Here is a 121,234-nt window from a genome sequence, read left to right on the forward strand (position 1 = left end):
AGCCAAGCCTGGGCATCCGTGTCTGCGTTCTCCGGTTGGAACTCAGGCAGCGTAATTTTCTCGTCTTCAGTAGCCACTGGATTACGAAGCGCTTCCACAAGTAGTCGCATGCTATTTTGTTGTGCCTCAAATAACGCGCGCCAACCATCGCTCGCGTCAGGTGATCTGTTCACGTTTTGTGCTTGCACCGATCCCACTTCTGATGTCGGAGAAACACTAGTCTTGTCGACATCGTCATTAGTGGTAGCAGGTCTAGTGGGCGTCATCATTGGGTTAAATGCCAGCACAAAACAAAGTATTCACTGTACTATAAAGTTTATTGAATATTTTTACACAACAAATAACTTATAACACTAATTAAACGATTAATTCGAGCAGCGGGTTCAAGGTACCGATCTGACTTCACTAAAGTATTAACCAACCACACCGTAACAACAACTATTTTATAATAATGATCCACCGCGATCAATCACCGTATATCTATCTACCCTCACCACTGAACGTTAAGATGGCGCCTCGACCCCGCTCGAGGCCTACCCTCTGCTCTGACATAATGTGCAATAATAAAGTCTTTATAAAAATTACTTTTAAACTAAGTTAAATTTAAACAATACAAAAATCTAAGAAATTAAACAAATTATAATTATTATTTAACAAAGTATTTTCTAAGCTTATTGATATAGTCTTCATGTAACCAGCAATCAACTCCATTCTTACTACTTCCTCCGACATATATATATATATATATATATATATATATATATATATATTGTTACGTGTTAGGGTTCGAAGGATTTGGAGAGAAAGACCTGCTGACTCTTTTCAAGACTTTATTCACAAGCACTAGGTCCAACACAAAGCACTAGGTTCAAACACTAAGCACTAACAATGTCCTATGTCGTAGCCAATGTCGTAGGTTTCGCTAGTACCACTCTTGATCACTAGTTTTCACTCTTGAAGTCGCTTCGAAGATCGCTCAAACTGAACTGTACTCGTTCGCCTCGCTACGGCTATTTATATCGGCCGAGACGAGGCCCAGACCATTCTGGAAAGTTCGCGCATGTACACGGTTTTCGAGACTATACTTCTATATAGTTCCACAGTTGCTCCTCTAACGCCATCTAGTATTGAGTAGAGAGTTTCATGCGGTCTCTGTCTCTGCGTGGTTTCAATGGTTGCCGCTAGATGGCGCTAGTTTCTTTGTGTGTCCTTAACACTACTCCCCTCTTAGAGATGCTCGTCCCGAGCATCGTTGTTACTGCCATGGTAACGCGCCAGACGGTCTATGTGTACCACTTTGAATGTCCCTCTTGGTTGCTTTTGAATCCTGTAAGTCACATCATTCAGTCGGGTAACCACTTTGTATGGACCGTCCCACTTGGTCTGCAACTTTGGCGATTTCCCTTTCCGGCGGGTTGGGTTATGCAGCCACACCAGTGACCCTTCCTTGAAGCCGCTCGTGTTCGATTTCCGGTCGTATCGGGTTTTCATGTTCTCACTTGACTGTAAACCATTTTCCCGAACCAAGGCGTGTATATAGTGCATTTTTTCCCTTAAATCGCTGACATAGTCTTGTACGGTATTTGGTTCCTCCGGTGACCCTCCAGTCAATAGGTCTACTGGTATTCGTAATTCTCTACCGTAATTGACATACGCCGGGGTAGCTTTTATGCTCTCATGCTCGGCGGTTCGGTACGACAGAAGGAAGAGCGGTATATACTTGTCCCAATCTTTTTATTTGTCGTCTACCAATTTCGCTAAATGCCTCTCAAGGGTCTGGTTAAATCTCTCAACCATTCCATCAGACTGTGGACGGTACGCGGTGGTCCTCGTCTTATGTATGCCCAAAATTCTGCACACTTCCTGGAATACTTGCGATTCGAAATTCCTGCCCTGGTCAGAATGGATTTCTAGAGGCACACCAAAGCGACATATCACTTCTTCGACTAACTTAGAAGCGACTGTTGTAGCTTCTTGGTTTGGTATGGCGAACACTTCGGGCCATTTGGTGAAGTAGTCCATGACAACCATAAAATACTTGTTTCCTGATTCCGTTACAGGAAATGGCCCCGCTACGTCAACTGCAATTCGTTCCCACGGTGCACCGACGTTATACAACCGCAGGTTCCCACGGCTCCTGGTCTGAGGTCCTTTTACAGCAGCGCAAGTAGTACATTTGCGGCACCAATCCTGTACATCATCTCGACAATGCAACCAGTAGAATCGTTCTCGCACTTTTGTTAACGTCCTCTTGACACCTAGATGGCCTCCTGATACGCCATCATGTATTTCACGGAGAACATCTGGTATTCTCGTTCTAGGGACAATTATCTGAAGGTGGAACTCTCTGCCGTTAGTCTTCTCCCATTTCCGGTAGAGTATTCCGTTTTGAAGTATCAGACTGTCCCATTGAGCCCAGTACGCCTTAGTGACAGCGCCAGTGGGTGCAACCTCACTCCAGATTGGTTTTACGTCACCCCGTTTCTTCCATGTGATGATGTGCCGAAGGTCGTCATCTCTTTCTTGAGCCTCCCTCATAGCATCACTTTCCCAGATACCCGAAGGACTTGTTCTTGTTAGCTTTAATGTGACTTCATTAGATTCTTGCTTAACACAATGTTTGCAGTCTTCCGAACACGGCCTTCGTGAGAGTGCATCGGCATTCCCATGCATCTTTCCGCTGCGGTGTTCCACCTTGAAGTCGTACTCCTGAAGCTGCTCAATCCATCGAGCTACTTGACCTTCTGGGTTCTTGAATTGCAGTAGCCACTTCAAGGCTGCGTGATCAGTTCGCAGTAAAAACTGTCTGCCGATGAGATACTTGTTGAAATGTTGTAGCGTTTTTACAACAGCCAAGAGTTCTCTTCTTGTCACACAGTAGTTTCTCTCTGGCTTGGATAAAGATTTACTGAAATATGCAATAACTACTTCTCTTTCACCCTGTTTTTGAGATAACACCCCTCCAATGGCCGTGTTGCTTGCATCCGTGTCGACTATAAATCGACCTTCGGTTTGTGGATATCCCAGGATTGGTGTTTCACACAGATGTTTTTTCAGTTTCTGAAAAGAATCTTCACAAGTCCCATCCCAACTAAATTGTCGTTTATCTTCTGTCAGCCGATGTAATGGCTTGGCTATCTCTGAGAATCCCTTAACAAAACGCCTGTAGTATGAGCACAGTCCGAGGAATGCCCGCACTTCGGTTTTGTCCTTAGGGGTAGGCCATTTTTGGACTGCTTCCAGTTTCTCCGGGTCGGTCTGGATTCCATCACTGGAGATAACATGGCCGAGATAACTGACCTTATTCCTGAATAAACGACACTTCTTTGGATTCAACTTTAATTTGGCCCCCTCTATTTTAGCGAAAACTCGCTCCAAGTTTTGCAAATGGTCCTCGAAGTCACGGCCGACAATGATGACGTCATCTAAGTAGACTAAGCAAGCCTCTCCAACTAAGCCTGCCAGTACACACTCCATGAGCCGCTCGAATGTGGCAGGTGCATTGCACAATCCGAAGGGCATGACTTTAAATTGCCATAAACCTTTACCGGTCGAGAAAGCTGTCTTCTCCTTGTTTTTAGGATGAATTTCCACCTGCCAGTATCCAGATTTTAGATCTAGGGTTGAGAACCATTTCATGCCACTCAAGGTATCCAAAGTGTCGTCGATTCGAGGTAACGGGTAACTGTCCTTCTTGGAGACATCATTGAGACGCCTATAGTCCACACAAAATCTCGTGCTACCATCTTTCTTTTTCACTAATACAACAGGTGAGCACCACGGACTTGCAGACGGTTCAATAATCTTATTCCTTCTCATGTCCTCTAAAAGGCCTTCAACTTCTTTTTCCTTTGCGATTGGTATTCGTCTTGCTCGTTGACGAATTGGTCTCTCGCTTCCGGTATCTATCCGGTGCTGGACCACCGACGTTCTTCCAAGGTCCCCTTCGTGACTGGAGAAGATATTCGCGTAGCGCTGTAAAAACTTCTTGGCTTTCATGCTCTGCGAATAAGTAAGATTACTCTTGCAGTCATCGAGTAGCTCAGTCACTAATTCGTAGTTGTTGCTCTTTGCCAAGTCTGCGCCTGTCGTCGAACTACACTTTTTCATCCAGACAACTTCTTCACATTTTCCAATGACGTCACCTTTGTTCAAGCAGATCTCGCGATCATCAAGGTTCAAAACCTTGACCACAGCGTTACTGCTTCCACTAACAAGGGTTCTCGCCGTCATCAGTTTTTGCGCCGATGTCTTGGTAGGTGTGTCTTCGATCAACACGCATCTGTTTGACTTTTTTTTTCCAGTTGTCGGTAGTTTCACCAACACCCGAGCTTCTGCTCTTCCAGGTATAATGACTTTCTTTACACATGCAACTTTCCCGCAAGCACCACCAAGAATGAAGATTTCTTCTTCACCACACTTGAAAACTCCGTCAGTGACATTAATTCTGCAGTGGTGTTTCTTCATAAAATCCAAACCCAAGATGCAATCATCCATAATCTCAGCCACGATAACGTTATGAGAGTATGAGGACCCCCCTACATACATCGTAACTGACATTTCTCCCAGGACGGGTATTGGCTGACCGGAGGCCGTAAGAAGCCGACAGTTAATTCTCCTCTTGTGTCCCCTTGCGGCTTTTACCAGCTTTGGGTTCACTATTGTTCTAGAGGCTCCTGTGTCTAGAGTCATTTTGCAATCCGTCCCGTTAATAGTCCCCTGAATCGCAAGACTATTCCCGCTGCATGCCTGGGAGATAACAGTTATTGGGGCTTCCTCCGCGTCAGCCAGCACTCGCCCCTTAGTCCTGGCTTTTATTCGTTTCCCTGCTCCCGTCCAAGGGACGAAGCCCCTTGTTTCTTCAGCTCCTCTATTTGTTCCTCGATCCTTTTCATCCTTGCTATCTGGGTCTCCTTCTGCGGGCAGTTGAGCTGAAGATGACCCCTTTCGCCGCACTTGTAGCACATAACTCCAGAACATTTCTTCGTAGGAGCCTTAACCTCCTTGACTTCCTCAGAGACCTCGCGGATCTTATGGGTCTGCCGTATGTCATGGCGAACAGCCTCTACCTCCAAAGCATGCGCCAATGCTTCCTTTAACGAGGTATGGTGTCGAAGCCTCACTGCAGCTCTGACCTCCAGGTCTTTGATTCCGTCGACAAATGCTTGAACAATATTCGTGTCTACCATCTTGGTGTCTGCTCCTGGGTGTGCCTTCCTGACGAGTTTCTCAATTTCCAACGCCCATTGTTGTAGTCCTTCTCCTGAGCGTTGGACTCTGTCACGTAGTTGGGCACGGAACACGTGTTCCAGGTGTCGCTCTCCGTATCGGGATTCAAGTGCCTCCATCAAGCCGTGGAACCCGTTTCCTGTCTGTGGCAGTGCTTCCAGAACCGACAAAGCTTGCCCTCTGAGCGCAACAGTGAGAGCGGTCAGGCATTGCTCTTCCGTCCATCCGTTGGCAGTAGCAACCGCCTGGAATTGTTGACGATAAGCGTTCCACGGAGTAGTGCCGTCGTATGGAGGCACTTTCACTCTTGGTCCTTGCGCCACTCCGGTACTTCCACTAGACATCGCGACTCCCGTGGTTTCAAGGCGCACTACTTTCTTCTGTAGTTCAGTGAGGCCGGTTTTCACATTTTCAACATCCAATCCTAACCCGGTAACTCGTTCTTCCACTACGTCGACATCTTTTCGAAGCTTAGTCACCGCGTCACTAACATCTTTTACAGCCCCAAGCGTTTTTTCTTGGAGCTCTTTTTGTTGCTCTTGTAATTCTTGCAAAGCACCACGAATTTCTGCCTTTTGTTGCTCTTGTGATTCTTGCAAAGCACCACGAATTTCAGCCTTTTGTTGCTCTTGTGATTCTTGCAAAGCACCACGAATTTCAGCCTTTTGCTGCTCTTGTGATTCTTGCAAAGCACGAATTTCAGCCCTTTGCAGCTCCATTAATTTAATTAAACTTCCTAATTGAAGAGCCACTTGAGAGTCTGTAGAAGTTACGGTGTCACTGGTGGGCGCGGTAAGGTGGGCGGGTCCGGTGGGCGGGGCCTGATACAAAGTGGGCGGGGGCTGAGCCCGAGTGGGCGGGGCCTGTGTCCGAGTGGGCGGGGCCTGAGCCTGAGTGGGCGGGGCCTGACTCGGAGTGGGCGGGGCCTGAGCCCGAGTGGGCGGGGCCTGAGCCCGGGTGGGCGGGGCCTGGTGGGCGTGGTCAGCGGGCGGGGCATGATAGGCGGGGTCAGTGGGCGGGGCTTGGTCCACGGTGGGCGGAGCTTGGTCCCCAGTAGGTGTGGCCTCCGCAGCTCGTTGCGCCCTTGTCCTGACGCCCTTGACGTCCTTAAAGTCTTCTCTCGGAGTCAATGGCATCTCCAAATCTCACTTCCGACACCAGTTGTTACGTGTTAGGGTTCGAAGGATTTGGAGAGAAAGACCTGCTGACTCTTTTCAAGACTTTATTCACAAGCACTAGGTCCAACACAAAGCACTAGGTTCAAACACTAAGCACTAACAATGTCCTATGTCGTAGCCAATGTCGTAGGTTTCGCTAGTACCACTCTTGATCACTAGTTTTCACTCTTGAAGTCGCTTCGAAGATCGCTCAAACTGAACTGTACTCGTTCGCCTCGCTACGGCTATTTATATCGGCCGAGACGAGGCCCAGACCATTCTGGAAAGTTCGCGCATGTACACGGTTTTCGAGACTATACTTCTATATAGTTCCACAGTTGCTCCTCTAACGCCATCTAGTATTGAGTAGAGAGTTTCATGCGGTCTCTGTCTCTGCGTGGTTTCAATGGTTGCCGCTAGATGGCGCTAGTTTCTTTGTGTGTCCTTAACAATATATATATATATATAAGCGAAATATATATAAAAGCGAAAGGTCACTGATTCACTCATCACGAGAACTCAAAAACCGCTGGATAGTCCATCCATCCAGGATGGATAAAGATGAAATTTAGCAGGGAGGTAGATTATAGTTAGTAGACGTCCGCTAAGGACGGATTTTGCGATATTCCACCGCTAAGGGGGTTTAATTGGGGTTGATAGTTTGTATGAAACATATACAGCAGCTATAATTCGCCTGATAGGTTATTTATACTGCAGCCTGAAAATAAAACTAAAAATGTCGTGTACAGAGAGGTTTTATAAAAATAACTATTAAATTATACAAAATTGTGCCTTTTAAAAAGTTGCTCAGTGTCATAAGCATTTCAAGTGACTGAAATAAAAAGATAATTTGCTTTAAACATCTTGATAGTAATGCATATCTTCGTAACGACGCGGACGTAGTCGCGGGCAATAGTTAGTGTTAAACAAAGTCCCCAAAAGTGTATGTGATCGATTCCCTCAAAATCGGATTTTCATCCGGTTTCACCAATGGAGAGAGTGCTTCAAGGGGAAGGTTTACGGAACGGCTAAGCCAATTTAGATGAGAGTTTCACTGGAAGTTTGCCGGGAAAACTTTGTGACACTGATTTCAACGCGGGCGAAGCCGCGGGCACAGCTAGTATATATATATATATATATATATATATACTAGCTGACCCGGCAAACGTTTTGCCAATAAACTATCTATTATAAGTGTGCGGGGATTTACGTATAATCGAAAGCGTTGTAGACAATGAAAGTATGTTTTATTTCATTTAATAAATTAATATTTATTAAAGTAACAAATATATCTAAATTAAAATTTCGATATCTATCTAAACATGTGTTTGCTAGATGGGAGGTGACAACGGTAGACATCTAGCGGTCTTATCGACCGGCGAAGGCAGGAGATCAAATTCAATTGAAAAAAAATCATAATTATAGGAAGTTATTAAAAATAATAAAAAAATATAAATTGCGATGAAGAAATGGGTTTTGGTCGTGGAGAGAAGCCATGACAAAATAAAAATAAAAATCTTGCCAAAAAAATTTAAGTTTATAATTAATAAATAAAATGTAGGTGTTAATCGTAGAGGGTTGAAAATTTAGGGTTGTATGTATTTTTTAATGTTGTATCATAAAAAAAAAATTCGGGGTGGACTACTCTTAACATTTAGGGGGATGAAAAAAAGATGTTTTCGATTCTCAGACCTACCTAATATGCACACAAAATTTCATGAGAATCGGTCAAGCCGTTTCGGAGGAATTTAACTACAAACACCAGGACACGAGAATTTTATATATTAGATGTATGTTCGGGGATAACTTCGTCGTTTATGAACCCATTTCGATAATTATTTTTTGTTGGAAAGGAGATATCCAAAGTCCATGATAAGGAAACCAGGATCTGATGACGGGATCCCAGAGACATCGAGAGAAACCCTCGAAAACCCGCATAACTTTTTACTGGGTTTACCGATTTTGATGATTTTTAATTTAATCGAAAGCCGATATTTATCATATGGTAACGTTTAAGTTGAGTTCTGATAACAACTTTTGAAGTAATTTTTGATAATACGTATTTACTTGACTATTTTTTTGTCTAACTACGTTGTATTACTTGTCGATGTAATTGAAGTCGTTTTTTTTTTGTTGCCAGCAAACTCAATTATTTTGCTTTTGACATCTTATAAATCGAATTTAAATGCAATGAAAGTTTAATCATAGAGAATATTACAACCTAGTAAAATATTATTTCAAGTAGTGTTTTGTTCCTATGGTGAGCTCAGTGTTGACAGCGGAAGTTGGGTCGGCAACTCGATTGTGATGTTGTTGACTTTATTGGAGGCTTCTATGGGTTTGTGGCGAACCCTTACCATCGGGAGGGAACGTATATGTCTTTATACTACTGTTATATGATTTTATTAATTTTAATTATCTTAGTTAACTAGCGGCCCGCCCCGACTTCGCACGGCTGCAATGCTGAGACTAAATGTACTACAGAATGTCTTTATTTATAGTGTGAAGCTAGCTTATAGCATGGTTATTAACATAATAACAACAACATTCAAATATGCGTCGTTAGATTACACGTTGTTACAGAATGCATTGAAGAAATAAAGGTTCACTACTCGTTCCTCGTAGGTGATAGGATGATAATATGTAGCCTATATGTTGACCCGACTTCTTAATATTATTCGTGCCAAATTTGAAGTAAATCCATGCAGTACTTTTTGAGTTTATCCCCGTTATACATACAGACAAACAGACAAAAATTCTAAAAACTATATTTTTGGCTTCGGTATCGATTGTAGATCACACCCCAAGTATTCTTTTAAAAAAATATTCAATGTACAGTTTTTACTTTCCTACCATCTTAATATATATAAATCTCGTGTCACAATGTTTGTCCTCAATGGACTCCTAAACCACTTAACCGATTATAATAAAATTCGCACACCATGTGCAGTTCGATCCAACTTGAAAGAAAGGCTATATTTTATTTTGATATATTAATTATTATATTTAAGAAAAAAATAAAGAAGGCGGTACAAAGTTCGCCAGGTCAGCTAGTTTTATTATATGTACTAGCTGCTGCCCGCGACGTAGTCTGCGTGAACGCTATACGGCACCAAAAATACCTAAGATTATACCTTTTAAAATAACATTTATTTACCCGTTTCTTCTTTATATTTCATATATACAGAAAAATCTCATAGATGGCGCTGCTTTAAAATTGTCTTGTCTACTTATATTCGTTTAATTATGTTTATCGACTTAGTTACTTATATTGCGTGATTTTCATAGTATGAAGCTAGCTTATATAGCATGGTTATTAACATAATAGCAAAAACATTCAACTATGCGTCGTTAGATTACACATTGTTACAGAATGCGTTGAGGAAATAAAGGTTCGATCCCGGACAAATATACAGACAAACAGACAAACAGACAAAAATTCTAAAAACTATATTTTTGGCTTCGGTATCGATTGTAGATCACACCCCAAGTATACTTTTAAAAAAATATTCAATGTACAGTTTTGACCGTCCTACCATTTTATTATATGCATAGATAGATTGACACATATTCATCGCACATAATTAAAATGAAATAGGTCGATTGATATAAGAAGAAAATCGTTATTTTTAATCTCATATTCATTTTAACACGTAAATATATTACTGGGTTGAAATAAAAATAAATTTTTGTCGGAAAATTATATTAATCAATATCTTTTCAATTTTGGGATAAGTAACAAAGTAAAAAAAAAGATATGTAAATAAAATGAAAAATAATAATAATATACAATAAAATAATTTTATACAAATCTATATAATTCAATCCCTGTTTGTGCGTAAATTTAATTTCTTTAATACATAGGGTATATATATAAATATAGTTCGACTTCTTAAATAACACACGTTAAATTTATACTATAATAAACTCTTATACTTCAGTCAAAAAAACATTCTGTACATAGAATAAACATTAAAATAGTGATAACGTACTTAGCACCACTTTTTATGGACGGATTTCGAACACTCATCTCGAATTTTAGTGATGCTAATCGACCACAGTTACAATTATATTAAAATTCGTCTAAATATATTTATACACACTCTACTGCCTATGGTAAGATCCAGTCGCTAGAGAGCTGGACGCGCGACCTCGCGATTTTAATGCTTTATCAAAGCCTTAGAGATTCTGTAACACCTTGAGTATGACGGATCGTATCGTAATGGCGGATCGCCATGAATTAACAATCAATAGATAGAGCGAACGAACATAACATTAAACTTGACATTTAATTTTGTCATAGAAATTGATTTTAATACACTAATAACAATGGTTGTCGTTCGGTCGCCCTGTCTATAACTGACTTTACACGTAAACTTCTCCCCTTTTAGACCCGTTCGGTTTTCTCGAAAACTCTGGCGGTGTTCCTGTCCCACTGTGTTCGCTGTCTCTGTCTGATGGGATTTCTGTCACCGTGGCTCTTGGGATTGGTGGTGTTGTGCGATCTGGTCTCGGGGTCGAAGGCGCTGAGCCATTTACTAGAGTCAACTGAGACACGCCCAGCGGCGATAGTGTGACTGGCGATACGACAGGCGTGGCTGCTAGCATTGGTGTTATACCTGTGATATTTAATAATTAGGCTTATAAATATTGTCAGCTTGTTACATCTGTAATTTTAACATTTAATAACTTAAATCGATAAACAGGTGTCGATACTCGCGATTTTTCTTAATTTATTTCAGTATCGTTTGTTTTGTTTGAAAATGTAATGAATGAAACAGTAGGTAAATTCCCAAATTTGAATTGGGACAATATTTATATAGATTGATTCTGGTACAAGACGAATTTCCTTGGTCAAACATACTAATTAAATAAAAAAATCATGTAATCAATTGAATATTAAAATAATCATCACTTACCTTGTGATAAACCAGGAGACAGAACAGCTTGAGCTAAAGCCGTAGTACCTGGTTGACCAGCATGCAATGTGTTATTAACTGATCCACTATCCAACTCCTGTATGGGCGATAACACCAGTGCCCCAAGTACTGGCACCTCGTTCTGATAACCCTGATGGGCCATGATCACTCCCATGTTCTGCATACCCATGGCTATCCTATTCTCACGGTCCATAACTTCTTTCGTCACGTCTGGTGTTGGTATGCGAGGTCTGTTACGAAGAGTTATAGGTATTGCTGATCCATTACTTTTTTGACCTGTAATTATTATTACTGATTTATTATACAAAGAAAAACATTTTCAGAATTGTCACTAAGAAAATGGACAATACAAGACTTGTACTGTTATAACGTGTCACTTTTAAAATAATTCTATTTCTGTTGGGTAGTTACAGGAATAATTTTGCCTTATTTGAGGCAAATATGTAAATATTTAAAGTGGTATATCAAGTTAATGTTGTTTTTTATAAATATTTTGAATCAATGCCTTGAATAACTTTCCTTTGAAATAGAATATAAAACTTACCATGTTTAGAGTTCTGTCGATGCTGACCCCTGCCAGATTTTCTGCCAACTAGTCTTTCATATAGCGACATTTTATGATGAGGCGGTGGCGGCCCTGCTGGTTGCCCAGCCTCAGGACTGGAATACACTACGGAATTATGTCGATTCCTTCCGAACAATCCACCGGAAGAATATGCAGTTGACGCTGATCGTACTGATCCCATTCTTGATATTTGTCTTTGGAACCAATTTTTCCTTCTTTCTACTAACGGTGTATCTACGCTTTCCTGCAAAAAGCAAATCTAACGTTAATGTACTCATTTATCATTTTCACATACAAATTGGAAATCAAAGTTTTTTTAATGGACATCTGGACACAAAGCTACCAGTAAAAGTATTACAAGACTAACCCAATTTACGGACTATAGCTGTCTGTACTGGTTTGCTGTACTAATAATATAATGAACATAATTATTTTTATGGATATTTACATAATCAGCGTAGGTCTCGTCATGACTTTTCCTTGGAGCTTGAACGTTTGCATAAACAGCGTCCTCAGCTTTCACTTTATAGTGATCCGCGGAACACGCCGGCTCGTGGCGTCGATAGTGCTCTGATGCGACAGTGTATGGTAAGTCTTTGGGTACAACTTCCTCCCAGTACTGGTCTTTTAGAAGTTCCGGGTGCTCTTCGTGCATTTCGTCGACTATCATGTATGCTGCCTGGAAGTTATAATTATTTGTTTTAAATTTGTATTATTATCTAAAGGGATATTTGAATTATTGCTTTTCATGTAGATGATTAAGCCGGATAATTACAATTGTACACAAAAAAAAAACAAAGGTCGAACATATTTTACATAACCATCTGACGCAACGGAAGCTGGCTCAACTACTTGCTTGCCAGGACTGAGGTCTTGGAAAACGTGGATTAATGTGCGAGAAACATCGATCTGTCCCTCAGCTGTCAGCGGATTACAAACAGCCAACGTTGGAAATTAAAACAATTACAAAATAAGTAATTTTTAAACTACCTAACTAAGTAAAAGAAAGAAAGTCAAAACAACAAACTAAGTACACATGATAACAAATAGGTACACAAACTCTTACGCGTATATGTATATGTGTGTGTGCGTGTGCGCACGCGCTAGCGTATGTATGTGTGTGTCTGTGGGTACATTCAGAGAAATTTCAAGAGGCTTTTATTGTAATATTGCCAAAAGTCCTTTAGTTTCAGGAATAAATATAGTATACGTGTCTTATATTTTCTGCAGCACGTTACTTTCTAAGCAAGGTGGCTTTATTCTTAGCTTTAAAACAATGTTCGTACTACATTTTATTCTAAGAGGAAGTAGACCATTTAATATTTTTGCCGCAGGAAACTTGAAACAGTGTTTAAACCTTTTATATTGTAATCTTTGGTAATAACTGTCAACTGACTAACAGTCGTGGTTAAGTTATAAAATACCGTAATAATTATTTATTTCATGCCTTCATTTATTAACTCGTATATTGATAATTAACGAGAAGACGAGGTAATATCCATTTTTTAATGGGTATAAATTGTTCTAAATATCACATAATATAATACCACATCTGCTATTAGGTTCATAACAAACGTGCATTTTTAAGTTTTTTGATGGCTTTTCCCAGATGTACGTACTGTGTGGCTACGGTACTAAAGAATATAGCCACCCCCTCTCTTCCCGTGGGTGTCGTAAAAGGGGACTAAGGGATAACACAGTTCCGCTACCACCTTGGAACTTAAAAAGCCGACCGGTGGCGGGATAACCATCTAACTGCTGGCTTTGAAATACACAGGCCGAAGACGGGCAGCAGCGTCTTTGGTGCGACAAAGCCAGCCCTGCGGTCACCAACCCGCTTGCCCAGCGTGGTGACTATAATAATAATAATAAATAATAATAATAAATAATAATAAATAATAATAATAATAATTAATAATAATAATAAAAAATATTTACACAATACACACACGGTCGTCTGTTCCTAAAGTAAGCAACTTAATGCTTGTGTTATAGGCTACAGCCGACTGGTATATAGCTACATTTTTTTTTCGATAAACATACTTATAAATAATACATATATAAATATATAAATAAATATTTATATTACACCTAGACTCGGGGTGGGAATCGAACCCACAACCCTCGGAGCAGAAAGCAGGGTCACAACAAACTGCGCCAACGGGCTAGTCAAGACTATGGGCAAAACACATGAGTTCACGTTATTTTTGGCGTAAGCTTGTGGAGGCCTATGTCCAGCAGTGGACTATATAGGCTGTAATGATTGATGATTGAATTGAAAACTGATTTTAAAGGTACAATATTAAAAGTATAGTGCCACGTATTTTACCTTGATATGTCTATCAATAAGCCAGTTGAGTTCAATGTCGTCGTCATCTTCACCGAAAGGATTAATAAGAACTTCGGCAACTTTCAGCCACCCCACGTAGAAACAAAACTGAAATTACAATGAAATACAATATTAGAACAAATTTTTATAACAAATTAGTATGTAAAAGTTTGTGATATCGATAGCTTTATAATATATACACCAAAATACTCATCCACGTTAAAATAAAAAGTCTAATGTTTCAACATTTTCAAAAGATTGATGGAGAAAATTTAGCTTATATTAAAGTTGTGATACACTTTACACAAATGGGATTTAACTATATAATAGCAAAGGAATGCTATATAACCTTGGGAGGTACCTCCTGTTCCTATATTCAGAAAAAGGTTTGTTATCAAAAACAAATCGTGTTCGAAATTTAGCGACTCGTAAGCAAAACGATTCGTTTTATGTGCATAGGAACCGAGTTATGAAATATAGTTCTTAACCACTTTCGGTTGTAAAAACAAAATAAATATAAAGAAGTAAACTACTCACCTGTAGAGCGGTAAATAAAGGGAAGTATACATCGGGTTCGTATTTCGACGTGCTGCCGGAAGCTGGTGGAACAAGCTGTCTGCCCATCAGGGCTGCCACGAAGTACGTGTACAGAGCTAGGGTTACCACCTGCAATACAATATAAATTGAATATTTTATCTTTCACATGATATATATATCATCTATCTATAACATAGTGGCGTTTACTACTAACACACACACACACACACATTAAATGATATTGAACGAATTAAATTGTTTTAAAACCCGCACACGCATTTACATTGTGTCCTCAGAACCTTAAAACTGTAGTTTGGTATTATTTTATTTAAGGTAAATATTTTGAGTATTAAAGATTTCCGAAGAACCAAATAATTTAGAATATTAGTTAATTCATTTTTATCAGTTGACACAACTTCCACCTGAACACATATTATTATCTATAGAAATAAATAAAATTAGTGTGTTTGTAATATTAAAATGTGATGTATACACAGTACATATACCAAAATAACATTTTTTACAACTTTTATCTGTCTGTCTGTCTATCTGTATGTTCCGGTTAATCTTTGAAGCGGCTGGACCGATTTTGACGAGACTTTCACTGGCAGATAGCTGATGTAAAAAGGGGTAACTTAAGCTTCTTTTATTTTAGAAATTTATTTATATTTATATTAACTATATATATTATTATTAACTCAGCGAACTGAACAATAACTTTTTTGTTTGAACGAACGATACGCGGACGTAGTCGCGGGCACAACTAGTTTAATATGAAACTACTTTGTATCAACATTACACAGAAAAACTAAGCAAAACACAACTACAATTTAAATAAATGTGTTTATTGGAATAATGATTATGTTTATTTATATGTTCTTTTATTTGTATAAAAATTTGCATCTTTATTATTAAAACTGCAATGATGAACAAAGATGAGATTCGATGCATATGCCTTTGTTGTTTTTATCTTGTATGGGTGATCGCGTATTTTTAAATCGATTCGAATTATGCTTGCGTTAAACAATATTCACTTAGTTTTGTACACGTTTTTTTTTTCTTATTTTAAATTAATAATTGTTTGCAAGCAAACGGCTTTATTTTACGTCTACAGGTTATACAAAATAGTTAATTTTGGGTTGTTACTAAACGCATAATAAAATTAAAATTAATTGTGTGTAAAGTAAAATCCGCATCACTTTTGACTGGGTGTACCGTGTTTATAAACCGATTTCGATAAGGCTTTTTTTGTTGGAAAGGAGATATCCCTAGTTTGGTACTATGAGACTAGTATTGGTACTAGGAAACCAGGATTTGATGATGGGATCCCAGAGACATCGAGAGAAACTCTCGAAAATCCGCATAACTTTTTACTGGGTGTACCGATTTTGATGATTTTTTATTTAATCGACGTTTATTATGTGGTCACATTTAAATTTCATCGATATCTAATTACAACTTTTGGAGTAATCTTTGATAATGCGTATTTATTCGACAATTTTTTTGTCTACCTACGTTGTATTACTTGTCAATATAATAGAAGTCGGTTTTTCTTCGTTCGCCTGCAAACACAATTATTATTATTAAACTGCAAAGCTTATAATGTATAGTTACTCGTAGTCTCGTATCGCTATTGCGATCGCGATTCAAGGAAACGAAGGTCACAGCTACGTTATGGTATTGTTGAAAGAAAACCTGATTATTACGCGCAAAAGATGTTTTTTTTTTTCATAATTAACTGCAAGGTTATTTTTTATTTAATAACTATTTAAAGAAAATATGTATGATTATCTTGATACTACTGTTTTGCAATTCAGAGTATATAAAAACAATATAGTTAATTTCAAAGTTAGTTAAAAAGATCTTTAATTTAAATCTATACAAATAAATAATTTGGAGTGTCTGTTTGTAATATTGAAATAACCGCGTTTTACTAAATGCATATACACGGTACATATACCAAAATAACATTTTTTACAATTTTTGTCTGTCTGTCTGTCACTCTGTCTGTCTGTCGGTCTGTCTGTCTGAGTGATGATTATTTTTAATAGTGAAGCTGTCAACGACTCCGCAGTTACTGTTTTGAGTATAATATATAAACTGTGTTTTACTACAAAATTAGTAATATCTTACATGAAATATAGCGTCACTAAGTCCACACATACAATAAATAAATTGATAGATAATGTTTGAATTTAAATAAAATGACTATGCTAAAATGTTACCATTGACTCATTGGTCAAACTAGTGTCATCCACGTGTATGTATATTTTTAAGATTTTTCGGGTATTAGATTGTCGCTTGTATTTCATTAGATTCGGCTATCAGATAGATATACACACATTATTCATTATATTCAAGCGTTAATCAACTTCCGTGATCCAAGCTTCTACAGCAGAGATAAATGTCATTTCGAAAATAATTGTGTTTGCTAGCAAACGAAAAAAACCGTCTTCAGTTACATCGACAAGTAATACAACGTAAGTAGACGAAAAAAATTAATTCCGCGAACATACATAATATATATGTATATACGGTCGAATTGAGTAACCTTCTCCTTTTTGGTTAATAACAAAATTGTACCGATAACATAAATACAAAATTTGGTTAATAATAAAATTATTTTGTTTGAAAAAATTTAATTCAATTATGTGCATTTTTTGCTCGTTTACATACCTGATAACTTTGATATTAGGTACGATTTGATACGTAACACACCGTAATTTTATTTCTTCTTCCTCGACGCTTTAAATATTTAAAAATTTGTCTACAAATGTTATAAACGGCTGGCTATGACCATTGTAACATGTAAAAGTTTTATTAACCGACTTAAAAAAATAATTTGATTGTATTTTATGTGTGTGTTACGTCATAACTATTTACTGATTGTAGCGCCGATTTTGATGATTCCCTTTTCATCGAGATCTGACGAGTACTTTTTGAGTTACGAATAATAATGTGTATTTAAGTAATAATTTTTTTCAATTACCTACGTTGCATTGTTTTTCGATGTAAATTGAAATGATTTTTTTTAATATCTACGATTTTATTTTTATTTTTGTGTTTTTTGTGTTCCCCCACATTAGGAATTCTAAACAATTTGATTTTTTTTTGTTTTCAAGCAAACACAATCAAGGCCTAGCTGGATTCCGAATCAACAAAGAAGTTTAACTTTAATCCACGTGTAATTAGAAATTCGTTACCACTACACACCGAAGTCGGACATTTACCATAATTTTAACACAATGCCATTGATCATTAACCACAATTTTAATACAACGACATTGAACAACAATTCTTGTATAAGTATTATCAGCAAAATTCGTGCTTAGCTACACCTACATGATCACTTGATCGATTCAATAATTTATGTTATTAGATCTCAGTTAGAAGTATAAAATTAGAATATTATTTTTATAAATTAATTACGTTACATTAACTGAGGTAGGGCCAGTATGAAATATTTTGCTTAAAATCTGGAGCAGCCCGCAATACCTCGACCTTTCAGAAGATCACATTTAAATAATACTTCAATCAAACTTACAAGCAGTTTTGTGTTTCTGTAGTGACTAAAGTGACCAGAGCTCCTGGGGAGGTTGGCGGTTGGGTCGCAAAGCGCTTGTGATGCTTCTGGTTTGGCAGGCGTTTATAGCTACTGTGCTCGCTTACCATCAGGTGAGCCGAGCACTTGTTTGTCCTCATAGTTACACATAAAGAAAGAAAAACAAACATTTTGAAAGCACAAAAGGTTACGACTAAAAGAGCCTTTGATTCGTACAGATCAAAGAAATATGGTACACAATTAAAACGTAGGTAGTGTTTGTTTAAGTTCGAAAGTCCTTGTTTGTTATTTGTAGGTTCTCAATATCAAAAACATTCAGACTTGAAAAAACAATAAAAATTTTCTCGAAACATATTTCGTCGATTACGAATCAAATTTATGGAACATTTCTGTAACATTGTATACAATTTCTTGATGACTGATTATTATAATTTACTTGCAAGAAAGGTAAATAACATCCATGAATATATATATCACATATCATACATATAATGTTCGTCGGTCCCCAGTAGGTCGTAAATCTTTTTTCGCGGGTCCCAAAATATAAACACATGTTTAAATTTAAGAAAGATTTCTTTTTAATTATCTGTGTCAGAAGTTTATCGCTAATAAAAAATAATAATAATGTAACTGGCCGTCAGGAGTGATAAAATTACCTAATGAGTTATTATTAATACAATTTAAAAAAAAATCAAGACCTGGGGATCCAATTCCATTTTCAAATTTTTCATACTCTTGCATTTAGGCGGACGATGTATGTATATGTAAGAGAAAAGACGTATGATGTATGTGTGACCGTAAAGATGAGTAGAATAACAAAAAAAAAAAAACTACTAGCCTGTGTATACACAAGTGGCACGCACACTGTGTCGTACCCGATGAGAGCTCCTAACCTCCTCCTGATGTCTGAAAGTTCCACGAGTAATGTTTGCACGATATGATCGCTCGTTATCAGGCCTTCCTTCCTCGCTCTGTTGATGATATTCGTAGCCCATACTAGCGGCATCCAGTACTTTGACATGGGACTCTTGCCGTCCATTTTCTCAAACACCTTTCTTTCACTCTCGAGCATCAAGCCTGAAAATATAAATAAGTTACCAAATACGATTAGAATGCCAATACAATGTCTAGCTGAAGGTGAGGTGACACGAAATTTGATTGTACTAATAGGTCGGAGGGAAAGTTTTATCGTATTTTTAACCGACTTCAAAAAAGAAGAGGACACAATTGGATCGTATATATATATATATATATATATTTATGTATGTTCGGGGATAACTCAGTCGTTTATGAACCGATTTTGATAATTCTTTTTTTGTTGGAAAGGAGATATCCCTAGTTTCGTACCATGATAAGGAAACCAGGAGGGAAACTCAAAAATCCGCATACCTTTTTACTGGGTGTTCCGATTTTGATAATTTTTGATAATTTAATCGAAAGCCGCTATTTATCATGTGCAAACACAATTATTAAGTTAAAAGTTGCCATAAAATCTTTTTCGTTTTATTGTTTGTAACTGGCTGGTTTTGATACCATGAAAAAATGATATTTCAAAAATGATATTAAAAAGTAATAAGCAGTTCCCGCCACTTTTCATTTGTTTTTCTGTCCCCGAAAATGGGTGAATCCAACGAAGAAATTCGTTACATTTTAAAGTTATAATTTAAAAAAGGCAAAAATGCGACTCAAGTCGTGAACAAAATTTGTAACGTTTATGGGCCTAATACAGTAAGAGTAGCATAAAGATGGTTTAAACGTTTTTAATCAGGAAATTTTGATGTCAAAGATGCATTTTGCCCTCATCAGCCAGTTACGGATAAAGGTGACGTCATTTTTGAAGAATTAGAACTAGATCGACATTTGAGTAGTTACAATGTATGTTGCCGAAGATCTGAGATTGATTGTTTTTAATGAGAAGTCCCAAAATTTCAGCAGCAACGATATCTTGTCACTACTTACGAGATGATATCAAGTTAAAGAACAAAATAGTACATCATAACTTTAGCCTATCGCAGTCCACTACTGGACGTAGTCTTCCGCAAATTCGCGCCAAAAATGGCGTGAACTCTGGGTGTTGCCCATAGTCAACACGCTGGGCAGGCGGGTTGGTGACCGCAGGCTGGATTTGTCGCACCGAAGAAGAAGCCCGGCGCTGCCCGTCTATGGCTTGTTAATTTCAAAGCCAGCAGTTGCATGGTTAGCCCGCCATCGGTCGGCTTCCGGCTAAGTTTCAAGGTGGTAGTGGAACTGTATTATTCTTTAGTCGCCTCTTACGACACTTACGGGAAGAGAGGCTATAGTCATTACTGCCGTAACCACACAGCAGAATAATACATATATATTATAGTGAATGTAAATAAATTATGTAAAATCTTAGATTTCTATACAAAATACGACGAAACTTTTTTCCCGACCTGTATATTTATAATTTTCATTTAACGCTGGAAGTAGATCGCATGCTCTCGTTGCCGCCAAAGCGAGTCCCATAAAGTAATTTTTTGAGTCTTAAATATTAATTGAAAAATTTAGTGTATTTTTAACACTTGAATAATAAATTTTCGTTGGAAAAAAAGTTATAAAGTCCATTTTTCAACAAAAAGGGCACTTGTTAATTATAATAATAATAAAAATTCCCGACCTCCGTTCTCATTGCAGATATTAAAAAATGTTTAAATAATATTGCCCTATAATATTTCGCTTCTTGTAGCCTTTCTTATATATATACTAATTATAATCTATTTCACATAGGATGGGTACGGTGACATTTAATATGTTCCAATACACGCTCACTATTTTCAACAAATCGGATAAATATACATTTTTAAAAATCACCAATTAGTTTCCAAAGCAAATAATAATGCTTGATTAGATTGAAATTGTATTTATTATATGAGTTTTTACATTTTAAACAAAATAAAAAAGGTACAGAAAAAATGATAACTTAAAATTACAGGCATGAAACGAAACGTTTAATGATAGGGATTGACACGTAGTAATCGGCTAAAATAAATAATCGTAACGGCCATCTTGTGAATCGCGTCATCTCACTGACTCGAGATATCTCACTCAGTACTTTCTGTCTCTTGTATGCTTCCCGTGTTTTGGTTTTGCCAGTTGCTACAGTTGTATTTGTTGCTGTTTTATTTTTGTTAAGTTCTGTTATTATTATTTTTTTAGTTATTCATTTTGTGTGTGTGTTCTGTTCTGTAAAATGCCGAAAAGAACAAAAGAAGACCGTTTCAAACAGTCAATTGGTTGTCCGCTTTCGGGAATACTTTGAACGGGAGTGAGAAAATAGCGGTCCATTATTATCTGTCAACCACATAGTGGATCGAGTTGCACAGGCACTTGAAATTAGGCGTAACACAGTGTCAAAAATTACTTCAGCCTATCGCAGTCCACTGTTGGACATAGGCCTCCACAAGCTCGTGCCAAAAAATGGCGTAAACTCATGTGTGTTGCTTATAGTCACCATGCTGGGCGGGTTGGTGACCGCAGGGCCGGCTTTGTCGCACTGAAGACGCTGTTGCCCGTCTTCGGCCTGTGTATTTCAAAGCCAGCAGTTGAATGGTTATCCCGCTATAGGTCGGCTTTATAAGTTTCAAGGTGGTAGTGGGACTGTGTTATCCCTTAGTTGCCTCCTACGACACCCACGGGAAGAGACGCTGGTGGCTATATTCTTTATTGCCGTAGCCACACAGCTTAGTGTCAAAAATAAGTAAAGAAAAATATGGTGACACTAATATGGAAGATAATAAGTTATCGACTCCCAAAAAGAGGCAAAGGAAATAAATGTTTGGTCGTTGAGGTTGAATATGATTATTAGCGGAGAAATGAGTTGCCCACGGTTTTACAATAATTAATGTCTTTGAAAGGTGCTAAATTATTTAATGGAAGTGTGACATCGTTATGGCGACTTTTAAATAAAATTGGATTTCCATAAAATAAAAAAAAGTTAACAAACGGAAAAGTGCGTGAAAACTTTGTGACATTCTTAGAAAAGGCGAAAATCATTACGGATTGGAACAACGTAGTATTCCTTGACTAGACATGGAACGCCAATCATACTGTTGGCAAAGTATGGACAGACGACACTGCTCATTCTTCGACTAAAGTACCGGACGGTAAAGGCGAACGACTAATAATTTGCCACGTGAGCTGTGTTAATGGGTTTGTCGATAACTCATTTCTCGCGTTTAACACCACCCTTAAAATATTATTTATTCACTATAGCGATGATTAATTTTTAATAAGCAGTTAATTTTTTTTTTTATATAATCGATTAAAGGTTAACCGCATTTGTACTCGATAATCGAATTACATCAATTAATTATGCATGGTCACCTCACTATAGAGTTAATTTGACATGTGTCACCGTACCCATCTTACGTGAAATAGACTATAGGATCACGTTGCTTGAGTTTTTAAAAATCGTGTATTTTGTTTATAATATTTTTTAACTTAACAAAAAATTGAAATCAATTCTTGTTAAAATAATTTTGTACTATAAAATTCTCGTGTCACAAAAACGTGTTTTAACTAACACTAGTTACCATCGGCCGACATTTATTTAGGGGTTATATGGGGTTAATAATATATATATATATATATATCACAGCAACGTTTGCGGAGTCAGCTAGTCGCCCTATAAATTTTTCAATGCATTGTTTATGAACTTGTAGACGAGACTCTATGTTGCAAGCCGATATTCCATTATTTTTGACAGGGTACTCCTTATAGACGAGTTAGACAATTTAATGACTTAAGAACGATTACTATACTAGGAAATGGGTAGTTTTAATACTATTCGTTAAATAATTAAGAAGACATGCTTTTAATTTAATTATCCATATGTGAATCAACCGTTTCCTTATCATAAGGACTGGGTATTAAAAATCAATTTTATAAACAATATGACCGACATTACGAGCTTTATAATTTTATGTCATATTTACATGACATAATAATAATAATTACTCAATTTAAAAAGAAGACTAAAAAAATACGCTTTATTTATAATAAACCAAACTCAAAAGAAATAAGCTTATCAAATTCGTGTAATGTCATCGGTTCTCGATAAGTCTAATAAGTTTAAATGAAATCTGAACGTTTGAAGTCGGTCCAAAGGAGTCTGTTACAAACATACAAACATAAGTACAGGTGAAGCTAATAAGTAGCGTGTGAATGAAGTGCTAACGACGTTAATATAGTAATAATTTTTTTTTTTTTTGCATAAAAACCTTCCCTCGGCCTTAAGGGACATACAAAAAAATTAATTGGTCGAGCTGATCTCGAGTTATGCGCTTAGCAAAATTACTTTTTATTTATATAAGATATAAGAAGATTATAACTATACGAATAAATAAAATTGGAGTGTCTGTTTGTAATATTAAAATAAGCGCTTTTTACTAAATGCATATGGATGTACACGGTACATATACCAAAATAACATGTTTTCAATTTTTGACGCTTTGTCTGTCTGTCTGTCTGTTTATTCCGACTAATCTCCGATATGACTGGACCAATATTGACGGGAATTTTACTGGCAGATAGCTGATGTATTAAAGAGTAACTTAGGCTACTATTATTTCAGAAATTTATTTATTTTGTAACTCTGCGAACAATAAATTTTTTGTCCAATTCCACGCGGACGATGTCGCGAGCACAGTTTGTATTTTCATATATCTAGATACTTAATTAAAATCGTACGAATGATTTTTATCTCACCGGAGTCAACGACGTGTTGCCACGTGGGAAATCGTCTCTTGACCCTGAGTGAGACCCTTTGCAAGGTGATCACGTAGGCCAGGATTGCGTATCTTACGATGTTCCTTCTCATAAGACGCCCGGTCTCATCCTGCAACAAAACAAACAGTATTTAATACATGTACCTATAGTCTACATTTCGATCAATCGCCAGCGTTTCTATTTCCTAAAATAATCAGATTTGATTTTTATCATAACTATATAAGATAAATGTGTATCTATCATATAAACAAATAAATAAAATTGGAGTGTCTTTTGTAATATAAAAATACCCGCTTTTTACTAAATGAATATGGTGCATTTTTTTTTTTTTTTTTTTTATGTCACTAGGTCGGCAAACAAGCGTACGGCTCACCTGATGGTAAGCGATTACCGTAGCTTATAGACGTCTGCAACACCAGAAGCATCGCAAGCGCGTTGCCGACCCAATCCCCAATCCCCCCAGGAGCTCTGGTCACCTTACTCACCAACAGGAACACAATACTGTTTGAAAACAGTATTATTTTGCTGTGATCTTCTGTAAGGTCGAGGTACTACCCCAGTCGGGCTGCTCCATATTTTGAGCAGGAAATTCCTGCTGTGCCCTACCTCAGTTAATAGTGCATATACCAAAATAACATTTTTTTACAATTTGGTCTGTCTGTCTGTTCCGGTAATCTCTGAAACGGCCCGGACTGATTTTGACTGATATAATAAGAAGTAATTTGGGCTACTTTTATTTTACAAATTTATTTACTTTATATATCTGCGAACTGAACAATATTTTTTTTTTGTTAAATTACATACGAACGAAGTCTTACTAGTTACTTTTGTAATATATCTCAAGGATAGTTCGATATATGTTTCACAAATTGTTACATGTTACTTTAGAAATGATTTTATTGGAGTGCGTATATGAGTATGTATAACTAACGTGACCAGGCGTCCCATTTTGACTGAGACCGTCCCGTTTTTCTGTTATGTATCGCGGCGTCCTGAAGAATAAGCGCAGGACGCAAAAATGTCACGCTTTTTGAAACAACCTACAGTTTTGTGTATTTGATTAGCGAAAAATAGAGTATAGTACAATACGCATTATTAAGATAATTCAAAAACTACTGTAATTATCACCAAAGTTGGCATACGAAGTAAAAAGTTATAACGTAATACACATAAGTCGAATTGAGACCGTTCTTTTATTTGAAGTCGGTTACTAAATAAATAAAGTCAATTAACGAAAGAAAACCGATGTCCCGTTTTGAGTCAGAAAAAATTGTCACGTTAAGTATAGTAACTTAATGAAATAAACATAATACAAGTAATATTATGGATTCTAAATTGGCTGGAATAGATACTGAAGTACAATTTCCACTTCAAGAAACTTGAATAGATAAATAAGTCGACCGATATTATTGTTATTATGTTATTACTAGTTATATTAGTACTTATTCAATATAAGTAAATATAATATATCTTATCATTCGTTTGATTTAATTATGAGATATTGTTATATTATTTCTTGAATTTTATTGAACGGTATGAGTTTATTTTTTAATATCTTATACTCGTATATAAAATTCTTGTGTCACAATGTTAGTGTTGTGTACATATCGGGTAGGTCTGAGAATCGGCCGACATTTATTTTTCATACCCTAAAGTTATAAAGGGGGTTAATAACATATAGGGCAAAACAACATTTGCGGGGTCAGCTAGTTATATATATATATATATATATATATAATATATAAAAAACAATTAAAACTAACAAAATATCATAAAATGTTAATATTTTAAAGCTTTCACTCATCGAGATGTACCGTTAAAACGTTTCGACGTAAACAGACCTAAGAGTCAGTCCCACCTACAGCCCGATTTCGCACCAGATGTTACAATTGCTTAATTTTTTCGCGTTGGCAATTGCTATGAGCGCTGCTTGTATCAAATACTTGCACGCCAGCACAGATACTCATTCTTATGATCGCTATATTCTGAAAATTGTTAGCTTTGCTGACGAATCGTACAATAGACCGTGACTTTTTGAGATTTGGGCATGACGTGCTAAAATCCACTTTGTCATAACCAAGATTAGGATTCCGTATACGATTGACGGATCTTAAATTACGCTGTTTTAATATGCTAATAATTAATAACATTTAATTTTTTCAGACTATTCTAGAACCGAAATTAAATGAAAGTTAATTCACAACTTGAAGATGTAGTCCCACTGATAGACAAGTCTCTTCTCCACAGACTCATTACCATACCATAGCTTCCATAATTAAAAGTATGAAACCTGTCTTATTCACGATTCGCGCTTTACCAGTTCCTCTAACACTTTAAGCGTGTGGGTTTAAAAAAATTGACTATAAATTTATTTGCGTGCATGCAATGTTCAGGAATTACGACGTAACGCCTTACATAACACCAAAGTGAATAAATCACATTGCTATGAGCATTTATTTTTCATCATAGTATATTAATTACTAACTCTGTCCTACGGTTTCACTTACGAAAGAGGTTTTTTTTCATATCACTAGAATGGTAAATATCTAGTCCTACAGTAGCTTGGACGCCTACAAATTCTGGACATTTCTAGCGCTTTGTCGACCTTACTCTCTTTCCTCCCCAGGGCTCAGTCTACGTTGTTCACCACAGGAACAGAACACTGCTTGAGAGTAATATTATTTTTCTAGTTTAGGACCTCTCCTGTAATGCTTGCTGCTCAAGTTTTTGAGCAACTCATTTCCTGCTGTGTCATAACTCAAAATTAACCAAAACAAATTTGTCACTTTAGTCACTACAATTGTTCGTAGACTGAATTGTAAATAAATAAAAATGTAATTAGTTTTTTTTAATATTTTACATGTACAGACATTGACTGGTTACAATTTTATAATATTCTTATACTGGCAAGTCGTTTACGTAATGGAGGACAATTAGAGAAAAATTCATTCGCTTGTTTTATCGCAAGCATATATTAATATTATTGTCATGATGTTGTTGTTGTTTGAAGAATGCTAGTGTTTTATTTTCCTTGTTTATTTGTTATTATTTTACACAAGCTGTACCAGTGATTTCTTTTACGTTTTCCATCCCTTATAGTAAGACTTTAACGTAAAGAATATACTCCAACTTAAAAGGACAGATAGATTGAAAATTTTTCTGTACATTTTGCATTCATCTATGAATTTCCTCTGATTTCTGAACTTATATATATATATTTTAACAGTATAATACCAGTATTTAGTAAATATAGGTTATTCTCAATAAAAAAATTCCATTGTAACAAAAAATAAATAAAATTGGACGAGAGAACGGTGTCGAACATAATATAACAAATATAGCGATAAAACCACCGAGTGATTTGCCGCTCAAAATAACGTACAGAATTGGACCTGTCGCGTGAGATAGGTTAAGTAAATCAACACTAGAACTAGATAACAGTAATAAATCCAGGCTGACTGTTGAATTTTCGAATATTGAATATCGTATTAAGTTCCACTCAACAGTGCAAATGGAAAATGAGTTTGTAATGGAAAAACAACATTCAACCTTGTTTTCGGATCTCACATCTGTTAAAACAGTACAAAATGTTAGTACATACAACTAATTACATATACGTATATATTCCAATATGTGTGACTGTAAAGCGCTATAACCGTAGACGCCTGTTTGTTCGCATTTAATCATTAAAAACTGTAAAACTAGAGAGTGTTAATCTTTGATATATATATAACAATAGCTACAGTTATGGCCATGAGACAAAGATTTATATGTGACCACTGTGCTTGCAATAGCACCAAAATATCGAGAAGTTAAAATGATCAACATCAAGATTGATATTCTGTTTTACACGGACGGTATAAAACAAATAGTAATTAAGGTAACATCAACACCATTTACCACAGATTAAATTAAATACTATGGATTTTATTGTACTAAATTCAGTACACTTATTTTAGAGGATGGGATGGTATGTCAGAATGTATATTTAGGGGCGAAATACCCAATGTAATAAAAAAACTTACATAAGTAAATGTATTGACTATTGAATTACGGATAAGTCATTGGAATAGATATATATTTTCAAAGTCATTGGTCACAATACGCACTAACTTCCGCAAATTAAGATTACGTGCTGATAGATAATCTAACTGACTATTGTATACTCATTCATACATTATAATCGCGCTTTGATCGTATATTTAAGACTGCTTTAACTGAGGTAAGGCATAGCAGGAAGTATCCGGCTCAGTCTGAAGCACTCGACTAGGGAAGTACCTCGACCTTACAGAAGATCACATCGAAATAATACTACTTTCAAGCAATGTTTTGTTCCTTGGGTCGGTAATAAAGGTAAAGGTCTGATAAGGGTCGGCAACGCGCTCGCGGTGCTTCTAGCGTTGCAGGCATCTATAGACTACGGTAATCTCTTACCATCAGGTGAGCCGTACAAACGTTTTCCGACCTAGTGGTTATCTTGGAAAAGTTACAACTTTTTTCCTGTAAGTCCTACCGTGATGTTTTACATAATATGATGATTATGATGTTAAGAACACTATAGTAAAATAAAACCGTAAAATTAGAAGTTTCAAGTAAACAGATAATTGAAAAACAATCAAGGAGAGGCATTTCCTTTCATTTACGCGCATCTTAGGTATGGAAATAACATTGTAGGAAGTCAGAGCTGCTTTGGTTTTTTTTTGTTTCAGGTCAACCATTTCGTAATTTCATAAAATTATCAAAATTACTGAGGCATATATCCGAAATATATTTCCTCTGACCTTTTTTTTAGGCCAGCCATTTTCTAAATTTTATAATATTATCGAGTCAAAGGAAAATAATGAGTAAAGATTCGGCTGAAAGTTGTGGGCATGCCCACCGCATCCACAACGGTGGATCCGCTCCTAACCCAACACTGAAACCAACGAGACATCGCAAAAAAAAAATGAACATTCGTACCAAGTCTCAGACAGGGAAGGCCTTTTCGTAATGCGATTTCTTCCCACTTTTTTTTACAGGTTATTAACAAAACAGGCGGTCATCTCGCTTAACGCATCTTAATTTTCTTGTGTAAAATTCATTCTCCTTCTTGATATTTATTATTTTTACTGTTTAACTTAATTCTTGTCTTTTATTACAGGTATTGTTGAGTTTTTTTAATTGTATGTACAATACATTTGTGTAAAATCTCAAGAAACAAAGAAACAATTACCACAAAATTGCAAAAATATTGTTGAACTTATAAAAGGCATGCCTAATAGTACAAAGAATAGAATTCTGTCATAGAGTAGTCGGTTACGATTCGACACAGCTCATGAACTCACGCGTGGCCGATACTTCGGTTAACTCATACCTGTTATGAACTAAACTTTGTATCAAGTTACATAAGCGCCTTTCGTAAATATAACAATATTACAAATGAAAATTTCTAATCGTCTGTACTTGTGACTAAGCGTTCGTCTCGAGTTGGTTTGTGTTTATATTTGCTGCCACACTCCTGTACCTTAGAGTTATCTTTTAAAGTCTACGCATATTTGGACAGAATTTTTGATATTTCTAGAATTACGAAAGATTCTGAAAGAGATTTAGTGATATCGAAGATTGTCAAAACAATATAAATAAAATTAGCCTAGGCCCAATTTTACCAGTTGCTTATAACTTTATATTACACTAGCTGTGCCCGCGACTTCGTCCGCGTGGAATTAAAAAAAATATTGTTCAGTTCGCAGAGTTACAAAATAAATAAAATTTTAAAATAAAAGTAGCCTAAGTTACTCCTTATTACATCAGCTATCTGCCAATGAAAGTCCCGTCCAAATTAGACCAACCGTTTCAGTGATTAGCCGGAACAAACCGACAGACAGACATCCAAAATTCATAAAAAATTATATTTTGGTATATTTTCCTTGTATACATATGAATTTAGTAAAAGGCGGTTATTTTAGTTAGGTTATTACAAAAATACACTATAGATAAATTTTAAATCGTATTATACCTATATAAACTTTATCAGTATATCTTCATCAAAACGTATTTATTTCCTCCTCGAAAACGACCCTTCACACCTTTATACCTTTAGACTGATAAACTAAAAGTCGACAGTTGTTGGTTTGACAAAATGAGAATAGAAAATATCTAGCCATGTCTGATGTTCTTATTGACTAGATGGTGTAATAATACTACACCAGTGACTAATCATTAGTCACTTATTCTTGATAAACGCAGAAGTATACAGCATACTCACTGCACTATTTTCTACTAATTTATTTTAGAACTAGCTGTGCCCGCGACTTTGTTCGCGTGGAATTTAACAAAAAAGTTATTGTTCAGTTCGCAAAGTTATAAAAAAAAAAAATTCAAAAATAAAAGTAGCCTAAGCTACTCCTTATTACATCAGCGATCTGCCAGTGAAGGTCCCGCAAAAATCGGTCTAGCCGTTTCAGAGATTAGCCGGAACAAACACACAGACAAAAATTGTAAAAAATGTCAGTTAGGTATACGTACCGTGTTTACATCCATATGTATTTAAGTAAAAGGCTTTTATTTCAATATTACAAACAAATACTCCAATTTTATTTATTTGTATAGATTAGGCGTTAGAGAGCAACGTAAGTATGAATAGAGTAAAAAAAGCTTAATGAAATTTGCGACTTGATTGTATTTTGTTAATTATCATTAAAAAAATAATAATAAATCTCATGTATAAATGATTTTAATCACATAGACAATATGTAAGTCGTGATCTTAGTGGTAGTAGGATCCAATTTTGGATTAGCACGATGATAGCCATATACAATTAAATTAAATCGTTTTTATATCGCTATTAACTATAAATAGAGATCAAAATGGGGATCGAAATAATAGTCACGTTTGAAGCCATTGTTCCTATTTATAATGTCGTAATCGATAAATGAGACGAGTTTCACGTTCGACGAATGAGTGTGCAAGTTTTGATATATATATGGTGTCTGTAACATTAAAATAACCGCTTCTTACTAAATATATATGGATGTATACACGGTACATATACCAAAATAATATTTTTTACAATTTTTGTCTGTCTGTCTGTCTGTTTGTCCCGGCTAAACTCTGAAACGGCTGGACCGATTTTGACGGGACTTTCACTGGCAGATAGCTGATATAGTAAGGAGTAGCTTGGGCTATTTCTATTTTAGAAATTTATTTATTTTATAACTGCGAACTGGACAATAATTTTTTGGAACGAAGTTCCTTACGGCAGACTTGACATTTGGCTGGGCGACCGAACTGAAAGAAAATGTGATACTAAAACCGTAAGAAAAATATATGTATAACGGAAGTGACGTAATATCAGTCACACGACTGTATAATATGACGTTTGTAAAACTAAAATATTACTAGTAAATTTTTTTAAAATTATTTAAGTAATTTTATACGATCAACAAAAATAAATACAGACATGTTTTTTTATTTCATTTAATAGTTTGAATAATAATAATTATTATTTTGTTTGATTTATTTTATTTTACGGTATTTGTTATTTTCTAAAATACTAAATTTCCTAAATACTTTTATGTACTTAATTAAAAACCAATCAACGAAAAAAAAAAAAAACAAGAACTAGAAAATATATATAAAATTCAACATTTTTTTTTTCAAATTGTGTTGCTTCTATACTATCCGAAGGAACTTCGTTCCTACCTGATGTCCCATGACACCACATAATTTTTTTGTTAAATTCCACGCGGACGTAGTCGCAGGCACAGCTACTATAAAATAAAATTTAAAATAATAATCTAATTTAAGCCTGCAAAATCATTGTACGTCCACGGAAATGCAGCGTAATCCGTATTGAGCAATCTCATAGCTGATATTCAACGTTGGATTGACTATTCGGTTTTAATATAAAATTATTCATTCAGGTCTGACAGCGCATTGGAAAATGTTCCTGCTTTCTGTTGCTGTATGATTTTCGCTTTGAATCTGCATATATATTACATACTAGGTGTGCCTTCGACTTCGATTGTATATATATTATAGATTAAAACATCAGCTTTGGTGGACCCCTTTCTACCCTTTATCACACATCGTCGACCCCCTCTTTCCCCTCTTAACTTATGACGTATAGTTTATGGATAGCCCCTAACAACTTATGAGAATTTATTAAGTAACAGGAACCTGAGTAATGAATATAAGTCACATATTCATATAACGTACATATCCTGTATGTCTGTACGTATTATTTATTTTGATACTAATATATCGACTATTTTGACAGCATATAATGGTTGCTACTAATATGACGGCATATAAGCGTACAGTCCGCCTTATGATAAGCGGTTAGCGTATCCTATGTGTGACTAGGTGACAGCGTATCCCGAAGCACTCTGGATACTCTATTCACCCCAGGAACACGACACTATTGAAGACCAGTATTATTTGGCTTTGGTAATATTGGGGTGCTTCTCCAATCGAAGTGCACCAAATTTTATAAAAAAATATTGCTTGTATTGCCCTATCTGAATAAATTGTTTTATACCTATCTTAGTATTTATAAGAGGTATCGATACACACAGAATATAACAGCTTGAGGCACAAAGATCCGTTTGAAAAAGTTACTAGAAATATCTATAAGCCTTTTCTTAGGTTCTTCGAAGCGTATGCATTTCAAGAGAAATATACTTTATAACAAAGAATGAATTGCTAGAACGCAAGAATACTTCTTTAAAGTTTTATAACAACGTGACGTCAACGGACAGGAAAGTATCATAAACTTTAGACTGATTTCCTCAGAAGTAATACTTTGTTTTTAAATATATTGATAAGATAGTTATAATAAATCAATAATACCATATTTAACATATTATAACTTTGAAAATTTTTGCAAGAAAAACTCCTACAACACGATATTAATTAGAAGCCAAGGGGCAAACTTAAATATGATAAGATTGGTGACATTTTCGTTGAACGAACATATGTTTGAGACAAAATATATTTCGCTATATTTATATCACAAACTATATTAAACAAAATGATTCAGCAATTTAGATTTTCTTCAAAGTATCAAATACAAAATGGATTCATTCGCAGTTGTCTGTATCGTCAAGATTACTATTTTTTTCCTGAACGCATATCGAAATTACTTCTGTCACTTAATTTTTTTTTAGATTAAAATTTTTGTTTTCGGATAGTTTCTGAAATTGTATGAAAATAATAAGGAAACTCGTGTCGAGAATTTGAGCTAAGCTCCGTCATCCAGGTACTGGCAGTAATATAAAATAATGGAAATGTTTTTTTTTTTTCAGTTTAATTAACAGTTTTTTGAAGTAAAGCTTCTTTAATTACGCTTGGGGAGTAAGCGGGTGAATCAGTGATGAGAGCGTTACAAGTGTAATAGGGTGACGCGAACGGAGCGAGAGAGACGTGCAAGCACACATTTTTTCTCTCTTTCTCTCATTACCAGTTACGTTTCGTATATCTCAGACACAATGCAGACCTATTTTGCAGGCCTACTGCTAAAGAAGTGATACCTACTCAAGTCGTGTTGTATAAAGCACAGTCGTTTTACACTTTGAAGTAAGACTTCGTTACGCATGCTTGATCTGGGGAGTAAGCTGGTGAATGCATGACGAGAGCGTTACGTAAAGTGTGATCGGGCGAGGCGAACGGATCTTAAGAGGGATATAAGTTAGATGGAGATAAGTTAATTTTTTTTACTGATGCATCAAAAGAATATCAATCTATCCTAGTACAACCGAGTTACTAATGATTATTTTATACAATTATGATAAAATCGCAAATCCCCTCTCTCTTTTTATCAAACTTTGATCATTATTAAAATATATAAGTTTTTAAGCTTTCACGATCGCTATGAACACTTTCGATTGATTCTACGAAACCGCAGTTATTATTTCGAGTCACCCGCAACAATGGCGCCTACAAGGTCACCGAAATATCGGGAGCTTCAAAATAATAACGGCGGTAAGTCACTTAAAATCAAAAGTGTTCATAATTAAAAGTTAATTTGAGTTATTGAATAAATCGATTTATCTATTAATTGCTAAATTGAACGTTTCATGCGTTTGCACTTTGTCGAAATTTATTAAATTAAATAACTCGCCTTGATTCCACGGCGAACATAGAACAATAAACAGCTTAAATCCTTAAAATCACTATATTCCAGATTAATTAATAAGTTCATTGAAATATTGCGTGCTCGGTGCTATGTACTATTAGGGTTTTAATGGAAATTATATTATGAAAGGTTTTGGTACTTAACTGAATAAATCTCTTAATTTATTTTTGTTGTTTGCGGTTTTAAAAACTTATTACGATACTCTAAAGCCTGGTTTATTTTTTATTTCATACAAGACACGTTCTGGGTTTAATGTTTCGTAAACAAAACGAACCATTTTCTGAATAGGGCCATAGTTAACAATTTGTACACTTGTATTAGAGTGATATTTTTAAGATAAGCAATATAAAAACAAAGATGGCCCGTGATTTTGGCAGTTCCGTTATATCTCGATAAAATATAGCCTATGACAGTTAGTTTTCACTATTTTAAAAATTCTTTAATATGCAATATTCACCTGGTGAATAATTTTTAAATCGTCTATATCTTTGTGCATGTGTAATATTTTTTTCTATTCTATGTATTCTATTTTATCACATTGAGAAGTTATTCCAACGAAGTGACTTACCAGTTACCACAATCATAAAAAGTATTAAAAACAAACTTTGTCATCATTATATATTGTATACTGTATATTGTAAGGATACCAACAGTACTGTACGTTGAGAACGGATGTTTACAATTATACTATTTGCTGACGTCATTTCCAGCAACTTGGAAAAATACACCTGAAGCGAGTCATTATAAGATGACACTTCTTAATAATATTGAAAGGTCATACAAAAAGTTTATTTATTATTTTTAGTGCCAACTGACTTGACAGACGTCGTTCAATTCTTCCTAGTTGTCAAACGCGTTAAGATCGATATTTTATGTGCCATTTTCTTAACTTTTCGTTCCGTTAGAACTTTCTACAAGTATGAAAAACTTAAAAAGAAAAATTGACCGAATAGGTAAAGCCATTCTTGAGTATTGTGCTTCGTAACACATTCAAGATAAAGATGGACAATATAACATAATACGCATAAAAATAATTTAATAATATAAATATACATATGTACTTTGCATTCTAATACCATTTTAGAAACTCAGTAAACTTAATAAACTATACATATTTTTGTTGTTTTTATAATATAATTTACTAGCTGGTACCCGCGACTTCGTCTGTGCAGGATTAGTAAAAACTTCGAGTAGCTTAGGTATATAGCGAGTATCTTCTTAATAACTATCTTTATACCAAAATTCCTCAAAATTGATTCTGCGATATAAAAATCAATTGGTTACTACATTAGAAATAAGTATATTATCAATTTTTATTGTATATAATATGGTTCACTGTTTTGGCGGTAATGGCTTACTGATAAAAGATATATGTTGTCGCGGACTTTTTTTGTGAGACTAATGAAGATAAAAAATTTCTCATACATTATAATATACGTGTAAACTCTGCAGTTTTATCAGCGTACGCCAGAATAGCTCGCAGATAGCAGATTTTGTTTCGACTTACTTGACAATCATCGTTATATTTTGGACAATTCATACACTATCTTTAAAGATTACAGCCTGTGTTATTCTAATGTATAAGCTATATTATTGTAAACTTTCCTTAAAATCCATTGGCTAGTTTTTGCGTGAAAGAGGAGCAAACATCCATACATCCATACATGCAAACTTTCGTAGGATATTTTGTTTCTTACAGTAAAGAAATAAATATTAGTAATGACTTAAGCGATTCATTTATATATATAGAAAATAAATCTTTCAGTATAAAACTAGGCTATGAGTAAATTTAGAAATCATTCAAACAAACTAACAGGTATTAGATACCCGTAGGACCCGTAAATGGGTTCCCCTGCGATACCAAAAAAAAAACAGGTATTAGATTCTCTAGGAGCACTTAAATGTATTGCGCTCAAGCAGCTTAGCTAATTCATTTGAGTCTTATTGTACAAAGGAGGTCTTAATATATTGTACGTATTGCCAATTGCCAGTACGATTATAATGCAAACAATGTTTTTATTTTAGTTTGAAGAGACTTTGTTATAATTTTAATGTTTGAGAAATACCATTGTAAAAGTAAAAAAAAAGAGTAAAGCAAGATAAGACCATGAGAACAATTTGATATTTTCAGTTTTTTTACTATAATCTCTTAGTTACTTTTTTAGTTTAAAATTTTTATAAACATTTTTGATATTTAAATCGAAACAGCAACTCTTTTATTTTACACGTCGCTAAAAGTAAATAATGTCTTCGAATAGATAGCGAATTTAATTCTAGTTTCGTCGCAGTTGTCGGCTAAATACTAATAGTGATCTAACGCCGAGTTGCACGAAACAAAATTAAAATTCTTGCGATTAAATAGTTTAATCACTACTTACATTTTAATATCTTTTCGTGCAACTCGGGGTAAGTCTTAAATAAACAGACGAAGCGCGCTCGCCTTGAAAGGTAACCTCTAATAAAAGTCACATTTACTGTTCACAATAAAAGAGTTCCTACCTATGTCTTAAGTTCCTGTGAAGAATATGGGGGGGGGGGGGGGGGGTAGGACCGGCGATGCGTTTGCGATTCTTTTGATGTTGCCGGGATCTATAATATATATGGGAAAAAAATGAGTTTGCTAAACGAGTGTAATATACGAATCGTAACTCTCTATCTTCACTACATCCCTCTTAACTTACGTTCGCCTCGCCCGATCACGCTTTTCGTAACGCTCTCGTCACACATCCCTCAGTTTACTGCCCAAGTCAAGCGTGCGCAACGAAGTTTTACTTCAAATATTATTATTTGTTTATATCACCTAATATCCCGAAAATGTCTTTCTAATACCACATCGGTGTACAACAGTTGTCGCAGAAGTAATTACGAATGTCTCTTAAATAATAATAAATCGTAAACACACATCCAAGGTTTGATATCAGACTATATATATTAACTAGCTGTGCCTGCGACTTCGTCCGCGTTTTGATTATTTGTACGTACATGTTCAATGCGATTCTTAAAATTGGCATAACTTTTTTGTTTATGAACTAATTGACATAAAACAAACACTAAATGTCAAGTGAAGCTTAACACAATATATTAGTGACTACCACGTCTAAATCGGATAAGCCGTTTATGAGATTAGCGTGCACAAACGCACAGACAGAGAGACGAAAATTCAAACAATCATTGTTTTGGATGCTATTGGCGTTGATAAAGGTGACAATAATATTTTTTCTTATATGTCTTTCATATACATACAGCGATCCGTTACATTTTTATAATATGTACTAGCTGACCCCGCAAACGTTGTTTTGCCATAACACAAAATTTCAAATATTTTTCTTAATTTGATCGCAGCACCAACTGTCGGGACAAACTGAAATTAAAATAGAATAATATTTAATATTTGATGCTGCGATGGTAACGCAATCTACCGGATCCAATGTAAAACTTTCCAAAATTAACAACTACTTATAAATGAAAAATTAGTTAAATAAACATTTTCCAGTGGACCAAGTTGTGAATCTAAACCATCCTCGAATCCTCTTGAACTCACACAAAAAATTTCATCAAAATCCGTCCAGCCGTCTAAGAGGAGTTCAGTGACATACACACGCACACAAGACATATATATAAAGATTGATGATGGGTGTGTTTAGAGACACTATCTTACTGAACAAGTTACGAGTGATTAGTAAATTTAAGACAATTTTTTGCAATTTCGCATTTAGCAACTGTTGAGTTTCTTATTGATTCTTCTCAGTAGAACTTACTTTCCGAATCGGTGTTTGAGCTTCGCAATTACTAAAATTAACTAAGAATTTAATATTTCAAATAAAGTTTCAAAAACCCTTTATTATTCTAATTTGATTAAAGTAAATTTTCCATTTCAAGTAATCTCATTAATATCGCTACGGGTATTTAATTACTTACCTATATACATACAAATAAATAAAATTGGAGTGTATCTTGGTAATATTAAAATAACCGCCTTTTTAATGCATATGGATGTATACACGATACATAAACCAAAATAACATTTTTTACAATTTATGTCTGTCTGTCTGTCTGTTTGTTCTAATCTCTGAAACGGTTGGACCGATTTTGATGTGACTTTCACTGGCAGATAGCTTATGTAATAAGAAGTAACTTCGTCTACTTTTATTTTAGAAATTTATTTATTTTGTAACTCTGCGAAACGAACAATATTTTTTCTTTTAATTTCACGCGGATGGAGTCGCGGGCACAGCTAATTAATAATAAGATTACGACATTGCATATGCTTTTTTTCCATTGAACACAACCTCTGTTAAGTTTTGTGAGATCACCTTTTATTATATATACTGCATAATTGTTGTTTATTTATATTTTGATTTGTATTCCTGTACTTAATACTGAGAGCAACTTTGACTTATAGATTGTAGCACACACAAATATTTTTTAATATATTTCTTTTCTTATTGTGTTAAAATATAGAACTTCGAATGTAAATATGCCAAGACAAACCCAATAAGGGTTTAATGGCATTGTTACTGTTGAAATAAAAGTATGTATGTATATATAAATAAATAAAAATAAATAAAATAAATTTCTAGTTTGAATATCGTTACTGCAAACTTATTGAAAAAAAAAACATATTATGAAGTCATTATTTTTGAGCGTTGTTACATATGCATTATAAAAAGAACTAGTACATATTTATTCTAATTTGTAATAAATAATCATAATTAAAAACATAATTTGTTAGATCATCTTTTATGGTAAGGAAAATCGTCGTGATTTACTCTTATTAGCGTCATAGCTTTATTATATAGCCTACACACTTTATCTAACTTAAAAAATGGGCCTAGGATTGCTCTCGAAATTATTATTTTACTAAGAAAATAGTTACAAACGAACAAGCACCGGATGTCAAGTGATTGCAAACAAGACTATTCCTGATATATCCTGCGCGAAACCTAGAGCAGCCCAACTGGGGAAGTACCTCGACCTTGCAAATTGCAGCTAAATAATACTACCTTCAAGCAGTGTTGTGTTCGTGTGGTGAGAAAGGTGACCAAAGCTCCTGGGGGGAATTGGGGGTAGGGTCGCCTAAGTACTTGCGATGCTTCTGGAGTTGCAAGCGTCTATAGGTTACAGTGATCGCTTAACATCAGGCGAGTAACAGTTATGTATACGATGTGTTGAATATTTGGAATTCGTTATAGAACTGTTGTTGTTGTTGTTTACGGGCTTTTTTCCGCAACTCGACGTCATGGTGCGCCTATTTTAAGTATTATAGAACTGTTTCTTTTGCATTAACTTGAAACGTTTGGAGAAACGCGATGAAGTAACACCATATCAGATAATGAGTCACTATTATTTTTTTTTATTTTTAGCATACTTTTTACCAAATACTGTTAGTTTACTCTTTGAGGTAATGTTATTTTATTTTTAACTGTCGAACACTTCAATAACTGCACTCTATTAAATTTTCAATAAACTTAAATTTCAAATAAAGAAGTGGTAGGTATAAAGTATAGGTATTTATTATCAAAGGTTTGCGAAGCTGATATATGAGTTCGTGGAAATGTTAAACCTGTCTCAAACGTAATGAGATAATTGATATCTATAAAATCCACTTAACTTTTCACGTTCTGACGTTAATGTCTTGTCCTGTTTCTAAAGCGAAACGATGGAATCTATACATATAATAAAATGGTAGGAAAGTCAAAACTGTACATTGAATATTTTTTTAAAGAATACTTGGGGTGTGATCTACAATCGATACCGAAGCCAAAAATATAGTTTTTAGAATTTTTGTCTGTTTGTCTGTTTGTTTGTATGTATGTCTGGGATAAACTCAAAAAGTACTGCATGGATTTACTTCAAATTTGGCACGAATATTATTAAGAAGTCGGGTCAACATATAGGCTACATATTATCACGCTATCATCACCTACGGGGAACGAGCAGTGAACCTTTATTTCTTCAACGCATTCTGTAACAACGTGTAATCTAACGACGCATATTAGAATTTTGTTGTTATTATGTTAATAACCATGCTATAAGCTAGCTTCACACTATAAATAAAGACATTCTAACACGAACACGTAACACGAGAAGCATCACAAGCGTGTTGGCGACCCTACCCCCAATCCCCTCCAGGAGCTCTGGTTACCTTACTCACCACAGGAACATAAAACTGCTTGAAAGCAGTATTATTTAACTGTGATCTTCTGTAAGATCCCCACTTCCCCAGTCGGGCTGTTCCTGATTTTGAACAGGATATTTTCCACTGCGCCTTACCTCGGTCAAACAGAGGTAATTTGCAGTGACGCTGCTTTCTATTCTAGTTCAATCCCCACTGTGTAATAAACGAATTGTTTAATGTATATTTATTTAAAAACCTAATCTATATCAACCGATTATTACCTATAACACAGATATTGCATATTTATGAACAGAAGATCGTGTGTTTATTTTAAGGATAATAAATATTTTTAAGAAATAAGTACTTATTCAAACAGCGCCCTTTAGCATTTTTCTTACTGGGTTTAGGGGACTTCAAGTTTACACAGTGACAAAATGTAATTCCCGCATTTGCGCGACTAGCGGTCGAGACCAGTCAACACATGAGATGACTGTACCCTATCACATTAACATACAACAATGGAACAGTTCAGACTTCCACAATGTTTAGCTTCAATCATGTACCCTATTGTCTCGTCCTCTGTACTGTTTATATGTTATATAGTATTGTCACTTTACCATTTCATATATTTGTTTGAGTTTATATAGTGTCATTGTTTTAAAAGTCTATGAATATACAATTTACCGATTTAACACCTATTTGGTGAAGAAAGCAAAATATTGTCGTAACAATCAACGTCATACAGAAAACAAAAACACACACATCACATATAGCACTTGTATGAATAAGGTATTGTCCGTCTGTTCCGAAGATCGAATGATATATATGTATTTATAGATATTTATTTTCTTAAATAAATATTACACATATTTATATTAACAATACAACTATACTCGGGGTTCAAATTCGCACCGCTTCAGCCTGTAATATCATTACCTATGTAGGAGACAGATCAGAGCTTAATCTACCACGCTGCACTAATACGGGTTGGCGGATATATTCCTTAGTATAAGCAATGATCACTATCAGGTGTACATGATAACAACCGAGACCGACGGCGTAACGAGCTCTCCTAGGCACAGTGGGGATACCCACAAGGACTGCATAAACACCCAGACCACAGCAAACATCTGTATGGCCAATACAAATGTTTGTCATGTACGGGGACCGAACCCGCAACCACCAGCACAACAGCCACAAACCAGTACTATAACCGTTGCGCCAACGCGCCGTCGCAACATTATTAATTCGTAGCATAAGATCATTGTCAACTGATTCCAATAAAACTCTGTCATAAATTTTTCAGTTACAAAATATATTGACATCATGCCTATGTCAATAATAAAGTTACGAATAATGGATTGTCTAATGATAAAATACAGGCGATTCTCGACTTATGTCGTTTCGATTTACGTCGTTTCAAGTTACGTCGAACAATGTTTTGACTTTATTCCTCAAGCATACGTCAATTGTTTCGATTTCCGGCATAGGAGAATTCACTTATTAACAGAGAAGTTTTAATATTTATAACAGAATTTGTGCAGCCTATCAGTGTTACCAAGACCTGTATGATAGCAAGAAGAAGCGAAGCTGTCTAGAATTGATAGTTTCTTTAAGCCGAAAATTATATTTATTATTTCTCATTACATATTTTGATTATCAAAGGTTTATCATTATTATTAAAATGAATAACACACAAATACCAAAAATAACAAGCAATTTCATAAGTTCATATATAATTATTTTAAGAACTTACTTTTGATAATAAAGTATGTATATCCTTTGTTATAAATGCAGATTTTTTTTAATTTTTTTTTTGAGTCCGTGTGGATCCTAACCCTTGAGTTTTACATGTAAACATAAGAAAAAATATGTCTCGACTTACGTCGTTTCGATTAACGTCGCGTATTTCGAGAACCTAACATGCCGTAAGTACGAGGACTGCCTGTACGTATTAAAACTTGTTAATAGTTCCCAAAAATTGTAAAACACAAACAAAGAAACCTTTATTCTTATAACATATAATAGGGTTTATATTAAGAGTGAGCAAAGAATTTCAAAACAGTTCTACAATTACGCTTCTTTTTAACGCCTACGTAAGATTTGTTCTTGAGTACGGTTCCATTGTGTGAAATCCGCAACTATAACAAAGCAAAATAATCTCGACAAAATTTTCAACCTTTTTGTAAGCCATCATAGACATATAAGGTTCTGAACGGTCAAATAGACAGCCCATTTCTACGTCGTCACATTAATTTTAGCTGTCCCCGAGTACGTTCGCGCACAGAAACTTGTTTTATAATCCTCTTGTGAAACGAACTTACAAAAAACACACCTTCATACATCGATCGTGCAACTTTTATAATTAATACATTGCGTTTTCGGTTCCAACGTTTTCGTTCTTCTGTTCTGTTCGTTTCGAAATTTCGACCTGCAGAACAAGCCCCGTAGATGATACATATATATATATATATACCTACTAGCTGACCCCGCAAACGTTGTTTTCCATATATGTTATGAGGCCTACGTCACTCCTGAATAGTGTGGCTTTCCGTTAGTGAAACAATTTTCATGACCGGATCAGTATTTGCGAAGATCACCCCTAAACCTTAACAAAAAACATTAGAAACTTTACCTCTTTATAATATTAGTTATATATATATTAATACGTTTCGCCTATATGTGCGTGTACTTTCGAATCGATTTTAAGTTTTTTGACAGTTACGTGAAGATTTCTCTATGATAAACTAACTAGCACTAAAATCTCGTATAAGTTAAAAATAATATAAACAAAAAGAAATACGTGCGAATAATTTAACATTTTCATGAAGTAGAAATATACGAAAGTTATTTGTTGTGTCGAATTATTTATAAAAATCTATATTTGTAAGTCTATTAATTTACAATTCCTAAAAATTATTACTAGATTAAAAATTCTTTCTTGAACCTTGATTTCCTTGATTTCGAGCACATGTTGCAAACAACAAAGCTGTACTGACACGGTGGCAAGCGTCAATCACGCACCGTGTGTTTTTGTCCCGTGCGAGTAACGTTAAAAGAAAAATCTTGATTTTTTTTGTTATTGTTTTTTTACTATGTAAAATTTGATAAATTAAATTATTATTCATAATAATTACTGTATCTATATAATTTTGACGTTTGCAGCAAAGCACACTAGATGATTATATGATTATTTACATACCTACAGTCCCACATATATATACATATGAACTATAAAAATTGCACGTCTTATATATTTTTTGCTTTAAAATAAATAATAGCTGTCGTCACTTGTTTCAAGTTTCGTGACAGTTAATAATTTGTCGGGCATCCTTGACCGGAATGCGAAAACGAAGTTTGCATTTCACTTCATACTAATGAAATAAAAACAATGCAAACTTGACGTTAATCGGCTTCGCCGCTTCGGTTTAAACGCAACATACTAAATGAGTAGCTATTTACGTAATTAAATTAATAATTTGATTACAGAAGTAATTAAGGATATAAAAACTGTATGTTTACTAACAATGTGTCGTTATTTTCGTGGGTTTTTAATGTAAAAAAAAAAAAATATATTGTTTATTTTTTATATTAACTTAAATTTTTCTCAAATCAAAATTATTATCTAGGAAATAAATTAGGGTAATTTAGCAACGTTCTGTGAAGTCTACACTGCTTCCTGTATTTGAATAAAGAATACGTTTTAAGTAAATATAATGTTATCTGGATTGCTGATATTATAAAATACACGAAATTTTAAATAATCTACAGAAATTTACCTACACTATTAAACAGTATTAGAATATCTTGATGTAGCTTTTAAGACTATATTTAATGAAGGTCAGGGTCTACTGGGATGATTAAAAATCAACATCTAAAAGAAATACAATTCCAAGATATATGTACATTCATATTTAGAGTTTGCGCTAAAATTTTGTTTATAGAAAAACATATTTTCAAGTTTTAAGTTATAAATAAATAAAAAAACGCTTCACACTCAACGGTCCCCAGTAAGATTTTCTCCTGTGTCTGACGCCGCGTTGGCGCAACGGTCACAACTATGGATTGTGCCTGTTGCGCTGGCGGTTGCGGGTTCGATCCTCGCACATGACAAACATTTGTATTGACCATACAGGTGTTTGCCGTGGTCTGGGTGTTTGTGCAGTCCTTGTGGGTCTCCTCACCGTGCCTCGGAGAGCACGTTAAGCCGTCGGTCTCGGTTGTTATCATGTACACCTGATAGCGATCGTTACTCATAGTAGGGAATATATCCGCCAACCCGCATTGGAGCAGCGTGGTGGATTAAGCTCTGATCCTTCTCCTACATGGAAAGAGGCCTATGCCCAGTAGTGGGATATTACAGGATGAAGTATTATTGGCTTTCCGAACTAATAACATTCGAAAAACGATCACAATTTACAAAGACCATAAGCACACAGGCTCAGTTTAAATAGAATCTTCGTGAAGACAGGAAAATTAATCGAATTTTAATCAAATTTAATTTAGCAATGAACTTTCGATTGAACGTAACATCCAATCACGAGATTTATAAAAAAATATTTCCAGATAATCATGTAAAATTTAAAAGGAAATATAATATCTGTAATACCTACTACTGCTGGACATAGGCCTCCACAAGTTCGCACAACAATGGAGTGGACTCATGTGTTTTGCCCATAGTCACCACGCTGGGCAGGCAGATTGGTGACCGCAGGGCTAGCTTTGTCGCATCAAAGACGCTGCTGCCCGTCTTCGGCCTGTGTATTTCAAAGCCAGCAGTTGGATGGTTATCCCGCCACCAGTCGGCTTTTCCAGTTCCAAGGTGGTAGTGGAACTGTGTTATCCCTTCGTCGCCTCTTACGATACCCACGGGAAGAGAGTGGGTGGCTAAATTCTAAATGTCGTAACCACACAGCATACTACTACTATAACGTATATTAAAAAGGTGAAGACGGTTGTAATTACTGTACCAGTGTACCAATTGTAAACAACTTCTGCAATAAATTTCACAACGGCTCAATTGAAGATCACTAAATATCACTAATATCAATAATGTATATTTAACAATCAATGTGGTGTGTTCGGTTAGGCTCATTATTATATGCTTTTAAATCGTACGAATGTGTACGGGTACGTACGATCATTACAAACCATTAAGTGCAATAGTACAAAAAAATAGAAATCACGTAAGTAGTATCTAAGTACAGTAAGTATAGCAAACGATAATGTTCTAAGCACGAGTCAGTGTTGTAATATACACAGAACGGCATTGATTAGAAAAAAATCAAAAAACAAATTCAATAAACACACAACTACATGAGAATGCAAGCTCAAACAATCTCATAAATTAACAAAAAATTCAAGTTTAATTCTTGTACTTGTTATGGTGAAAAAAATACCATTTTTGTGGAAGCAGTACAGATTTATAATAAATTTCCTGCAGTAATAAAAGAAAGCGGTAAAATCATATTTTACATGCTACGTCATAAAATGGTAATACTTAGCAAACTTCATCGGAGAAAAATAGTAATTATTTCAATTTTTCTCCGAAGTTTATATTCTGTAACGCATTTTAAGTAAACTTGTTCTTATGAGAAATATTCCTCTTAAACCTAAACGACAACCGAAATAAGCGTCAAAAATATTAAAATTGGACATATTATTTTAGCTGGAAAACTTAATAAATACAATAAACATATAAGAGAAGTCGCCAGCAATGAGACATTGTTTACATACATAGGATTATTAATTAAAAAGAACAATAGCGAACGTCACAACGCAGAAGCAAAACTCATGAAAACATCGCATCACAAAAATTATAATTATTATTAATGCCTTCATTATACTTTACCTTGTTAGAGTTTCCCATTCACGGTTCGCTGATCGGCAAACTATACACCATCTAAAAATAGTGACTGCGAGACATATAAACCGTATAATAATATTTTAGAATAATTCGCAATGCAATCACATACAATCAATACAATTTATACAAACAGGATTTGAAATGTTTTGGGAGCGCTGTGCCAATTCTTTTGCAGTTTTATGCACCACAAGAATGTTCAAATCTTTAAAGCGTGCGAATTATTATATAAGTTTGATTAAGTAAATGTTGGATTAGTTCTACTGATGAAAAGTCAGAGTGCCGGCTATTTTTTTTTATTATGTTTTACTAAGCTTCTTTATGACTCACTGTTGTTAGTTTACATAGTGAGTGGTAAAATGAGGTTATTATAATAGTGTGACTGTACCAGCTCGTAGTAAAATTGGAAAATAAAATCTATCATACTTAAAATATTGCATTTTCATATAAAAATATAAGTTTTTAACTTGGGAAAGTAACTTTAAACATTTTTGACCATGACTCGAAGCAGTATTCTGCAAAGACCAAGCAAGCTGCTGCATGTACTAAGGATATAAAAAAATAATCGATATTTACAACAGAGGATAACTACAAAAACGGTAATCAATTATTTATTAACACATCCTAAATACATACGTTGCTTTTCTATTTTCCCCTCATCTATGGGGCGGCGAATTAAAATTGTCCGGGGTGATTAATTTTAAAATATGCCATTGTTTCTTACACGAGTCTTTACTGTGGTTCATCATCATCATCATCACATCAGGCTATCGCAATCCACTCCTGGACATTGGCCTCCACAAGTTCGTGCCAAAAATGGCGTGAATTTATGTGATATGCCCATAGTCACCACGCTGGGAAGGCGGTTGGTGACCGCAGGGCTGGCTTTGTCGCGCCGAAGACGCTGCTGTCCGTTATCGGCCTGTGTATTTCAAAGCCAGCAGTTGAATGGTTAACCCGCCATCGGCATTTTAAGTTCCAAGGTGGTAGTGGAACTGGGTTATCCTTTAGTCGCCTCTTACGACTCCCACGGGAAGAGAGGGGGTGAATATATTCTTTCATGCCGTAACCACACAGCATACTTACTGTAGTTGTTATTTTGAAACTCCCGATATTAGACGTTAACAGTTCACCGATCATTTGCTTTAAAAAAAATTACAACACTTAACATTATAGATTCATATTTCATATTAAACTCTTCTCTCTTGGTTTGAGAAATGCGATAAAGCGAGAGACGCAGTTTGCCTATTGTTAACGAATTGGTTTCGCGTCGAACATTCGTCGTATTTGGGGAGTGATATATCGATCTTGCCATACCTCATCAAAATTTTACGAGACTGAACGATCAACAAATTGTGAACGAAAATTCTCGATGTTTCGAGATTTGAGACACTTAGATACACATTTTTAATGTCGTACATAAAATTGTATCTATACATCTATACAAATAAATAAGATTGGAGTGTCTGTTTGTAATATTAAAATAACCGCTTTTTACTAAATGCATATGGATGAATACACGGTACATATACCAAAATAACATTTTTCACAATTTTTATCTGTCTGTCTGTTTGTTCCGGCTAATCTCTGAAACAGCTGGATCGATTTTGACGCGACATTAACTGACAGATAATAAGGAGTAACTCAGGCTACTTTTATTTTAGAAATTTATTTATTAAATAACTCTGCGAACTACTTTATAACTTTTTTTTTAATTCCACGCAGACGAAGTCCCGGGCACAGCTAGTTTTAAAATAATTAACTGTTATTAAGTTTTACATTAAATGTCTATGAGAGATATTATTACAGTGAAACTGGATATATATATATATATATATTTGATATTTATTAAAAAATACAATAGATTTAAGTTTATTATAATTTTGATTTACCAAATTTTTCGCTTCTTATCGATTTTTGACACTCAAATAAAAAAAAGTGTAATAGACAAATACACAAAAAGAACAAAATCATACAGATTAAACAATAAATAAAGTAAAAAAATAGAACACTGTTCGTTCATAAATCAAAAGGTTGGGTTATTTTTACACAATTTTAAAATACTATAAAAATATTTAAATATGGACAACTTAGTTCGAAATGCAATAGTAGAGGGAATAGAATTACACGTACCATACTTTTCGGAAGTATGGGCTCGTTGAAAGTTATGTAAAGGAAAGAGTGAAAAGAACATTTTGACGGCAAAGGTATATGGTACAAAACTATTCAACTAGTTTCATTGCGGGATCCCTGGTTTGTCGATACAGGTTTGATTCAGGTCATCACAGCAAATAGGCTTCGATCTGGACCCTTAAATGTAATTAGAATCGACAGAAGCTTGTTTAATGCAGTACCCGGAATATAATTGAAATAACGTGGTATTTAACAGTATCTTGTCTTCACCAACTTCTGGATAAGTTAGAAATGTATATAAATTAGTCCTAATATATTTAAAGATATATTGTTGATTTACTTAAGAACGGTTGAGGTGACGTTGTCGCTTTGTGACAAAACCTCCTATTTTATTATTAAGAAAAAATAAAATAAAAATTATATTATAAAATATAATTATATATACATATGTGTTTCCAGTTATAAAATTGTAAATTACCGTGTACATAGTTACGTCAATATACATTTGCTTGGTAAACATTACACATACGTTTGCGTCTTACGTTATCCTGGTTCTAATTAAAAGCATATTTACCCATAAATAGTCTCATACCACAGAAATATTATTTGAACATTATGTACGCTGAAAGGACATGAAATGGGGTAACTTTGTTAAAAAAATACTTTGAACAACGTTTTCTCGACCAGTTAATTAAAAGTGTAACGGAGTTTTCGAAATTTAAAAATAAATAAATGCGACGAGACTATTTCCATCAAGAAAATGAAGTTTTATTTATAGAAGGAATATTTTATAATTAATATATTTGGTTCTCCTGTTTCATTTCTGTTTTTACGCATAATATTGAAATGAGTGAGTGTAATACTATTATATATATCACTATAAACACATTCGTCTTAATTACAGAAATGTTCAAGGAAGTAGCATTAAATAAATATCGTAGTTACACAATTTTTATTTAAAACAATAATACAAAAAAAATGTTTTCTAATGTTTACGCGAATTTCGCTCTTTATAATGAAACAAATTTTTTGGATTTTATCGAGGTTTATTAAGTTTTTTAAATGTCCGACATTTCGGATACTTTACGAATTCTCCGAAAGCCGAAAAGTTTTTTCATTATAAAAAAAAAATTGTAATCTTTAGTTTAATTAATCTCCCTCGAATAAAAATAAAATGTATTAACTTATATCAGTGTATCATTCATTACAAGTTTTATAAAACGTATTTCAGCTTGAGTGGATTAATTAGAAGTATTAACGATGTGAGGTATTTTCTCAGTGATTGACTCTATCAATTAACTTTTAGAAAAAAAAAAAAATGATAAAAAGAACTTCATAACAGTTTCCAAGTATCGATTTTTGTATCAGTCGTACATACTATGTATTACTTTACCAACAATTCTTACGTCAATACTGCATTATAAACACAAGTACGTGACCTATGTTCACCACTGTATTTTACGGCGACCTAACATCATAGCGACGGGGAAATTAAACGTTTATTTATCTTCTTTGATATTACCTTACAAAGAAACAGTACACGTTTCATAAACTTATATTTACGTTTATTGATGTACTCGTATATTACGTTCATGTACAAACTTCGGACCAGAATTTGAACGAGTAACCTCACATATAGCAACCCCCTCTCTTCCCGTGGGTGTCGTAAAAGGCGACTAAGGGATAACACAGCTCCACTACCACCTTGGAACTTAAAAAGCCGACCGATGGCGGGATAACCATCCAACTGCTGGCTTTGAATTACACAGGCCGAAGACGGGCAGCAGCGTCTTAGGTGCGACAATACTAGCCCTGCGGTCACAAACCCGCTTGCCTAGCGTGGTGACTATGGACAAAACACATGAGTCCACTCCATTGTTGTGCGAACTTGTGGAGGCCTATGTCCAGCAGTGGACTGTAATAGGCTGAAATGATGATGAACCTCACAAATGTTACTTTGTAACTGTGATTTAAATGTAAACAGGATATACTTCGTTTATTGTTGATAAATTTGAGTTAAGAGGTATTACGTCGTTATTTCAAGCGACATGGTACACTGTGCCATGTGGCCAACCACTGATCAACGATTTACTATATAAATATCCCATTTTACATATTTATTAATATCTATAACATACACACGCTTTACATTTATATCATAGATATCATGAAAGTTTCATATAAAATGTCTTTGTAAGGTTTTAATTATAATTAGATAGTGCCGTAGCGGACTACGCTTAGTTTCTTAACAGTACTAAATCTAATTTTTTTAGAACGGTAGTGCATTCATTTTTTAGTAATATAACAGTTAAATATTTTCATCTTTAATTATTTAAATATACAAAAGTAAATACTTTTTCTTTACAAGGTATTTTAATTTAATACGTAGAACCCTATAATGAAAAAAAAACATTGAATAAAATTTTAATGTCAAAAAAAATTATCATTCCTAAAGCATTCTAGTATTTTTGGTTATTTTTAATTTTTTACTAAAATGTTTTTTCTATTTTATTTTTAATTATTATAAAAATTAAAGTTCTTATTAAATTAATCAAATTATAATTAATTCGAATTATATAATTTTACATTAATAATAAATAAGTAAAATCAAAACATAATATGACGCTGTCTATTCTAATCGTTACAGTAAATACTTTTATAATCTATATCTTACATAAACAGCTTAAAGCGCTGTAAAGCGTCATTCTCACCCCACTAAACATCATCGCCACTGAGCGCCAGTGTCATTTATTTCCTATGAATATACTTCCAATATTTTTTTCATACCACAGACTATACATCATTTTTAAAAGACGAAACTCCTTATCAAATTGTTATTTGCAATAGAAATTGTCTGCATATTTTACTACCCGCATATTGTGATACCGCAGAATGTGTTTCGAAACTGCGCTGAGGTGTGCAAATTAACGAGATGACACTAATGTAAATACAGCTGACTAATCACTATTCAAAGTAATGTGTGTAGCTTTAATTGAGATGTATAGAATTTGTGTTGATAAAAGCAATATAATAAATAAAATAAAATAAAATAAACACGATAAAAGCTATTTCGTTTAATCAATATTTTGTACCTATGCATGTGAGCTACTAAAACTGTAGAATATGGTTGTTGTGATATTTCATAGAAAACGATCATTCGTAGAGATTAAAAAACGGCCATAGTCTGGTTCTTTTTTTAAACTAACACTACGTATAAAGTAGATGACTCTTTTTCAATCGTTATTAGTAAAAAAAAAAAACAAATGTATGCCTCAAGTAGCCTACATTTTTCTGGAACAAACATACGGTGTACCCTATAGTACCGTAGAGTATGTATACTCTTGTGTCTAGAACGGGGTGGACATATGCTATTACAAACTAAAATGTACGTTTGTGCTAAAATTTCATCCGGGTTCATTTAGTTACCTACTAAGGCATAATGAAATTACCAACGTCTATCCAAACCGACATTTATAATACATATTATGGCCAGGGGTTCTATATATGTCTGTATTGTCTGTGCATATTAGCATCTTCGTTTTATTTTATTTTTTTCAAAGAAATAACTTATATATTTAAATATGACTCATATTGAAATGGTTAAAATTATAATAATTTTAAATTTTATTCATGAGTCTGACATCGTCTATAAGAATGTATTTGTTATTGTGTATACAAAGTATCCAAAAATGAAGGTTAGGATTGGACCCTGATCAAAAACAATGTGTTATAATTTCCGTTTCGTAACTAAAAACGTGATGATTTATACACAGACTCCTGAAAAAGACTACGATCTGAATGAAAAATAGGCTGAGAAATTTATAATAATAGCACTGTTACTACTATAGTAACTTCCATTACTCTAAATATCGTTTTCTGTACACTTTACCTCTAAATCAAAATCAAAATCAAAAACAATTTTCTTCAAAAGCACTTTCGAATCGTCATTTTACAAATTAAAATTTTAAATTGATTATTACTTTTTAAAATTCGAATCGAAATGTAGATTTTGCACGGCAAGAAACTACGATGTTAATCTTATGAAAATTATAATATATAAACTGTGTTTTAGTACAAAATTAGTAATATCTTCCATGAAATACAGCGTCACTAAGTCCACACATCTGTATCAACTATGTAATCCTGCACCGAATAATACGCTTTCTCCCATAATTTTTTTAAAAAAAAACTTTATTCTTTTGTTGAGACAATTGCAAACTGTTTGTAGGGATTTTATTATACATGCAAATATTTATAACCCAGAAAGGAGACGTTTCCGTTGCGCAGTCGGAAACTTGGGAGTTACAATTTTGTTATTCCTTCTCGTGTTTACACTTCGATGCTATTTATATCAAAACAATTAATATTCTTGTGAATATACATAATATTGTTATAAATGTATTGCTATGCAATTGTTAATAAGTGTGCCATATGAAGCACAATCCGTAGAGACACTCGAGCTGTATATTATATCAAATTGCGAAAAAAAATAGATACCTATTGTTCATAATATTTTATATTGAACGCATACAATGGGATAGAAGGTTAAATTCGCATTGGTAAGTATAAATAAGTTTTCGCCTCAGCAAAAATGTTTTTTATCAAGAATTCGCATGACATCAGCTAGGTTATAAGGCGGTGATCGGACTGTGCGATGTGCGGTCCAAACGATGGATGCGTGCACGCGCTGTTATCTGACGTACGTGTATAAGGACGCAAGTCTGCTATTATTGTTTCAAAGTCACTCAACAATCGATCGTGATAATTGTCATTGGCAGTACTGGTAATGCAGTAATTACATATTTTTTTAACGACTTGGCCTGTGTCGGGAGTGCGGAAACACACACAGTACACAAGCAAAAACGCCCCGATCACGGTAAAAACTGTATGGCCAATACAAATGTACGCTATGTGTGAAGATCGAACTCGCAACCGCCAGCGAAACAGCAATAAGCCAGTGCTGTGACAGTTCTTTAATATCCGCGCAAAGATCATAAAAAAACTGTAGAAAGACCATTGATCGATCATTGTCAAATTTTTTCGATTTCGATTATTTATTTGATAAGTAATATTAATCATATTAAATACAAGATTACAGTCAAGGAACGCGCATTCCGTACACAGCTTTATTAATGCCATACTTATGGACATACAGGTGTCGCATGGCAGAACATTGGCAATACTTTTTACTGACTACTAAGTACCTACCTAATATTATTTTGTTAGTAGCTATTACTAACTAAATAATATAACTCAGAACCAATGATTCTAACGATTATCAAATATGAATCCCATTTAAGTTTATTTATTTATTTTTTATAATAAGGAACAAAAGAATAAAGGTAATTTAAAATATACACATGTGAACATTGATATCAAGTATCACTATATCGGAAATCAAATAAAACGGTTAAATATATTAAAAATAAAATAAAATAAATTTATACGATACGGCTAACGATATAAATCGTATCGTATTATATGTGCTTTTGAGAATAAATAATAATGTCTGCGTTATGAGTTATTAAAGAATTAGCATAAAATATGCAATAAAACCGAACCATTGTTAAATTGTGAAGCATATATGAATGTCTGTACGTATGTGTGTATGTGTGTTTATGTGAGTGCGTGTGTGTACGTGTGTGTGTGTAAGTGTACGTTAATATAATTAAAATAAATACATGCAATAATTATTATGTAATGTAATTAGTTTCTGTAAAGGGCAAGGCAAAAAGGAAATACTTTAAATTGGAAAGTTTATTAACAGGCCTTTAGTTATATAATTCAATTTTTTATTGGACGCTATACCTCGCTAGCCTCAGCGAAAAATTTAAATTAATGAACTTTTATATTGAAAAGATCAAAGACAAGTCTTATTATGCAAAAGAAGAGTGACTAAAAACTTCCACTTTGAGGGTGGAAGCTCAATCTGGACACGGAACCCTTCTGATTGACTGATGATTTTCCTAACAACAATCGCTATTAGACATATGTAGCTATAGCCATCGGGACCGGCGACTTTTCATGCTCTTCCGGCTGGTTAAACGTTTAAACGTTCGAAGACAAATATCAACAAACAATTACTTCTGCAATAACAAAGCATTCACTCCAAACGGGAAATTATCTCACAACCGCTAGTTGTGTGGCGATTATTCGTACCATTCCAATTTTTTTTTTTACCTTTACGCTTTTTAAAATGTTACTTAAATATAGATTTATTTGAGGCTGACAACACTAGTATGTCGATATAATTAACTTTTTGATTCCTGATCTTTTGTTGTCTTGTCGTTTTAAGCTTTTTTTGGAGTTTACTCTTTAATAATCGATTTTCATTTAAGGTCCCCGAATAAAAAAAATCCGATAGATGGCGTTACAACGTTTTCTAATAACCCCATCTCCAATCGATAGATGTGGCATTATTTGATTCGTTTATATACCATTTCATATGGTATTATTCTTCTTCTTAGACTCGTAAGCCTTTTTGTGCCTATTTAGACATTCGATCTACATACACTTTTTTTAACAAGTATTAAATAGTCAACATTTAATACTTTTTTTTAATAATCTATAAGAAACTAAACTTTCACACAACATAATTAAAAAAAATAGTATATATATATATATTATTTATTTTATTTAATCATTTTTTTTTTTAATTTTAGAACGTTATTTGTGAAAGAGATGTTAAAAAGCGAACTTAAAGCGTACTTACAGAGCATAGGAATAATATAATAATATGTAATAATATTGCAATTATACATCGTAATATCGTCAAAACCATACTTATAACCAATTAACATTATGCCCTCAATGACTGGATTGTAACCGATGCTCACAAAGCATACGTATGGCTTATATAATTGATGTCCATTTGTGTGAGTATTACACAGCCAGCTTTAAGTAGCGCATTGTCGCCAACCGCTATTGTGTTATGATCAAATTTAATATTAGCAACGAAATAAAAATATACCTAGCTTATGTGATACACGTGTTATTTGCGTGTTACACCACATCCATATAATTGTCATTAGCTTTCTTATCATACGATTGTAAATCAAGTAGATATATAATGCCGCACTTTGTCTATCTAGTTGTATGATTAAAAATGGGATAGATTTGACAAAGGGTAACTATTAGATGTTTATACCACCAGGGCCCTGATTTTCTATGACACAAATCTCGCGATATCACAAAACGCTCACACAGACAGAAACTATACGTCATGTTAGTATTAGCACACGTTTGTATTTCCAATGTCATAGCGAATAAAGGCCCTGGTTCCTCTACTAACCGCTCCAGGGATCCCGGCGGAGATGAACAGCGCCAACGTGTCAGGCCAGGGCAGAAGCTTGTACTGCTCCCACCACCTCTTCACCACCAGGCTCACATAGAAGCCCAGCACGAACGACATTGGTATAGATTCGCTCTGCGCTCCGAAATATTGACGCACCTTCTCGAATATTCTGCAAGCAGAGAACGCGTTAGTTAAGGAGAATGAAACAATAATAAAACTTTTAAAAATTAAAATAACGTTATGTTGACTTATATAATATATGAATATTACTTGTGTATGCCAGATGAGATCAGCGTATTTTAACACTTTCGTAAATATTTATGAGTATTTTATGCTGCGCAGACCGACATCATGACTGATGCATTATAGGGTCTTAGTTGAATAAAAATAAATAAATTAGGAATTAGGTAATATTTAAAGTTTGTTAGCAATTAATCGCAAAACACAAAGATCGTCTCTACAATCAGTAAAATTTCTTAAAACGTCGAAGCATACTGAAAATTACGAAAAATCATAACTGTAGACAACATACGTGTCCAAAGCCAATTTCAATCATGTTATTGGTCCCGACTATATTTATTAAACGAATAATAATGAAAATTTATTTCATTTAACATATATACATATATTGTAGGATTGAATAGGATCTTCCTGATAAAAATTTCTTAACATATGATTGAGTAAATAATGAATACACTAAGACAAGATTTTTGGTACTTGTACATAATTTCTAAATGATTGTTGTAATTGAAATATACTTTTGATTAACTATATTGATTATGCTATTAGACGCCTGCAATACCTGGATTGCAGGCGTGACCTACCTATAACCTTTGTCGAGCGCGTTTCAGACCCTTCTCAGAAACTCTGGCTACCTTACTCACCAAAGGAACACTACATGTGGGCAGTAGCTATTTTAGCCGTGATCTCCTGTAAGGTTTAGGTGCTTCCTTCGGTCCCTGCTATGTCCTATTAACCAAATCTCCATGATCTTTATGACCTTTACAACATTTTTATACGACAAATTATCGTATCGGTATATATTCATCCAGTTACAATATCCGAGGATATAAAACCTCTTTTGACCGGTATTTTATACTGTTTGAGGAAAACCATTTAGTAAGTTTTATATTGAATGAAGCAGTAATAAATAAAGTTGCTTCCCTGTAATATTTAATATCTCGTTGATACATTATTGTAAACAACAAAATTATATTCCGTATATTTTTTATTATTACGCCGTTTTTATCAAACCATTTCTGTCGCTCTTTGAAATGTCTACTAAGGGCCTGCTTTACCGGTTGTGGATAACGCTATTTGACGGATGACGATATACAACAGATAAAAGTTTTTCGTCTATTAAGATTTTTCAACGTCGAATTTAAATGTATTTAGGAGATATTTCTAGTCGCAAATATTAATCTTTAACTTTTATTTTATTAATTTTGGCGAAACAGGTCCAAATGACTTCACTCTACCTCCTGCTGTTAAATCTAATCGTAAGTTATTTCGACGGAGGAGTATGAAATTTTGTACACTTATATATAGAGATAGAGTGCAGAATGTTAATATTTTTTTCTAAATTATGCATAAAAATGTATATCAATAAAAAAAAAAAACATTACACACACTACCACGCATTTGACACACACACGCATATTATATTCTTTTTTGATTGTCAGTCTGTAGTCAAATAGAAAATTAAAAAAAAGAGGTTCTTTATTTTCATTATTTTTTGTCCTCTTTAATTTAAATTTTTTAATTATGGTTGAATTTCGACCTTTAAGTGACCACTAGTTACAATTAACTTTTTAAAAACGAATACAATTATAAATCGTAAGATGAGGAATAAGCTTTTGAAGCGTATTTGAATTTTTATTGTGATTGAAAATACATGTAGAACGTAATGTCACAATAGTACTGAATACAAAGTTTCCAATTAAAGCTGGACATCCTACCGACTCCATCATACCTTTCTGTGTTATAGCCTAAAGCTTAGACAATACACGACCTAAAGCAAAAAGAATAATTAAAACGGTATCGTTGCTTCAGGGATATGTGTGTTCGAACACATAGTTTAGCACTACATACCCTCTTCAAGCTTACTACTATATATCTACTTCTCTGTCTGTAATATATATCCATTATTGAAATGTTTGAACAGTAACGTTTGACCACTGTTATAGAAAAAAAAAACAATAAAAATGAAAAACAACTTAATTTTTTTATTTAATTATCACTAAGCAAAATATGTACTATCGATTCAGTCTATAGCATCCCACAGCTAGGCATAGGCCACTATGTAGTCGTCATATGTCATATCTCTTATATGTCATAGCTCAATCAAGAATCAAGAAAATTTTACTCTTTTAAAAATAATAAGTGCATTATTTTACCCGACAATTATTAAATATGCGTCATACATGAAAAAAAAACACCACACAACTTCATCATGTATAACATCATAATGACAGCAATACGACACGATTGAATCAGTAGAATACGGAACATGTCGAAAATATTAATTAATAGCTGGCAATTTTGGTACCAACCTATTCTTTTTTTTTTACATGAATCAATTTGCTTGAAGTTTAAATTGTTTAGAATCGTTGTGATTTGAAACTGCGTCACGATGAAGAAAGAAACACAAATGTATAGTAGAGAATGAAGTAGAATACACTATTGCTCAAACTCGATAGAATAAATCGCAACAGCCTCACTTCCCACGGTTTTTCAGAAGTTTCACTTCCGCTGTGTGTGAAATGCACATACAAACTTTTTTTCACATTTTATTTGATACAAACCTTACCTTTACAATCGAAAATCGAACACAAAAAAAAAAATCGGTTCAGTCGTTCGGAATTTAAATATTATATCATACGTACGTTTCGGCGATTGTTTTATATATTGACACAGTAGAAATGTATCCTTGCTTATTGCTTTAGGTTACAAACGAAGTAATTACGTGCTATACGTTTGAAGAAGTGATTGGAAACATCAAACAACATCAAGAATGTCGATATTGAAACGAGCGAATCCACGAACGACGTCTTGTATATGTATACATATTAGGATAAACTTCATTGAAATATTTAATTAGAAATAAATTTATTGTTAAAATGTCAAAGACAAGAGAAGGGTTGCAATATAGCTCCTACGTTAAAAATTTCTTTTTGTTTTTAACAAGGAAAATAAAAAATTGTTAACAATGACGTACGTACATAATTTAAAACGTTTTTATTTGGTTTCCTTTACTATTTTAGATTTCGAAACGAAAATAAAAAGAGTTTATAATTTTGGTTTTAAAATGACGTTAAGTAAATAACCATTTATGAGCGAAATTTAGTATTTCTTCTGCCTGCTTCGATACTTTCTTGTATATGTAATATATGTCTATTATTTTAATTAAATTATAATAATGTAAATACTTTATTAATTAAAAATTAAATAATTAAAAATTAATTAATTAAAAATTACAAACGGAATTTCTATACTATGATAGACAAAAAGCGTATTAAATTTTATAGACACAACTTAGTTTAATATTTATTTTTCCCTTTTAGAATTCTGTTTCAATTTTATATCTGTTTGTACATCCAAATTAAGTCTTATCTTTTGCCTTTTGAGCAATATGTTTACATCTAAGCAAACTATAAAATATATATCATAAAGTATGATTATATATTTATAGTAAAATGTTAACAGGTGGATGTCTGTACATAACACATATTCAGAAGATACAAGTGATACAACTTAGCGGTTTTGTATAAGAGCCATAGAAACAAACAACTTATTTTAGAATTTCTAATGAGTGTCTGTCAATACCTATGTTTGTTTCAACATAAGGCAATGTCTACAACAGGAAATTATATGTCATTTTCACAGTTATGATCTGGGATGTTTGATTAATCTGGAGTGGTTTTCATATTGATCCAACGTTACGCGTAGTACGCGAATGTTGTATTGTAGTATATTTGTTTCAACGCAGATGAAGTCCTTGATACTGACTAGTTATGTAATAAAACAATAAATAAATAACATAGCTTGTACCATCTTACTTAAAAAACCACCCCAATGTATTAGGTATTAGGGTATACTTTAAATCGCTCAAGCTTGATTGTTTCACACAAAAGAACTTAGAAAGGTGCCTCGTTACTTAACACCCAAACAATACAATTTCACTATTCGTGGCTCCAGTCTTGAGGTGAACTAGGTTACGTTTATATTCAGTTGTTCTAAAATTAAACATTTATTACTTTAATCCTACTCTGTCCGAGGTCTGATATTATCCTCTGATCCTATCCTCCTTCATACAAAAAGTATAGATCTGGTTGTAATGAAACTTGGTACGTATCGAGATCGAGACTGGCATACTTGTAGGCTATTTTTTGTCTCGACACTTCATAGGAATCGGAAATCACGTGAGTCTCCGCAACCGGTGGTCGCGGGTATGCAACCGGTGGTCGCGGGTATGCAACCGGTGGTCGCGGATCCGCGGTGGGTGGAATCCGTGAGGAGATCAACTCTTCTCGTGAGGCACAGCAGAAAATATCCTGTTTAAGATTTGGAGCACAGATCACGGCTAAATAATACTACTCTTAAGCTATGTTGTGTTCGTGCGATGAGTAACGTGACCAGAGCTTCTGGTGAGAGTCAAGGGTAAGGACGGTTTGCAATGCTTCTGGTTTGGCTAATCTATATAATACGGTAATAGCTTACTGTCAGAACCCATATGCTTGTTGACCGACCCAATCATGTATATAAATAAAAATGAACGTTGCTAAGCGCGTAACTCGAGGATGACTCGACCAATTCGGCTAATTTTTTTTTGTATGTTCCTTAAGGCCCACGGACTGCTTCAATACAAAAAAAAATAATTAAAAAAAAATAACTTTTATTATTAACTTTTGACAGAACGAAGTTTGTCTGGCAGTGTAGCAATTGTCATACCTAGCTTTACCTATCTGACAATTATAGGGAACTTTTAACTATACGTTCTGGCTGCAAATAATGAAGAATAGGAGAATAATGTTATTATTATTCTCATATTCTTAAAGGAAAGAATTCTAGCAGCTATAGTTCGTTATAGTGTCAATTTATTAGTCACAAACTTAACAAAAACCGAATAATTCAAATATTATACAAGAAAACTTAACAAAAGCCGCGGAGACAATTTCATAAATTATAATCAACTAATTTCAAATACAAAAGCGACGATCTCTAATAATAATATACTGAATACAATAGCCAATTTAAAATGCATGCAATTTTTTTTCCTTTGTAACAATAGATTATTTAAAAAATAAAACAAAAAGGTTTTTAAATTTTATTTATGTTTATAATTTTTATAATATTTAAAACGGGTCATTTAACCTGAACGGATTATTTCATATATTTTGGAATAAATTTCCTTTAACACTAACTGTGACACGCAATTACACGCGCCTTATTATATAGCCTTCCTCGGAAAATGGACTATACAACACAAAAATAAGTTTTCAATTCGAGCCAGTACTTCTAAAGATATGCGCGTTCAAACGAATCCTTCAGCTTTATCATATTAGTATATTATTAATAATTATAATATAATAATATAACACATAAAAAAAAGTTAAAAAACATTTTCTATCTACATATCGTTAATAACATTTATTTGTATGATATTTTGTATATTATTGTTAGTAAATTATTATTTGTTAATGTATTTTATATACATGTCTTAATGTATGTGTATGTATGTATGTATGTGTGTATATGTGTATTATATATTATATACTAAAATATTTACTTATTTATATGTTTCTTTTTCTTTTTTAATAATTATGTAAGTCTATCATATCGTAGTTTTTGTCTATTTATAATTAATTTTTCCTCCTTAATTTGTGTACACCTTAACCGCTGCTACTGTATTGTGTCCAGTGCCCAAAGATTATCTGGAAGAAATCGCTATTTAGCGATAAGATCGCCTTTATACATCTTGTATTGTATCTTTCTTTATATGTGTCTGTATTTCGGTGTACATTAAGAAAATAAATATAAATAATATACTTTATTGCACATTTAAATAAAGAACAAAATGTACATTACAAGCAAATAATAGCTTTTAATGTAGTCACAAATTGTACAACTAGGCTTAGGCTTATAGATTAAGCGCTAAAACGCTGTTTAAATTATGCTCGACGTGAACCAAAGCGATTAGTTCTCTTGCGATCTAAGAGTTACGTGACTTATTTACTACATTGTCAGAAAGATTATTATAAATTATGTCAATAAATTATACGTAATTGCCAGAAAATATATTTAAAGTTTTTATTACAATGAATTTAATAGCTAATTATGATATTCGATTCAAGACTATATTAAGAATGTGTGAATTTAGTGGCGTTATATTTCATGTAGGATTTTAATAACTTAACACATTCTTTTAAGTAAGTAATTGCAAAGTTTCTTGTCATTCTTCTCGGCAGAACAATCATATCGAATTGGCGGTAGCGTCACTTTTAACTATAACTAATTAATTTCTTTCTCTCTTTGTCTGGCTCTTTCCCATTTTATTTGGGTCGGCCCTCCGTATCATGTGCCTCCAGGCAACTCGGTCCTGGGTCGTATCTTTGTTGACTTGGACTTCTATTCACTATAATTAACTAATTAATTAAAACAAATGTAATTCTAATTTATAAAATTACGACGCGAAATTCCTTCGCTTGCTATTTATATTTATTAATTTGTAATACATGTACGGGTCACACGAAAGCCTCAAGCGTTACCGCTGAAAGCCAAAACCGACAATTTTAGTTAGAGCCCTTGAGTCTTTTAGTTTCTCTGTTGCTCGGTGGCCGTACTTTTTAAATCTTTTTCTGACAACTTTTTATTGTCATTTTTTCTTTGAAGCCTTTCGTGCCAGGATTTAGTTATCGGAAAAGCGAGCATCGAAGGCTACCGCGTTGAAAGTCATTGTCAACTACCGTCTAGCTCTTTTCCTTTTTTATGGCTATTGTGTACACATTGCAGCAGTGGACTTGAAGCCTATGGAACCCAAAAATTTCGTACTTTACACGTTTGAGTTTATCTCCGATTATTGTAAATATAATTTCTAAGAGAAATTTCTGAATCAGTGTTAAATTCACAAAAACTAGAATTAATTTATTGAATATATTAGGTATATTCTTTGTGCTGACGATTGCTTATGATGTTGTGCTTATGAAGCCTACTGGAATGAAAAAAAAATATTGATATTAAGTTTGAATTTATTATATAGAGCGTATATTTTAACGAATACTACACCGATGCAAGATTATGTGCAAAGTGCAAGCTGTATTAAATGACTATCAAATTTCTTATACAAGGCTTCTATTACACGCGATAGGAACAATGCACTGTCGCTGCGCCAAATACTGTCGCTTTTCTTACGAACGCCTATCGAATGCACGTGTGCATATGAATGATTCATAATTCATAATAATGAATATATATATCTTATATACAAAATTCTCGTGTCACAATGTTAGTTAACATACTCCTCCGAAACGACTGGACAGATTTTTATAAAATTTTGTCTGCATCTGGTAGGTCTAAGAATCGGCCAACATCTATTTTTTATACAGCTAAGTTATAAGGGGGGAGGAATTAAGAGGTAACCCCCTTATTCCCTCATAACATATATGGAAAAACAACGTTTGCGGGGTCAGCTAGTATCTATATATATATCATCTACGGGGCTTGTTCTATAACTATAAGGGTGGGGAGGGATTAATGGGGTTAATAACATATATGGAAAAACAACGTTTGCGGGATCAGCTATAATGCGGAGGATAATATATATATATATATATATATATATATATATATATCCTCCGGCCATCCACGGGGCTTGTTATGCAGGTCGAAATTTCCAGAACGAAAACGTTAGAACTTTAAAAATGCAATGTGTTTTCTTTTGCGACACCGAAGCCATATACATCATTAACCCTTCGAGCCATTTCTGTAGCACTTGTGCCACGGTGGAACTCTTTTGTAAACTGAGTAACGCAAAGGTGAAAACAAAAGAAGAAAAAACAAGTGAATTACGGTTTCCGAAACGCAAATGTATAAAGAAATAGGTATATAAATTTGAATTTGGAGTTGTTAAACAAAGAGGAAATATTTAAGACCAAAATAGCCAGTACGAAAAAACGCCAAATACATATTTAAGGAACTAATATATACATACGTAGAAAGAGGTTTTTACCCAGGATTGGGACATGACAAGCTGGTTCAAATAAATTAGATCATATTATGATATTATAAAAAAAAATTAAAAAACAAGTGTATATAACACATGACAGAAGTAGATCTTTAGAATAACAATTTAAATCGATAATGCTTGATAAATGATAAATGCTTAGTAGACGAGTGTGGACGCTACCAAGCATTGCACAAAAAGGCGACCGAGAGTTTAACATACTGTGTAATGTCTATCTCATTCTCTCGCCGACTTAATCCTATACATTTATGTGTTTATTTATTTTTCGTGACGCGTTTTTGTTTCATTGAGTTTCGAATCTTGTGATTTTTGCGATTCTCGAGTATTAGTTCACAACAAAATGTTTAAGAATCAAACGCTTTATTTCAATTAATTGTTATAATTGTTATTTATTTAAAAGTACTTCGAATAAAAGTATTAATGACTTCGGAACTCACGCTAATCTTTACTTTGACTGAAGCATCTTAAACTTTGACGTTAACCGCTAACTTTACTTGTAACAATATAGAAGTTTTCTTGTATCGATTCAGTTAAAATCTAACATTTATGTCAGCTTTTTAAAAGCTATTCAGGTTCAAAGATCTTATAAATATAAATTTGATTACTAGTGTAAATATTTACGTGCATTAGATAAGCGACATATTGTCTCACAGGAACGTTCCACGTTGACCAAGAAAGTCAGCCATTCTTACGAATATCATAAAATGTAATTATTAGAGAATACCTTTATAGCCATATTATTATTATTATTAACTGCCTCAATACAATAAATTTACAAAGTCTTGGTAATTTTAAAATAAACAATAACAACGAGCGAATCAATAGCAACGGACAAATAAAAAAAACATTGATAGTAGTTTTTTCAGTAAAGTTGCGTCAAGAAAGTTTTAATTGATTATCAAGTGAAGTGTATTTACTTTTAATTTTCTAAAACGGCTACCTTCGCATCTTGCTAATTCTCGATTGTTTTATAAAGATGTTTATTTTAAGACATGCAGTATCCTTGTTTTTTATACAACTAGGTCGGCAAACAAGCGTACGGCTTACCTGATGGTGAGCGATTACCGTAGCTTATAAACGCCTAAAATACTACAAGCATCGCCAGCGCGTTGCCGACACTACCCCCAATTCAGAGTTTCTTGGGGGGCAGGAACTCTCGTCACCTTAATTACACACACAGGACCCCAACACATGTGTCACAGGAACACAACACTGCTTGAAAGTAGTATTATTTAGTGATAGTGATCACCTCAAAAAAACTCCTATATTTTCATAGAAACTATTCTGTATTCACTTCATAGCAAGTTATAAATTTGTTAAGAAAAAAAAATGATTGCTTAATTATAGTACCTACATGTTAGATCCAAAATTATTTTACTATGTTAAGAACGGAATGATTTGGCTAAAAATTATTTTTTAAAATGAATTTTGAAAATGAAATTTGCTTTTCGTCATTGACCATTTTCTTTTGATTGAGCCATGTTAGTTAGGTACTACTAAATTGGCACGTCACAGTAACCTCAAATGCAAAATACAATTTAACTTGAGACGACATGCAAACGCTCATTTAACAGACCATTATGTGTCATCGTGTAAGCTCACAAACGTGACGCTCGAAACAGACAAATACGGACGCTTGTGTGATATTATAAGCTATGTGCCTTTTGATTATATTTTACCTAAATTACCTATTGATATATTTTATATATAATACTAGCTGACTCGGCAAACGGTATCTTGCCGCTAAACGCTACTTAAAAATAGGGGTTGGTGGTAGAAGGGTGAGGGTTGTATGTATTTTTCAACGGCAAATCATAATAAAATAAAAATATATGATTTATCAAAAAAAAAAAATTAGGGGTGTACTACCCTTAACATTTAGGGGGATGAAAAATAGATGTTGTTCGATTCTCAGAACTACCCAATATGCACACAAAATTTCATGAGAATCGGTCAATCCGTTTCGGAGGAGTTTAACTACAAACACCGCGACACGAGAATTTTATATATTAGATTTTGATATAAAAATAAAACAAAAAAAAAAATGTAATCCAACAAATTGAACCTACCGATAGTTCTCCATGAAAATATTGTAAAATTTTCATTGCTATTTCTGGTTTACTTATACTAGTTATAAATTCCATATGAACTTTCAAATTGAAAATTTTATGAAACATTTTATTTCAGATATTCAATTCCAAATTCAAATTGACATCAATAAAGCAGGTCACCATTATGTATGTTGAATATTCGAGATATCGAAAATTGAAAATTGAGTAGTTGAATAATTGACAAAGTGAATGCGTATGCATTTAAATGACTTCAAAAAAGAGGTTATCAATTCTACTGTATTTTTTATGTAAGTTACATCAAAATTTTGACGTAACCGATTGTCGATTGCTTGTCGTGTGGTCCCATTTAAATTTGATCCAGATCTGACGAGAGTTTTGAGTTATCCGTAATCATGCGTATTTTATTGATTGTTTTGGCGACCTACGTTGTATTACTTGTCAATGTTGATTTGAAGCCGCTTTTTTTTTCGTTTGCGAGTAAACACAATTATTTTGTGCTAAGCTTTGTTAAATACATACAACGTTATGGGAAGGTTAGAGGGTGACTGGAAATTCGAGTTAAATTAATTTTGTCTATGGAACAAAAACAAAAGTCAAAAAATAATTTTTACTGTACTCCTGCAAATACAGTCAGATGAAAACTCCACAGATAATTGTTTCTGTCATGGATTGCACGTTTAATTCGTTTTTTAAAATATCTTTCATGAACAAACATCAGCACAGTTTTATTATACGGTAAAATTTTCCAAGAATTTCCTTCGATATTTAACGCTCTAGAATTTAATATTTAATATATTTCCACGTATTTTCTAAGTAATAAGGTACCACCTAACGTTTATGTATAATATGTATAGCTACAGATCTTTTCATGTTTCGTTTGATATAGGAACACTCTTATATCAAACGAAACGTAATAAAAGATAATCCTAAGCAGCTTAGTTTAAAGGGCACTTATACAGGGCGCAGAGAGAGTTCTAACGGAAACTTTATCTTTAAGCTATGGTTTTATAACATACAAGCTAGCCGCTCCGACTTTAGACAATATTGACTTATATTACGTGTACATGTTTTTAATAACATATGTCTTCTATGATTTAAATTAGTACTCTTGAAGGGTTAAGAATTCGAAAAGTTTAAAAAAATATTGTAAACCCATTTGGGGTTAACTCATTGTCGCATTTTACAATGACCCGTCTATTTATTCCGGGGTTTGTGGGTGTTGTTTTCGCCTCGAGTCAGGGCATAATATATATTTATTTGCTTATATATTATTTTATTTCACCATTATCACTATCACTTCAGCCTATCGAAGTCCACTGCTGGACATAGGCCTCCCCGAGTTCACGCCAGACATCCCGGTTTTCCGAAATCCTCATCCAGCCGCCAACGGTAATCTTACGAAGGTAATTTTTCTTGGTGTTAGAAAACACCGGGTTACGAGAGGCTGCAGTACTTTATTTACATATATAAAAATAATCGCCGAAATGTGGGTACGCTTACAACTTCCGAATGACACCAGCGACTTAGATATTTCTTTGCTGAATTAATTATTGTTAGGTCAATGTTTGTACACCCAAAATGAAATTTAAAAAAATATGATTCACAAAAAGTGGGATATTACAGGCGTTACTGAGGTAGGGTATAGCAGGAAGTTTCCTGCTCAAAATATGGAGCAGCTCAACTGGGGTAGTACCTCGACCTTACATAGAAGATTACAAAATAATACTTACTAAATAATACTGATTTCAAGCAGAGTTGCGTTAATGTTGATAAGTAAGTGCCAGTATAGCCAGCCCGCTCTTCCCGTGGGTGTCGTAAGAGGCAACTAAGGGATAACAAGGTTCAACTACCACCTTGGAACTCAAGAAGCGGACCGATGGCGGGATAACCATCTAACCGCTGGCTTTGAAACACACAGGCCGAAGACGGGCAGCAGCGTCTTAGGTGCGACAAAGTCAGCCCTGCGGTCACCAACCCGCCTGCCCAGCGTGGTGACTATGGGCAACACACATGAGTTTGCGAATTTGTGGAGGCCTATGTCCAGCAGTGGACTACAATAGGCTGGAATGATGATGATGATGATGATGGTAAGTAAGATGACCAGAGTTCCTGGGTGGAATCGAAGATAGGGTTGGCAATGCGGTTGCAATGCTTATGATTTTGCAGACGTCTATAAACTACGGTAATCTTTACGTGTTCTTAGAGGCACAGTGGGGGAGCCACAAGGACATACGCCCACATAAAAAAAAATATGTCCTACTTGGCGTGAACTTGTGGAGACCTATGTCCAGCAGTGGACTGTAATAGGCTGGAATGATGATGATGATGATGGTAAGTAAGATGACCAGAGTTCCTGGGTGGAATCGAAGATAGGGTTGGAAATGCGGTTGCAATGCTTATGATGTTGCAGACGTCTACAAACTACGGTAATCTTTACGTGTGCTTAGAGGCACAGTGGGGGAGCCACAAGGACATACGCCCACATTAAAAAAATATATGTCCTACAAATATTTGGTATGGGTCGGAACTGCTCCGAGCGGGAATTGAACCCGCCACTGTTGAAGGTGACTATATGCACATGATATGCATCGCTGCACCAGAACGGCTGTCACGCAACGCAGTCGAAACTGTGGCATATGCGATGTAATCATGCAATCATAATAGTGAAATAATTGCAAACATAATCACTGACCGTTCTTACTGGACAGAAAAGTTGTTTTTGTCTGTATACGTGTTTTTATATTATTGTATTTTGATAAAAACCTAAAACAATAGTGTGAAAAACAATTCCAAAATCAAAAATACAAAAGGAAATATGCTGTATAAATGAAGAATTCTTAGTACTTTGGAACGTGTGAACAAGGCGTTTTAAAAAACATTAATTAATTGGCTAAAAATGCACAACATTTAAATCCTGGGCACAACTTATTCCTTTAAGAAATATCTTCCAAAATACCCGGCAAAGATCATGAAAAACGAACTTAAATTAGTGCATACTTTTTTTTTTAATTTGCATACAAGTCAAATGCCAAAAAAAAGACAGTATATTTTTATTTAAAAAAATATACATACTGGCCTTCAAAAAAACTCTAACCTTAGAAAAAATATATTACTTACCAAGCATCGTTAGCGATTATCAAAATATATTCAAAATACAATTATTAGTTTCTTTACGTAAATTGTAATTACGCGGAAAACGCTCGGAAAACCCTCATGACAGTAATGTTTTTTTTTTTAAATAATAACTGAATAATAATTTACATTTTAGACGAAAAAATATAACCACCTTGAATTAATTTTGAACGCTTAATGATGAAAAATGCATTGTTTTTAGAATACAATAATTATTCTTAGTTAATGATTAGCATTATTTAAAAAATGTATAAAAGGTAAAAATGTAAGTAGACGCAGTCTCCGTAAACTGTATTTATACTGCGTGTAGTCCTGACAAAAGTTCGACTACCGATAATTTTTTTACTTTCATTTCGAAAACAAATAGCAATTATAACTAAATACAACAAAAATATAAAGAAAAGCAAAAAAAAATGTTTTACAAACAAAAGCAACAAAGTTAGGTTTAAAGGATTTATTCTAAAAAACAAAATTGACTTACATGAGAACAACATAATAAATGTAATGATACAAATATTCGCCTTATAAGTAGGTACTTAGTTAACGGAATAGAGTATAATTAAGTCGTTTTATATATTTTAATCACTATACAAGTGGGTATTCTCTAAAGTATATCCAGATATTTGAGAGTTTTGAGACTTAAATCCATTAACTGTGCTTACATTTTTATATAGGATGGTAATTTGTTATAAAGTTCTGCTCCATCGAAAGTAATATTTTTTTTTTGCTAATTAGGTTCTTATTTTTGGGAGAACTATTAAGCTTGGTCTACGGGTGCTGCGTTTACTGCTTTGTTTTATAAATAACAAATTAGAAGTTAAAGTTTACACAACAATCAATCGACCGGTTTATATTAAACAATAATTGTGTTTGCTCGCAAACGAAAAAAAAACCGACTTCAATTACATCGACGAGTAATACAACGTATATCGACGAAAAAATAGTCAAGTAACAGCGCGTTATCAAAGATTACTCAAAAAGTAGTTATCAGATCTCAATAAAATTTATATGTGACCACATGACAAACATCAGCTTTCGATTAAATTAAAAATTATCAAAATCGGTACACCCAGTAAAAAGTTATTGCGGATTTTTAAGAGTTTCCCTCGATTTCTCTAGGATCCCATCATCAGATCCTGGTTTCCTTATCATAGTACTAAACTTCAGATATCTCCTTTCCAAGAAAAAAAGAATTATCAAAATCGGTACATCCAGTAAAAAGTTATTGCGGATTTTTAAGAGTTTCCCTCGATTTCTCTAGGATCCCATCATCAGATCCTGGTTTCCTTATCATGGTACTAAACTTGAGATATCTCCTATCCAACAAAAAAGAATTATCAAAATCGGTACATCCAGTAGAAAGTTATGCGGTATAATACAACGTAGGTCGACGAAAAAAGCGTCAAGTAAAAACGCATTATTAGATATAGCTCGAAAAGTAGTTGTTAGATCTCAAATAAATTTAAATGGGACCAATTGGCACACACCACCTTTTGATTAAAAGAAAATTTGTCGAAATCGCTCCACCCAGTCAAAAGTTCTGATGTAACATACATGAAAAAAAAAAAAAAAAAAAAAAAAAAAAAAAAAAAAAAAAAAAAAAAAAAAAAAAAAAAAAAGTCGAATTGAGAACCTCCTCCTTTTTTGGAAGTCGGTTAAAAAGTAAAAATAAAGATAGAAATTTAAGATGAAGTAACAAATCTTATCTTAGATATTTCCTTTTTTTAAGCAATTGTTAAAATGTATCCCTGTATGCTTTCCTAAGAAAACAAAATATAAAAAAAATATATAAAGAAAACAAACGTAACAACACAAGCTTAATATCAAATAATTTTTGAATAATTTATAATTAATTACTAGTGGTCGCTCTGTGATCAAAATTCTACCATTATTAATCTGTGCTACAAATAAATAAAATTCGAGTGTCTGTTTGTAATATTAAAATAACCGCTTTTTACAAAATGCATATGGACGTATACACGGTACATATACCTACCAAAATAATATTTTTTTTTTCAATTTTGACGGTCTGTCTGTCTGTTTGTTCCGGCTAACCTCTGAAACGGCTGGCCGGATTTTGACGGGACTTTCACTGGCAGATAGCTGATATAATAAGGAGTAACTTGGCTACTTTTATTTTACAAATTTATTTATTTTATAACTCTGCGAACTGAATAATAACTTTTGTGGAAAATTCCCCGCGGACAAAGTCGCGGGCAGAGCTAGTTTAAATTATAATGTTGCGCATTATTAAGGTTCTGTTCTCAATAACTTCTATATCATAGAATGTATGATAACAAACAAAAGAATATATATGCGTGTGCTAATACATGGTAGTGTGTGTAATGTTTTTTTTTATTGATTTAATGTATTTTTATGCATTACACAGGCCGAAGACGGGCGGCAGCGTCTTCGGTGCGACGGGACCAGCCCTGCGGTCACCAACCCGCCTGCCCAGCGTGGTGACTATGGGCAAAGAACATGAGTTCACGCCGTTTTTGGACTTGCGAAGGCCTGTGTCTGTGATAGGCTGATGTGATGATGAGTGATGATGCATAATTAAAAAATATATTTACCTATTACCATTCTGCACTCCTTCTCTATATAAACTATAAGTGTGTGAAATTTCATACACCTCTGTCTGCGCAATTTGCGTTAAAAGATGTACAAAGTTTTAGCTTCATGTATTAATATAAAGACTAACTAACATTACTTAGACTAAACAGTTTGGAAAAGAATTATAATTATTTGAAATGAAGTTGAAAATTAATTCGAGTTACGAAATCAATGGATTGGATAGTTTATTTCACAGAGTGAACTCTATTGAAACGTTAACACATTTGAACGTCCTTTTAATCTTTATTTTAAATATTTAAAGAAACTAGCCAGTCGTTTCAACGTCCTGTATCTAACTCCTGTGTAAACTTTTGACATTTTCAGCATTTAAAATGCGAAAGATGCTAATAGTAAAAAAAGACATAAGTCTAAAGAAGACTTGCTATCATGTGACAGTAGCTCGGAATTTGTGAAAGCCTTACTTTAGCAATCCGTTTTAGAAACATCATTCATCGTCATCATCATTATAGTCTATTACAGTCCATTGCTGGACATAGGCCTCCACAAGTTTGCACCAAAACTGGCGTGAACTCGTGTTTTTTAGAAACAAAGATGAAATTATTTATCAATAAAAGTAATGCTTTTTTTGAAAAAGTGTAAGCAAAAACTTTGTACATTTTTATGAAAATTTCGTAGACGGACGAGTATGTAATTTGTACACTTATAGTTTATATAGAGAAGGTGTGCAGAATGCTAATATTTTTTCAATTATGCATAAACAATACTTCAAATCAATAAAAAAAATATTACACACACTACCAACTTATTTGACACACACACGCACATATACTCTTTGGTTTATTTCTATAGAAGTAGTTATTGACAGCAGAACCTTAATAATGTTCAAGCTTATAATTTAAATTAGCTCTAGTCACCTTACTCACCACAAGAACACAACACAGCTTGAAAGTATTGTTATTTAGCGGTGATATTATATAAGGTCGAGGACTTCCCCAGTCGGGCTGATCCAGATTTTGAGCAGAATGTTTCTCGCTGTGCCCTACCTCAGTTAAATGTTTGACTATTAGAACAACCGAGACCGACAGTTTTAAGTGCTATCTGAGGCATAATGAGGAATCGAAAACACAAATACCTATACCAGAAACAAATGCTGAATATACATTAATATCAAGTTTTACAATAAACAAAAAGAAAATGTATTATATATTACTTAAACTAAGATTGCGTGTAAAATGCATAAATAGAGGAAAATACTTAAACATGTAATATAAATCGGTAATCGGTTTCAATAGAACAATATGTCGTCGATAATAGAACAATATAAAAAAATTCACAACGTAAAAACGTGATTGGTCACGCTTCTTTATAGGATATTATGAAGTCATGTTTTCAATGTTACTGATAAATAACAAATTTAAATATAGAATTTGTAATTATTTAAGTTTAGTTTAAAACAATCAAAGAGTATTTAGTTGTAATATAATTATGTATAGCTTTGCCATGCGATTTCACCCGCATTAATTTGAGAAAAAACCTACAATCTACACTAATATTATAAAGCTAAAGAGGTTTTTTTGTATGTTTAAACGAGCAAATCTCAGGAACACACATTATTTGCACATTTGCAAAGTACACAGCTAGTTATATTATATAGCCTATAGACTCGGTAAATGGACTATCCGAAACAAACATAACTTTTAAATTCGAACCTGATTTTGTTGTTCCTGAGAATAGAGCGTTCAACAAACCATCAAATAAACTCTTTAGTTCCATAATATAGATTGTACTTTAAAACGATCGAATAGCATTTGGTTTCAATGTTTATTGTTTTATTTATCGAATATTCTTTTTTTAATTTTCGACCCTGATGATAGTCTATGGAACTTAATTTTATGGACGGCCACGGAGGTCACATGCGATTCGTAAAAATATGGCCGCCAATTTTACGATACCTAATTTTACGGTCTATCATGTACTAGGAATAAATATATGCTTAATTTTATGGACCACGTAGGTCACATATGAAATTGAGGAAAAATCTATGCACCCACTTTGGCATGCTCAATTTTACGGACAAGAACAAAGGTTGCATATAAAATTCCTAAAAAAAATTAAGCAATCTACGCACGTGACGATACAATACGTGGAAAATCACCATCATTGGTCAATTTAAGGTTATCCAATACTAAAAAAGAAATGTAAATTTTCTTTATATATTACTGATAAATTCGATTCAAGAGGATTTAAAGTTATTTAAAAAAAATTCGTTCAGTTATTACTATCGATTCTGTTATTGAAATCACCACGTGTCTCTGATGCTTTACAAGTCAAAGAGTCAATACAATTTTCATTAATTATTTATAGGGCAGTTTCATCGGCTGAAACAAAGTAGTCTCACATATATTTATACAAATAAATAAAATTGGAGTGCCTGTTTGTAATATTAAAATAAGCGCTTTTTACTCAATGCATATGGATGTATATATACACGGTACATATACGAAAATAACATTTTTTACAACTTTTGTCTGTCTGTCTGTTTGTCTGTCTAGACATCTGTTTGTTTCGTCTAATCTTTGAAACGGCTAGACCGATTTGACGGGAATTTCAATTCTTAGGCTACTTTTATTTTAGAAATTTATTCTATAACACTACAAACTGACCAATAACTTTTTTGTTCGTATGTATATATGACTGATATACTCTGCCACGCCGGCGCGGCGGTGGAATACGCCCTAAAAGCATGTTACATGTGATCGTAAACTAATGATCTGCAACTATTTAATGCACAGGTTACAAATAGGAATATCTGGCAAAGTCTCCCGTACTTTTATGTGCCTCTTTCTACACAGAGATGCATGTTTTTAACCGACTTCAAAAAAAGGAGGAGGTTACTCAATTCGACCGTATATTTTTTTTTTTTTTTTATGTATGTTCTTTTTTTGTTGGAAAGGAGATATCCATAATTTGGTACTATGATAAGGAAACCAGGATCTGATGATGGGATCCCAGAGAAATCGAGGGAAACTTTCAAAAATCGTAAGGGTGACTAGTAAATTTAATCATGTTTTCATTAAGTACTATAAAGCACTACTATTTAATAAAGGTCTGGAGTCGATCTGATGATGGAGAAGAAAGATAGTAGAGGGAACTCCTCAACAATTTATAGCAATTACCTGGTTTTTGAACTTAATTCGTTTCTATTGATGAGTACTTTGCACCTGTATGAGTTATAAGTGCCATCACACTCTGATGATGGAGACAAAAGATAGTCGAGGGAACTCTTTAACGATTTATAGCAATTACCTGCTGTTTGAACTTAATTTGTTTCTATTGATGAGAACTTTGCATATGTATGAGTTATAAGTGGCATTACAGTCTGATGATGGAGACAAAAGATAGTCGAGGGAACTCTTTAACGATTTATAGCAATTACCTGCTGTTTGAACTTAATTCGTTTCTATTGATGAGAACTTTGCATATGTATGAGTTATAAGTGCCATTTCAGTCTGATGATGGAGACGAAAGATAGTTGAGGGAACTCTTCAACGACTTAGGTTTAAAGAATTTATTTCTCATAAAAACATAACGTTCACTTATAATGAGATACAATCAATATAAATAGTAGTATGTAACAATTTTTACCTCTGGAGCGCTTAATCGAAATATTTATAATTACAATGTATAAACGTGTTCTTTTAATTTTGATTTAAAAATATTTATGTTGTCCGAACCTTTAATATGATTTGGTAAATTATTATATAGCTGCACTCCCTCAAACAATATTGTTTTCTGACCATACTTTGTACGTACACTAGGCAGCATTAATTTATCCTTGTTTCTTAAGTTGTGTTTAGTTATTTTTTTATCAATTTTGATGTTTGAGTGTATTGAATTGTTGATAATATTCTTAATTAGTATGTAGGTGTAATAGGTGTATAATTGGTTGATATTTAACAATTTTGTTTCTTGATACAATTTGTTGGTTGATGTAAAATAGGGATAGCGAAATAGCACTTTGATAACTTTATTTTGAATTCTTTGTAATGGCATTAAATTTGTCTTAGCGGCACTTCCCCACACTTCTATTAAATATTCAATGTTAGATTTAACTAAGGTATTATAAATTATCATTCGTACTTTATTAGGAATGCAGTTTGATACATTTCTCAATGCGCCCAGTATAGGTAACAGTTTGGCTCTAACGTGTTCTATGTGTCCTTTCCAAGTCAACTTATCATCTATCCATAATCCCAGATATTTTTCTTTTGCTGAGGATTGTATGATCTTATTGTTAATTGTAAGGGGTGTGAAATTAGGTATATGTTTATTTTTTGCACAGAAAATCATATAGGACGTTTTATTTATATTTATTGTAAGCAAATTGTACTGTAACCACTCACTTAGCCTGTCAAGATCATTTTGAGCTTTACTTATTAAGTCCTGAATAGAGCTACCGTAATAAAAAAGGCATGTATCATCCGCGTACAGTGTCAGTTTTCCAATTAGATTAATGTTAATAATATTGTTAACGTAAATTAAAAACATTAATGGACCAACTATGGAGCCTTGTGGAATTCCGCACGTAACATTTTTAACAGAACTGGTAAAGCTATCTATTTTTACAACTTGCGTCCTGTTTTGTAAGTATGATTCAAAGATTTTGAAAGCCCTGCCCCTGATACCGATATTCCCTAATTTCAACAATAGTTTACCATGGCTTACCGTATCGAAAGCCTTCTTCAAGTCAATGAAGATTCCCAAAACAAAATTTTTTTTTATCGATTTGGGACCTTATTTCTGTAACTAAGTCTATGGCGGCGGTAAGAGTGCTCGATTTTGAACGAAAACCATATTGTTGACTAATGAGAAATTGTTTTTCAGACAAGTAAGTATTTAAGCGTTTGTACAGTATTCGCTCGAATATTTTGGATATCACTGGTAACACGGAAACGGGTCTATAGTTATTTGGATCACTTTTACTACCACATTTGTGAATGGGACTAATTTTTGCAATCTTTAGCGAATCGGGAAAGGTGCCGTCAGACAAACACTTGTTTATACAATCAGCTAATCTTTGAGATATTATATTTTTTATACATTTAATAGCTTTGGTACTAATTCCGTCTATCCCAGTACTTGTGTTGCTATCTAGATTATCAATTATGTTTGATACTTCCTCACTACTACACGGTGCTAACTCATTTAATGTTATATTATGCTTATACCTACGGTCATACATTAATATGTCATCACTATTAGTGTGATATTTGTTAGGTATTGCACTTGCCAATTCTACGCCGATTAAAGAAAAGAAATCATTAAAGCAATTACAAACCGCATTGCCTTCCGTAACAGGTCCAGAATCCAATACGAGTCTGAGGGGAGCACAGCTTTCTTTACTCTTATTTAATGCTAAACTATTGATGGTTTTCCACATTTTCTTCGGATTATGACTGCTGGTACTAAACAAAGAATAATAGTAATCTTTCTTGCGGGTCCTTATCAGGTTTTTCACTTTTATACGCTCGTCATCATACTGCCTTTGAAGGTTTTCATCAGTTGGATTCACTTTAGTTTCTTGCCATAATCTGTTTCGCATATCAATCGAGTCAATTATTTCTTTATTTATCCAATCTTTTTTAGGTACATTTAAAAATTTTGTCTTTTTAACTTTATTATTATGTATATGTTCTAAAATAAACTTTTCTAAGTTCTGATATTCTTTGTTTTCATTGCAATACTCTGCCTTTAAAGCATTTGCGTAGAGATTTTCGTAATTTAGGGCTTCATAGTGTATTTTCCTGGTTATTTCCGGTGCTAGGGTGCCAATTTCTAGAAAAATCTGTTTATGGTCGGACAAAGATGAATCTATTATCGACATGTTGAATGAATGATTATTAACATTTGTATAAACATGATCTAATATTGTGTTTGTTGTGCTTGTTTCGCGAGTACTGAACTTACTATCTATTTTGTTTATTATCTTAAATCCGCTTTCCTCTAATCCGTTCATGTATTCAATGACATGGTTATCTGTACTGAGTAGGTCAATGTTAAAGTCTCCAAATATTACTGCTCTTTCTCTGCGTTCTAATTGAGTCGAAAACAAATCCATAAAGTTTTTGATATTGGTGTCACCAGGTCTATAAATAATACCAACGTCTAAGGTTAATTTATTCATATGTATCCACAAGTAATGATTCCCATTTTCACATAATTCCTCTGTTGTCTCAAATGAAATGCTGTTGTGTATGTAAAGGGAAACACCACCTCCCTTACTTTTATTTCTATAGTTATATATATGTTGATAGTTTGATATGTTGTACAAGTTCGCCTCATGTTCCGAATTAATCCATGTCTCAGTAAACAACATTAAGTGAATAGTCTTAGGTATTGTTTTTATTATGCATAGTAATTCATCAAACTTTCCCGGCGTACGGATACTACGTAGGTTAGCATAAAAACATCGTAGTGAATTAGAATGACACTGTATATCTTCGTACTTTTTAAAAATGTAATGTTCTAATCTACTATATTTATTTATACATGTATTCTGTAATGGTATTTTCTCTAGTTTTTTTGGTTATTTTTATTTGCAATTATTGTGGGTATTCCTTTTTTATATTTAATTATAAGATCTTTCTCGCCACTTTGTTCACGTTGTTTTATTTCCTTTTTTAATGAATCTAAATACTGTTTCTGCATTGGGGTTTGATCGGAGTAGAAATGGGTATTACCAGACAATTTTGTTTTGTTGCGTAGTAAATATCTCACAGTATTAACATCACTAAAATACGCCTTAATGGGACGATTCTTATTAGGCTCATATTTACCAAGTCGTACTATTTTTATTGGTTTGGGACAGGATTCATATACCGATGTTAACAATTTCATAACCTCCGCATCATCATAACACTGTCTGGTCTTATAGTTTGAATCATTTTTTTCCAAAATACCCACAATTACAATATTTTTCTCGCGCTCACATCTGTCTTTTATTTCTAGGTATAGGTTTTCTTGCATAAGCGGAAGCGGTTTCAATGTTGAGCATTCAGTGTTTTGTGCCTTTTTGATTTCTATTATTTCGCTCTCGATACACTTGATTTTTTCTTGATTTTTACTATTGGTAGTTTTAATATTTTCTATTTCAGTATCTATTTGATCAAACTTATTGTTTAATTTCTCAAATGCCGATTTAATTATTTTTACCTCGTTTCTAATGCCAGATATTTCTTCTTTAATGCTGTTCATATTTTCGTTTTGTTTTTTTGTGAACTCTTCTAAGAGCTTCAGTATGTCTGAACGGAAGTCCTCGAACTCCATCTTATAGTCTTGCTCTTCAGTGCGATTATTTCGTTTTCTAATAGTTATGTTGGAGTAGTCCTCATTGCCATAGTTCGACGGGTTAGGTGTTGAACCGCTAACACTCCCGCTTCCGCTCACTAATGCAGTTCCGGGCGGTGTCCGTTGCAAACTCATCGTAAGAATTTACGTACGAGTGCAATAGAAACAAAAAATGCAATGCTTCTCTTTACTCGAGGGGGTGAGGGGAGCTGCAATCCTGCTGCTTTCGTGTGTCGTGCGCTTGCTTGAGAATCGGAAGGTTATTAGCGTAAACACTGTTTAATGTGAATTGAACACAACTACTTTGGTTTAAAGAACACTTTGAAACTATGAATTTTTGAGAAAAAAAAAAAAAATAAATAGATATAATTTTTGCTGCAACTTCCATACGCGTCCACTTACAACGAGCACCAGAGGCTATACTTATAGCAATTACCTGCTGTTTGAACTTAATTCGTTTCTATTGATGAGAACTTTGCACCTATATGAGTTACAAGTGCCATTACAGTCTGATGATGGAGACGAAAGAAAGTCGAGGGAACTTTTCAACGACTTATAGCAATTACCTGCTGTGTGATCATCTGTGTGGCAGGACCAGGTTTGATGATGGAGCCCATAAACACTCGAGGGAATTTCTCAACAATTTACAGCAGTTACCTTTTGCTGTTTGACGACCGCTTTGATATAATGGTGCATGTGCCGTGTCGGCGGCGCCTAAACACCGACGGTCGCGGGTTCTATTCCAGCTCGGAGTGGATATTTATGTTTATATAAATATTTATTTTTGGTCTAGTTGTTAATCCTTGTGGTTCTCCCAACCTAGCCTCGGAGAACACGCTAGGCTGTCAGTCCCGGTTGTTATTACGTACACCTGATAGCGAACTTTACTCATAGTATGTCGACGCGTTAGCGCAGCGGTCACAGCACCGGCTGTTGCGCTGGCGTTAGTGGGTTCAATCCCCGCGCACGACAGACATTTGTATTGGCTATATAGATGTTTGTCATGATCTGGGTGTTTGTGTATTGTGTATGTTTCCGAACCCCCGACATAAGGGAAAAAGTATCCTTGTTAGGTCTACCCATCACTAAAAATTGTAAAATAAAATAATTTTTAACAAAAAAAAACCGACTTCAAAAAGGAAACTAAAAAGTGAAAAATAAATTTACTTAGTACAAAGTAATTCGTATTTTGATTTAGTTAATCAGAAATGATTAAATAAATATTTTATAATTTTGAAGTTGGTGCCAAGTAAATACAATACAAATACAACCTGGCTACAATAACAAATACAAACAACACACACACACAACAAACAAGTAAAAAAAATATTATTAGATATGTCAAAACAATAACAGAATAATAAAAGTATTCAACCTAATAGTCAATGAAACAAATTATGAAAGAAAACTGAGTATAACTTACGAGTAGATACTAGAGTAGTTATTGTTTTACTTGGCACCGACTTCAAAATTATAAAATATTTATTTAATCATTTCTGATTAACTAAATCAAAATACGAATTACTTTGTACTAAGTAAATTTATTTTTCACTTTTTAGTTTCCTTTTTGAAGTCGGTTTTTTTTTTGTTAAAAATTATGTTTCATCCAATTTCAAATTATGATTCTGAAGAAGTTTTACTTCAAAAATATTTAAAAATACTATCAGATAAATATCTTATAAATTTTTAAAGAATATAAATAGGAAAAAATTCGATACCTCTGTTGGTCCTCAGTTAGTGCGAACCGATATATTAAGTTGATGGTGTAGTAGAGAGTGAGGTAGGCAAGCAGCTCACGCCAAACCAGCTTGTATACACTGCCACGCCATCTGTAGGACAAAATATACTATTAGCATTAGAGAAGGGTTAGTTTTTACTGATTGTACCGATTTTGAGAATTCTTTTTTTACACAAGAGGTGATTGTCGTGTGGTCCAATTTAATTATGGGATATCTGACGATTAGATATTAAATTGTCGTTAATTATGTGTAATTGTATTGTACAACTCCAGGTTATTTGTTTTATAGCAAATAGTATTCGAACTAATGTATGTGTAAATGAAACAATTTTTTTCGGATTTTATCGCGGTCTATTAACTTTTTAGATTCCCGACGTTTCGGTTACCTTACAGCAACCACGGTCACGGGAGGACTGAGGTGTCAGACGTCCTAACGTTACAAAGTTATTCGAAACTACCCGACATACATCATTATTTTATTTAGTCCTATCTACGCAGAATGTGCTAATTGAGTCTTTAATCTGTGGTATATTATGCTTGGTTTTTGATTTAATTATATTAATAATGAGATACCAAGCAGGTGGTGTGCTGTGTGGCTACGGCACTAAAGAATTTAGCCACCCCCTCTCTTCCCATGGGTGTCGTAAGAGGCGACTAAGGGATAACAAGGTTCCACAACCACCTTGGAACTTAAGAAGCCGACCGATGGCGGGATAACCATCTAACTGCTGGCTTTGAAATACACAGGCTGAAGACGGGCAGCAGCGTCTTCGGTGCGACAAAGCCAGTACTGCGGTCACCAACCCGCCTGCCCAGCGTGGTGACTATGGGCAAAACACATGAGTTCACGTTATTTTTGGCGTCAACTTGTGGAGGCCTATGTCCAGCAGTGGACTGTATAGGCTGTAATGACTGAAGCAGGTGGTAATAGCCATCCATCTTCTCTATTGAAATTTGGATGTTTTTTTAATTTCAATAGCCTCACGGATCACCCTTCGTTGGAATCGGTGTTCTTTTGCGAGGATTTTTGTATGTGTGATCTAATGTATGTGTGTGAAGTATGATTGGTTAATTCAGCTCGTAACGTCCCAATGCTGAGCAAAGGCCTCCTTCTCCATGTTGGAGGAGGATTTATGTGACTATACAAATAAATAACAAATAAGTATGTTTAACGAACGGTCGTCTGTTCCTGAGATAGGTAAATCAATGTCTGTGTTTTAGGTAACAGCTGATTGATGTATAAATCATTCTTTTTTTTAAACAAATCATTAATATTGAAAAATAATCCATATAAGTATAAATCAATATAACTATGTTAGATACACATTTACTATCCTGGAGTAAAAGCAGGGTAGGGAACTAGATGACAAATTAAGTCAACGATCTAGTCAAAAGTGAAGCAGTAGAGTTAGATGTTAACACTTAAACTCAATTTTAAAATTTATACAGTTTGCCTACTACAAGATATTATATGTCTTGTAGTAGGTAAGTTTAAAATTGAGTATATATAATAATATTGCTTTCAAGCAGTGTTGTGTTCCTGTGGAGAGTAAGGTGACCAGAGCTCTTTAGAGGGATTGTGGGTGGGGTCAGCAACGCGCTTGCGATGCTTCTGGTGTTTCAGGCGTCTATAAGCTACGGTTATCGCTTACCACCAGGGTAGCTTATTTTCCGACTTAAATGTATAAAAAGAGATATACGAAGCAAACAAATTAAATATTATTAAACAACGTTTAGCATATTATTGATACATGTTTTGTAAAACTTTGTAACACAAAGATCTCTGATGTGACACCTCCATCGCGAAATAGGTTAAGTGTGAAATTGTGTAAGTGTCTTTGTTCAATGAGCTTCGTGTACATTTACACGTAATTAACATTTACTCATTTCTATACGAATTATTGTATAATAGCTGCTAAATACTAGCTAGCTATATAAATATATATATATATATATATAGAAACTTTTTCCCGTCAAAAACGATCATAATAAATACCCAATTATGGTGTAATGAGACTATCCGCGAGAGAACGAAAGTAACCGACATAGCCCACAGAATTAGCAAATTGAAGTGGCAGTGGGCTGGTCATCTGTGTCGCAGGACCGATGGCCGTTGGAGTAGACGGGCCCTAGAGTGGAGACCGCGTCTTGGCAAACGCAGTGTGGGACGTCCCCTGGCCCGTTGGACCTACGATCTATGTAAGATTGCCGGTGTAAGCTGGATGAGAATTGCGGAAGACCGGAATGTCTGGCACGAATTTGGGGAGGCCTATGTCCAGCAGTGGACTGCGATAGGCTGAAGTGTTTGGTGTAAACGTTCGTATACATTTTAGCGTTTTTTTATAGCGATTATAAATCGTTTTTTAGTAAAAAAATTATAATTTATGATTTTTATAATTCTGAATTCCTGATATTACAATAGTTGCTAGCGTCGTCCTTACGGTACTGTACTTATAGGTAGGTATTACATAATTTGGTACATATTTTTTACTTCTTGTGTGTTATATTGCTTGTTTCTTATTCTAAATTTGATTTAAATTAACTGAAAACGGGTCTATTAATACCTTCTTTATTACAACGTAAAAAAAGAAGGAGAAAAGAAGAAGAAAATTACTGTAAATCCGTTCATAGGTTTTGTAAATGTAATAATTTTTTTTAATGGTCAAGGAGACAATAATGTGGCGTGAGGCTTCAGTCTCTCGCTGTTAAGTCTCGATGTTTTATCCTCGGAATTTTCAGCTGGTAGCGCTGTACGTCAAATACAAAAAGACGCCTAAAGCGTAAAGCACTTAATATTAATAAATAACTATTTTGTTTTCTTAATTTTTCAATACAGCATTTTCATTAATTACGTATTAATTAGTTACATACTCATAACTAGTTAGAAGTAAAATTAACATTTGCTTTTGTTAATAAGGAAGTAGATATATATAATAAATATGCGTTTAGATTTTTTGTTTGTCTTAAATCTGTTAGCTTTGTTTTTTTTAATATCTCGAATGTTATTTTAACAGACTAATATCACATACCTAATTATAATTTGGTGGCTGTCGTAAGAGGCGACTAAGGGATAACAGAGTTCCACTACCACCTTGGAAGTTAAAAAACCGACCGATGGCGGGATAACCATCCAACGGCTGGCTTTGAAATACACAGGTCGGAGACGGGCAGCAGCGTCTTGGTCACCAACCCGTCTGCTCAGCCTGATGACTATGGACAAAACACATGAATTCACGCCATTTTTGGCGCGAACTTGTGGAGGCCTATGTCCAGCAGTGGACTGCGATAGGCTGGAGTGATGATGAGTGAGAAGTATAATTAGAAAATATTTCAAAACATATTTCGATCAATATTTTTTTACATATATTTATAACTTAATAAGCATCAATCACATGTTGAAACTTTTATCTATAACTACAATTGTAAAAAAAATTAAAATGAAACAAATCGTACAATCCAGTAAAAAACCGATAAAACTTTTATCCCGTTTTCAACTTCACCCAGATACGAAGTCGAATATATTTATCGACAGTACAAGTTAATTAACAAGAGTCACTGACGCGACCACCGTTATTACCTACTATCATCGTCCTCTTAAATGGAAGTGGCACAAAGACTAAACAAAAATGAGAAGAAAACAATTGTTATAGTAATATATACATACAATACACAATAGTGTGTGTGTGTGTGTGTATGTACATATGTGCGTGTGTGCGTGTGTGTGTGTGTGTGCGTGTGTGTGTGTGTGTGTGTGTGTGTGTGTGTGTGTGTGTGTGTGTATGTGCGTGTGCGCGCGTGTGAGTGTGTGTGTGTGTACGGCTTTCCTTGATTAATTTTCATTCAAATCATAAATGTAATTTAGTATTTTTATTAAGGGAAAATATATTGCTTGGTGCCCATTCGTATAACGTAGTAATGTACTTAATTCGAATTTAATAAACCAAAGCTGTAATTTACTAACATGATACAGGCCTTTTAGAATTGAACTATTATATAAAATGATATAAACCCTTTAGATTTTATTGGACCTCTTTTACTCTCTGCTGATACTGATAAACATGAGCGTATTTACCCTAGGGCCGAAAGGGCCATGGCCCGAAGCGGCTTTCGCGAAGAACGGCACAAGCCGAGCATATGTATTATATTTATATACGATTTTTACAACAATAGATTACTGGAAATAAGGTCAAACGAAATATTAGATTGTCAAGTAAATACGCATAATTACATATAGCAGGACAACACAGTTCCGCTATCACCTTGGAACTTAAGAAGCCGACCGGTGGCGGGATAGCCATCCAACTGCTGGCTTTGAAATACACAGGCCGGAGACGGGCAGCAGCGTCTTCGGTGCGAAAAAGCCAGTACTGCGGTCACCAACCTGCCTGCCCAGCGTGGTGACTATGGGCAAAACACATGAGTTCACGTTATTTTTGGCTTAAACTTGTGGATGCCTATGTCCAGTAGTGGACTGTATAGGCTGTAACGATGAATACATATAGCTCGAAAAGTACTGTGTTGAAATTAAAGACTTTGCAATGACTACCTTCATAATTTATTAAATAAATAATTACAATTATTGGGTAGACTTGTGTAGGTTTCTTGCTCTGGTAATTGAATGGAGTCTCGTCCTTTTTTTTTCGAATTATAGAGTGCTGTATCGGCTTTTACAGCGTCACCGGTGAGAGGGGCCGGGTACTATAGATACCGGCAGCGAAGGAAGAAGAGGAGCCCTCTAGGAGGGCTCGAGGAAAACGCACGCCCTAAGGGTATCTCCTAGCGAGATCGCACCTCGGCTTAGAGCGTCGTCGGAGTGGAGGAGTATACTGAGAGCTGAGACGGCTTACAGACGGTCCACTACGCGCCTAGGCGTTAACTTTACTGTCGAGTATGACGCCTAGGTGCTTTGCTTCCTTTAGCCAAGGAATCGGAGTGCCGAATAGTGTTATGGTCCCCGGTCGACCTTTTGTCCAGAAGACGCGCTTAGTGTGTGCACAAAGTGCACTGCTGCACTCTTTTCGGGATTTACTTCGATTCTCCGTTTCCTAAGCCACGCGCTGAGGTCGGTGACCACCGATTCGGGAAGAGAAGAGGAAGGTGCTGGACGTGTAGATAACCGTGTCATCGAGGAATATGGCCAGCTTGTTTGCTTTATTTTTCGGAATTAGGATATCATTCGTGTACAACAAATAGGGAAGCGGTGAGAGCACCGAGCCCCGAGGGACTCCGGCGCGGATAGGACGGGGCGCACGAGAATATCAGGCAGTTCTATGTGAGGAGTCTCGTCCATCACCTTCGGAGCCTTTAACGAAAAATACTAACAACAATCCCCGCCACACTCGATTCTGAATGTTTGTCGCCAGTAAACAGGTAAGCGAGACCACGCAGGAAATAAATTGAGTTACTAATAAATTTATACTACATACTCGTAGATTACCAATTTCGTAATACTTGAAGCAAAGGAAGGTTTGAAAAATATTTAAGATTAAAATTTGATTTGAAAATTGAGGTTGTTTTTAATCTTGAATATTATTTTTATTATTAATGTTATCGTATTTATAATAAGGTTTAATTAAAAATTAAAAAAAAATATATAAAATAGCGAATTCTTAAATAATAAGTTCTTAAGTCGTGATTTGTAAATATTTACAATATAGCAAAATTTTGTTTAGATTTAATTTGTCCGAAATAAAATAATATTATTAATTCCGTTATTGTTTTAAAAATAAGGTCAAGAGAATAAGTTTTAAATTAATAATTTTTTTTTACATATAATATGTTTACAATAGAATGAACTTGATTGTACATCTCGAATAGAAACTGTATTAAAACCGACATTTACCTTTTACTTATTAATTTCGGTTTCCGTTAGTCGAACGGGTGTCTCAATCAATACTATTACAGTTTTTTTTTTGCTCCGAACATCCTTACAGTACTAGAAATTGCTTGAACTGCAATCTAAAATTAATTACATTCATTTTCTATAAATATTAAATACTCTTTTTTTAATATTATTTGCAGAAAATAGTATTTTTTTTATGTCACTAGGTCGGCAAACAAGCGTACGGCTCACCTGATGGTAAGCGATTACCGTAGCTTATAGACGCCTGCAACACCAGAAGCATCGCAAGCGCGTTGCCGACCCAATCCCCAATCCAATCCCCAGGAGCTCTGGTCACCTTACTCACCAACAGGAACACAATACTGCTTGAAAACAGTATTGTTGTTTCAGTTGTGAAGTGAAAAAAGAAGAAAAAAGTGTTGTTTGTTATGTTGTCAACTTATTTCTGATTGTTGTATTCAGTTTATTGCCGACTTATTTACTTAATATTTCGGTAGTGTTGTTTTTAAATATTTTGTTAATTCAAAGCATAAAGTTCGAAATGAATACATAAATAACGTTTAAATATCAACGGTCCCCATTAAAACAAGAATCCTGTATCAGTAGTCGGGAATTCAAAACAAAATTACAAAAACTATTCAAAAACGGATTATTTACCATGTTTTTTATTTTCATATTGCGGAGATCGAAAACGAAAAAAAATTACAAAAACCTATTTAGACGAACTTCTATACTCTCTTCTCTTCTTGGCTTTTAGCAAAATAGTAGGATCTCCGAACTAGGGACGACCTTCACCCATCTGCTTAATGGATGAAAATTATTTTATATTCATTTTAGTATATTAGAAAAATAATCGCGAAATGATTGACAGTAAAATACTGACCGGGGTGTATTAATTCAAAATTGAATTTTTATTTATAAATAAATCTACGAATTCAAATAATAAACTTTATACCCGTAGTTACAGACAGTATGAAGCCTGTAGAAAATTCAAATGTTTGGTTGTCTATTGTTTTCTGGCATAACTACTGGATACAGGTATATTAACGTTTTTTGTTCTAGTTAATTTAAACCACATGTTTAATAAATATATCTTACATAAAAAATAACGCTGATTAGTTTCGGATACGATGGCATAGGGTTGTCTGCTAAGCGTCTTCTTTGAAAGGCGGCTGTCGAATATAATATAGCCTGGCCAGGAATTATCCAGCCAACCCTTTCGCAATGAATCTTTAATATTCTGAGGAAGATAATTATTTAATTTTTATTCATTAATCAGATTGGTGAAGATCACGTAGAGTGCGTTTGTATGACTAAAATAAATTATATTTGTATAAAATAATATAAAGACATTTATGATAGTATGATAGAATATATTATATCACATTGCAAAGGTTATCGAGAAAAAATTAAAAATGTTTTTATTAGGTTCACAAATTGAATGATACACATACAATATAAAAAGAAAGTGTATGTGTGTAACAATTTGAAAGGTGTACTGTTCATTTTTATTACAGTGAACACAGCATGCAATTTTGACATGTTCAGCTTAAACTAATCACAGAATATTACAAACTGTTCAACTAATCCAAGAAAAATATTCTTGGCCGTGGCCAAGGAGCCATTGAAAATATCAAAGTTTGGACATAAACCATTATAGGATGACAGAATTATATATAAAACCGAATGATGTCCAATATTAGTACGAAAATGTGGCAATTGAAAGCTATACATATTTGCCAGACGACCAGAACGTGGGGTCTTAAAATAAATTTTATTTAAAAAGTTTGGACAGATCATCATATCATAAACCATGTATAATTTTGTATAAAGTCAAAATATCCCCTATTTTCCGCCGATATAAATAATAATCAAATCTAATCCTGATTTACCGTGTTGCCTAATAAAGAATAATTTTCTTAATAAAATAATTGATCTTCATCAGCTTGTACGTACTGTACGTCATGTTTTCCTCCAAGGCATATTAGGAGACTCACATATAGGAACAAATATTTACAAAAGCAAATGATGTCCGAGTAGCAATCGAAGTTGCATCTATCAGTAATAATAGCACTTAGTAACTAATTTTTACCGTTCTTATTTTTGTTTTTTTGTATTGCATTTAGGTGTGTCCAAAATTCATCGAAGTATTTTATTTCGCTTGTGAAAACCTTTCTCCGTACAATAACAAGAATACACGGTCACTAGATATAACCGAGCTTTTACGTTTTAGTGGTCACTGGAAAATAAGCTTCGAAAGTTTATGTCTTATGTGTTAAGAGTAGATGACCTTGGATGATGTATTAGAAATACAACCAATGTGGTTTTATAAAGCTTAATAAGATTTCTTATTAGATATTACCATTCGAATATTATTTTTATATATTGAAAAGTTTGAAGATAAAAAAAGTAAAAATGAGGAGTAGAATGTTGAAATTTTAAACTAAATTTAATTTAATTAATCTTGTATGACATAATTATTTGACAAGTAGCAAGTTTTATACAATTTTTTCCTTTAATTTTTTATTCAAGTTCAAGTGTCATTGGTTACTCTTGAAATTAATTATTTAAAATAATAACTAGCAATACCCGTGCGACTAATTCGCACTAAATAAGTAAAAAAATTACTGACCGTCAATCATGTGACGTTGTTTCAAAACTAAGTCCGTCGTATATATAATTATAATAATTAATTAATTTACAAAAGCAAAAGAAATAATATTTTTTTATTTGTGGATGTCGGTAGAGCAAGCAATTATCTATAAAATAATATATAATTTATGTAGAGCAATTGTGAGGTTATTCCTAAAAAGGGAGGCAAAGATTTTAACCTTAGCGTGTTAATATATAATGTCCTCACTTTAACTTCAATAACTTTAATTGATTATGTACTGAATTCCTTTTTTAATTTCTAAAAACAAAACAAACAATTTTCTTTAAGCGTTACTATTTTTTTTTTTTAAATATATAGAGTAGCGCTTGACTGCGATCTCACCTGAAGGCAAGTGAAGATGCAGCCTAAGGTGGTGCGCGCTTGCCTAGAAGATGCCTATTCACTCTTGATTTAAAGATACCCTTATTTTATTTTATACATGAAACGTCTTTTTGCGCGTTTTACGCGTGTGTTCTAGATACGAAACAGAATTATAATTGTTCAATAAGTTTGTATAAATAAATAGACATTTTGCACTTTAATCGCAAAACTCATATGTGCAAAATGTTTTTATTTACCTTATTTTGTTTTCTATTTGAATGTAAGTGTACATATACTGAATACACAGTTTCCATAATATCAACAGAATAAATTGAAGTTTAAAATTAAAATCCCTGACGGCTAAAAATACATATATTCTCTTCAATGTTTGCAGTGTAGTTTTTATTTTATTTTTTTCCATCTGCGCCGCACGAGCGTAGGTAACAACCGCGAATGCACAAAATCGTTTGATCTAAAATTTGAAACCTAGCGAAATATACCATTTCGAATTGAGTTTTTGAAAACCGAAAATACAGACTGGAACTAAATTTTTGTACACATGACTCATTCTTTAATCAATTGTAATTATGTCAATTTGTTGGATATTTTACTGTAGCGGAATAATCGCAGAATAATTATGGAGTAACAGACAATATACTATGCGGGTCGATGAAATTATTCGTGCATTCTGAGGATTATTTCATTTTGTAACCAATCTTTTAATATTAAACTAAGGTACAAATTCTACTGCTATTCATAAGCTTATGATAGCAAAAAAAATTAAGCCTTATCCCCCTACCAACACACTTTTGATCTGATGAAAAACGTACTATTAAAAACTTTTTGATTGTCAATAATAAATAAGACCTCACGCTATGACCCGTATTGCGATTAAAAGTTTTGTGGGTCAGATAACACACAAACCAATACAAACGCCCAGGCTACTGCACGACTGCTATTTACGACAATTTTTGAGTCTTCAACATAATTTGATTCTGTATATCTTTTTTTTCATTATTATTTAATGTATTACAGTTCAAGCCAATTATTAATAGATACTTATTAATATTATCGATATCTCGAATGATCGCATTTAAAATTTACTTTTTAATATCAATCATCATCATCACTTCAGCCTATCTCAGTCCACTGCTGAACATAGTTCGCGCCAAAAATGGCGTGAACTCGTATTTTGCTCATAGTCACCACGCTGGGCAGGCGGGTTGGTGACCGCAGGGCTAGCTTTGTCGCACCGAAGACGCTGCTGGTTTCAGTCTTCCGTCTTCGATCTGTGTATTTGGAAGCCAGCAGTTTGATGGTTATCTAGCCATCGTCTATCGGTCGGCCTTAACAGTCCCAAGGTGATAGTGGAACTTTGTTATCCCTTAATCGCCTCTTACGACACCCACGGGAAGAGAGGGGGTGGCTGTATTCTTTACTGCCGTAACCTCACAATTACTATTAATTTAATATTTTAGTATTAATATACTACAAAAAGTAGTAGCCCAGTAGTAAATAGTAAAATGCGAAATGTAAATTTCCCATTTGCCAACAAAACAACAATTATATTAATATTAACTTAATATAAACTCTCAAAATAAAATCGCCACGAGCTCTTAAAAGCATCTGTTTACCGACATAAGTAGGTATATAAAATTAACCAAAGACACGCTTAATACAAAATACAAATTCACTACCACTGCGCCACGACAACGGCGGCAAATATTTGTCTTACAATGCTTGACATACTAAAATACTGCGTGTATGAATATTATTTTTAGACCTATAACCTGTGTCAAAGTTTGTTGTATGCAAATATTGCTTATTCGATGGGATGGGTATAGTATTACAGTTGTGTAGTTAATGAGTTACAATTTAAACATAAAATGATTGAATGGTCAAGTTGATATACACATCATGTGCTCGCAAATGAAAAAAAAAACCCGACTTCAATTACATCGACAACGACGTAGGTAGATGAAAAAATTGTCAAGTAAATGCGCATTATTATAGAATAGCTGTACCCCGAGGTTTCGCAAGCGTTAATTTGAAAAAAAAAAATAGCCTATAGCCTTTCTTGATAAATGATCTTGATCTAATACTTAAAGAATTTTTCAAATTGGACCAATAGTTCCTGAGATTAGCGTGTTCGAACAAACAAACTCTTTAGCTTTATAATGTTAGTATAGATAATGATCAAATTTAAATGGAACCAAATGACAAGCGGCTTTTTAGTAAGAAAGGAATCATCGAAATCAGTATACCCAGTAAAAAATACATTAGAATTGTGAATCTCCTCCTTTTTTAATTCGGTTAAAAACGTCAAACGCCGTAAGCGCTTAACGCTTACGTAAACATACAGTTGTCCTTTATAGGACCAGAATCTTGTGTCTGGGATCCAGACACACACGTAACACACGCAAGCTTTCTAATAATACAAACATTATTTATTAAAAGATTTAAAAAAAATACACACGTCCAGGTATTTTTTTTAATATATCGAAATTGCTAACGATTTACTTTAAACATTTATTGAGTTCAATAAATAATTACTTTATTGCCGAAATTCAAAACTGGAACGTAAAATAAAAACATTTTTTAATATTTTCAGATATTAATAGTTTTCCGTTAATTGCAAAAATTACTTTAAGCGTTTCCGTTGAAATATCAAATTGAATTCATATAAATTGTTTTCGATTTAATTATTTTTTAAAGCTAAAATGTAAAAATATGAACTTTTTTTTTTCAATAAATCATTTTGAAAGGCAAATTGTTTTAATTTTTATTACTATTATATTGTGCTTGTTTGATTTTTATTTTAGATTTCGGGCACTGTTGAATGTATGCGATGCTATACGACTTTGCATATTTTCCATAGATAGACTTATTCTATCCCTTATTTAGACTATTCGTCTGTAAGTCTCGGCACCTTCAAGAAATACTATTTTATGTAAATATTATGATTTTGTGTATGAAAATATTGGAAACTAAAACGTTTCCTAGATTTACGTAAAGCGAAGTCGACGTAACTGAAATCGAAGAACCGATATTCTGCCAGTTAAGGTCCGCCTCGAAACCCACGATTATAATCGACGTTGTTTTCCTTGATGGCGGTCTGTGCCTCTGTATTTGAAATTTGTATATTTATTTGACACCTTGTAATTTATAAAAATAAAATGAGATTAACAACTTCTGTGGACAGCAAAGTACGATATAAAGGTTTTACATTTTAAATTTATTATTATTAGAAGAACTTATAATAAATTTTATACGCCAATTACACGTATCATTTTAACTTATATTTGTATGTATGTGTTTGTTATAAGTAAATTTTATGTACATATTTTTACAGAGTTAAGTTATTAGTAGGATTTTAGTTTTGTATCTAGTCTAAATAATTGCTCAATTCATGATTGCCTGTAAGAAATCACGTTTAGTGACAATGCAAGCATTGCACATTTGTTTTAAATGTTGTAACATGTTGTAAGTATTTCTGTAATGCCTGGAATGAAGATTTAAATAAATAAATTTCATTATCAACTTTCAAGTTTCTAAATTAACTAGTTTGTGAAAATAATATAAACATTGTTTAGCGAACGTTTAATCTATACTGTATTATTATAGCTGAAGATGTTCTGGATATTTGTGTTGCATAGTCTATTTACCGAAGAATGCTATGTGCTATATAATATTTTCATACTTTTTTTTACTGTATTTACTGAGGATGAATCTGCTGTGTGGCTACGGCACTAAAGAATTTAGCCACCCCCTCTCTTCCCGTGGGTGTCGTAAGAGGCGACTAAGGGATAACAAGGTTCCACAACCATCTTGGAACTTAAGAAGCCGACCGATGGCGGGATAACCATCCAACTGCTGGCTTTGAAATACACAGGCCGAAGACGGGCAGCAGCGTCTTTGGTGCGACAAAGCCAGTACTGCGGTCACCAACCCGCCTGCCCAGCGTGGTGACTATGGACAAAACACATTAGTTCACGCCATTTTTGGCGCGAGCTTCTGAAGGCCTATGTCCAGCAGTGGACTGCGATAAGCTGAAGTGAGTGAAGTGACTGAGGATGAATATAAACTACAAATAATTGTGTTTGACCCTAGTTACGCGACCCATCGACGCCACCGGCTCAAGTTGTAACAATGGCTGCTGACCAAGCGTTTCCGTGGGACAATTCAAAAGTGCATTTAGTTCATAAGTTTTAAATGTAATGTTTTAATTAATTATTGTTTTTAAGATCAGTCTTGTAGAACATTTGTAACTATAAACATCTTGTAATTAATAAATAAATATTTTTTTTAAAAGAAATTCGTTCGCCGTTATTTAACTGGCTCAGTCGGTAGGATCGCGACACTCGAACTTCGAATAAAACTCTCCGAATAGAGTGAACGATATCTATCGTTATTTTCGCGATCCGCTATACAAGAACCTACGAACGGCGATATCCTGCGGGAGTCCTGGCGAATTGGGAGTCCTGCTGTTCTACAAGGCCCGGCAAGAGATGCAGAGAATCCTTGGGTAAGTACGAATCGTTTACCCAGTATCCTGTGCTATATCTCATGTCGTTATATTATATTTATGCATACGAGTATAGTGTTACATGTGATTGTCTTTGTGCTATAATCGCATTAGACAATTAATTTAATAATAATATATTATGTGTAATACTTAAATAATTTTTGTCCTTATGCTAGAATCGCATTAGACAATAAATTTAATAATAGAATATTTTGTGCTATACGTAGTTATAGTTAGCGTAACGCCAACGCTATCGCTAATCGTAAACAATTAGTTTTCTTATTTTACTCGATTTCTTTTTATTATTCAATATGAATAGTTCAGACATACATAATTTTAAATTTGTAAGGGATGTTATGCCCAGGTATGATGGTAATCCAAAAATACTTAATTATTATATAAGAGAGGTAGAGAATATACTGTGTATGCTCGATGCACCTGCTAGAGTAAGTCCGCCACTTATCTCTCTCATTAAAAGTAGGCTAAGCGGAACCGCGATAGATGCCGTGGCCTACGAAGAGTCACTCGATACGTGGGATAGCATTAAATCAGCATTAATACGTAGGTTAGGAGAGCCGCGTAATGAGATTCAAGTAATGCAGGAGCTAACGCGTGTCCGTCGTAATAAAAATGAAGACGCGGAGGCTTTCGGCAAACGTCTTAGAGATATATTAGATACGTTAAACTCGGTAGGTAGGCACAGTGATAAATCGTATTACGAAAATATGGTAATCGACCAATATATCAATAACCTTGAATTTCATGTCTCGATCGGGGTGCGTATTGCACAACCCACGACCCTGGAGGTAGCGATAATAACAGCTAGACAAGAGGAGGCACGATTAGCGCATAATAAATTTAATAGTTTTCATTCACCTCCCATACAAGCCAAACCAAAAGAGATGCCTAGACCTAATATGCCTATAAGTCAAACTAGCCTGCCGTTTAGGTTTAGTAATATACCCAAACATAGGTTCTTCGATAATGTTGGACCACAACAAAGACCACAGTGGGTACAGCCCGCGTCACCGTGGAAAAACAAGCAAGCTGCAGGTAATTTTACACCCCAAAGTTCTGGTAATTTTAGGAATTCTGGAAACTTTAGGAACTCTGGAAACTTCAGACAGCAGCAGAATATGCCACATCAACAAGTCAACCAGCCACAAAATATCTCAGATGTTACAATGAGGTCAGTAAATAAACCACCTAGACCTCAGTTGGGTCAGGAAGAATTTTTCTACACAAGTAACGAGCCAGAATTCGACCAAGATAACGACGACCCCTATTGCGAACAAGGTGAGTACTTTACCACACAATTTTCTGACCAAGATTACGCAGATACGTCCTCAGATCAGACAAAACACCAGGATTTTCCCGAGGACAAGGTAAACGACGATCACAGTTAAACACTGTTGAGATAAAAAGACAAAGTAAGTCCCATCTACCATACATTGACCTCCCAGAGTTTAAGGGAAAATTCTTATTAGACACAGGAGCAACTAACTGCATGATATCACCTAAAGCATTAATAGGAACTAGTTTCGAACATTGCATACAATATGAACCGTTTTTAGTGAAAACCGCACACGCTACTACTAAACATGACTATATTGCATATTTACCTTTACCCCCTCAATTTAATACCGATAAGTTTCATAAGTTTTTAGTGTTCGATGTTGATCCAAAGTATATAGGAATAATAGGAATAGATTTGTTGAAAGAATTAGGCTGTACAATTGATTTAAACAATAAATTATTGAAATCCCCTACTTGTGAAATACCTATATATACAGATTATCCAGTTAAGAAAGTTAAAGTTGAACCTAAATGTGAAAAATTAATTATTGTCAAAACAAACTATACTGATGGTCAATATATTTGTGATGAGTTCTACTGGGATAAAGATCTTAGATCGCCAACAGCCCTAGTTACAGTTAAAAATGGCATTTTTAAGACATCCATAATTAATTTTAGCAATGAAAAGAAAATTGTCACCAATAATACCCAGGTAGCTCTTGAACCTGTACCCGAAAATGTAGTAAATAACTTGGAAGGCGTCTGTAATCTGAATAATTTAAATGTTCAAGAAAATTTTGATCATGAATTAAAACAAAACCTGAATAAAATACGTACTGAGCATATGAATGACGAGGAAAAGCGAGAAATAATTAGACTTTGTTATAATTATAGAGAAATTTTTCATTCAGACAAAATTCCACTGTCCTTCACCCATACCGTAAAACACGAACTAAGACTGACTGACCAGACTCCTATTTTCGTTAGAAGTTACAGACAGGCCCCTCAACAGCGTAAAGAAATTCAGAACCAAGTCGACAACCTTTTAAAACAAGGAATCATTAGAGAAAGCATATCCCCATGGTCTTGCCCAGTACACATAGTCCCTAAAAAACCAGACGCCTCTGGAAAGGTTAAGTGGAGGCTTGTTATTGACTATAGACGACTGAATGACAGGATTGTAGAGGACAAATATCCCCTTCCCAACATAAACGACATATTAGACAGAGTAGGACGAGCACAATATTTTACTACCCTCGACCTCGCGAGTGGCTATCATCAAATTGAGATGCACCCTAACGACATTGAAAAGACTGCCTTTACAACAGAAAGAGGTCATTATGAATTTTTACGAATGCCCTTTGGCTTGAAAAATGCCCCTAGTACTTTTCAACGTCTTATGGATCACATTTTAAGAGGTTTAGATAACGTTTTTACCTATTTAGATGACGTCATCATAGTATCCACGTCTTTACAAGACCATATAGTTAAATTAAAACAAGTTTTCGATCGTTTCAAAGTCCACAATTTAAAGATTCAATTAGATAAATCCGAATTTTTACAAAAACAAGTTAATTTTTTAGGACACGAACTCACGGACCAGGGACTTAAGCCTAACAAAGATAAAATCAAAGCCGTATTGAATTTTCCTATACCATGTAATCAAAAGGATATTAAGTCTTTCCTAGGTTTAGTAGGTTACTATCGTAAGTTCATTAAGGACTTCGCGAAATTAACCAAACCATTAACAGCATGTTTAAAGAAAAACGCTAAAGTAATACATACACCAGAATTTATAGACGCAGTAGACAAATGTAAGCAAATTTTAACAAACTCCCCCATCTTACAATACCCAGACTTTGACAAACCATTTATTTTGACAACTGATGCTTCTGATATAGCCATAGGAGCAGTCTTATCGCAGGGAAACGTAGGATCTGATAAACCTGTTGCTTACGCATCTAGGACACTATCAGATACAGAAAATCGTTATTCAACCATAGAGAAAGAATTATTAGCTATAATCTGGGCCATTAAGTACTTCAGGCCGTATTTATATGGTAGGAAGTTTACCATCTACACTGACCATAGACCTTTGTCATGGTTAATGTCCTTGAAAGATCCAAATTCAAAATTAACTCGTTGGAGACTTAAGCTTGCAGAGTATGATTACAAAGTAGTATATAAAAAGGGTAGTCAAAACACGAATGCAGATGCATTATCTAGAGTTAAAATTTTTCATAAGAGCGTTGATTCATTAGCCGTAAATCTTGACGACAACGATGACGATGAAATAATCAATCGCAATTTTGATAATGTACGTAGGGAAGCGCAAAACACTGACATTGACAATACGACTGAAGCGCAAAACACAAACACTGACAATGCAAATGAGTCACGAAACACTGACATTGACAATGCGACTGACAATACTGACAACGTTCACGTACAAAATCAAAGAGAAAATGACATGCAAACTCACAATGACCGAATGAGTGTTGACCAAGACCAGCTGATCTCCACTAATCATACCCAACCTGACAACGAAAATAGAGGTATACCAATTTTATCAGATGCCATTGACAGACAACTTAAACAGTTTCACATAAGGTCTACACCCGGTTCAGAATATAGAGTAGAAAATAGGTCGACAAACTCTAGAATCGTTATCAAAGACGTATTTATTCCCATAAACAACACTGAGTCTGAAATTATTAGATTTCTGAAAGAACATACTATAGCAGATCGTATCTTTCACTGCTATTTTTACGACGAAAGTTTATATTCAGCCTTTGCAAGGGTTTACACTACTATTTTTAATGACAGAGGACCAAAATTAATTAGGTGTAGCTCGCGTGTGACCTTAGTCGAAAATAAGACAGAACAACAGGAATTAATAAAGAAATACCACGAAGGCAAAACAACGCATCGCGGTATTCAAGAAACATTTAAACAACTCCGTAGAAACTATCATTGGTCTAATATGTTGCTTTCGATTCAAAAATTTATTAATCAATGTGATATTTGCTTAAAATCTAAGTACGAGAGAAATCCACTCAGACCCCCTTTGAACTTGACTCAGACACCAACAAAACCTCTTGAACATCTGTTTATGGACCTCTATTCTACAGGAGGCGCAACTTTTCTAACAATAATAGATAATTTTTCAAAATTTGCACAAGCTATGCCCCTAAACGCTGCAAGTAGTGTACATATCGCTGAAGCATTGATACAAGTTTTCTCTGTCATAGGCTTACCATTGAAAATAACAACCGATTCAGATAGTAAATTCGATAACGAAGTTATTAAGGAAATATGTGCATCTCACGACATTAACATTCACTTTACAACACCATACAACCCGAATTCCAACTCCCCCATAGAACGATTCCATTCAACCATAGGTGAGATTATCAGAATACAAAGAATGACAAATAAAGAAGACCCAATTACTTTAATAATGAATTACGCTGTAATTGCCTATAATAACTCAATTCACTCTGTAACGGGTTATACACCACGAGAACTGTTATTTGGTCACACAGCTTCTCGAAATCCTTTGGAATTATTCTATCCTAAAGAGTTTTACCAGGACTATGTCATCAAGCACCGCAGAAACGCAGAAGCAGTACAAGAATGTTTAGCAGCTCACATGTCCAAAAATAAAGAACAGGTAATTGAAAAACGTAACCAGGCCGCCAAGGAGATCACATTTAAGGTAGGAGAAATAGTTTACAAACAGGTAGCCAAAACTGCGCGCAATGACAAAACCAAACCAGTCTTCAAAGGTCCATATAAAATAATTCACCTTCACCCTAATAATGTTGCCGAAATAATAGGTAACCACCCCAATTCAAAATCTATTAGAGTACATTATAAGCTTTTACGAAGACCACATCTTGTTACAGGACCCTCATCGCAGGAGCCTGGGTGCTCTTCGCAACAGCCAACTTGACCCTTAATCCCGTAAATAATGAAAATGGAATATTATTACTTAAACAAGGACTAGTTCTCAAACAGATTGATACTTTTAGTCTGGCTTGTGTCTATAATATCACTTACCTTCATGAGGTTACTATAAAAATTCTAGCACTATATGTTAGCACGAAAGAAGCAGAGGATAGGTCGTTATTAGGTAGTAAGGATATACGTTATCAAACATACAAGAACCAGATAGAAGCTAGTTTAAGTTTAATAAATAAGAAAATTATGTTTATAGCACCGCATTCAACTAGAGTTAGACGTGGTATAATAAATGGGTTAGGATCTGTGGTTAAAGCAATTACAGGAAATTTAGACTACGAAGATGCGATTAAATTTGAAAATGAAATATCAAACTTACGAAATTCAATTTATAAAATTCAAAATTCTCAGAAACAATCTTTATTTTTAGCGGAAAATACAATTAAAGAATTTAGCAAACAAATACAAATTATTAAAGAAAATGAGGAAAAATTAGTAAACCTGTTGAAAAATGCCACTATTAGTAATAATTTAGTAATTAATCATATGAACTTTTTAGATTTATACATTCAAATAAATTTTAGTTTAGAGTTCCTATTAAATAAGCTCTTAGTTCTAGAAGATGCAATGACTTTTGCTCAGATAGGTATAATGCACCCAAGTATAATAGCTCCACATAATTTAATAACTGAGATTCAGAACATGCAAAAGTCAAATAGATTTAAAGCAGTAGATAGCATAAGCATCAAAAATATACATAGTATAGAAAAGTCAATTAGTGTAAAAGCTTATAGCACAGAGCACGCATTAACATTTATCCTGGAAATACCCTCCGTTGATCCAAACGTTTTTGACCTTCTCCATATCTATTCCATCCCAGATAAGCAAAATTTAACTATTATTCCCAAATCCAAATACCTAGTACTGGGTAGCGAGGAGTACTCTTACCTGGAAGACAGCTGCAAGAAGATCACGCAAGACACCCATCTCTGCGCGACATTGAACAGTCAACCCGTAGATAAATCTGAAGACTGCGTTATATCACTCATCAAACATCAAAAAGCAAACTGTACAAGAGTGAAAATGAATCTCAAACAACAGAAAATACAGAAAATAGAAGAAAACAAATGGCTGATAATTCTTCAACACGATGAAATTTTAAGAATTCATTGTGGTTCAAAAACAACATACAAAAGGATATCCGGTATTCAAATAGTCAGCATCACAAGTGACTGTCAATTGGAAATATCAAATAAAATATTGAGAACAAATTCTGACACAATAACAATAGATGAAATCATTCCATTACCAAGTACTCCAATCATACCAGAAGAAAAGATACATTATAACCTTCAGCTCGAAGACATCTCACTGGACAGTATCCATGAGTTGATGGAACGTGCAGAAGACATCCCAAACGAAGATGGCATTAATTGGCAAGTTATGATGGCTACCCCGAGTTGGCCCACCATCGGAATATACATCATCTGCGCTGGGATTATATGCTGGAAATTATACCTATGGAGACAAAGCCGAAGTAAATCATACCAGACGGCGGAACCTGCAGTCAGACAGAACAGTTGCAGCGAGGACGCTACAGGAAACTGCAAAATGCGCTTCCAGCTTAAGGAGGGAGGAGTTACGCGACCCATCGACGCCACCGGCTCAAGTTGTAACAATGGCTGCTGACCAAGCGTTTCCGTGGGACAATTCAAAAGTGCATTTAGTTCATAAGTTTTAAATGTAATGTTTTAATTAATTATTGTTTTTAAGATCAGTCTTGTAGAACATTTGTAACTATAAACATCTTGTAATTAATAAATAAATATTTTTTTTAAAAGAAATTCGTTCGCCGTTATTTAACTCCCTTAATGAAAAAAATATTGAACTTCAGTTAACATCGACAGGTAACACAATAATCGAAAAATAATTCAATAATTGTGTAACGATTATCTAAAATTACGATTAACGAAAAAAAAAAATAGCTAGGACAATCACAAATCTTACATATAAAATTCTCGTGTCACAAAGTTAGTTACAATACTTATCCTCCGAAAAGGTGGGACCAATTTATAGGTAATTTTGTATTCATATCGGGTAGGTCTGAGAATCGGCCAACATCTATTTTTCAAACCTCTATGTTATAAGCCCTTTAAGAGGGTTAATAACATATATTATGACAAAACAACGTTGGCGGTCAGCTAGTAACAATATAATATAATAAGTTGCTTACTTTGGCAACAGACGACCGTGTGTGTACATATGTTATAGATAATTATTTTTTTATTTAGTCAAATATTTTATTTATGTGCATTTAAATAAATTAATTTTATTTGAATGCAGTAAAGAATGTAATGAATTATACGAAACCAAATCAAGGCTAACACTAGTAGCTGTAAATGTAATTTTATTATATTATTTATTTATTTTTATTACTAAACACGACTGACATTGTTTTCCCAAACGTTAAACGCTAAGGTTTATAATTGTGTTTGCAGGCAAACGAAGAAAAACCGAGATCAATTATATTGACAAGTAATACAACGTAGGTAGACGAAAAAATTGTCAAGTTAATACGCATTATCAAAAATTACTCCAAAAGTTGTAATCAGATCTCGATGAAATTTAAATGTGACGACACGATAAAAATCGGCTTTCGATTAAATTAAAAATCATTAAAATCGGTACACCCAGTAAAAAGTTATGCGGATTTTCGAGAGTATCCCTCGATTTCTCTGGGCTCTCATCATCAGATCCTGGTTTCCTTATCGTGGTACCAAACTAGGGATATCTCCTTTCCAACAAAAAAGAATTATCAAAATCGGTTCATAAATGACGGAGTTATCCCCGAATATACATATATATATATATATATATATATATACGGTCGAATTTAGTAACCTCCTCCTTTTTTGAAGTCGGTTAAAAAAGACTTCACCCAAACCGGCAGCGAATCATCAATCATCTCTCTTTTCTACTACTAATCCTTCACGATTTACTAAAAATACCGATCTGAGCTCGGTCACCCAGGTACTTATTATATTATATAAATTAAGGTATGATAGCAACCGTGACCGGCAGCTTAACGTACTATCCGAAACATTAATAAATAGACACATTTAATTAATTACAACACGAACAAAGAACGCATCGAGTCGAGTATTCGAACTAAGAAGCTTCCAGACGTTTTCAAACTTCCTAAGATTCAAGCCCTTCAGGTGAAATAAAACTATTGAGAAAACAGTAACAGGATATTTAAGAATGCAAGCCGTAATAGGTTTCCCGTATCGCGTTCCTTTGAAATAGATCTCGAGACGAAATAGAACTGTGCATCTTGATAACTGCATTACTTAAATTGAATACGCATCACTGTTATTCGTTGCGACATGACCTCGATAATATTAATATTCACTTTTTTGCAATTTTGCTTTAGAACAAGAAAAATTATAAAGAAGAATTAGGCCTGGTCCACATTACAGCGTTGATCTCAGTTCGTTATCGTTTCGATTCGGTAATATATTGTTAAACGGGAAACAATGAATGTATTCACACTGTCAAACAGTCACGTTCCGATTAATTCAAACTCTAACCAGATCCGTCAATTGTTTCTTGTGTACCGGATCGAAAACGTAGATGGACTAGCACAAACGCCAAAACACGAAAAACATCTGTATGGCCAATTTGTACAAAGGTTTAAAAAAATGTTCTGTAATAAGCGGCCTGGTGTGCGTGTACATTTCTTTCCGATCTGGATGTCTGTCCTTGTGGGTCTCCCCATCGTACCTCGGAGAGCACACGTTAAGCCGTCGGTCCCGGTTGTTATCATGAATACTTGATAGCCATCGTTATCGTGGTGGATTAAGCTCCAACCGAATTCGGCGACGCTTTGGCGCAACAGTTACATTGGTTTGTAACTGTTGCGCTGGCGATTGCGGGTTCGATCGCCGCACATAGCAAACATTTTTATTAGCCATGCAGATGTTTGCCTTGGTCTGGGCGTTTGTGCTTGTGTATTGTGTGTCCGGGCCCCCGACACAGGAGATAATCCTAATGGGGGAGTTGAGAGTGAAGCGTTTATTTATGTTTATTTAATCCTTCTCCTACAAAGAGGGATATGCCCAGCAGTGGAATGTTACAGGTTAAATCGAATCATAAGTTAAAGCATAAGTTTAATTATAACTGTTACATAAAAGAAACCGACTTCAATTCATTCATAATTAAATAATAAAAGTACTCGTATCGTTAAGTCGTAACAAGCATCGTCTTTCGAACAAATCCTTTAACGAACTCCATGTTTTAATTCGATACCCTGCAAAGGAAATCAATAAATTTAATGCGACATTAATCATACAATAAATAAATGTCTAATATTTTCGGACACAGATTGGCATCGGAACCCGTTTTTTTGATTTGTAAAACTTGATTTTAAAACGACCTTTAAAACGGCCAAGAATTTTGTATGACCGTAATAACGGTAAAGTTTACAATCGCGTGACATAAACACCCGTGTCTTTATTTATTATGTGATATTGATAAAAGTGCAACGATAGAATGAAGAATTAAAAAATGTTTATTTTTGCTAACCACAGGAACACTAAGTGGTGTATTCCTACAATTATTTTCTATATTATCTTATAAGGTTGCGCTACTCTCCTAATTGACAAGATTCGTATTTTCTTGTCATGGCCTCCTTCAATAGACAAAACTCAGCAGACTCTTTGATATTAAATATCTGAAGCCAGCTGAGAATAGACACAGTTGTTTGATAAAAAAATTCCTGGTAGTTAGCCTTCATTAATATAGTCAACAAATTTAATCATAAATAATTTATTTCTAATCATTCAAGATCTCAAAATGTGCATAATTAGTCAGTCGACCTCGCACCGTCGTTGTATATTCGTTAGCTCAAATAAACGTCAAAAACAACTACTGCTAGTGGCGTAGTAAGCTCTGTATTAGCTATATTTTTTTATATATCGCTCTATACCCAGCAATATCCCACTGATGGGTATAGACCTCGCCCTATGTAGAAGGATCACAGCTTAATCAACCACGCTGCTCCAGTGCGGATTGGCGGATTTATATATATATATATATATATATATATATATATATATATATATATATATATATATATATATATATATATATATATCATATATCAATGATAACCTCCCAAAGGAGAACAAAATTAACAATTTACTAACAAAATTTTGGAAGCTAGAAAAGCTTCACCAAAAAACAATTCTAAGCGAAAAAGAATTAGCCTGTGAGAACCACTTTCGGTCTCACACTTCACGGCTTCCTTCTGGCAGGTCTAGTGTCAGACTTCCATTACGCAATTCACCTGATTGTCTAGGTGAAACATATAATTTGGCAAAAAGGCGATTATTTAATTTAGAAAATCGTTTTAAAAAATATATTTCATTAAAGTCTCAATATATACATTTCATGAGAGAATATCAAAGTTTAGGCCAGCAGAGATCTATTCCGGTAGCAAACGCAATTTTGTAGGAGCGGCAAGGGAGCTCAGTAAATTCTCCGATATACAAAACATCGCGTTAACTGAATTTACAGCTCAGCAAAACATCAAAATTTAAATTCATTTTGTCTTACGCTCCTCACATCGGCGGCATATGGGAGACCGGTGTGAATTCGTGAAATATCATATCAACAATACATCACACAAACAAACATATATATTATATAAACGAGGCATAGGGAATTTTCATTTAACTTTTGAAGAAATTTTAACTTTTAAAGAAATTCAAACTTTGCATAAGTGGAGGCTATTTTGAATAGTCGTCCCTTGTGCCCATTATCCATTTCCCCTGACGATTTCCTTTTCCTTTCCCCAGGGCACTTCTTAATCGGAAGACCACTAAATGAGCTGCCGGATCGCGCCTTGGAGAATGAAAGAGAACCACAATTAAAACGCTACGCACGTCTCAAGCAAATCAAACAACATTTCTGGCTGAGGTGGCAAAAGGAGGACATCTGCAAACTACAAATACAACAAAATAAAGACAAACAAGGCTAAGCTAAAGGTTGGAGACTTGGTGCTCCTAAGCGAAGACTCCCTGCCACCGTTATGTTGGAGTACTGGACGCCAGCAGCCAGACTATATCCGGGGCCAGACGGGAGCTCTCGCGTTGCTGATATTCGGTCCACTACGGGTTGTTATCGCCGCCCTCTGGTCCGCCACTCCCCTTGCTCGACAATGAAGATACAAAGTTGAAGAATATTGATTCTTCAACGGGGGGGAGTATGTTAAGGAACGTCTCACATCTTTATTGCGTGGCAACTCTGCAACGGTTCACATCGTGTGGTCCGTACCTAATTCATCGGTCATCGGTGTGAAGTGTTTGTATAAACTGTGAGTGCAATAGACAATACAGTGGTGTGACAGAACGTTCACTATAAAAGGCAGTAATTTTGACATATTAACTCTCTCTTTCCCATTTTTCTTCTCGTCGTGCGAAGTGTTTACTAAAACAATGTAATTGCAATATAGAATAATTTAGTCTCTCAAATCTTTCATTTATCTCCAACTCTTTTCTTCAAACAACAACAACAATAAAATACAAGCAAGTTAAGCAATGCAACGAAACATATATATATATGAAAATAATCCAGCTTATCTGATCGTAACCGTTTACTGTAGCCAATAGACAGCTGCAACACGAGAAGCATAACAAACGTGTTGCTTATCGCTAAACCCACCCCAGGAGCTCTGGAAACCTTACTTAACTACAGGAATACAACACTACTTGAAAATAGAATTATTTCGCTGAGATTAAGGTTGAGCATGTTTCTCAAAATGGATTTAATAACTCAAATATGTCTATTTTCATTGTGTTCAAATTAACTTTTTATCGAAAAATATTTCGACAGAAGACAGACAAAAACACGTAGACAGATTCTTAAACAAAAAATGTCATCCAAAACTCGTTCAGGGTTGTTAGGTTAGGTCTGTTAGGTTTTCAGAGTGGAAATTTTGTAAGTTGTTTCGTTTCAGTAATAGTAAAAATATATACACGGTCGAATTGAGTAACCCCTTCCTTTTTTGATGTCGGTGAAAAAACTGAAATGAAACAACTTTTAGTATATAAATTGTGAAATATAAACGGTAATATGATGAACTGGATGAGATTGTTTTTCTATTCTCACGAGCGAAGATCAATTGAAAAAAAATACATCATCAAGACTATCCACAGATAGACAGAAGATCACAGCTAAATAACACTGCTCTTAAGCAGTATTGTGTTTCTGTTGGTGAGTAAGGTGACCAGAGCTCCTGGGGGGATTGGGGATTGGGTCGGCAACGCGCTTGCGATGCTTCTGGCGTTGCAGGTGTCTATACTACGGTAATCGCTTACCATCAGGTGAGTCGTACGCTTATTTGCCGACCTAGTGATATAAAAAAAGCTATAAAATTTAATGTTACGATCTGAGAATATATAGTACAGACGAACCTAAATAATAACAGATATATAATTGACTGTCTGATATATTATGCCTATAATTGACCCTGCTTTCTGCTCCGGGGGTTGTTCGTTCTATTGCCGACTGTGTCTGGATGTAATATTGGTATTTATTTTACAATAAAACACACTTCAGCCTATCACAGTCATTGCTGGACATACGCCTAGCCATGTTCGCGCAAAACATCCCCGTTTTCCGCGATCCTCATCCAGCCACCACATATTTATTTAAATATACTATTGGTAGCCCAGTGGTCGAAACTCGACCATAATTAATTTAGATTATAAGTTTGAACATTACTAAGGTTCTATTGTCAAAGACTTATACCTCTATAATAATAAACAAAAGGGTATATATGCGTGTGTGTGTCAAATAAGTACACGGTAGTGAGTGTAACGTTTTATTTTTTATACATAATTTAAAAAAAAAATATTAGCATTCTGCACTCCCTCTCTATATGAACTATAAGTGTGCGAAATTTCATACCCCTCAAAAGTAGTACAAAGTTTTTGCTTCACGTATTAATATATGGATATTATTTCTATGTATATTTATCAAAAAAAAAAAAAACAATTATATCAGCCGGATGTTACCTATAACGCAAGCACGAAGCTGTTTACAGAACGATCAATTCGACAAGGATAATTATTTCCTGTTAATAACGTTTGAAAAAAATAATAGAGATAAAATTAACGATGAAAATATCTTAAAAGCGAAACGAAAAATTAAATTATACAATATAAATAAATTTCCTATTTCAGTTAATTTGAAATTCGATGTCGTGGGTAGTAAAGATTTGCCGATAAAATGGCAATAACACTTGACGCGAGAACTGTGAAATTAAATTATCTACGCCTATACGAGATCTTGGAAAAAATATGATAACGCGAATGTACACAAGATCGTTCATTTGTTGAAATTTATTCTAGAACATGATATACCTTTAACTATTCTCTTAATAAATCTTTATAAATAAAAATGGATCGGTGAATCGTATGAACCTCCGAGTGACTGCAACACTTTGAATACTTCTATTTTGGCGTTCAGTATTTTCGGAACAAAGATTCTTATAAATAAATAAAAAATACTTAATTTACCTGTGGCTTACCCTCATATATGTGAACTTTTTATATCAGAATAATATCAAACCTTATTTTGTTTTTATATTTTTATACAAAGAACTTTTTGATAGATGTCGACAATTTGTATTTTACAATTTATACTAACCTTTTGTTATTTCTATCCTAAAATATTCCTAGAGTTCCTGGAGATTTCAAAGGCACAATGCCTTTGAAATGAACATCTCCACTAAATACTAAAAAAGGTACGTTTACAGGGTCAGCAAGTAAATTAATAATAATAAAATTTATAAACTCCTCATACTCATCAGCCACCTGTATAGTAATAATTATGTATCCGAGGTCCAAAAAAAAAACCGTAAATTAAATAACCCTTAAAACCTTTATTCGTAATCGCTGTAAGTCCGTATATGATCAACTCTAGGAAAAAAGCATCTCTCTCCACTCCACTGCGAGTAGACGGAACATATAGTATAGTTAGCCTAACCTAATGGTAAGCGATTACCGTAGCTTATAGACGCCTGCAACAACAGAAGCATTACAAGCGCGTTGCTGATCTTACCCCAGACCCTACCCATGACCTCTGGGCACTATACCATGGGAACACAACAATGCTTGAAAACAGTATTATTTAGTTGTGATATTCTGTAACGTCGAGATATTGATATTTCCCCAGTCGGGTTGCTCCAGGTTTTGAGCAGAATATTAACTGCTGTGCCCCACATCAGATTACTTCATATAATCGTCGAAAGGACGACAAGATATGCATTTTATTAATATTCATCATTACAGCCTATACAGTCCACTGCTGGACATAGGCCTCCACAAGTTTACGCCAAAAATAACGTGAACTCATGTGTTTTGCCCATAGTCACCACGCTGGGCAGGCGGGTTGGTGACCGCAGTACTGTCTTTGTCGCACCGAAGACGCTGCTGCCCGTCTTCGGCCTGTGTATTTCAAAGCCAGCAGTTCGATGGTTATCCCGCCATCGGTCGGCTTCTTAAGTTCCAAGGTGGTTGTGGAACCTTGTTATCCCTTAGTCGCCTCTTACGACACCCACGGGAAGAGAGGGGGTGGCTAAATTCTTTAGTGCCGTAGCCATTTATTTTATTAATATTATTATTTCATAAAATAATATGACAGCAATAATTGTTCGGATTATATTTATTTTAATATAAAGCATCGTAACATTGAATCGTAACAATACACAATATTCAATGGCTTTTTTTTGTAACAAAACGAATTTTATATTTGAGTTCCTATGGATTCTTATAGAACGTTTTCAACCTTTAACCTTTCCTTATCATAATTATCTAAAACTATTGCAACCAATAAATATGATTTTTAAAGTACATTTCCATTTTATAATTTCATTTGAGGAAAATGTTTGATGAAATAAAATATATGATGTCGAAGAAATACACGGAATTACTTAAATAAAAATCTAAATGTACAAATATATAATTATTATTACGTATGTAAATATGTGCATATAACCTCCAATTACGAGAACCTTAAACTTGTTAGAGGTTCAATCCATTGATTTATAAATATTTAAATTTTACCTTATATGCGTTGCTGGTTTACTAAACATCCGTAAGACCGCGTCTGTCTTAATTTGAGATTATTACGAGGTTGCATAGAACACGTATTTGCAATCTCGATCATTTTAAATAACTGGTCGAAAAAAAAGATTATTTTTTATTAAATTTTTTAATATATATAATTTATTGTATTTTTAACAACAAACGTAATCTTCGAAACGCTTTTTATTATTTAGTTTGTTTGAAATTTAAAAATAATTCATTAACAACTGAAAAAGGCGGACTTAAGGCTATTTATAAGAATTCTTAGAAATGTATATCTCAAAGAACAAAATCTTTACCTCAGAGAAGTCTGTGTTAACAGATAGTCAATACAGATTGTATTTCTAGATATCCCTTAGTATACAAGACGTACCTCCTTTTTACCTCCTTTTTAAGATAATTTGATTAGGGTTGCAAAGCACGATTTTATGTATATACGTATATATTTTTGTACGTATTATCTGCACAAATAAATAAAATTGAAGTGTCTGTTTGTAATATTAAAATAACCGCTTTTTACTAAATGGATTTGGATGTATACACAGTACATATACCAAAATAACATTTTTTTATAATTTTTGTGTGTCTGTCTGTCTGTCTGTTGGTTCCGGCTAATCTCTGAAACGGCAGGACCGATTTTGACGGGACTGTCACTGGTAGATAGTTGATGTAATAAATAGTAACTTAGACTACTTTTATTTTAGTTTTTTTTTATTTTATTTTATAACTCTGCGAACTGAACAATAATTATTTTGTTAAATTCTACGCGGACGAAGTCGCGGGCACAGCTCGTGTAAAATATATTTGATAGTATGTTGATGCAGTTATATATGCAGGGTCACGATAGCTGTCTGTTGTGCTAATGATCGCGAGTTCATTCTTAACATACCTATGTCGAATAATAATGTTTGTTGAGAGCGTTTTCAAATCTTCTAGTTACGGTTCCTGCTAGGAGCTGTAGAGAGTAAAGCATCAATATATATATATAAAATTTTCCGTCAGTATTTTCGTCAGTAAATATATATATATTTATATATATATATATATATATATATATATATATATATATTTACTGTTGGGAAATTAAACCAGTCCTCCAATCATAAGGGTTGTAGAATTAAATCTTTTAATTTTTTTGTGGCTTTTCTTTTTAGTTTTCCAGGTACAATTCTTAATTTGGACAATTTGATGTTTTAATTTTTGAGTAAATTCGTTATATGGGGTCATTAGATTCGAACATTTTATTAAAATCCACCAAATTAATTCATGAATACGTCTTAACATTACTTTCCGACTTATAGCATTGAAAAAGAAATAAGAAATGTTGACAACCCTTGTTAAAGAGGCTAGTTAGCATTTCAGAAGATTGTTGAATTTGTTTTAGCTCGACCAAAGTAAACCAAACAAACTTTATAGCTTCTTCAAACTTTATACCTCGAAATTGCACTTACGTTTAGGAAAAACGAATTTAATTACATATGTATGTGTGTGTGTGTGTGTGTGTATGCATGTTAATATAATTAAAATAATTGTATTCTTAATTGTATCTACATAGCGCTATCGATTATTAAAACCCCCTTTTTTTAAACAAGACAATGTCTATAATGTCTTAAGACTTGAAGTATTTATAAACGTTTTTGGCCAAACTATAGACCCAATCCATTCACATGTGTGTTATATTTATATGTGTGTGTTTCCTTGTTCTCACAATTCATTTAATTGCCTCAATTGGTGGCGTGGGTAACGTCACCAAATATCAATATTGTATCTGAGAATTTGCGATTGAAAAAAAAATCATCGAGTTCACCCAGTCAAAAGTTCTGGGGTAACATATATAAAAATAATAATACAATCGAATTGAGAACCTCCTCCTTTTTTTTGAAGTCGGTAAAAAATAATGTTTTTATCATGCACACCTGATACTTATTATCAATATATACTCCAACCCGCATTAGAGCAGCGTGGTGAAGTAGGCTCTGATCCTTTTCCTACATGAGGAAAGAGGGCCTATACACAGCAGTGGGATATTACAGGCTAAATCGAAAAAAAAAGGTAAAAAACAAAGAGGTATCTCTCGACAAGTGCTTTTTTATTTTATTTTTAGTTTAATCTTAAAAATAATTGTGTTTGCTCGCAAACGAAAAAAAACCGACTTCAATTACATCGACGAGTAATACAACGTAGATCGACGACAAAATAGTCAAGTAACTACGCGTTATCAAAGATTACTCAAAAAGTAGTTATCAGATCTCAATAAAATTTATATGTGACCACATGACAAACATCAGCTTTTGATTAAATTAAAAATTATTAATATCGGTACAACCAGTAAAAAGTTATTGCGGATTTTCAAGAGTTTCCCTCGATTTGTCTGGGATCCCATCATCAGATCCTGTAGATAGTACTAAACTAGGGATATCTCCTTTCCAACAAAAAAAGAATTATCAAAATCGGTACAACCAGTAGAAAGTTATGCGGTATAACACAACGTAGGTCGACGAAAAAAGCGTAAAAACGCATTATATTAGATATAACTCGAAAAGTTGTTCTTAGATCTCAAATAAATTTAAATGGGACCAATTGACACACACCACCTTTCGATTAAAAAAAATTGTCGAAATCGGTCCACAAGGTCAAAAGTTCTAATGTAACATACATTTAAAAAAATACAGTCGAATTGAGAACCTCCTCCTTTTTTGGAAGTCGGTTAAAAAAGGGTTTTATGAAAATTTTACTTCGGGGTATGAAAGAAACGTCACGCTCTTGAAATTTTCTTTAGAATTACTTCAGAAACCTAATATACCAAATACTAAATACCAAAGAGAAAAATATCTATTGCGGTTTGAATAGCTATATTTTAGAAGTGAATCGATATTAGAATGACACATAAATTAACATATAAGACATAGCTACATAGCTTAAAAGTTATTGATGTTAACCTACATCGAATTCTCATTTTCATTTGCAGTTTCATTCCTTTTTAACTGACTTCAAAAAAAGGAGGAGGTTACTCAATTCAACCGATATTAGATTCAATATATATATATTGAATTTATATATATTTTAATGTATGTTCGGGGATAACTCCGTCGTTTATGAACCGATTTTGATAATTCTTTTTTTGTTGGAAAGGAGATATCCCTAGTTTGGTACCATGATAAGGAAACCAGGATCTGATGATGGGATCCCAAAGAAATCGTGGGAAGCTCTCGAAAATCCGCATAACTTTTTAATGGGTATACCGATTTTAATGATTTTTAATTTAATCGAAAGCCGATGTTTATCGTGTGGTCACATTTAAATTTCATCGAGATTTGATTACAAATTTTGGAGTAATCTTTGGTAATGCGTATTTACTTGACTATTTTTTCGTCTACCAACGTTGTATTGTACGTACTTGTCGATATAATTGAAGTCGGTTTTTCTTCGTTTGCCTGCAAACACAATTATCCTTTATTTCATGGGCGGTAATAAAAAAAGGGGCCGGTTATGCCCACAGCCCTAAATCAGGAATGATTATTTTAAAACGGAAATAATCAAATCCAAAAGTCGGGTGGCTGTGCCCGCAAACTTTTTTTTAAGCTGGATTCACCCTGTGATCATGGCGTCTGCGACGTCACATAAATATCGGGAGTTTCGAAATAACAAACGCAGTAAATCCCGTATAAGTGTTCATAGTGACCGCGCAAGGTTAAAAACTTGTATCAAAATCATTGATGCGATTCCCTAGTATAGAATAAATTTAATTTTTTTTTATCGTATAAATCTCAACGAATTTAATATTATAAGTATGAAATAATAAATATCTCATTTACATTTCATGTACATTGTCTCTACATTTAGTTTATTATTGCAACTTTCAGCAGTCAGACTTTGATGTAAATATGAATAGTTTTAGCCTAGGGTAACGGGTACGCACGAGTGCCTTTTGATGGCAGGTACATTCGAATATTCTGATTGTTTAGTGTCAGAATTTTAAGGTATTTAGAACTTTTGTAATTTAAAGTTATTAGAGAAAATCCGTGTGTGTTAGACGCTGCAATTCGTAGGTCGAATGAGTTAAAGTCCGAAGCACACCATCTAGTTCTTAATATTAATTTAAAATAGACATTTTTTTTTTACTATATATTTGACTTCTTCATAAAGTCGCATAATATTTCACTTGTACAAATAAAAATAATAAATGAGGTGAACTTTTTACGTGGTTCTATATCATTGCTTGAGTATGAGTTTAATTATTAAATATAATAGACAAAAGTAAAAGGGTCGGTTAGAAAATCTTCAATATCTTCAAAAGTACCTTTTTTACGTGGGGAAAACCCGTCATTGATACCCTCCGGCGTGGGGGTTAGGCCAAAGGGTTATGTCAGACTCCTGCTATCTAAAAAACCATCACGTGTGAGCAGTCGTCCGCCTGGGTGGGGCGGGATGGGGTCGCGCTAGCATTCGCCACCTCGCCCCGGATCTTTCAAAAGTACCTGACTTAGCTTTATGAAGTAAAGACTAAATTAAAGACTATTTAATTGCGATAAAATCTTTTTGGTTATATTGGTTGTACTATAGTCTGTACTATAGTGAAACTAGGGTTGACAAGTAATAAGGAAATGGTATGATGGGATTGGAAGGGCATCGTTTATGATGAACTTTTGCCGCCGAGCAAAACTATTTAACAAACACACACCTGTTCGGTTTTCTACTGTTAGCAGCTGATAGGACTTAAGCAAGGAATTGAGAATATGCGCTCAGAATTGATCAACAGAAAAGGTGTGGCCTTTCATCACGACAACGCCCGACCACATAGGTTTTTAGCCACCAACAAAAATTAAAAGAGTTTGATTGAGAAGTCTTAATGCATCCACCACACTCAGATTACCATATATTTCGGTCTCTTCAGAATTCTTTAGGTAGTATAAAGTTAACATCAAGAGAGGACTGTCAAAACTACTTGTCGCGGTTCTTTAATGAGAAGTCCTAAAATGTTAGCAACGGAGTCCTGTCACTACTTACGAGATGGCAGCAAGTTATCGAACAAAATAGTACATATATATAATAATTAGTGTAAGTAAATTTTGTTAAAACTTACCTTGAATTTCTACATAAAATACGAAGAAACTTTTTCCCTGACCTAATATCATTAAATGAAAATGAATTCGCGTAATTCTTATTAAAAAAAAAAAAAAAAAAAAAAAATAATTATTGAATTATAAAAGAGCAAAAAATAAATAAATCGGTGTGTTACGAGTACATGTTTTTTATTTGTATTAACAATAACAGCATTGACTAACAATCAACTTCGGAATTGAAACCTTTTTTTTTCTGGATTCGGTCTAAATATAAATTATTATTTTTTTATTTATTAATTTATGTAGGTACACAGTTGGTTGCATCTAAATATTAAGTTCGGCTGTATTCTTTTTTTTTTATATATATTACCTCAGACCTTTTGACTGAGTGCCTTGATTTATAAAAAAAACTGGGAGGACAGATTTTGAAGAATTTTTCAATAGAAAGGTAACGTGTGTCATGTTGTCCCATTTAAATTTAATCAAGATCAGACAAGTACTTTTCGAGTTATGTCTAATAATGCGTATTTACATTACTAATTTTCGTCTACTTACGTTGTATCACTTGTCTATGTAATTGAAGTCGGTTTTTTCGTTTATTTTTTGTATTTATAATTCTTATTCTGATTGTAGTCGCTCGGAAGTTGTGAGCGTAGGGATTGAGCGATTAATTTTTATTTATATATATCGCTTCAGCCTGTAATATCCCACTACTGGGCATAGGCCTCTTTCCCCATGTAGGAGAAGGATCAGAGCTTAATCCACCACGCTGTTCCAATGCGGGTTGGCGGATATATTCCCTACTATGAGTAACGATCGCTATCAGGTGTACATGATAACAACCGGGACCGACGGCTTAACGTGCTCTCCGAGGCACGGTGGAAACCCACAAGGACTGCACAAACACCCAGACCACGGCAAACACCTGTATGGCCAATACAAATATTTTTCATGTACAGGGATCGAACCGGCAACCGTCATCGCAACAGGTACAATCCATGGCTGTAACCGTTGCGCCAAGCGGCGTATATATGTATATATATATTCTTATTTAATCAATATTCAATATTTCTATTGTTTTATAAATCGTCCTTTATTTAGTAGATTAACAGATCTTCCTCAAAATGAATACAGATGGCATCGGTAATCGTAAAAGTTTGTCAATTTGGCCTTGATTAGGCCTTGCCAATCGACTGCCATGACGTTGAATGCAGCGATTAGTTGAATCACTATGCCAGGCCCGGCTTCTAGTTATTAATATAAATAAAAAATAATTCCTACATTTTTTAATTAGCTTAAAATTCAAAAACGGATGAACTAACTCGACTATATTTTTTTAATAACAGGTTTGTAGGTTCGTACGGAATGAAGAATTAAGAAAATTATAAAATTTCAGACTACGTAACGATTATTACTTTAAGCGTTTGACAGTTCGCAGGACAGGACAAAGTCTGTTAGATCAGTATGTTACAAAGTTGATTAATTTCTTTCAACATTAATATTAAACACACACTAAAATATTATAATATTTCGCGAAGTTTTATGACTACTGGTTACATGACCATGAATTGTGTTCTCACTAGCTCTAATTATGGTACGTACGTAGTACGCACTACGTACCGTGACTATTTAAAACTTATGCGTATTTTAAACTATTTAATCGCTCATACAAATTCCGCAAGTAACAATTTCATATTACAATACTATAGACCCTGTAAGAGCGCGAAAAAAATAGCGATTTTTTTTTTTGTAGTCTTTTCTCAACCACAGACATAACCATAGACCAACAATGTGACAGCGACTGGAGTCGTACACAGACGAAACAACGAATAACGTAAGTTTGCTATAATTTTTTAGCAAGATATTTTTTGTGCGTGTTAAATTTCAAGTAGAAAGTTTTATCAACGTTTACGACAATGTCGATATTTCAAAATAGTGTTTGACTTTCTCTTATGTCATTTAAATAAGACCGCATCGATTTGACTTTTTTTTTAATTTTGCTCTTTGACAGATAAATAAAATATGCATAATAAATTAATGTTTTTGGTTGTATATGATTATGTTAATGTATTCTAGATTAGAAATCCTTGTTAGATTGATTGATATTATGAATCTCTGATCTGCTATTTAGTCACGTCATCGGTTCTTTTTGTATTGCCTATGACGTTCTTCAATAGGATAAACTATGCAAGAAAATTTCTTCACATTAAGCTTAACAAATAAATTATAAATATGTCTAAACAATAACAACTGCTGCTAGTTTTTTTTGTAAAAGATGAAATTGAACGTCGTCCAAACACGTCGTCTACAAAGAAAATAATGATGATTAATAAGGAAATGTTTATAATCGTTAAAACAAGTGAATGTAATTATTTTACATTTTAGATATTATAATCCCTAATATTCTTATATATAAAATTCACGTATCACAGTGTTAGTTAACGTACTCCTCCGAAACAGCTTGACCGATTTTTAAGAAATTTTGTGTGCATATCGGGTAGGCCTGAGAATCAGCCAACGTCTATTTTTCATACCCCTAAGTTATAAGGGGAGGGATTAAGGGGGGTTAATAACATATATGGCAAAAAAACGGTTGCGGGGTCAGCTAGTAATATTATAAATGTGAATATAAGTTTGTTTGTTACACTTTCGCGCGAAAACTACCGCACCGATCATCATGAAAATTTGTACACATATTCTTGGAGGTATTAGATGTAACATAGGATACTTTTTATTAAAAAAACACAAAGCCGCGGGTAAAAGCTAGTATATTTAATATAATTAAAAAATAACGACATGTCCTGTTCAGAAGGCAGTTTCCGTTTGGTTTTATTAGAAATTGATATATTGAAAGACGTTCTTGATATTCGCATTTATGCTTTAATTAAAAATATATAAAACGACCTTGCCAAAATAAATTTATAAAAGAACTAAATAACTAGTCATTGGTTACTAACATGATAGTTATATTTAAGTACGTTGTACTTAAGTCTGTATATCGAATAGGAAACGTCTTATAATCTAAGAAGGATCGATATTTGACGCGAGTGAAATCGAGAAGGTCTCTTGTAAAGTTCCTTGGTCATGTTATCGCAAAAAAAAAATACTTGTAATAATCTAGGCTACAAAACTAAGTGTAATTTGTAGTGATCGACTTCGTGGCGAGCACAGAGCCGCGGGTTACTAGTCAATAACATTACTTTTATTATATTCGGTACTGGTTTTGTTAAGCACGTAGTACATAGTGTAGGTTAAAATGTATATTTGGTGACTTATTCGTTTACCGTTCCGTTATTCACTTGAAAAATAAGCAAGACAAACACCTACGACTAGTCTAGCGGTATTCGATTAACCTAACAGCTGGAGGCCTATTTTGTTCATTTACACACACAGTTAATGTGTAATGAGCTGGTCTTGACACTTTTGTAAATATATTTGAGTTACTTGTTGAAGTAAAATTTATTGGAAAAGTTTCAGAGTCGTAATAAAGTGAAGACAATTCTCGCAATAAAAGGTAGTTGATTTGTCGCTAATCGTCAGCTGTTCGCTCGATCCGAGTAATTATTAATCATTCAGCGTGTGCGTCACAGGCCACAGCCAACTTTCGCCACATTTCGTTGTCACGGCCATGCCAGCTGGCAGACATTGAATCGATACCTCCGCTCCGGACGGAGCACATTCATCACCAACGACGTAGCCAAGGCCGCCACTCGTTCTGCACTCGCCCAACGAGTAACAAAGTAACGACATTCGATTACGAATGTAAACATCGCACGGAACGGAACACGGTGATGTTTTATAAGCTGAACAAAAGTCGCACGTCACAATGAACGTTGGCTATTGTGATCCGACGGTGCGTGGACCGAGCGACGGCTCGTGGCTGGTCGTGGTCGCGGGCAGTGGACGTGAGCGAACAGCTGTTCGGGATGCGAGTGGCCCGCGACCGGGCCGCGACCGTGGCGCAGGGTCGCCCTCTGATCAGCCTCCGTCCACTTCGCTCGCTCCGCCTCTCACTACTTACTTGCAAAGGATTCGCCAGAAACAACCGAAACTGCTACCGTTTGGAACTTCACCGGCGTACGATATAGTCATGTCGGGTACAGATCGACAACTATAAAATTAATATTTATTTATACACACACACGTTTTGTTGGCGCGAGCTCGAAACGAAACACACGCGGAAAATTAAATACGTTTTAGAAAGTAATAAAAAGTTTCTCGAGAACTAGTAACTAGGGAAGACGAAGGAAAATTATTTTATAGAGAAGACACTGTAAATCAGTTACATTCTGATTATATGTTATGCACTCTGCCCTCCCCGAGTCGTTGTGAGACATAAAGAAGAGGCGCGCGAGAGCACCGTACGCCAAATCGCGACAAGTTAGACTGGCGATCGACACCTCAGCGGACGCGCGGTATGTTGCTCAAGTTAGTCGCTTGCTCGCTTGCTCGCTGCCACTGTTTACTGATGCGTGTAACATTGCGCGGGCGCAGGCGTAGGCTCCATTACAGGTTTGTACGAAATTGCGACGTTTAACGCTAGATGGCGCGCAACGCAATTAAGTTTTTTATGAAACAAAAAGCTGTTTAGCACGATAAGCATTCTCAACTTTTTTTATATATTATTAAGACGAACTTATATTGTATTATTAATTTTTTTCTCTATTCTGTATGTATTACACAATGTATTTAAATAATTTCACTATGACCAAATTTACAACAAAATTTTTAGCAATTTTTGCTTAGATGGCACAATCTTGTGCAGAATCAACATAGGTACCTATCCACAGGCTTATCATGGCCGTGCTTTTATTATTCCAAATTTTTTTTTAAACATGAATCGGTACTTCACTGCAACTTAAGAAAACTTCAGAACTAGCCTTAGAACTTAATTACTTTTAAAATTGTATTTATTACGGTAGCAATTTTTTTATCTCCTTTGCTCCCTTTCACATACATAGGTACTTACGTAGGCAATTATGTATAGATATAATTATTCTTACTGATAAAATTGAAAAAAGTTTGCATATTCGCATTCTATGACATACGCTGCTTTATAGTTTAATCTTATTAAACTATATTTTTTATTGTAATCTATACGAATAATAGTAAAAGTTTCCAAACAATAAGCTTTACTATATTCTTGAATGCCGTAGCCATACAGCAAACGGCATTAAAGAATACAGCCACCCCCTCTCTTCCCGTGGATGTCGTAAGAGGCGATTAAGGAATAACCCAGTTCCACTACCACCATGGAATTTAAAAAGCCGACCGATTGCGGGATAGCCATCCAACTGCTGGTTTTGATACACAGGTCGAAGACGGGCAGCAGCGTCTTCGGTGCGACAAAGCCAGCCCCACGGGCACCAACCCGCCTGCCCAGCGTGGTGACTATGGGCAAAACACATGAGTTCACGCCATTTTTGGCGTGAACTTGTGGAGGCCTATGTCCAGTAGTGGACTGTGATAGGCTGAAATGATAATGAAAAATGATGATTAATAATATTCGATTTTATGAAATAACAAAGCCTAAGTGCCCTCTATTAAAAAAATGCAGGTTCATCTCGGGTATTAGGTATCTCTATTCAAAAATTTAAATGTGTTTCATTTTAATACTTTTTTTCTGCATTGTCTTGAATATCGCTAAAAACATTGCTAAAGGTTTAAAGTTTTATTGTAGTCTTACAAAAGGACTGTGTATATATAAATACGATCCTGATTTCAATACCTTAGCTTTGAAATTTAATTTATATTAAATTTCCATAATAAAATAACACTTAGAAACATAAAACAAACAATAAAAATATTGGGTACCTGTAAAATTGGTTTACGAACGATAGTTTAACGCAACAACGTCATAACAAAACATCTCCTCGGCTATCACTGAGCGGAACGGGCAATGCGTAGTGTAACGCAATGATTCATCTATTTTCGTGAATACCGCTGGCGTTCATCGATTTATTAGACGTTACGTTCATCAATTTATTAGACGACGTGAAAAGACAAAATACCCTAAAAAAAACACAGCTTTCCACATATGACCCTAAACCCAACACTCTGTTTGAGAGTTAAATCTCTTCTAAACAGATTGGCCAACACGGCAACAAGCAACGTTGAATAAATGTTCGACATGGCGGGAATCTCGTGTGTATCGTCGGGCGTCGATCGTATTTACTTAAATTATCTTTCTCGTATTCACGAGATTATCATCGTGTTGGCGTCACCATTGTTTAGCAAACTGAGCATCCATCATCTTTTTACGATGTTTTCTCGTCTGCATAAACATTGCCGGCAATAATAATTTCAATGCATGACAATTGTACAAAAGCGTTGAGTTGTCCCTATAGTACAAAGGAACCTCTTTGAAAACCGTCCGTACTTAGTTATGTATTTCTACTTCTACCTACCTATAAAACAGTTAAACATATGTAAGTATATAAGCCATAGAATAGAACCTGAGATCGTTAAAAATGTTTATTTTCTGTTAGTTGGCTTCTTAAGGAGTAGAAAGATGAGGAAAGTAACTTCTAACTTCTAGGAAAGTACCTAATATCTAAAAATGTATGTGTGATCACGACTCAGCTTGTAACATCCCATTGTTGGGAATAGGCCTCGTTCTCTATATGCGGGTTGAAGTAAGGTGACCGTCAGAATAAGTTGCTCTTCGAGGCACAGTGTGGAGATCAAAGGTTCATCTCGAGTAAGGGCAGTGGCGTAGCTATC

The 121,234-nt window shown here is 34.2% G+C and overlaps 1 protein-coding gene across 1 annotated transcript; it reads right to left on the reverse strand.

The window, feature by feature from the left end:
* Window positions 1-10,072: 10,072 nt before the first annotated feature.
* Window positions 10,073-118,893, reverse strand: LOC123668377 (bestrophin-4). The gene is made up of 11 exons (XM_045602109.1): window positions 118,533-118,893; window positions 80,678-80,788; window positions 55,587-55,758; window positions 24,047-24,176; window positions 19,158-19,396; window positions 14,758-14,886; window positions 14,221-14,328; window positions 12,340-12,570; window positions 11,898-12,135; window positions 11,318-11,602; window positions 10,073-11,005 (listed from the first exon to the last, which is right to left on the reverse strand). Exons 1-11 carry the CDS (start codon window positions 118,601-118,603, stop codon window positions 10,752-10,754), a joined length of 1,968 nt encoding a protein of 655 aa, XP_045458065.1. The 5' UTR covers window positions 118,604-118,893; the 3' UTR covers window positions 10,073-10,751.
* Window positions 118,894-121,234: the final 2,341 nt, after the last annotated feature.

Source organism: Melitaea cinxia, chromosome Z (genome assembly GCF_905220565.1).
Source record: "Melitaea cinxia chromosome Z, ilMelCinx1.1, whole genome shotgun sequence".
Lineage (NCBI taxonomy): Eukaryota > Metazoa > Arthropoda > Insecta > Lepidoptera > Nymphalidae > Melitaea > Melitaea cinxia.

Coding starts and splice junctions, on each gene's coding strand:
- LOC123668377 (XM_045602109.1), bottom strand. CDS start 118,603: ATGACTATATCGTACGCCGGTGAAGTTCCAAACGGTAGCAGTTTCGGT. Junction 14,887..19,157: donor TGCCACTTGTGTATACACAG/GCTAGTAGTTTT, acceptor ATTGTATTGCAG/GTGGTAACCCTAGCTCTGTA. Junction 12,136..12,339: donor ACGAGACCTACGCTGATTAT/GTAAATATCCAT, acceptor TGCTTTTTGCAG/GAAAGCGTAGATACACCGTT.